This window comes from Physella acuta, unplaced genomic scaffold (genome assembly GCF_028476545.2).
Source record: "Physella acuta isolate Inbredline_101_S28 unplaced genomic scaffold, ASM2847654v3 ptg000058l, whole genome shotgun sequence".
In the NCBI taxonomy this organism is placed as follows: domain Eukaryota; kingdom Metazoa; phylum Mollusca; class Gastropoda; family Physidae; genus Physella; species Physella acuta.
In genome coordinates this window covers 8,424-146,603 of record NW_026731578.1, presented here as the reverse complement: position 1 = coordinate 146,603, position 138,180 = coordinate 8,424, and the positions used below count along the sequence as shown (strand labels likewise).

The 138,180-nt window shown below is 43.4% G+C and overlaps 1 protein-coding gene across 2 annotated transcripts; it reads right to left on the bottom strand.

Moving 5' to 3' along the window:
• Positions 1 to 28,542: 28,542 nt before the first annotated feature.
• On the bottom strand, positions 28,543 to 130,592 carry LOC131948272 (galanin receptor 2a). 2 transcript variants are annotated; one of them, XM_059309811.1, is made up of 8 exons: positions 130,512 to 130,592; positions 101,523 to 101,731; positions 42,800 to 42,920; positions 37,192 to 37,311; positions 35,221 to 35,368; positions 34,809 to 34,944; positions 29,960 to 30,183; positions 28,543 to 29,244 (listed from the first exon to the last, which is right to left on the bottom strand). In XM_059309811.1, the coding sequence occupies exons 3-8, from the start codon at positions 42,916 to 42,918 to the stop codon at positions 28,858 to 28,860; spliced, it is 1,134 nt and encodes a 377-aa protein (XP_059165794.1). In that variant the 5' UTR covers positions 42,919 to 42,920; positions 101,523 to 101,731; positions 130,512 to 130,592; the 3' UTR covers positions 28,543 to 28,857. The 2 variants fall into 2 exon arrangements, with proteins under 2 accessions (XP_059165794.1, XP_059165803.1); XM_059309820.1 differs by lacking the exons at positions 101,523 to 101,731; positions 130,512 to 130,592 and adding an exon at positions 49,781 to 49,860.
• Between the last annotated feature and the right edge of the window lie 7,588 nt (positions 130,593 to 138,180).

The window sequence follows — 138,180 nt, the reverse complement described above, 5'->3', positions numbered from 1 at the left end:
TTGATTTTTACACAAATTGTTAATTACACAATACCAGTGGTATACATGACAGCCACACATAGTTCATTCATCCCACAAGTTCAACCACACACCACCTCCCCCACCTTTTCAACCACACATCACCTTCCCCACACATTGTCAAGCACACATCACCCCTTACATCTTCATCCACACATCACACCCTCACATGTTCAACCACACATTACCTCCCCCACAATGTCACCCACACATCATCTCCCCCACATTGTCAACAACACATCACAACCCCCCCCCACATTGTACCCCACACACCACCTCCCCCCACACTGTAACCCACATATCATCTCCCACACATGTTTAACCACACACCACCTCACCCACATTGTCCCCCACACATCACCTTCCCACAATGTCCCATCATGTTTCACCCCCTGTCAACCCCCACCACACCATCACCAACTAGTTGGACCCATAGAACTTAGACCTCCGTGAATTATCTGTCCAAGTATGTGTGGTGTAGATTTTGCTTCTGATAGTTTTAAAATGGCGGCAAGTTAAAATAAAATGTGGCGTGATTTTGTTAAAAAAATGATTTATGATTTTATTGTTTAATTTGATAAAACCCAGAGATATACCCACCGTTTGTTGTATGTGACATTTAAAAAATTTCTGACGATTGTTTTTCTAAGAATGTTCTATGTGTTTCCCTACTTCGATCAAATTTAGCAGCCAGTCTTGATATATGTAAATTTTATTTTGTCAAACCTAATCGCTGACCACATTGTATTTGAGTCTCTGAGAGAGCAAAACGATTCAACATTCGAACCCCTCCCTCGACATGAATATTGATAAAGATAAGTTATAGCGCCGACATTTTGTGATCGACAGTAGCGTCCCTTGAGTTAAATAAGTGATGAAGTTTAGTATTAAACAGTTGACGCCTACAATGGTGTGTACACGATTCAGGGGCAGCTACTCTACAAGCCAGGGGCGGCTACTCTACAAGTCAGGGGCAGCTACTCTACAAGTCAGGGGCGGTTACTCTCAATAAGTCAGGGGCGGCTACTCTACAAGCCAGGGGCGGTTACTCTCAATAAGTCAAGGGGGACAATTCTACAAGTCAGGGGCAGCTACTCTACAAGTCAGGGGCGGCTACTCTACAAGCCAGGGGCGGCTACTCTACAAGTCAGGGGCGGCTACTCTACAAGCCAGGGGCGGTTACTCTCAATAAGTCAAGGGGGACAATTCTACAAGCCAGGGGCGGCTACCCTACAAGTCAGGGGCGTCTACTCTACAAGTCAGGGGCGGTTACTCTCAATAAGTCAGGGGCGACTATTCTACAAGTCAGGGGCGGCTACGTTATCTATGATGTAAAGACTCAAAAGTATAGAGAAAATGAATCTCTACATAGCTGTGCGTAAGAACGTGTGAAGCCTACCAGTTATGCTCATTACATTATGAATTATTTGTCCCGTTCCATTTTTTGAGACGATCACCCTGTTTAACGCAGTACCCGTCTACCTAGATCACCCAACTCCTTTCATCTTTTTCACAGTCTTAGGAAGTGTGAGGGGAACGATGGGGATGTAGTCAAACATATGCGTCGTAAGTATGTAGTCCAATACCCAAAGCTAGAGTTTGTCTGAAGTCTGTAGGCCAATACCCAAAGCTAGTTTGTCTGAAGTCTGTAGTCAAATACCCAAAGCTAGAGTTTGAAGTCTGTAGGCCAATACCCAAAGCTAGAGTTTGTCTGAAGTCTGTAGGCCAATACCCAAAGCTAGAGTTTGAAGTCTGTAGGCCAATACCCAAAGCTAGAGTTTGTCTGAAGTCTGTAGGCCAATACCCAAAGCTAGAGTTTGTCTGAAGTCTGTAGGCCAATACCCAAAGCTAGTTTGTCTGAAGTCTGTAGGCCAATACCCAAAGTTAGAGTTTGTCTGAAGTCTGTAGTCCAATACCCAAAGCTAGTTTGTCTGAAGTCTGTAGTCCAATACCCAAAGCTAGTTTGTCTGAAGTCTGTAGTCAAATACCCAAAGCTAGAGTTTGAAGTCTGTAGGCCAATACCCAAAGCTAGAGTTTGAAGTCTGTAGGCCAATACCCAAAGCTAGAGTTTGAAGTCTGTAGGCCAATACCCAAAGCTAGAGTTTGAAGTCTGTAGGCCAATACCCAAAGCTGGAGTTTGTCTGAAGTCTGTAGGCCAATACCCAAAGCTAGGGTTTGTCTGAAGTCTGTAGACCAATACCCAAAGCTAGTGTTTGTCTGAAGTCTGTAGGCCAATACCCAAAGCTAGGGTTTGTCTGAAGTCTGTAGGCCAATACCCAAAGCTAGAGTTTGAAGTCTGTAGGCCAATACCCAAAGCTAGAGTTTGAAGTCTGTAGGCCAATACCCAAAGCTAGGGTTTGTCTGAAGTCTTAGCTTGTTCAGACAATGAGCACAATAGACGTATGACGTGCTTGCAGGAATTGTTTACATTTTGTTGTTAGCCAGCTGTTACTTGAGCCTTGTAGATGCAAGATTCATTAGAATATCACGTTGTGCTAAATTTAGATTATGTTAATGAGCATCGATCCTGCTGTTTCTCTGGGGGTGAAATGTATCTAGCCAATCGAGATAAAGATACAGAATCACGTGGCTTTGTAAAAATGGAATGGTATTTCCTATATCTAATTGATATGGTGTATTAGATTGATCAGTCATGTGATGCTCAAGCGCATAGTGTCTAGCTGTCAATTTTAGATCAACCAGAAATAATTTAGTGATTGTTTTTGTACACCAGGGTATATTGTTTCAGAAACATTTGAATTAGGAATGGTTTTTTTTTAAAGTGGGCGGAGGTTAGAACGTCACAATACACTAGAGTGAAAGTTGGGGTATAGTGGGAGCTAATGTGTCGTTTGACTTTCTGGGTGGGGTGGAATGTCATTTTTTGTTCTGAGGCGGAATATCATGCTAGATCAGAAGTGGAATGCCATTTTAACTAATCTCTAAATTGCTGAAGAAGACCTTGGGTCGAAACGTCCACTGGGCTTGTAGCTGTCCTTAGATGAGTGCTGACGTCACGTTTAGCACCAGCCTCGCTGTAGCTCACAGATTCATTTCTGCTACTAGGTGCAGTAGTTTTAGCTCAGGAGGGGGTAGCGGAGTAGTTTTAGCTCTTGAGGAGAAGTGGAGTAGTTTTAGCTCTAGAGGGGGTAGCGGAGTAGTTTTAGCTCTTGAGGGAGAAGTGGGGTAGTTTTAGCTCAGGGGGAGAAGTGGAGTAGTTTTAGCTCTGGGGGGAGAAGTGAAGTAGTTTTAGCTCTGGGTGGAGAAGTGCAGTAGTTTTAGCTCTGATGGGAGAAGTGCAGTAGTTTCAGCTCTGATGGGAGAAGTGGAGTAGTTTTAGCTCTGGGGGGAGAAGTGGAGTAGTTTTAGCTCTGGGGGAGAAGTGGAGTAGTTTCAGCTCTGATGGGAGAAGTGGAGTAGTTTTAGCTCTGGAGGGAGAAGTGGAGTAGTTTCAGCTCTGATGGGAGAAGTGGAGTAGTTTTAGCTCTGGAGGGAAAGTGTGATCTCAGCTCTAGCTCTCACAACCAGACGAGTTAGGTGTTAGAAAGATAAACATTTAAAAATAATTAAACATACAATGGGGTGGGAGGGGATGAGGAAGGGGAGGTGGGCAAGCGGAGGTTGGCTAATCTATCACGTGTCTAGGCGTGACTCGGTAACTCACCCTTTTCAACTGTTTTCATGCGATTGTCTGCTGAAAGTAATATTACAATGTCAAGCTGACCTACGAGCTGAGTTTTATAAATAGATATCTGAGACTCCGTCCGTAAATCAAAACGTGGGTAAAGTTAAGTTTCCTGGGGTCAGACTGATTCCAAGAGAACATTTTCTATTGGTTAGTCAGATTCCTGGAACTGTACTGGTCTCTAGTGTGGCAGGTGATGTTTACTGGTCTCTAGTGTGGCAGGTGATGCCTGTTGGTCTCTGGGTAGTGTGGCAGGTGATGTCTGTTGGTCTCTACTGTGGCAGGTGATGTCTGTTATCTTGTGTGGCAGGTGATGTCTGTTGGTCTCTAGTGTGGCAGGTGATGTTTGTTGGTCTCTGGGTAGTGTGGCAGGTGATGTTTGTTGGTCTCTGGGTAGTGTGGCAGGGGATGTCTGTTGGTCTCTGGGTAGTGTGGCAGGTGATGTCTGTTGGTCTCTGGGTTGTGTGGCAGGTGATGTCTGTTGGTCTCTGGGTAGTGTGGCAGGTGATGTCTGCTGGTCTCTGGTTAGTGTGGCAGGTGATGTCTGCTGGTCTCTGGTTTGTGTGGCAGGTGATGTCTGTTGGTCTCTGGGTAGTGTGGCAGGTGATGTCTGTTGGTCTCTAGTGTGGCAGGTGATGTCTGTTGGTCTGTAGTGTGGCAGGTGATGTCTGTTGGTCTATAGTGTGGCAGGTGATGTCTGCTGGTCTCTGGGTAGTGTGGCAGGTGATGTCTGTTGGTCTCTGGGTAGTGTGGCAGGTGATGTCTTTTGGTCTCTAGTGTGGCAGGTGATGTCTGTTGGTCTCTTGTGTGGCAGGTGATGTCTGTTGGTCTTTAGTGTGGCAGGTCATGTCTGTTGGTCTCTGGGTAGTGTGGCAGGTGATGTCTGCTGGTCTCTGGGTAGTGTGGCAGGTGATGTCTGCTGGTCTCTTAGTAGTGTGGCAGGTGATGTCTGCTGGTCTCTGGGTAGTGCGACAGGTGATGTCTGTTGGTCTCTGGGTAGTGTGGCAGGTGATGTCTGCTGGTCTATAGTGTGGCAGGTGATGTCTGTTGGTCTCTGGGTAGTGTGGCAGGTGATGTCTGTTGGTCTGTAGTGTGGCAGGTGATGTCTGTTGGTCTCTAGTGTGGCAGGTGATGTCTGTTGGTCTCTAGTGTGACAGGTGATGTCTGTTGGTCTCTAGTGTGGCAGGTGATGTCTTTTAGTCTCTAGTGTGGCAGGTGATGTCTGTTGGTCTATAGTGTGGCAGGTGATGTCTGTTGGTCTCTAGTGTGGCAGGTGATGTCTGTTTGTCTCTAGTGTGGCTGGTGATGTCTGTTGGTCTCTAGTGTGGCAGGTGATGTCTGTTGGTCTGTAGTGTGGCAGGTGATGTCTGTTGGTCTCTAGTGTGGCAGGTGATGTCTGATGGTCTGTAGTGTGGCAGGTGATGTCTGTTGGTCTCTAGTGTAGCAGGTGATGTCTGTTGGTCTCTAGTGTGGCAGGTGATGTCTGATGGTCTGTAGTGTGGCAGGTGATGTCTGTTGGTCTCTAGTGTGGCAGATGATGTCTTTTCGTCTCTAGTGTGGCAGTTGATGTCTGTTGGTCTCTGGGTAGTGTGGTAGGTGAAATCTGTTGTTCTTTAGTGTGGCAGGTGATGTCTGTTGGTCTCTGGGTAGTGTGGCAAGTGCTGTCTGTTGGTCTCTAGTGTGGCAGGTGATGTCTGTTGGTCTCTAGTGTGGCAGGTGATGTCTGTTGGTCTCTGGGTAGTGTGGCAGGTGATGTCTGTTGGTCTCTGGGTAGTGTGGCAGGTGACGTCTGTTGGTCTCTTGTGTGGCAGGTGTTGTCTGCTGGTCTCTGGTTTGTGTGGCAGGTGATGTCTGTTGGTCTCTGGGTAGTGTGGCAGGTGATGTCTGTTGGTCTTTTGTGTGGCAGGTGATGTCTGTTGGTCTCTGAGTAGTGTGGTAGGTGATGTCTGTTGCTCTCTGGGTAGTGTGGCAGGTGATGTCTGTTGGTCTATAGTGTGGCAGGTGATGTCTGTTGGTCTCTAGTGTGGCATGTGATGTCTGTTGGTCTCTAGTGTGGCAGGTGATGTCTGTTGGTCTCTGGGTAGTGTGGCGGGTGATGTCTTTTTTTCTCTAGTGTGGCAGGTGATGTCTGTTGGTCTCTAGTGTGGCAGGTGATGTCTGTTGGTCTCTGGGCAGTGTGGCAGGTGATGTCTTTTCGTCTCTAGTGTGGCAGGTGATGTCTGTTGGTCACTGGGTAGTGTGGCAGGTGATGTCTGTTGGTCTCTAGTGTGGCAGGAGATGTCTGTTGGTCTCTGGGTAGTGTGGCAGGTGATGTCTGTTGGTCTCTAGTGTGGCAGGAGATGTCTGTTGGTCTCTGGGTAGTGTGGCAGGTGATGTCTGTTGGTCTCTAGTGTGGCAGGAGATGTCTGTTGGTCTCTGGGTAGTGTGGCAGGTGATGTCTGTTGGTCTCTAGTGTGGCAGGTGATGTCTGCTGGTCTCTGGGTAGTGTGGCAGGTGATGTCTGCTGGTCTCTGAGTAGTGTGGCAGGTGATGTCTGCTGGTCTCTGGGTAGTGTGACAGGTGATGTCTGTTGGTCTCTGGGTAGTGTGGCAGGTGATGTCTGTTGGTCTGTAGTGTGGCAGGTGATGTCTGTTGTTATCTTGTGTGGCAGGTGATGTCTGTTGGTCTCTAGTGTGGCAGGTGATGTCTGTTGGTCTCTAGTGTGACAGGTGATGTCTGTTGGTCTCTAGTGTGGCAGGTGATGTCTTTTCGTCTCTAGTGTGGCAGGTGATGTCTGTTGGTCTATAGTGTGGCAGGTGATGTCTGTTGGTCTCTAGTGTGGCAGGTGATGTCTGTTTGTCTCTAGTGTGGCAGGTGATGTTTGTTGGTCTCTGGGTAGTGTGGCAGGTGATGCCTGTTGGTCTCTGGGTAGTGTGGCAGGTGATGTCTGCTGGTCTCTGGGTAGTGTGACAGGTGATGTCTGTTGGTCTCTGGGTAGTGTGGCAGGTGATGTCTGCTGGTCTATAGTGTGGCAGGTGATGTCTGCTGGTCTCTGGGTAGTGTGGCAGGTGATGTCTGTTGGTCTGTAGTGTGGCAGGTCATGTCTGTTGGTCTCTAGTGTGGCAGGTGATGTCTGTTGGTCTCTGGGTAGTGTGGCAGGTGATGTCTGTTGGTCTCTAGTGTGGCAGGTGATGTCTGTTGGTCTCTAGTGTGACAGGTGATGTCTGTTGGTCTCTAGTGTGGCAGGTGATGTCTTTTCGTCTCTACTGTGGCAGGTGATGTCTGTTGGTCTATAGTGTGGCAGGTGATGTCTGTTGGTCTCTAGTGTGGCAGGTGATGTCTGTTTGTCTCTAGTGTGGCAGGTGATGTTTGTTGGTCTCTGGGTAGTGTGGCAGGTGATGCCTGTTGGTCTCTGGGTAGTGTGGCAGGTGATGTCTGCTGGTCTCTGGGTAGTGTGACAGGTGATGTCTGTTGGTCTGTAGTGTGGCAGGTCATGTCTGTTGGTCTCTAGTGTGGCAGGTGATGTCTGTTGTTATCTTGTGTGGCAGGTGATGTCTGTTGGTCTCTAGTGTGGCAGGTGATGTCTGTTGGTCTCTAGTGTGACAGGTGATGTCTGTTGGTCTCTAGTGTGGCAGGTGATGTCTTTTCGTCTCTAGTGTGGCAGGTGATGTCTGTTGGTCTATGGTGTGGCAGGTGATGTCTGTTGGTCTCTAGTGTGGCAGGTGATGTCTGTTTGTCTCTAGTGTGGCAGGTGATGTCTGTTGGTCTCTGGGTAGTGTGGCAGGTGATGCCTGTTGGTCTCTGGGTAGTGTGGCAGGTGATGTCTGTTGGTCTCTGGGTAGTGTGGCAGGTGATGTCTGTTGGTCTCTAGTGTGGCAGGTGATGTCTGTTGGTCTCTGGGTAGTGTGGCAGGTGATGTATGTTGGTCTCTGGGTAGTGTAGCAGGTGATGTCTGTTGGTCTCTGGGTAGTGTGGCAGGTGATGTCTGTTGGTCTCTTGTGTGGCAGGTGATGTCTTTTCGTCTCTAGTGTGGCAGATGATGTCTTTTCGTCTCTAGTGTGGCAGGTGATGTTTGTTGGTCTCTGGGTAGTGTGGCAGGTGATGTCTGCTGGTCTCTAGTGTGGTACATGATGTATGTTGTTGTCTACTGTGGCAGGTGATGTCTGTTGTTATCTTGTGTGGCAGGTGATGTCTGTTGGTCTCTGGGTAGTGTGGCAGGTGATGTCTGTTGGTCTCTAGTGTGGCAGGTGATGTCTGTTGGTCTCTAGTGTGGCAGGTGATGTCTGTTGGTCTCTGGGTAGTGTGGCAGGTGATGTCTGTTGGTCTCTTGTGTGGCAGGTGATGTCTCTTGGTCTCTAGTGTGGCAAGTGATGTCTTTTCGTCTCTAGTGTGGCAGGTGATGTCTGTTGGTCACTGGGTAGTGTGGCAGGTGATGTCTGTTGGTCTCTAGTGTGGCAGGTGATGTCTGTTGGTCTGTAGTGTGGCAGGTGATGTCTGTTGGTCTCTGGGTAGTGTGGCAGGTGATGTCTGTTGGTCTCTAGTGTGGCAGGAGATGTCTGTTGGTCTCTGGGTAGTGTGGCAGGTGATGTCTGTTGGTCTCTAGTGTGGCAGGTGATGTCTGTTGGTCTCTAGTGTGGCAGATGATGTCTTTTCGTCTCTAGTGTGGCAGGTGATGTCTGTTGGTCTCTGGGTAGTGTGGTAGGTGATATCTGTTGTTCTTTAGTGTGGCAGGTGATGTCTGTTGGTCTCTGGGTAGTGTGGCAGGTGATGTCTGTTGGTCTCTGGGTAGTGTGACAGGTGATGTCTGTTGGTCTCTAGTGTGGCAGGTGATGTCTGTTGGTCTCTAGTGTGACAGGTGATGTCTGTTGGTCTCTGGATAGTGTGGCAGGTGATGTCTGTTGGTCTCTGGGTAGTGTCGCAGGTGATGTCTGTTGGTCTCTGGGTAGTGTGACAGGTGATGTCTGTCGGTCTCTAGTGTGGCAGGTGATGTCTGTTGGTCTCTGGGTAGTGTGGCAGGTGATGTCTGTTGGTCTCTGGGTAGTGTGACAGGTGATGTCTGTTGGTCTTTAGTGTGGCAGGTGATGTCTGTTGGTCTCTAGTGTGACAGGTGATGTCTGTTGGTCTCTGGATAATGTGGCAGGTGATGTCTGTTGGTCTCTGGGTAGTGTGGCAGGTGATGTCTGTTTTTCTCTAGTGTGACAGGTGATGTTTGTTGTTCTCTGGTTAGTGTGGCAGGTGATGTCGTTTGGTCTCTGGGTAGTGTGGCAGGTGATGTCTGTTGGTCTCTAGTGTGGCAGGTGATGTCTGTTGGTCTCTGGGTAGTGTGGCAGGTGATGTCTCTTGGTCTCTGGGTAGTGTGACAGGTGATGTCTGTTGGTCTCTAGTGTGGCAGGTGATGTCTGTTGGTCTCTGGGTAGTGTGACAGGTGATGTCTGTTGGTCTCTAGTGTGGCAGGTGATGTCTGTTGGTCTCTAGTGTGACAGGTGATGTCTGTTGGTCTCTGGATAGTGTGGCAGGTGATGTCTGTTGGTCTCTGGGTAGTGTGGCAGGTGATGTCTGTTGTTCTCTGGGTAGTGTCACAGGTGATGTCTGTTGGTCTCTAGTGTGGCAGGTGATGTCTATTGGTCTCTGGGTAGTGTGACAGGTGATGTCTGTTGGTCTCTAGTGTGGCAGGTGATGTCTGTTGGTCTCTAGTGTGACAGGTGATGTCTGTTGGTCTCTGGATAGTGTGGCAGGTGATGTCTGTTGGTCTCTAGTGTGGCAGGTGATGTCTGTTGGTCTCTAGTGTGACAGGTGATGTCTGTTGGTCTCTGGTTAGTGTCGCAGGTGATGTCTGTTGGTCTCTTAGTAGTGTGGCAGGTGATGTCTGTTGTTCTCTAGTGTGACAGGTGATGTTTGTTGTTCTCTGGTTAGTGTGGCAGGTGATGTCTGTTGGTCTCTGGGTAGTGTGGCAGGTGATGTCTGTTGGTCTCTAGTGTGGCAGGTGATGTCTGTTGGTCTCTGGGTAGTGTGGCAGGTGATGTCTGTTGGTCTCTGGGTAGTGTGACAGGTGATGTCTGTTGGTCTCTAGTGTGGCAGGTGATGTCTGTTGGTCTCTAGTGTGACAGGTGATGTCTGTTGGTCTCTGGATAGTGTGGCAGGTGATGTCTGTTGGTCTCTGGGTAGTGTGTCAGGTGATGTCTGTTGGTCTCTGGGTAGTGTGACAGGTGATGTCTGTTGGTCTCTAGTGTGGCATGTGATGTCTGTTGGTCTCTGGGTAGTGTGGCAGGTGATGTCTGTTGTTCTCTGGGTAGTGTGACAGGTGATGTCTGTTGGTCTCTGGATAGTGTGGCAGGTGATGTCTGTTGGTCTCTGGGTAGTGTGGCAGGTGATGTCTGTTGTTCTCTGGGTAGTGTGACAGGTGATGTCTGTTGGTCTCTAGTGTGGCAGGTGATGTCTGTTGGTCTCTGGGTAGTGTGGCAGGTGATGTCTATTGGTCTCTGGGTAGTGTGACAGGTGATGTCTGTTGGTCTCTAGTGTGGCAGGTGATGTCTGTTGGTCTCTAGTGTGACAGGTGATGTCTGTTGGTCTCTGGATAGTGTGGCAGGTGATGTCTGTTGGTCTCTAGTGTGGCAGGTGATGTCTGTTGGTCTCTAGTGTGACAGGTGATGTCTGTTGGTCTCTGGATAGTGTCGCAGGTGATGTCTGTTGGTCTCTGGGTAGTGTGGCAGGTGATGTCTGTTGGTCTCTGGGTAGTGTGACAGGTGATGTCTGTTGGTCTCTAGTGTGGCAGGTGATGTCTGTTGGTCTCTAGTGTGGCAGGTGATGTCTGTTGGTCTCTGGATAGTGTGGCAGGTGATGTCTGTTGGTCTCTGGGTAGTGTGTCAGGTGATGTCTGTTGGTCTCTGGGTAGTGTGACAGGTGATGTCTGTTGGTCTCTAGTGTGGCATGTGATGTCTATTGGTCTCTGGGTAGTGTGGCAGGTGATGTCTGTTGTTCTCTGGGTAGTGTGACAGGTGATGTCTGTTGGTCTCTAGTGTGGCAGGTGATGTCTGTTGGTCTCTAGTGTGACAGGTGATGTCTGTTGGTCTCTGGATAGTGTGGCAGGTTATGTCTGTTGGTCTCTGGGTAGTGTGGCAGGTGACGTCTGTTGTTCTCTGGGTAGTGTGACAGGTGATGTCTGTTGGTCTCTAGTGTGGCAGGTGATGTCTGTTGGTCTCTAGTGTGACAGGTGATGTCTGTTGGTCTCTGGATAGTGTGGCAGGTGATGTCTGTTGGTCTCTGGGTAGTGTGGCAGGTGATTTCTGTTGGTCCCTAGCGTGGCAGGTGATATTCCAGCTGTCAGTGCCGACTATGTACTCGATACAAGAAAATCATTCAATTTTTGAAATATCTGTATATGGTATTATATACAAACAGTGTTGGCTTTTAAAAACGAGATATTCATACCCGGTTAAATAATCCATTTTAAGACCGTCCTCATTGCATATTTAATGTGTAACACTAGTCGTGGTCATTGTCTTTATGGCACTAGTTAAAACGGCTTGATTGTCACAGAGCAAATCCGGAGACAGACTAACAATTGTTGTCATTTCTGCAGCGTCGCGCGAATCAGGGCAGACAATTAAACAATCTTGACTGTAGTGTCCTGAGTTATTTTAAGCTTTTGGCTTAGTTGGGCTACAACATTAAACCATACAGCATTACGATACATAACATTAAAACATACAGCATTACGATACACAACATTAAAACATACAGCATTAAGACAACATTAAAACATACAGCATTAAGACACAACATTAAACCATACAGCATTAAGACACACAACATTAAAACATACAGCATTAAGACACAACATTAAAACATACAACATTAAGACACACAACATTAAAACATACAGCATTACGATACATAACATTAAAACATACAGCATTAAGACACAACATTAAAACATACAGCATTACGATACATAACATTAAAACATACAACATTAAGACACACAACATTAAAACATACAGCATTACGATACACAATATTAAAACATACAGCATTAAGACACAACATTAAAACATACAGCATTAAGACATAACATTAAAACATACAGCATTACGATACACAATATTAAAACATACAGCATTAAGACACAACATTAAAACATACAGCATTAAGACACAACATTAAAACATACAGCATTACGATACATAACATTAAAACATACAACATTAAGACACACAACATTAAAACATACAGCATTAAGACACAACATTAAAACATACAGCATTACGATACACAATATTAAAACATACAGCATTAAGACACAACATTAAAACATACAGCATTAAGACATAACATTAAAACATACAGCATTACGATACACAATATTAAAACATACAGCATTAAGACACAACATTAAAACATACAGCATTAAGACACAACATTAAAACATACAGCATTACGATACATAACATTAAAACATACAACATTAAGACACAACATTAAAACATACAGCATTAAGACACAACATTAAAACATACAGCATTACGATACACAATATTAAAACATACAGCATTAAGACACAACATTAAAACATACAGCATTAAGACAACATTAAAACATACAGCATTACGATACATAACATTAAAACATACAACATTAAGACACACAACATTAAAACATACAACATTAAGACACAACATTAAAACATACAGCATTACGATACACAATATTAAAACATACAGCATTAAGACACAACATTAAAACATACAGCATTAAGACATAACATTAAAACATACAGCATTACGATACACAATATTAAAACATACAGCATTAAGACACAACATTAAAACATACAGCATTAAGACACAACATTAAAACATACAGCATTACGATACATAACATTAAAACATACAACATTAAGACACACAACATTAAAACATACAGCATTACGATACATAACATTAAAACATACAACATTAAGACACACAACATTAAAACATACAGCATTACGATACACAATATTAAAACATACAGCATTAAGACACAACATTAAAACATACAGCATTAAGACATAACATTAAAACATACAGCATTACGATACACAATATTAAAACATACAGCATTAAGACACAACATTAAAACATACAGCATTAAGACACAACATTAAAACATACAGCATTACGATACATAACATTAAAACATACAACATTAAGACACACAACATTAAAACATACAGCATTAAGACACAACATTAAAACATACAGCATTAAGACACAACATTAAAATATACAGCATTAAGACAACATTAAAACATACAGCATTAAGACAACATTAAAACATACAGCATTAAGACACAACATTAAAACATACAGCATTAAGACACAAAATTAAAACATACAGCATTAAGACACAACATTAAAACATACAGCATTAAGACACAACATTAAAACATACAGCATTAAGACACAACATTAAAACATACAGCATTAAGAAGACACAACATTAAAACATACAGCATTAAGACACAACATTAAAACATACAGCATTAAGAAGACACAACATTAAAACATACAGCATTAAGACACAACATTAAAACATACAGCATTAAGAAGACACAACATTAAAACATACAACATTAAGACACAACATTAAAACAAACAGCATAAAAACTTAATATACAACCCTTATTTATACTATAACTAGCTGCATACCCGTGCTTCGCCACGATGAATCTTTTATAAAATGTACGAACATTAAAAAAAAACCCAAAGGAAAACAAACGCAAAAAAAAAAAACGCAAGCAAAAACACAAATCCAACGCAAACGCAATATGCAATATGCAATTACAAACGCAAAGACAAACACAAAAGAAAACACAAACACAACACAAACGCCAACTCAAACTAAAAACAGATTGCAAACATAACTCAAATACACAAAAAAAAACGCAAACACAAACACAGCGCAACACGCTAACTTAAATACAAAACACAAACGGAAACACAAATACAAACACAAAAGAAAACAAACGCAAACAAACGTAAAGGCAAACTCAAACAAACCGCAAACACAACACAACGCAACACACAAACGCAAACACAAATACAATAGAAAAGACAAACGTAAACAAACGCAAACTCAAACAAAAACGCAAACACAATCGCAAACGCTTTATCAAATGGCTTTAGGAAACAAACGACCGTGTATACAAATACTCTCACGCACCGCCAAACAACACGCTTTACTGGGCGTCCGCGCACTATGACGGCCTTTGCCACATTTGTTTTAACCGGAAAAAAAACAATAGTATGAAAAGGAGTAAAAGGAGTAGATACTTTGCCAACAATTTAAAAATATAAGTCAAAACTTCGTCAACAATCAAAAATTTAACTCACATAAATAGATCCTACTCCATAACTTACAATAAGACAATGCAATGCAAGTAAATGTACAACAAGTGGTGTTTACTATTATGGTTCTAAGAAAACACTTTGGCAATCCTAATATATAAAAGATCATGTGCGCACTTCTCTCTCTCTCTCTCTCTCTCTCTCTCTCTCTCTCTCTCTCTCTCTCTCTCTCTCTCTCTCTCTCTCTCTGTGTCCGCAAAATATTTTCACAGGCTATCAGATCAGTATCTTCAGCGATATATGGAGAACTTGATACGGACTTTTGTTGAAAATAATATGGTAAATGTTTTAAATGTATAAAAAAATATTTAAAGAAGAAAAATAAAAAATAAAGACGTATTCGAATGTAGAAAAACAGTTTTAATCCTGCAACCGGAAAAGTGTTTATAGTTGTGACAAGAACGCTTAAATTGATGACGTCACATGTATATGTTTGAACTACGGAAAGTACACAAAACCAATGGCGCCATCTTCCAATTTTAGAATTCGAAGAAATGAACTGTTTCATTAAAATTTGATTTAGATCTATAGATTTACTTATCGAGACGTAATTTATGAAATTTATACAATTTCCTCGGCCTAAACTAATGCAAATTACTTTAAAAAACAACATAAATAACATTGAAAAGCCGGGTTTTTAACGGAATCGTTTAAGTCTTTTAATCACTGTGTACATTTAATATGGTGTTGTGTTGACTAATTGTGTAAATAATTTGGTTTTATTTTTTCTAATAGGTAGTAAGTAGCCTATGTTATTTTAATGTATCGGACTTTTAGCTATTTAGTTATCTATTTGCCTTGTCACTAATATCCTTAAACCTGTAGTAAAGCACATTGCGTTTTGACCAATAACTTTTTTATGAAATATTCTTCTTTCTTCTTCTTCTTCTTCGTTCTTAATTATTAGTGTTGAAGGGGATCGAGATTTATCTGCCAGTGGGTTTGAACTCGAGACTTTGTTCGAAGTTATCAACCATGAGCTTTTTGCCGACTCGACCACGCCTCCAACACAATTAAGCGTTAACTGCTGCCTTGTAGTTTGTTCTTGGTTGGACAAAGGCTATGGAAGCAAATCCAAAAAGAAAAGCAGGCTGAAATCGGAGTCAATGGCCTCAATGGCGCATAACCAGTTGACACAATATTCTTCTAAAAATGTATAACATTAAAAAATATATAGACCTATAATTCACGTGTAACGGGTACCGACGGCTAGTGTAATTAGAATCACCGCCGAACAAACGCTTTCCCGGGCGTCGGCGCCCAGACAGAGCCTTTCCAGCATTCTCTAATTTCACCATCTATTTAAATAACACCGAAAAACAAAACGGAAAATCGTGATTTTGAGAGATCATAGAAATAAAATAAAAAATTATAAAACTCTGTGCCGACTAATTAAAAATTAATATAAATAATGTTAACATTTATCCATTTTAATTAAGAACCTTAACATATAATTTCCAATGCGGTAGTAATAAAAAAATTTACTTAAATTATTGAGCGTGAATTGAATTTCTATTTTAATTACCTTTCCTGGAATAAATATTAAACATTTTAAGTAATTATTTTTTTTTTTACTCTACTGTTAATAAAATGTATCCATTTTTTCTAGGAATCTAAGCAAAAACTTTATTTGACATTGATTAGTTTAATTTTTTTAGTAATTGGCGCGTATTTAATATTTATTTACATCGCGCGAAAGAGTAAAAACTGTGGCAACTATAAAATAAACTTTAGTAGTTATATAAACAAAACCGTAACGTATTACTTATAATAAGACAATGTGGTGTAATCAGAGGCATAGCTAGGGCGGGGGGGGGGGACGACACATGTCCACGGGCGCCGACCTTATGGGGCGCCAAAATGGGTTGGAAAAATAAATTGAAAGGTTGAGGGGGGGTGCAAATCGAAAGTTTGAGGGGGGGGGGGCTGCAAATCGAAATCTTGAGGGGGAGGGGGAGGGGTACAAATCGGAAGTTTGTGGGGGGTGCAAATCGAAAGCTTGAGGAGGGGTGCAAATCGAAACTTTGTTCCCGGGCGAATGGAACGGTCGCTACGCCTCTAGATGCAATTGAAAAGCGCTGTATAGATCAATGTTTACTTTTAAGGAAGGATTGACACACTAGGAGCAGCGTTTTAATATAGATATTAGCAAGTTAAGACAAAACGATGTTGTGTAGAAAAATACATGCTCCGGTATGAGTAGAATAAACGTTGTTTATTTGAAAAGACTTCTCTCGTGTACAGTTAGAAAATAGTCAACGGAGTCCTTATTTAATTCAATAAGTTATGATCATTTACATTCTTTGTTTCATTATAAAAAATTATAACTGTAAACTCTGGATTTTTAATAATTTTTTAATTGTTTTGTGCACACTATTTGAGTTTTTACTTTTTTTCCCTGTTGAGTAAAATGTACATCGGAGGTACAAGGGAGGACAATGTAATCTTTTTTAAAATAATGGAATAACTCGATTATTCCCCTTTTATCTGAAATTTAAAAAATATAGCAAAATAATTAGCTTTTAAAAAAATTTTGTGTGTTTGTCTTTCCAATCAAATCTTGCGATCGAAATTTCTGGCACTTCCCAGTTAGCTAGCGCGCTGAAATTTTCAGGGAAGCTTTCTTTTGGATGACCATTGAATATTCAATTGTTATTATTACTAAATTGATCAATGGAAACATTTTATTGAGCATTTTAGACCGCTATATAATCTATATATATAATTCTCCTCTGCTAGCCATTAGAAAAAAAACCAGCGACGCGTACCTCGCGCGCAGTGAAGCGAACGATCACATGTCGCCACAGGCTTAGGGGCAGAGAATTTAGCTTGAACCGAGTTTAAACTTACAGGAGGTAGGCCAGTTTGGGGGAGACGATATGGTCGAGTGGTTGGGCACACGATTGCTATCCCACTCGACACGGGTTCAAATCTATGTGTTCTAGTCAGTAACGTATTCAAACAACGAGTTTTTTACGAGTTGTCTTTTTACGAGTTGTCTTTTTACGAGTTGTCTTTTTACGAGTTGTCTTCGTTTACCCAAAAAAAGTGAAAAGATAAAATCGATAGCAAGATTTTAATGCAAACAAACAGACAAAGACTAAAAAGTAGAAAATAATAATCATTAAAAAAGTTTTAAAAAACCCACGTTTTCTGATTGAACTAAAAAGTAGAAAATAAATGCTATAGGCCCTACATCACAATAATGCAAGCGATCACTCTACTATAAGCGAGCAAAAACGTGGGGCGCCGTGATTTTCTTACAGTTTCTAATACTGTTGACTCTCTACAAGCTCCCTAATAAAAGTCAATAGTATTATCTAATCAATAGTAATATAACTTTTACTTCGGCGCCCCACGTTTTTGATCGCTTATAGTAGAGTGATCGCTTGCATTATTGTGATGTAGGGCCTATAGCATTTATTTTCTACTTTTTAGTTCAATCAGAAAACGTGGGTTTTTTAAAACTTTTTTAATGATTATTATTATACTTTGTTGTTACTGTACTAATATGATATAATTTGTAAAGTATTTTAAAAATTACTTTGTTAAAGAGCCTTTGTTTTATTTGGTCTTGATTTACCAAACAGGTAGACCTCTGTGTTCACAGCACACAAAAACTTAACGCACCCACCATGACAGTATATTTAAATCATTTTGTGGGTCTTTTTTGTAGGTCATTTGTGTAGGTCATTAACGTAGGTCATTTATAGTTGGTTATGTCAAATTAATGTAAAGAATATTTGACCTTATGTAATTGACAATAGCCAATCCTCAATGTCACAATTCTACATAGCTGCATATAACTCATCGTGTTGTAAAGTATCCACGCCAAAAACAGTCCAGTGTTATCATGGTGTGTGACAGTGTTTTCATGGTGTGTGACAGTGTTTTCATGGTGTGTGCCAGTGTTTTCATGGTGTGTGTCAGTGTTTTCATGGTGTGTGCTAGTGTTTTCATGGTGTGTGCCAGTGTTTTCATGGTGTGTGCCAGTGTTTTCATGGTGTGTGCCAGTGTTTTCATGGTGTGTGCCAGTGTTTTCATGATGTGTGCCAGTGTTTTCATGGTGTGTGACAGTGTTTTCATGGTGTGTGCCAGTGTTTTCATGGTGTGTGTCAGTGTTTTCATGGTGTGTGCTAGTGTTTTCATGGTGTGTGCTAGTGTTTTCATGGTGTGTGACAGTGTTTTCATGGTGTGTGACAGTGTTTTCATGGTGTGTGACAGTGTTTTCATGGTGTGTGTCAGTGTTTTCATGGTGTGTGCTAGTGTTTTCATGGTGTGTGTCAGTGTTTTCATGGTGTGTGCTAGTGTTTTCATGGTGTGTGACAGTGTTTTCATGGTGTGTACCCGTGTTTTCATGGTGTGTGTCAGTGTTTTCATGGTGTGTGCTAGTGTTTTCATGGTGTGTGCCAGTGTTTTCATGGTGTGTGCCAGTGTTTTCATGATGTGTGCTAGTGTTTTCATGATGTGTGCCAGTGTTTTCATGATGTGTGCTAGTGTTTTCATGATGTGTGCCAGTGTTTTCATGGTGTGTGCCAGTGTTTTCATGATGTGTGCCAGTGTTTTCATGGTGTGTGCCAGTGTTTTCATGGTGTGTGTCAGTGTTTTCATGGTGTGTGCCAGTGTTTTCATGATGTGTGCCAGTGTTTTCATGATGTGTGCCAGTGTTTTCATGATGTGTGCTAGTGTTTTCATGATGTGTGCCAGTGTTTTCATGATGTGTGCTAGTGTTTTCATGATGTGTGCCAGTGTTTTCATGATGTGTGCTAGTGTTTTCATGGTGTGTGCCAGTGTTTTCATGATGTGTGCCAGTGTTTTCATGATGTGTGCCAGTGTTTTCATGATGTGTGCCAGTGTTTTCATGATGTGTGCCAGTGTTTTCATGATGTGTGCTAGTGTTTTCATGATGTGTGCTAGTGTTTTCATGATGTGTGTCAGTGTTTTCATGGTGTGTGTCAGTGTTTTCATGGTGTGTGCCAGTGTTTTCATGATGTGTGCCAGTGTTTTCATGGTGTGTGTCAGTGTTTTCATGATGTGTGCCAGTGTTTTCATGGTGTGTGCCAGTGTTTTCATGATGTGTGCCAGTGTTTTCATGATGTGTGCCAGTGTTTTCATGATGTGTGCCAGTGTTTTCATGGTGTGTGCCAGTGTTTTCATGATGTGTGCTAGTGTTTTCATGATGTGTGCCAGTGTTTTCATGGTGTGTGCCAGTGTTTTCATGGTGTGTGACAGTGTTTTCATGATGTGTGCCAGTGTTTTCATTGTCGGTTTTTTCATGGTGTATGACAGATTTTTCACGGTGTATGACAGTCCCTTGCAGTTTATTTATTTATTTATTCTCGCCCCAGTGTTTAAAGATGATTACATTCACAACAAATACATCTAATGATATCAAGCATAACAAATACATTTAATGATATCAAGCATGACAAGTACATTTAATGGTGTTAAGCATAACAAGTACATGAAATCAATGGTGCTAGGGAAACCTAAACAATGTCTGAAAATGGAAAAAAGTGGATCCCAGAAAGATGCGCAACGAAAAATGAGCAATGGAAATAAGCGCAAACAGAAAAATGCGCAAAAAGAAAAGTGCGCACACAGAAACATGCGCAAACAAAAAAAATGCGCACACAGAAAAATGAGCAAAGAAAATGCGCGCACACAGAAGAAAACCCAAATAAAAATTTGCGCACATAGAAAAATAAACACAGATCACTCACCAATGATGATTATGGCAGTGTGCTTGTGTTTTTGTGTGCATGTTTGAGATTGCATATGCCTATGTTCATACATACACAGAAATATTTTATTACAACTTCTGTATATTTTTATTTAATAATAAAAGCTGCATCATTTTCTAAAATAAATAGAATCATAAATTCCTAAGATTTTCCGACTTTATATGCTTTTTGGCCAAAGGTGATAAGCCCACATGTTGTTTGTCCACAGACAAGGGTTGTCCACAGCCAAGGGTTGTCCACAGGCAGTTTGTTCACCGCGGGTTTTGATCACAGGTTATTTGACCATTGGTGATTTGCATAACTTAGCCTACACTTGTACCTACACTTACATATATACATACATTTACACCAACACCTACCAACGGACCGAATGACCCACTCACACACATTGCCTACCTGTCTGTCCATCTGTCCGTCCATACATCTAAATATCATGCAAATTCTATTGTCATTAGAACAACAGTTTTCCTGATAACTTAAAGAGAGATGTGCAATTGCACACACAAATATCAGTAACTCCATTTGAACATGTCGAAAAAAAAACAGGATGGACGGATGGTTAGCTCGTGTAATTACTTGCATGGAACGCAAATAATGCGCGACTTCAGTGTACTAAAGACCGCAGTTAACAAACTCTTCCTTAGAATTCTTATTTTCTTAGCGCCCCCCCCCCCCCCCACTCTCCTCGAATATTTTTGAAACGGTAGAGAAAGAGAAGAAGAGGAGAAGAGAAAAAGAGAGAGAGATGTGTGGACTGACGGACGCACGAAAAGACAGATAGACTGTCAGACAGGCGGTTGGGTCGGTCGGTCAGCTCGTCGGTCGGTATAGGCGTAGTCGTGTAGCCGTACAAACGACGTTTGCTCATATCATCTGTGATTACACAGCCCTAGGTTACACAATGCCTGCGGACAACCCTTCGCTGTTGTCAAAGCGTGGTCAAAGTACCTTCGGCCAGCAGCTTCTATATATGTTTGATCTGAAAATATTAGTAATTTTTGTTTCTATGCATTTTAGAACGAGCGGTGGCATTTTTTTTTTAAATTTTTGTAAATTAAAATATACAGAAATGAGAATGAAATAAATATGTCTATGTGTACATACATACACACATTTATACACATATAGTCACAGTCATAAGTGATGAAAGATCTGTGTGTCATTTTCTGTGTGCGTAATTTTCTCTTTACGCCTTTTTCTGTGAGCGCACTTTTCTGTTTGCCTATTTTCTGTGATCGTAAATTTCTATTTGCGCTTTTTCTGTTTGCGCATTTTTTCTCTTTACGCATTTTTCTGTGTGGGCCAATTTCTACTTGCGCTTTTTTCTGTTTGCGCTTTTTTTCTTGTACTTTTTTTCGTTGCGCATCCTTCTGGTCACCGAGAAGAGAGTAAGCGGAAGTTGTCTCCCCTTACCATGATTAAATGTTAAAATATTTGTACTTTGATTAATTTTATAAAATAGGTACGTATGGTTATTATTATAAGAGTAATGTTACAAGCAGTAGCGTACGCAGGGGTGGAGCAGGGGGAGCGGCCGCTCCCCCTCGGACCATTTTCAGCAAAATGGCGCCTTTTTTGGAAACTTTTTAAACTCAAAGTTTAAACATTGATATTTGTTAAAAATTATTTTTAGTCGGCACATCTCTGTAAATCACAAGATTCATTTTCATGCAGCAATTAAGCATAGTAGTAATAGACTAGTAGAGTCGACGTTCACAACACGTATTAGCAGCTGCATCAGTTTCTCAATCTAAAAATAACCATTACGATGCATTGCAATGTTTAAAAAACCTCTAAGGGTAGTAGCACTTGGCAAGATTAGTGTTAAGTTTAAGGCACCTGTATAATGTATTTGTTTAGAATAATTGAATTAGAAAATGCTACACATAAAACTTCACACAAAATTACTTTATATATACAGTTTAAATCGTGTAATTAATTTTTGAAATTACAATAGAGACATAAATACAACTGATGTGGCACCTCTATTTAAATTTACTTATGGGCGAACTGCGTAGCGGTGGGTAAGTTTTGACAAGGTCAACAACGTCATCACGATGAAGTAGTAGTATTATGACAGTATGGGCGATAGTGATTACGATTACAAATTTATATGAAACAATATCAACTTTATATTAATTATTATTTTAGTTTACTATATCTAGATCTATATTAAATATAAATAATGCTATATTTTGTATTAAAAAAACAACTCAATTTAAACTAACACTGATCGCACAGTTAATTATCCGCTCAGCTCAGTAGAGCAGGCGGGGGGGGGGGGGTGCTATGATGGTTATAATCCCCCCCCCCCCTCTGTAAAATAATTATTTTTATAATACCACTGCTACTTATTTAAATCTATTTTTGAATCAGTATACATGTGTAATTGAATATGTATGTTTAGAACAGTCGTCTAAAAATGACGCTAAGTTATCCCCCCCCCACACCTCACCACCACAATTGTGTAGAGTGACATTAATGTCACACCTAGGTATACGCTGGGTTGGATAATTGACCTAAAGTGACCGGACAGTGGTGAATGTAGTTGAACCCCCCCCCCCCCCCCACCCCCAACCCTCCCCGAACTGATCTATTAAGTACATTTGGGAAAACGCGTAATGATGTACCAAAGTAGGCTACCATGCCGCCAGAATCATAGCTTTTGAAACGTAAATCTCTGTGAATATTGTTTTTGCAATTACAAGTAAAATGGTGTGTGAGCAATACAGTGATCTAACCCATACCTTATCATTATGTTTAAAAAAATGATCTTTAAAGAACACAAAAAGTCGGTAGCTAACTTTACCATGGATGATCTGAAATGCAAGACCTATATATTGGTTATCTGTAGGCTATTTATCCGAATTTTATATGTCTATTGAAAAGCTGGGTTTTATACCAACTCTGATTTAAAAAACTTTCATTATTCTGTAATACTTAAGCATTTATAATGACAATATATATAATTCTGATTGTAGACAAAATATTTTTGTAAAACCTAATAGCGTTAAACTACTTTATTAGATTATTAAGTAATTATTGAGTTGTTTTGATATTTATAATTAAATGTGTAGACATATACTTATTTATATTAAAATAGTGATTATTTCCTCTTTTCGCTCGTCTTAATAAATGTCCCAGAAATTATTATGTGATTTTTTTACAAGGGTTACAAAACAGATAATGTTGCGTTCATTGTTTTTTGTTGTAGAGTGTGTATATTTTTTTTTCTGTTTAGAGTTATACATTTTTTTGTTTTGTCAGCCTACATTTTTTGTTTTCTCTGCCTACAATGTGTATGTTTTTTATTTTATTTCTTCAGATTGCTACTTTCAATTTATTTTACATCATAGCGAAGCAACAACATACAGCTAATATATATATATATATATATATATATATATATATATATATATATATATATATATATATATATATATATATATATATATATACGTATATAGAAGATATTACAAATTCGGCGCCTTTTTTTTTGCTATTTTCGCTCCCCCTACACTGAAAACCTGGATACGCCTCTGGTTACAAGTAACACCATGACTAATGTTATAAGATTGTTGCTAGGATTAACGTTAAGCGGTTGTCACAATGATTAAGTTTTAAGGTCATCGACACCTTGTGGGACTGCGTGGTCTAGCGCTAACCCGAACATCACAAGTCCGAATGTGAATAGAACGTCCCTGAGTCCACCCAGCTTTTATTGGTACCCAACACATAGACTGAGAGGCAGAGAAACTCTACTAAATGTTAAAACTACAGTTTTTGTTTTGTTTTTAGATACATATAGAATCATTGAAATTTTAATTTGTGAGTATTAACACACGTAAACTGTGTTTTTAGTTCAAAATTCAATCAAATATTCACAACAAACAATCTTAATAAATATTTACAAAAAACATTCAATCAAATATTCACAACAAACATTCAAAACTCACATTCAGGACAAACGTACACTATAAATATTCCTAACAAAGACATACTTTGATTCAAATTTTGTTTATTGTCATTTTGAGAAACTATTCAAACAGCTACTAAACAAAGACTACACACCATGTAAGTTGTCAGGCGGGTGGGTTGACGTGTGACGACACACGCCCAGTTGACACGAGCAATACGCTGTGGGCGGGGCTTGAACCTATGATTGACATGTACGATATGTTGTGGGCGGGGCTTAACTCTCTGGCTGACATGTACAATGCGTTTAGGGTGGGACTTAAACCCTTTAAATGACATGTACGATATGTTGTGGGCGGGGCTTAACAACCTGACTGACATGTATAATGCGTTTAGGGTGGGACTTAAACCCTTTAAATAACATGTACGATAAGTTGTGGGCGGGGCTTGAACTTCTCCAGTGTTTCTTCCAGACTATTTTCTCCGAAGGGTCGGGGCGGGGGGGGGGGGGTACTTGGCTTGGAATTTCTCGCGTGGGGGGGGGGGGCACTGTTAAAAGTATATATTTTCTATAAATTATTTTATATACATTCCATTTCGTTCCAGGGGCTCAGACCACCCCCTCCTCCGAAGAGATGCCTGGAAGAAACACTGACCATAACATAAAGCCTCCCTGTACAGTCACGATGACGTCACGACATGACACTATATACACCTTAGCCATGTGTTGTTAACTGACATACCGGCATGAACTATGAACTGCCAAATGCGTCACGGGAAGGGGGAGGGGCCGGAGTAGGCATAGCAGATAAACTGTTGACAGGATTTAAAAGTTTTGATAGATTTATATGAAATAGTAGCCGAAAAAAAATTGGTTATCACAATTTATTGGCTTTCCTTAGGTTTAGCCTACGTATATATAAATAAATGGAAAAAAAATATACGCCTAATATATATATATATATATATATATATATATATATATATATATATATATATATATATATATATATATATATATATATATATATATATCAACATTATATATAGTCTCAATCTGTCTGTTGTGATGTATCCCGACTGAGCTAAAAATAGAAAGGCCCAGCGGCGAACAATAGCTTTACGACATCTATGGCTGGGGTATGACGCACGATTGTAGGGGGAAAAAGTCACAGCAAAAGAACAAACATAAAAAAGGCACCGGGAAAAAGTCACATGAAAAAATAGACATGAAAAAAATCAGAGGGAAAAAAAGTCACAAATGTGTATTAACATGGAATTTGCTAATAGGCCAACTTTTATGCATTAAAAATATTCAGAAAATGCAAATTAATTTACGATTAATTAAAATTAAATGAAGATTTTGTAGATATATGTGCCTAGGTTGTGTACGTATTGTAATATTTATAACACATGTGAAAATATTTAGTATGAAGTATGTAGGTTTTAATTCTTGTAAACATATCATATTTAATATAATTTAATAGAACGTTCGAACCTTTTAGTTTTTATCGTGTTTTTTTTTAAATACTAACTTCAAAAAGCGTGAAATGGCGTAAGGACGTAGTTAATGTGACGGACTGCCCTCAACCGATGGCAGCCATAGTTCAACCACCTTTACTGCCCATATTTATCACGCTCGTTACATAGGATTAAAACATAAAGCCGACCCAGTACAAATGCTGTCATTGACGCAAAACGTAAACAAATATGGCCGGCTAAGGCCGACTAAGGAGAAGCCGACCAAGAAGAGGCTACGGCCAAACACATTTGCTAAACATAATAATGTGTCTACATTTCTTTTATGATTATTTTTTCTGCTGCGTAAATAACTAAATACTTAACAAAATTTGAGGTTGCTGTGTAAACTATTTTTACTTATTATTGTTATTAACCATAATGCTCTTAAGTTTATAAATATTCTACCACAATTACACCACCCACATTAATACAAACACCCACAATTTTACAATTCTCAACAATTAAATCAAAATATTTCTTAGAAAATTTTTGTGACTTTATTTCTGTGACTTTTTATCCGATAGAAATTTTGTATTGGTTTTTTTTTTCTGTGACTTTACTTCTGTGACTTTTTTTTTCCGATTACATTTTTCCTTAGTGACCTTTTTCTGTGCATTTTTTTTAACCTGTGACTTTTTTCTTGTGACTTTTTTCTGTGACTTTTCCGTTGACAATGACTCACACAGAGACATGTATCTGTCATATTAAATGTACACATTACTTTACAAAGGATCCCACCAATTGTTTATATTTACAATATAACTTCACACATGGATACAGTAACATAGATATTGCTGTTTTCAAACAATTCAAAAATCTCTTGTTATGTCTTGCGCTGTTTATAAAAATGGCTGTCCAATCATTTCGTCAACATAATACCGTAGTTACACATTTTAAAATGTACACATTCGGTGGAGGGCGAACAAATAAGACTTTGATGTATGAAATCTCCATGTTTACATTAGTTTGTCAGTAGTGAAACACCTTATGTGTAATTTTATGTTGACATAAAGGACATATATACAACACATAGTTCAAAGTACGACAACTAAAAGTTACGCTGCTTGATTCGCATGTTTATGTACAAAAACCATAAAAACCTGGATTATTTCCCTTGGAACACAAAGTATCATTGGATGGTTAGATGGTGATTTAACCAGGTTTTATTACAGACATTAGTAGCGAGATGTATAAGGCAGAACATGACGGGTGAGGTTTGGTTTTCAAACGGTTGCTGGGTCATACACAGGTGTTAGTCGTCTGATAGGGGTGTATCAATTAGGGAGGGGGTGTATATCAGAGGTGGGAGGGGGTGTATATCAGGGGTGGGAGGGGGTGTACATCAGAGATGGGAGGGGGTGTACATCAGAGGTGGGAGGGGGTGTACATCAGAGGTGGGAGGCGGATTTACACCAGGGGTGGGATGAGGTGTACATCAGAGGTGGGAGGGGGTGTATATCAGAGGTGGGAGGGGGTGTTCATCGGGGGTGGGAGGTCGTGTACGGCAGAGGTGGGAGGGGGATTTATACCAGGGGTGGGAGGGGAAGTGTAATATATGGGTGGGAAGTCATATACGGCAGAGGTAGGAGGTGTTATACGACAGGGGGGGAGGTGGTGTATACTAGGGGGTGGGAGGGGATGTAACATCAGGGGTGGGAGGTTTGAGAATTACTTCTTTAAGAACAAGAAAAATTGTTTGGATCTAATAAAGGCAAAAACTATTGACAGATCAGTTTGGACAAGATTCAGTACATTGGTGAAATCAATTAAAGTTCTAAGTAATCCCACATGTAATTAATGAAGATTTATGCAGGAACATTCCAAGATGACAAGAAAGATTTTACCGGCACAAACTTAAGTCTGCGTGATACAAGGCAGGCCAAATAGTTTTCTAAGGACGGTAACTCTGATTTACTCCAGTTATTTAGCATCCTGGGTCAAGATTGAGCAACAGCCAGACGCGGCGGGCACCGAGTTGGTCTTGGAGACCAGAATCTGGACTAAATCTTGACAGAACATTGACACAATATTGACACAATTTTAAAAAAATAATGACAAAGTCTTGACAAAGTATCAACATAAGTGTCACAAATCAGGTAGGATCAAACACCGCGCGTCAATAAAATCCTCCTGTCTTTAGTTTTCAACTCTACGAAACAAAGACATGGGTTGAAAGTCAGCACATATTGTCTGGAGTGCAGATTGTAAGATGTTCTGCTGTTACTAGGTTGGCAGTGGGCACTGGTGGTTCACATGTGGTTAGGTGGTTGGGTGGTTGGGTGACTAGGTGGTTAGGTGGTTGGGTGGTTGGGTGATTAGGTGGTTAGGTGGTTGGGTGGTAAGGTGGTTAGGTGGTTGGGTGATTAGGTGGTTAGGTGGTTGGGTGGTAAGGTGGTTGGGTGGTTAGGTGATTAGGTGGTTAGGTGGTTGGGTGGTTAGGTGGTTGGGTGGATGTAGCAGTGGTGTGGTTTGGTGTGTGGAGGTAGTATTGGGTTTGAAGTGTGGATGTGGTGGTGGTGTGGATGTGGTGTGAATATGGTAGTGGTGTGGTAAGGGGTGTTGATATAAAGTTGGGGTGTGGATGTTGTAGGGGTGTAAAGTTTACTGGATGATGCAGCACTATATTTTAAAATTTATATTCAAATATTTGTTTGTATGTGTGTGTGTTCGTGTGTCTGTCTGTGAACTTATCCTCTCCACTGTCTGTCATATTTTAACCTGATCACGTTAATCCTTTAACCAGTGACAATCCTTTAATCTTTCACAATCTCAATAATCATTTAATCCTGAACAATCGCAAACAATCCTTTAATCCGTGACACCATTTGAAATCTTTCCATCAGTTAATCCGATCTTTAATCAGTTTTTTTTTTGTCCGGGCTAGTCGAAACACCACGTGATCTGAGGGCCGTGCCTGTCACGTGATCAGAGGGCCGTGCTTGTCACGTGATCAGAGTGCCGTGCTTGTCACGTGATCAGAGGGCCGTGCTTGTCACGTGATCAGAGGACCGTGCTTGTCACGTGATCAGAGGGCCGTGATTGTCACGTGATCAGAGGGCCGTGCTTGTCACGTGATCTGACGCCTGCCTCCCCACAAAGGGCGATTACTCCACTCATCACAACATGTCATCACAACATGTCATCACAACATGTCATCACAACATGTCATCACAACATGTCATCACAACATGTCATCACAACATGTCATCACAACATGTCATCACAACGTTGTTTACAACTGCTATACAACCTGGGTCACACAACCTCCATGTTGTCCACACCACCACAACCACAACCACCACCACAACCATCGCCACCACCAAGTTGACGACAGTGACGTTACCAAATGTTTTTCTCGAAGATTCCGTTCGAATGACAAGTTTGCGAATAGTTTCCACACTCCATTAGGTAAATAGACATCTGCTATTTTTTAAGATAGTCAGATAGGTCATTTTGTTGGATATCTGAAAGTTTGATATCTGACAGTTTGTTGGATATCTGACAATGGCCAATCGAGTCACCACAACAATGTCCAGCTCACTCAGCTAAAGTACAGTACCCGGCATGAATTGGGCGGTTTAAAGTTGATGAAGTCGAGGCTGTCACGTCACTCACCGTTGAGGCGTGTCTCGATGGTGCTGCCGCTCCTCCTGGGGTAGCTGGGTCGGGAGTGGTAGGACGGGGAGCCGCCCCGACACCCACACAGCGACTCCCTGAAAGCCTTCCGGAATCCGTCGCCCATGATGGTGTAGACGAAGGGGTTGATGCAGCTGCTGGTATAGGAGAGGGTGTGGGCGAAGATCTTGAGGTCGTAGAGCGGCTGGCTCTGGGGGAAGTTGGGGATGAGGGCGTAGCACAGGTTGAAGAGGTGGATGGGCAGCCAAGTGATGGCGAACAGGATCACCACCACGGCCACCATCTTCGCCACTTTCTTTCGACGTCTGGCGATCGTCGTGCCGACTCCAATCACTGACTCCGTGGAGTCAGAGTCATGCTGGTCAAACAAAACAAAAACAAGTTAGACAACTCGCTCGGCTGTAGCAAGCAACAATCGTGTAATTAATTAAATAAAGATATTAAAACCACGTCTTTTAATTGTTGGGTTTAAATGCATAGTTTATAACCTTTATAAAAGATAGAACTATTTTATGTAAAATATTTTTTTTAAGAAATCTAGAAATAAACTATCCAAATTCTGATTTTTTTTTTTACATCTGCTTTTCAAACAAGTAAAATAAAGATGTTGCAACCGTAGACATAGAACTTACGGCCATCTAAGATGTTACACCAGGTGATCTAGAACTTACAGCCATCTAAGATGATACATAAAATGTTCTAGAACTTACCATCTAAGATGTTACACAAAGTGTTCTAGAACTTACCATCTAAGATGTTGTACCAGGTGATCTAGAACTTACAGCCATCTAAGATGATACATAAAATGTTCTAGAACTTACCATCTAAGATGTTACACAAAGTGTTCTAGAACTTACCATCTAAGATGTTGTACCAGGTGTTCTAGAACTTACCATCTAAGATGATACATAAAGTGTTCTAGAACTTACCATCTAAGATGATACATAAAGTGTTCTAGAACTTACCATCTAAGATGTTGTACCAGGTGTTCTAGAACTTACCATCTAAGATGTTACACCAGGTGTTCTAGAACTTACCATCTAAGATGATACACAAAATGTTCTAGAACTTACGTCCAGTTCCTTGCGGACCCCGATGCGGTGCTGCCAGAGAAAGCGGAGGATGAAGGTGTAGCTGACCAGGATGACGGAGAGCGGCACCACGTACGTGACCAGCACCACCATGACCGTCATGGCCTTCTCCCACCCCAGGGACCACGTCCTCATACACACCGTCTGCGAGTTCTTGAGTTCCAGGCCAAACACCATCAGGTACGGGGAACAGGCGGCACCAGACGCTGAAATGGGGAAACACCATCAGGACATAGTGCAGGACATAGCGAAACACCAACAGGACATAGTGAAACACCATCAGCACATAGAGAAACACCATCAGATAGGGGGAACAGGCGGCACCAGACGCTGAAATGGGGAAACACCATCAGGACATAGTGTAGGACATAGTGAAACACCATTAGGTAGGGGGAACACGCGGCACCAGACGCTGAAATGGGGAAACACCATCAGGACATAGTGAAACACCATCAGCACATAGTGAAACACCATTAGGTAGGGGGAACACGCGGCACCAGACGCTGAAATGGGGAAACACCATCAGGACATAGTGAAACACCATCAGCACATAGTGTAGGACATAGTGAAACACCATTAGGTAGGGGGAACAGGCGGCACCAGACGCTGAAATGGGGAAACACCATCAGGACATAGTGAAACACCATCAGAACATAGTGCAGGACATAGCGAAACACCATCAGAACATAGTGAAACACCATCAGGACATAGTGAAACACCATCAGGACATAGTGAAACACCATCAGGACACAGTGAAACACCATCAGGACATAGTGTAGGACATAGTGAAACACCATTAGGTAGGGGAAACAGGCGGCACCAGACGCTGAAATGGGGAAACACCATCAGAACATAGTGAAACACCATCAGAACATAGTGAAACACCATCAGGACATAGTGAAACACCATCAGGACATAGTGAAACACCATCAGGACACAGTGAAACACCATCAGGACATAGTGTAGGACATAGTGAAACACCATTAGGTAGGGGGAACAGGCGGCACCAGACGCTGAAATGGGGAAACACCATCAGAACATAGTGAAACACCATCAGCACATAGAGAAACACCATCAGGTAGGGGGAACACGCGGCACCAGACGCTGAAATAGTGAAACACCATCAGAACATAGTGAAACACCATCAGGACATAGTGTAGGACATAGTGAAACACCATTAGGTAGGGGGAACACGCGGCACCAGACGCTGAAATGGGGAAACACCATCAGAACATAGTGAAACACTATCAGCACATAGAGAAACACCATCAGGTAGGGGGAACACGCGGCACCAGACGCTGAAATAGTGAAACACCATCAGAACATAGTGAAACACCATCAGGACATAGTGAAACACCATCAGGACATAGTGAAACACCATCAGGACATAGTGAAACACCATCAGGGCATAGTGAAACACCATCAGGACATAGTGAAACACCATCAGGACATAGAGAAACACCATCAGGACTGCAACATTTTCTATACACACCTCATACACACAACACATTTTTGTCTTGTAGTGGTAAGATGGGCAGTATCAAAACTTTCCCCCACAACCCACACACACTCGCATTCTGTCTTAACGATGACGTGCTAGTACTCAGCTCGCTAAGGGTTTTCACATCTCTCCAATTCACCACGGAATGGTCTCACGGAGGTTCGCTAAGGGTTTTCACATCTCTCCAATTCACCACGGAATGGTGTTACCTAGGTTAGAATGTCGTAGGTTGGAGATGATTTAGATGAAAGATTCGTCGATATAAGACTCACTCTTGTCTGAAGAGATAATTCGATTAGCTACACTAACTTTATCTATGTGATAAGAGATTTATTCACATGGCGGAGTGATAGGATTCAAATGATTATTCTGTTAACCCGACCCCTGCCCCAGCCCGACCCCCCCTCCCCACCCCCAGACAATGAATCGAGTGGTTTGACAAGAGGACAGTCCATGTCTTCAAGAAATCAAATTAGATCAGAGAAGAGAAAATCAATCACGCCGAGAGATCGATTTTCTGTAATGGCGTTCGTGGACACGGCAAAACAAACTAGAAATTATGCGGGGGGGGGCAGTAAACAATCTGTATGTCAACATACTGACGTCAATTATATTAGCGTGCATGACGTCATAGGGAAAATGTGAAGGCATTATTTTAACGCGTACATCATGTTCTTGGCTAAACAAAGATGCGTTTAGCGGCCAAATATTCGTGTAGTTAGTGGCCAAATACAGGTGTGGCTAGTGGCTAAATATGATTGTAGGAAAAAAAGTCACAGGAAAAAAAGTCATGGGAAAAAAAGACACAAATATATATTTGCATGGAACGTGTTAATACTTTTATGTATTAAATATTCAGAAAGTGCAAATCAACTTAGATTAATTAAATATAATGAAATGTGCGTATGTTGAATATTGATATTAGTGATATTTATAACACACGTAGTGTGTAGTATTTACATTTCAATTCCTTTATACATATAATATTTAATATAATTTAATAAAATGGTTCAACGTTCTCTTTTTTTATAGTATTTGTTAAATACTAACTTTAAATTAGCGCGAAAAGGCATAAAGACGTAGTTAATGTGACTTGCAGCCCTCAACTCATTGCGGCAATAGGTCAACCACCTGTACTTCCCACATTTATCACACGCATTACTTAACAAAGGAAAGGATCAAAGCAGAAACCCGACACGGGCTGTCATTGACGCAAAACGTCAACAACACACAATATGGACGGACAAGGCCGACTGAGGAGAGGCCGACCAGGGAATGGAAAAAAAAAAAGAACATGCAAAACACAATGATGTGCCTAAATTTCGTTTATATTTAACATTTCTACAGCATATTTATCTAAATTCATTAATTAATTATAAAAGTTGTTGCTTCTGTGTAAATTAGGTTACATTATTTTTACTTATTAGTGTTATTAACCATAATGCCTGTATCGTTTATAAATATGCTGCAAAAACCCACACATCAATAAATACCCACAATTTTCACAATTCTCAACAATTAAAATCAAAACATTTATGAAAAGATTTTTGGGACATGTTTTCTGTGATTTTATTTCTGCGACTTTTTTTCCGAAAAAAAATTTCCTTAGTGACTTTTTTCCTGTGACTTTTTTTCCGTTCACCGCCAAATATAGTTGTGGTTAGTGGCCAAATATTGGGGTGTGGGGAAATTGCGAGACGCGAAAAGCGAAATGGCGAGGCGGGAAAATGCGAGAAGGGCGCGAAAACGGTAGGTCACGTGACTTTTTGTCTCGCATTTTACCACAAGCCGATACTTACGCTGGGTGGTGTTGAAATGCGAAGATTTCTGCGAAAAATTTACCGCACCCGATTTTCAGTGGTATTTGGTCCAGACTTCAAAGACGTTTCGTTTACATTGTTAAAACTTCCGATTTTTCCGTCGCTAGACATACTGATGATTTGTCAACTCCCCCCATCTTTTGTGTCGACTTAGAATACCACCTTGTTCGAAACCGACGGAAATACCGACGACGATAGATCAACTTCTTTCTTTTGTGTGGAACGCCGAGGCCGCCTGATTTACCGTCTTTGAAGATCGCCGTGCCCGGATCCGCTGCCGCCGCAAACATATTTTCTATTGTTGCATAGAAATTTTGTATTATAGCCGCCGCCTACGATTTTTTTCTAGCTTTTTTACCATATAAATCTAAGCACAAGGAAATGCCTACATCATTTGGATACAACTATTCTGGAGGTAAGAACTACTACTGTGTGTTTTCTCTTCCAATGTTCCTTTACACTAATTTATATTAGATTTTATATCACGGTTGTGCCAAAATTACAGAAATGATAAAAAATCCAAATTATAAAAAACGGAAAACAGATGTTGAGCGTGCGGATGATGATGATGAGAACATGGGTGCCAGTGTTGTTTGTGGGATGAACGAGGAGGTCAACTGTGATGAGAATGTGAAATGTTGTGAATGTGGATTGGAAGAAGTAGCAAAAGAAAAATGTATAAATGGGTCACGATGTGTGTTTGAGGACTGTTTCAGAAGATTTTGTTTGTAAATTTTGTTTGTAGTTAAAATTACTTAATAAAAAAATAAATTGCACTTTTTAGAATTGTTTATACTTTTACACTTTTTGCAAGTACAAAAATCCATAAATAGATGTTGCAAAATATCTCTCCTGCTGACAAGATTATACCAATTCACAATGACACAGCTCACGTTTGTATAAACATGAGCGGGCTAGATTTTTAAATTAATGCCGACTGAGACGGGATTTTCCTCTCGCTAACAAGAGCGGGCGATGACAGTAGCACAGCAACGATGTTAGGATTTTTAAATAGATAGATCTAGATATAGATCTATCTTCTTAGTATCTAGATAAAAAATAACAACATACAACACTCGTGTTAAAGGGTATGGTTAAATGCTTGTTTATTTTAAAACAAAAACAAAAATAATTTAAATAAATAAAGATGGACAAAAAAAACAAAAAAAAACTTTTTTCGCAAAAAGTGTCTCGCTATTTACCCTTAATTCCGCAGGTATGTCTCGCATTACCTTCTCGCATTTTCCCGCCTCGCCATTTCGCTTTTCGCGTCTCGCAATTTCCCCACACCCCAAATATTGGTGTGTTCGCTGGTTATACTAAAGTGTGTTCGGTGTCTGTATTAAACATGTAGCCACAAGGCCGATACAGAAGCAGCCGATACAGAGTCAGGAGTTAAATGTCAGGTAGTGGGCGTGGCATGGACTTTCAAGATCTTCAGTGATGGCAGTGCTAGACAAAACAACATGACGTCACCAACACACAGACGAGACCAGATGACGTCACTCACCTAACCAGATGGCTATACAAATGATGGCCGCTCCCCGGGGGGTTCGACTGTGGAGTGACCGAATGGGATGGACGATGGCAAAATATCGGTCGATGGTCATGGCGGTCAGCGTAAGGCAGGTGGACAGCAAGGACACCTGGAAGGTCAGAGGTCACCACAAGTTAGCTGGGCGTGTGGATAGGGAGGGACGAATATACATGCACGTTTATAGTATATATATATATATATATATATATATATATATATATATATATATATATATATATATATATATATATATATATATATATATATATATAATATATATATATATATATATATATATATATATATATATATATGCGTAGTTTATAAATAAAAATATAATATGTAAATATATTGCACATGAATATAATACTAGAGTCGAACTTACATAGGCGATATAGTTCTGAAACTTGCACATGATTTCGCCATAGACCCAGTTATAAGACACGTAATGAGCGATGGTTATAGGGACTGTTATTGACAGGAAGGCGAGGTCAGCTAGGGCCACGTTGATGATGTAACAGTTGGTGGTGGACCTGGGGACATACATATGTTAGGCTGTAAGGATGTAAGGATGTAAGGATGTAAGGATGTAAAGGTGGAAGGGTGTAAGGATGTAACCCTAACCCCAGGCTATACTTGCTAATGTTTGTGCTTATCTGTGATACTTGATATATGTATCAAACGTCTTTAAGTTTTGAAGTTCTCTCATACTTTTAGATTCCCTTTTTTTTTTTTACTTCTGTCGCCCCAATGTCGTGCTACCTGAGACTGGTATGATGTTGTAGTTGTTATGATGAAACTGACTAAATGTCGACATCATTTGAGGTCATAACGGAACTGACTAAATGTCGACATCATTTGAGGTCATAACGGAACTGACTAATTGTTCACACCATTTGAGGTAATAACGGAACTGACTAAATGTTGACATTACCAGAGGTCATGAGTATAATTATACCATTCTATTTTAAACCCCACGTTCTATACTAATGTCCATTGAAAGTTCACAAATACAGACGTTATGTTGTACTTTATAATTTGCTGAGTCTAAATAATTTGCTAAACGGCAAGATATGACCCCCCCCCCCTCCCCCTCCCTCTCATGGTGCCAACATGCCTCAGTGGAGTTTGTTGATTCTCTTCTACAAGATCTCCACCACAGAACTAAATGAATGGAAGACAAGACCTCCACCACAGAACTAAATAAATGGAAGAGTTTGATTCTAGCGACATCCCCACCACTCGCATCAGCAACAAAAACTGGCTCGCCATATCTTCTAAATCAGACAGTTTAAATAAATGGTATAGCCAGACGAAATCAATTCATTAGCATAATTCATTAATTTAAAAAAACCAGGGGAAAACAATACGTTTATATTTGTTAATTACCCTATTTTAAATGCATTCGTTATCAAACATTAGGGCATAATTAAATATTTTAAATTCGTTGACAGTCGAGCATTAGCATTAAGGTATAATTAAATATTTGAGATGCACGATGAATGAAGATTAAAATAAGGTTAACATTGTCTGTCAACACACATCTTTCACCTCTCTGTCACTGACAACCTTATTGTGTCGCTGACATTATGTCAATGACAACATTATTGTGTTAATGACACCTTCTTGTGTCACTGACATCATTATTCTATCACTTGACTAATGCCATCTGTCAGTAGTCCCATGTTTGCCTGATATGACTGATGACGTAAGAGCTGATTATTAGTTTGATCAACTCCGGCTAATTAATTCGTCTGTCGGCTTTAGTTTCAACTTTTGTAAGAGAAGAACAAATATCCGTTCTCTAGAACTGAGAATTTTCAAATGTCATTAGATAATCAATTTTAAACGTCATCAGATAATTAGAAGGAAATCAATTTGCGATGCGGACCTTAAGACGGCGTGTCTGTTCACCGTTTATTTTCAATCAAGGTGAGCAGGTTAAGCTGGATACAACTTGTATAAGTCACAGGTATCGAAATATGTAAAAATTATAAACTAGTTTTACACTTGAAGATATAGTGTGTGTGTGTGTGTATCATACATGCACTTGTGTGTATTAAACATGAGTTTGTCTCACTAACAGACACACTGAGAGACACACTGACCGACACACTGAGAGAAACACTGACCGACACACTGAGAGACACACTGACCGACACACTGAGAGACACACTGACCGACACACTGAGAGACACACAGACACACCGAAAAAGACACCAACAGACACACAGAGAGACACACTGACAGACACACTGAGAGAAACACTGAGAGAAACACAGAGAAACAAAGAGACACACAAACCGACACACAGAGACACACACACACACACAGAGATACACACAGAGACACCCACCTGGGCATTGAGCGGCCGCCATGAGAGCACATGGTGAAGACGACGATGATGTTGCCGACAGCGCCGATGAAGATGATCAGCCCCCACACCACGGGGATGATGATCTTGTAGGCGAAGGTGCTGTGGGATGGAAGGTTGGATGTATACAACATTTAGCACAGAAAATTGTATCCTGATGTGGGGTGGAAGGTTGGGTCAAATTATGATGTATACAACATTAGCACACATTGGAATAATGGAACTAATTAATTAAACATAAACATACAGGAGTATAGCCATAGACACTTATTGAATACAGCTATTGAATGGTATCGATGACTGTTGTATGACGTGTTATTCATCCTATGATTGGTCCAGCAGGTCGAAGGTCCAAAAAGCCAAAGGTCGGAGGTCAAGGCCACACGACACGGGGAGTGAGCTTGGCTGAGATTGTAATGACGTCATCGTATACCTGCCAGCGGTCTGAAAATGGCTCTCGAGCCAGAAGTACATCCCCCACACTGAAGTACATCCCCCACACTGAAGTACATCCCCCACACTGAAGTACATCCCCCACACTGAAGTACATCCCCCACACTGAAGTACATCCCCCACACTGAAGTACATCCCCCACACTGAAGTACATCCCCCACACTGAAGTACATCCCCCACACTGAAGTACATTCCCCACACTGAAGTACATCCCCCACACTGAAGTACATCCCCCACACTGAAGTACATCCCCCACACTGAAGTACATCCCCTACACTGAAGTACATCCCCCACACTGAAGTACTACAGCACCAAAATTGTAATGTCCCCATAGATCAGTTAAAGTCCCCCATAGATCAGTTAATGTCCCCCATAGATCACTAATGTCCCCCATAGATCACTAATGTCCCCCATAGATCAGTTAATGTCCCCCATAGATCACTAATGTCCCCCATAGATCAGTTAATGTCCCCCATAGATCAGTTAAAGTCCCCCATAGATCAGTTAATGTCCCCCATAGATCACTAATGTCCCCCATAGATCAGTTAAAGTCCCCCATAGATCACTAATGTCCCCCATAGATCAGTTAATGTCCCCCATAGATCACTAATGTCCCCCATAGATCAGTTAATGTCCCCCATAGATCACTAATGTCCCCCATAGATCAGTTAATGTCCCCCATAGATCACTAATGTCCCCCATAGATCATTAATGTCCCCCATAGATCAGTTAATGTCCCCCATAGATCAGTTAATGTCCCCCATAGATCACTAATGTCCCCCATAGATCACTAATGTCCCCCATAGATCAGTTAGTCCACCATACATCAGTTAATGTCCCCCATAGATCAGTTAATGTCCCCCATAGATCACTAATGTCCCCCATAGATCACTAATGTCCCCCATAGATCAGTTAATGTCCCCCATAGATCACTAATGTCCCCCATAGATCACTAATGTCCCCCATAGATCACTAATGTCCCCCATAGATCAGATAGTCCCCCATACATTAGTTAAAGTCCCCCATAGATCACTAATGTCCCCCATAGATCAGTTAATGTCCCCCATAGATCAGTTAAAGTCCCCCATAGATCAGTTAATGTCCCCCATAGATCACTAATGTCCCCCATAGATCAGTTAAAGTCCCCCATAGATCACTAATGTCCCCCATAGATCAGTTAATGTCCCCCATAGATCACTAATGTCCCCCATAGATCAGTTAATGTCCCCCATAGATCACTAATGTCCCCCATAGATCAGTTAATGTCCCCCATAAATCACTAATGTCCCCCATAGATCACTAATGTCCCCCATAGATCAGTTAATGTCCCCCATAGATCAGTTAATGTCCCCCATAGATCACTAATGTCCCCCATAGATCAGTTAGTCCACCATACATCAGTTAATGTCCCCCATAGATCAGTTAATGTCCCCCATAGATCACTAATGTCCCCCATAGATCACTAATGTCCCCCATAGATCAGTTAATGTCCCCCATAGATCACTAATGTCCCCCATAGATCACTAATGTCCCCCATAGATCACTAATGTCCCCCATAGATCAGATAGTCCCCCATACATTAGTTAAAGTCCCCCATAGATCACTAATGTCCCCCATAGATCAGTTAATGTCCCCCATAGATCAGTTAAAGTCCCCCATAGATCAGTTAATGTCCCCCATAGATCACTAATGTCCCCCATAGATCAGTTAAAGTCCCCCATAGATCACTAATGTCCCCCATAGATCAGTTAATGTCCCCCATAGATCACTAATGTCCCCCATAGATCAGTTAATGTCCCCCATAGATCACTAATGTCCCCCATAGATCAGTTAATGTCCCCCATAGATCACTAATGTCCCCCATAGATCACTAATGTCCCCCATAGATCAGTTAATGTCCCCCATAGATCAGTTAATGTCCCCCATAGATCACTAATGTCCCCCATAGATCACTAATTTCCCCCATAGATCAGTTAGTCCCCCATACATCAGTTAATGTCCCCCATAGATCAGTTAATGTCCCCCATAGATCACTAATGTCCCCCATAGATCACTAATGTCCCCCATAGATCAGTTAATGTCCCCCATAGATCACTAATGTCCCCCATAGATCACTAATGTCCCCCATAGATCATTAATGTCCCCCATACATCAGTTAAAGTCCCCCATAGATCACTAATGTCCCCCATAGATCAGTTAATGTCCCCCATAGATCACTAATGTCCCCCATAGATCACTAATGTCCCCCATAGATCAGTTAATGTCCCCCATAGATCAGTTAATGTCCCCCATAGATCAGTTAATGTCCCCCATAGATCAGTTAATGTCCCCCATAGATCAGTTAATGTCCCCCATAGATCAGTTAATGTCCCCCATAGATCACTAATGTCCCCCATAGATCAGTTAAAGTCCCCCATAGATCAGTTAATGTCCCCCATAGATCACTAATGTCCCCCATAGATCAGTTAATGTCCCCCATAGATCACTAATGCCCCCCATAGATCACTAATGTCCCCCATAGATCAGTTAATGTCCCCCATAGATCACTAATGTCCCCCATAGATCACTAATGTCCCCCATAGATCAGTTAATGTCCCCCATAGATCAGTTAATGTCCCCCATAGATCAGTTAAAGTCCCCCATAGATCAGTTAATGTCCCCCATAGATCACTAATGTCCCCCATAGATCAGTTAATGTCCCCCATAGATCACTAATGTCCCCCATAGATCACTAATGTCCCCCATAGATCACTAATGTCCCCCATAGATCACTAATGTCCCCCATAGATCACTAATGTCCCCCATAGATCAGTTAATGTCCCCCATAGATCAGTTAAAGTCCCCCATAGATCACTAATGTCCCCCATAGATCAGTTAATGTCCCCCATAGATCACTAATGTCCCCCATAGATCAGTTAATGTCCCCCATAGATCAGTTAATGTCCCCCATAGATCAGTTAATGTCCCCCATACATCAGTTAATGTCCCCCATAGATCACTAATGTCCCCCATAGATCAGTTAATGTCCCCCATAGATCACTAATGTCCCCCATAGATCAGTTAATGTCCCCCATAGATCAGTTAATGTCCCCCATAGATCACTAATGTCCCCCATAGATCAGTTAATGTCCCCCATAGATCACTAATGTCCCCCATAGATCACTAATGTCCCCCATAGATCACTAATGTCCCCCATAGATCAGTTAATTTCCCCCATAGATCAGTTAAAGTCCCCCATAGATCACTAATGTCCCCCATAGATCAGTTAATGTCCCCCATAGATCACTAATGTCCCCCATAGATCAGTTAATGTCCCCCATAGATCAGTTAATGTCCCCCATAGATCAGTTAATGTCCCCCATAGATCAGTTAATGTCCCCCATAGATCAGTTAATGTCCCCCATAGATCAGTTAATGTCCCCCATAGATCAGTTAAGGTCCCCCATAGATCAGTTAATGTCCCCCATAGATCAGTTAATGTCCCCATAGATCTGCCAACCTGACGGTTTGAACTGGCTAAAGGCGTCTCCTGAACCCTTACCTTCACTCTCTTAACATTAAACTTACGTGCTTGATAATTAAGACGCTAATTAGGTTTTCATGAATGATGCCAGCTACGTAGATTTACGGAGGTAAGTAAATGTTTTTTTTAAATTAATGGCGACACCCAACATCTGTTTCAATTGTAGCCGAGGTCATTTTTTTTTAGTTTTTTTTTTTTACGGAAACATTTTTACTACCTTCTGCAGATAAATATGTGAGGTCATCTTCAGTGTTTAAAACACAATATATTGCGGCTGTAGTGACGTCATCTTGAGTGTCTGACAGAATACATTGTGGCCCATAGTGACGTCATCTTCACTTGTTTAGCACGAACATCTACCACTTATCTGTGAAGTGTTGGGCTCCACTTTCACTTCACCCATCACCCCATCGACACTCCCCCCCCCCCCCCCACCGTCACCCCACCCCCTTCTGTAGATGAGGCTATAACCATCTCGCTGATCTGAAGAATATATCGCTCTATTTATTCAGCGACGTCTCGAAGAGAAATATTGCTTGTTGATGATTGGGGTAGACTAAGGGAAATAATTGGACAGACAGGGGAAGTTATCGGACGTTCCCGTTTCCTTGTCAACGGCGTCTCAAGCAGCCAGCATCATTTAGGGGAAAACTAAATTATTAATTGTATATTTGCCGCGGGGTGCTGGCATTGTAAGGTATCAACATTAGCTCTACGTCAACACTGACAGGCACCAGTATGGTAGAGTTAATTACCACGGTACGGCTGTGGGTGGAGGGGGGTGTAAGGTGGGGGGGGGTAGCTCTCATTTTAGGAATATTTGGATAATATACCCCCATAGCGTGACGTAATTCGGTTTGTTCATTTAGAACTAATTAACGAATTCAGTAGAGACAGGTCATTGTAGCTACAATATTGCTAGTCTGATATTCTCTGTATGGTTGTAATTTTTAGATTTTGTGATCCTTAGATTCTTTGTATGATTGCAATTCTTAGATTTTGTGATCCTTAGATTCTCTTTATGACTGCAATCCTTAGATTTTGTGTATGTAATCCTTGTGTCACAGCAGACAATCAATATTTTGTATAATTATTGTCCGTTATCTCCAATGTAAATTTAATTATAGAGCTGCAAATCTAGAAGACAAGACTGCATGATATGATGCACAGAAGGTTAACGACATTATAACACCCTGATGATTAAGTAATGAGATCTAATTAGGATAATTTATGCAAACAAATAACATCTATGTACGTAATGAAAGGCTTACATCAAGATGTCTGTGATGTATCATTAAAAAAATTGTGTAGGAACGTTCAGAGTTCAGGGGTCAAAACAACACAGGGTGGACAGACAGATTGTACAAAAAACATTGTACACTTAGATTGTACGGGGAATATTGTACATGTTACATTGTACACAATAGATTGTACACAATAGATTGTACGCAATCAATTGTACGTGAGTACATTGTGTTGTTCGTTGCATGCGTACGTGTGTACATAAGACTACGTAGATCGCGTACACATTGATGTACACACAGTGTACGGGCAGGTCAAGTGGAGAGGACAGTTGACATGACAGGACAAGAGGTCAAGGTCACACGTTCTTACTTGTAGGTCTCATGGGAGGAGTTGTAGCTGGCGCTGCTGTTGGGGGTCAAGGTCAGGTCCGCCGCGTGAGTGGTGCTCACGGTCAAAAGTTCCATGCTGATGTACTGGGGGTCATCCATACCTGGGGACAGAAGACAGACACGGGGTCAAGGTCACACTTGAGTGGGTCAAGGTCACACATCAGTTGGGTCAGGGCCACGCATGAGTGGGGTCAAGGTCAAGCTTAAAATTGAGTGATTATCAAACTTAACATTTAGTAATGGCCAGCCTTGACATTAGGTCAAGGTTAAACCTAACTATATCATCTGGAATGCTGGGAACAGAGATCATGTGTTCGACTCTATCACCCGGCATGTTTTGTGTTAGGTGCGGCGTGGTCGGACGGAAGAGCGAAAATCTCGAGTTCGAATCCGTGCTCGCGCCTGTTGAACGTCCCTGAGTCAGCTCAGCTCTGATGGGTACCTGACTCACTGAGTTCACTCAGCTCTGATGGGTACCTGACTCACGTTAGGGAAAGTAAAGGCGGTGGAGTATATTTTGACCACACTACCCCTTGGTATGAATAGACCTGAGAACCAGATGTCCTACACAGGACGTTGACCTCACCCCCTTATTCTCAGCGAATGTTTTGGTTTGTAAACTTGATGACGTAGTTTGTTTATGGCCGCAGGGCAGGTAACTCGAGCTCCACAAGGTCGCTGAAAACTGAGAGACCACGTGTCTACAGCAGACGACAGTTAGGTAGTCGATACAAGTTTGATGTTGTCAACATGAAATTTTAGTGCTAACAATAGACGTAATATGTCACATAAAGAAATAAAAAAATATGACAATTTTGACAATTGTCACTCTAGTTACTCTGAAATCACCGTTGGAAAATGTTTTGATCGCCGTGACAAAAAAAAAAGATATTAAAAAAACGTCATATTTGGAGTTTTTATTAAAAACAAAATTGTATGTTGGATTTGAAAGTTTGCGCGGTGGTGACGTCATTGTAGGGTGACCTCGTCAGGTAAATGGTGGCCTCAGTCTGAGATAGCAGAATGGCCAGAGTAGGTTGGCCAGAGTAGGATGGCCAGAGTAGGATGGCCAGAGTAGGATGGCCAGAGTAGGTTGGCCAGAGTAGGATGGCCAGAGTAGGATGGCCAGAGTAGGTTGGCCAGAGTAGGTTGGCCAGAGTAGGATGGCCAGAGTAGGTTGGCCAGAGTAGGATGGCCAGAGTAGGTTGGCCAGAGTAGGATGGCCAGAGTAGGTTGGCCAGAGTAGGATGGCCAAAGTAGGTTGGCCAGAGTAGGATGGCCAGAATAGGATGGCAAGATATAACCATGGGCCAGTTGTATTGACGTAGATTGCAGCAGCTGAATCGTCGTCATATCATGCATGTGACGTCAAATAGAAAGTTGTCGTCATTGTCTACAGATCAACTAGGAAGTTATAGATAACCTGGTCTTCACTAGATAATTTCTCTGCCAAAACCAACATTTCTAATCTCTATCGGATGGCGTGGCTGTCGATAGCATCATCTCACCACTTCCTGCTCGTCTGCTGAGGGAATCTTATTTGCGCGGGAACTTTTGGCGGGATAAGCTTACGTGGTGTGGGTCTGCGATAGTTTCGTATGCCAGTCTCAAGGGATCTGTAAGCTAATCAATTTCTGCCCAAACAACCAGCCATAAGTTTACAACCACAACTAACTTATGGCTAGAAATGATGTTTGTGTCATCTAAAAGTGGGTTCGGTTGCATAAATTTCTGGGTATGACTTTTAAAAAAAATTGAGGTTTGTTTCATAAAATTAGTTGGGTGAATTCCAGTTTTTGAGTTATAAGAAGTTGGAACATGGGCGTTTCTAAAGTGGTAAGCATGATGGTTTATGAGGTGGTATTAGTGGAATGTTTACGGGGTAGAGAGTGGGTGGTTTATGGGTGGGAAGTGGGTGGTTTATGGGTGGAAAGTGGGTGGTTTATGGGTGGGAAGTGGGCGGGTTATGAGCGTCAAACAAATGGACAACTCATCACAAACTTTGCATTCAGTGCAAGCTTGTTGGATTGTTTACTAATTAACTAAACTCAAGTCTATAGTCACATAACCACACATTTATTACAACCACATAACCAACCATCTACAACAACCACACAGCCACACAACGAAACAGCCACAATTCACAAACACACCAATCACAACCATCACACAATCACACCAAGCCAACAACACTCTGTTTACAAGAACCCCAAAATCTCCAGAAAATAAAAACCACCAACTCAATTGAAATCTTCGCACTATCCCCCCTCCCTCCCCTCCCCTCACCCCCATCCCCTACCCTAAATCTTCTATCTGTGATGGAGAACGGACATTAGGCGTGAGGATTTTGTTAACTAATTCTTGCGTCACTCACAGAAGCTGAGTACCTCACACACAGGAGCTGAGTACCTCACACACAGGAGCTGAGTACCTCACACATAGGAGCTGGGCTGAGTACCTCACACACAGGAGCTGAGTACCTCACACACAGGAGCTGAGTACCTCACACACAGGAGCTGAGTACCTCACACACAGGAGCTGAGTACCTCACACACAGGAGCTGAGTACCTCACACACAGGAGCTGAGTACCTCACACACAGGAGCTGAGTACCTCACACACAGGAGCTGAGTACCTCACACACAGGAGCTGAGTACCTCACACACAGTAGCTGAGTACCTCACACACAGTAGCTGAGTACCTCACACACAGGAGCTGAGTACCTCACACACAGGAGCTGAGTACCTCACACACAGGAGCTGGGCTGAGTACCTCACACACAGGAGCTGAGTACCTCACACACAGGAGCTGAGTACCTCACACACAGGAGCTGGGCTGAGTACCTCACACACAGGAGCTGAGTACCTCACACACAGGAGCTGGGCTGAGTACCTCACACACAGGAGCTGAGTACCTCACACACAGGAGCTGAGTACCTCACACACAGGAGCTGAGTACCTCACACACAAGAGCTGAGTACCTCACAAACAGTAGCTGAGTACCTCACACACAGGAGCTGAGTACCTCACACACAGGAGCTGAGTACCTCACAAACAGTAGCTGAGTACCTCACAAACAGTAGCTGAGTACCTCACAAACAGTAGCTGAGTACCTCACACACAGGAGCTGAGTACCTCACAAACAGGAGCTGAGTACCTCACACACAGGAGCTGAGTACCTCACACACAGGAGCTGAGTACCTCACACACAGGAGCTGAGTACCTCACACACAGGAGCTGAGTACCTCACACAGGAGCTGAGTACCTCACACACAGGAGCTGAGTACCTCACACACAGGAGCTGAGTACCTCACACACAGGAGCTGAGTACCTCACAAACAGGAGCTGAGTACCTCACAAACAGTAGCTGAGTACCTCACAAACAGGAGCTGAGTACCTCACACACAGGAGCTGAGTACCTCACACACAGGAGCTGAGTACCTCACAAACAGTAGCTGAGTACCTCACAAACAGGAGCTGAGTACCTCACAAACAGTAGCTGAGTACCTCACAAACAGGAGCTGAGTACCTCACACACAGGAGCTGAGTACCTCACAAACAGTAGCTGAGTACCTCACAAACAGGAGCTGAGTACCTCACACACAGGAGCTGAGTACCTCACAAACAGTAGCTGAGTACCTCACAAACAGGAGCTGAGTACCTCACAAACAGGAGCTGAGTACCTCACACACAGGAGCTGAGTACCTCACACACAGGAGCTGAGTACCTCACAAACAGTAGCTGAGTACCTCACAAACAGGAGCTGAGTACCTCACAAACAGTAGCTGAGTACCTCACAAACAGGAGCTGAGTACCTCACACACAGGAGCTGAGTACCTCACACACAGTAGCTGAGTACCTCACACACAGGAGCTGAGTACCTCACACACAGGAGCTGAGTACCTCACACACAGGAGCTGAGTACCTCACACACAAGAGCTGAGTACCTCACACACAGGAGCTGAGTACCTCACACACAAGAGCTGAGTACCTCACACACAGGAGCCGGGCTGAGTACCTCACACACAGGAGCCGGGCTGAGTACCTCACACACAGGAGCCGGGCTGAGTACCTCACACACAGGAGCCGGGCTGAGTACCTCACACATAGAGGGGTGGGTCGTGTGGTGGGGGTGGGGGGTGGGGTAAACGTTTCAATCGGAGCTTAATTGTTGCGGCAGAGCTAAGAAAATAGAATGTTCTAGACAGTTGTTTCACAAAGATAAAACAGGACTAGGACTAACTAAGGCCAACCAACATGCTTGAGCCGACAAGTTGCAGAACAAAATTCTACAGAGACATGTCCCAGTTAATGGACGTGAGATTTGTGTGTTTGTCAGGGATTAAAAGGCCATCTCAATGTAGTGTAATCTGTTGAAGGCAGGTCGGGTAAATATTAACAGTACATTCATCATTATACGAGGCTGCACTTGTGTGCTATTTATAGTCGGTCTCGTTAGGTAACGTGAATCCCGTGAGAGATTTATTTTTTCTGTTAGAACAAACACAGCCAATTACAAGAGTGTCATTGTGTTTCTAGAATCTTCGGTGACATTAGAAAGTTAGGTAACATGCTAAATACTTTATCCCATTGTGTTTTATCAGAGGCAGAAGTCTAGTATCGAACTCTTAAATTCACCAACCTTTGCCTACATTACCCAGATCCACAAACCTTTGCCTACATTACCAGATCCACCAACCTTTGCCTACATTACTGGACCCTTAAATTCACCAACCTTTGCCTACATTACCAGATCCACCAACCTTTGCCTACATTACCAGATCCACCAACCTTTGCCTACATTACTGGACCCTTAAATTCACCAACCTTTGCCTACATTACCAGATCCACCAACCTTTGCCTACATTACCAGATCCACCAACCTTTGCCTACATTACTGGACCCTTAATTCACCAACCTTTGCCTACATTACCAGACCCACCGACCTTTGCCTACATTACCAGATCCACCAACCTTTGCCTACATTACTGGACCCTTAAATTCACCAACCATCGCCTATATTACCAGATCCACCAACCTTTGCCTACATTACTGGACCCTTAAATTCACCAACCTTTGCCTACATTACCAGATCCACCAACCTTTGCCTACATTACCAGATCCACCAACCTTTGCCTACATTACTGGACCCTTAATTCACCAACCTTTGCCTACATTACCAGACCCACCGACCTTTGCCTACATTACCAGATCCACCAACCTTTGCCTACATTACTGGACCCTTAAATTCACCAACCATCGCCTATATTACCAGACCGATGAATCCAAAAACTTTAATCCTACCTTGATACCGGACAACAAGATGGCGTCAGAAGGTCCGGCTGTTACTTTTATCCGACCCAACTCACTAGTTGACGTTTCAAAGTTCCACATTGCACGTGCCGGTATTCCGGTCTTGGTAGCCGGTCTCATAAGTGTGAGACCGGAAAATAGCCGGTTAATGAAATCTTGTCTAGAGTTGGGTGGTGGCAGTTAGGGTGGTCAGACATGATAGATGGGGGTGGTCAGACATGATAGATGGGGGTGGTCAGACATGCTAGGGGAGGCGGGTGGGTTTAGAATTGCTGGGGGAGGGGGGGTCAGACATGCTGGGGGGGGGGGGGGGGGGGGGTCAGACATGCTAGGGGGAGGGGGTGGTTAGACAATCAGGATAGGGGAAGGGGTGGTCAGACATGCTAGGGGAGGGGGTGTTTGGCATGTTAGGGGAGGGGGGGGGGGGTCAGGCAAGCTAAGGGAGGGGGAGACAATTAGTCTCTAACCAGATGTTGCCATGGTAACGATGCTATATCTAGGTCACCAAGGACAGACTCGTTACAGAGAAGCAAGTAATCTATAATTAGCGTCAAATGTCTACGCTGTGGATCATGTTGACATTCAGCTGTTTTCTGGTCATTGATGCAAATAATTTTATCAATGACCAACTGACCAGCACTGTCTCCATCTTTAGACCGTTATTTTCAACTTTTCAAACTGTAGCCATTCCTTACACTCATCTGACTTTAACACACCCAGATAGGCATATATATATATATATATATATATATATATATATATATATATATATATGTATATTAATTAATTAATTTATTTATTTATTTATATATGTGTATATATGAATGACTTATATAATGCTGCCGTCCGTTACGTGTAAGATGTACAATACTTGATGTATTTGTGAAGTTTTGAGAGACAAAAGGGAGGACACTGAGATAAGAATGAGTTAAAGGTGAGGTTATAATGAGTTAAAGAAGGAAACACATTTGTGTGACCGACATTAACTCCAACATCGAGTTTATAACCTTTTGTGTGGGCGAGATTTGCCGGTTAATATCTATAGATATTTTCCGGCTGATATCTGTAGAGATTTGCCGAGTAAAACACTCAGATATTTGCCGGGTGATATCTGTATACTTGTCTCTGTATCATAGAGACACCGGCGCTGTCTAAAGCTTGGAGGAATATTCTAGACAGCATGCTAAGAGTACACTGACCTCTACACGCGGCTGTGTTTGTGGGAATTTAAAACAGTGGCAACTTACGTTTCGTTGGGTGGAAACAGTGGCTACTTACGTTTCGTTGGGTAGAAACAGTGGCAACTTACGTTTCGTTGGGTGGAAACAGTGGCTACTTACGTTTCGTTGGGTGGAAACAGTGGCAACTTACGTTTCGTTGGGTAGAAACAGTGGCAACTTACGTTTCGTTGGGTGGAAACAGTGGCTACTTACGTTTCGTTGGGTGGAAACAGTGGCTACTTACGTTTCGTTGGGTGGAAACAGTGGCTACTTACGTTTCTTTGGGTGGAAACAGTGGCTACTTACGCTTCGTTGGGTGTAAACAGTGGCTACTTACGTTTCGTTGGGTAGAAACAGTGGCTACTTACGTTTCGTTGGGTAGAAACAGTGGCTACTTACGTTTCGTTGGGTGGAAACAGTGGCTACTTACGTTTTGTTAGGTGGATGGTGTTCTACAGCTAGACACAAGCGGACACAGCCGACACGGTTGGATATATCCGTACACAATTGGACACAGCCGGACAGCCCTAACACATGTGGAAGGGCGTGTCAACACACGTCTACACATGTCAACAGAGGTCACCTATACATGACCCCACGTGACGTTTGATCACACAAGGTATCATCGATACAGTTCACCTGTGTGCGCCCCATAAAAGCCAGCTCAAAATGTTCAGGTGTGTTCGTATAGTGGTGTAGCGCTGTGATTTATGGCTCCTGGAGTCGTTAAATATCTGGGCTTTAAACTCTAGGCAGGTGGGACAATGGAGTCTTTTTCTGGCATCTTAAAGTAGACAGCACTATCATAGACGCTAGCCAGAGAACCGAACTCGGAACTTTAGCCTAGAGATTATGTGCTCTGCTATTCGGCCAGGCCGTTCCGGAGTTGACCTACGGCAAGCAAATGGCAGACCACTCAACCCCAAACTTAGATGTTACCCTAAAACAAAGATGTTACCCTAAAACAAAGATGTTACCCTTAACCAAAGATGTTACCCTTAACCAAAGATGTTACCCTTAACCAAAGATGTTACCTTAACCAAAGATGTTACCCTAAAACAAAGATGTTATCCTTAACCAAAGATGTTACCCTTAACCAAAGATGTTACCCTTAACCAAAGATGTTACCCTAAAACAAAGATGTTACCCTTAACCAAAGATGTTACCCTTAACCAAAGATATTACCCTTAACCAAAAGATGTTACCTTTAACCAAAGATGTTACCCTTAAACAAAGATGTTACCCTTAACCAAAGATGTTACCTTAAACAAAGATGTTACCCTTAGATAAATATGTTAACTTAAAACAAAGATATTACCCTTAACCAAAGATGTTACCTTAACCAAAGATGTTATCCTAAAACAAAGATGTTACCCTTAACCAAAGATGTTACCCTAAAATAAAGATACTACCCTAAAATAAAGGCATTACCCCAGACAAAGAAGAGATCATTAATCAGATCTCACTAAAACAATCACCTGTCCACCTCACGTTAATTATTTATTTCAGGACAAACGGATTGTCGTTGTGTTTTTTAAATTAGAGTCGGTTATTCCCGACATTGATATATCGCTTTGTGCTATTTTTACCCAGCCAATTATCATTGTGTTGACAGAGACGGGTATCACGTGATTGTCTTCAAATCATTTCAACATGCGCTCACATTGGTGGAGGTGCAAAATTATGGGAGTTCGCTCACAAAATAGTTTTTAAATTGTTAACATGACATTTAGAGTTAAAAGCTGGAAGACTGAATGAAATGTACACGAATCTACCAACAAATTTGCAACCAACTGAATGAAATGCGCTTTTTATACACGAATCTACCAACATATTTACTCACCCATAACTGCTTTCACAGGCACTCGTAACTCACCCCCCCCTTCACTAATACTCACCCCACCCCTATAATCACACACTCGCTTACCCACACACAAAACCACACAGAAAACCACACACACACACAGTCGTAATGGTGTCAAAGAAATGGTGAGTCCTATGATGAAAGTGAGAGCAAAGAAAATTTCAAACTTTCAAGTACCACTAAATGTGTCTTGGTCAACTTTCAGACAAGGGGAGCTAATTATCCACACTTTACCTTCAGAACAGGAAAGGGAAATAACCAGGAAGAAAAAAAATTCAGGGGAGATAATAATGGAGGTTGAGAGCTACTCCGAGTTTAAATCTGTTACTCAAGGTGGGGAAAAGTTGTATTCATTAACTGGCGTGCTGGAGTAGCCCAATTTTCTGTTTCGTTTCTTTCAGGTTTTGCTTTCATTGTCCTGATTTTGTAGTTTTGGTTTCAAAAGTCTGGTTTTCGCTGCACTAGATACACTACAACATAGAACTTTTCAAAAATTGTTAACACTTCCACCCCCGCCCTAGATAAAAAATGTTGTAGTCGTATTGTGTTGATGACCGTTCTACCCAGAGCCCATTCAACTTCAGACGATACTATCTGCTACCACAACCGCCCGCCGTGCCAAGCTGGAGTTACGTTTTATTATTTCCTTGTGTATCGTAGGTCAGATGGACAAACGACTCGTCGTCTGTCAAAGTCTGGAATAGACTGCCCAGGGGAGGGTGTGGTGGGGGGGGGAAGTCAATCTGAGAAAAATGTCCTTTTGTTGTGATCCCGACTGATGACAAAGCCGGCGTACATTAGAAGAAAATAGATAAACTTAGGCCGATCTTATAGGGCATCGACAAAATAGATAAACTTAGGCCGATCTTAGAGGACATCGACAAAATAGATAAACTTAGGCCGATCTTAGAGGACATCGACAAAATAGATAAACTTAGGCCGATCTTAGAGGACATCGACAAAATAGATAAACTTAGGCCGATCTTATAGGGCAGCGACAAAATAGATAAACTTAGGCCGATCTTAGAGGACATCGACAAAATAGATAAACTTAGGCCGATCTTATAGGGCAGCGACAAAATAGATAAACTTAGGCCGATCTTATAGGGCAGCGACAAAATAGATAAACTTAGGCCGATCTTATAGGACATCGATTGGTGGCAGGATTGGAATTGATGGGCGGGGTGGGGGGGGGGGACCCAATCATGGCCTGGTAGGAAGGTAACCGAATCATGGCCTGGTAGGAAGGTAACCGAATCATGGCCTGGTAGGAAGGTAACCGAATCATGGCCGGATGGGTGGGTAACCCAATCATGGCCGGATGGGTGGGTAACCCAATCATGGCCGGATGGGTGGGTAACCCAATCATGGCCGGATGGGTGGGTAACCGAATCATGGCCGGATGAGGCTTTACAGAAAAAGCCATTCGCAATGATACAATCAAGGACATTGACACAAACAAACAAACAAGTGACATAACAAACAAGTGACAAACAAACATGTGACATAATTTGAGAAACTTGGTCAAGAAGGTTACAGAAAACATTTTGTTCCTAAAATAAAACACCTGAAATCTCCAGTTCACCAAGATCAAAAAACAAATTGTTAAATCTTTGACGTCATAATGATGAACGACTAATGCCTAACCGAGATTTTAAAATGTTTAATTACCAGCAAATTATTTCGGTAGTTTTTGGTGGCAAATTTAGAGTTATCATAGTGCCACCAACTACTGAAAATTTGATCTGGCAAATGATCTGGATCAAAGAAACCTTTGCAATCTTTAATCTACTCGTTTATACGGGGTCAAGGGGGACGATTAATGGTGATAGAGTCCAAAGAAATAAGTGCTGGTAGAACTAAGGGAAATAAGTGCTGGCAGAGCTAAGGGAAATAATTGATGGCAGAGCTAAGGGAAATAATTGATGACAGAGCTAAGGGAAATAATTGATGACAGAGCTAAGGGAATTAATTGATGACAGAGCTAAGGGAAATAATTGATGGCAGAGCTAAGGGAAATAATTGATGGCAGAGCTAAGGGAAATAATTGATGGCAGAGCTAAGGAAAATAAGTGATGGCGGAGCTAAGGGAAATATTTGATGGCGGAGCTAAGGAAAATAATTGATGGCAGAGCTAAGGGAAATAATTGATGGCAGAGCTATGGGAAATAAGTGATGGCGGAGCTAAGGGAAATAATTGATGGCGGAGCTAAGGGGAAATAAGTGCTGGTAGGACTAAGGGAAATAAGTGCTGGTAGAACTAAGGGGAATAAGTGCTGGTAGAACTAAGGGAAATAAGTGCTGGTAGAGCTAAGGGAAATAAGTGCTGGTAGAACTAAGGGAAATATGTGCTGGTAGAACTAAGGGGAATAAGTGCTGGTAGAACTAAGGGAAATAATTGATGGCAGAACTAAGGGAAATAAGTGCTGGTAGAACTAAGGGGAATAAGTGCTGGTAGAACTAAGGGAAATAAGTGCTGGTAGAGCTAAGGGAAATAAGTGCTGGTAGAACTAAGGGAAATATGTGCTGGTAGAACTAAGGGGAATAAGTGCTGGTAGAACTAAGGGAAATAATTGATGGCAGAGCTAAGGGGAAATAAGTGCTGGTAGAGCTAAGGGAAATAAGTGCTGGTAGAACTAAGGTAAACAAGTGCTTGTAGAACTAAGGGAAATAAGTGCTGGTAGAACTAAGGGAAATAATTGAAGGCAGAGCTAAGGGAAATAACTGAAGGCAGAGCTAAGGGAAATAAATGCTTGAAGAACTAAGGGAAATAAGTGCTGGTAGAACTAAGGGAAATAAGTGCTGGTAGAACTAAATGAAATAAGTGCTGGTAGAACTAAGGGAAATAATTGATGACAGAGTTGAGGGAAATAATTGATGACAGAGTTAAGGGAAATAAATGATGGAGAAGTAAGGGAAATAATTGATGGCAGAGTTGAGGGAAATAATTGATGACAGAGTTAAGGGAAATAAATGATGGCAGAACTTAGGGAAATAATTGATGGCAGAGCTAAGGGGAATAATTTATGGCAGAGCTAAGGGAAATAAGTGCTGACAGAGCTAAGGGAAAAAAACTTCTACATTGAGTACCTTTAGAGAGAAACTTACTATCAACGTCATTTATAAAGTTATTAAATGTCTACAGCCCCTTGTTTAAAAAGTTCGTTAGCTAAGCAGTTCAGGAATCGAATATTTAATGTGTACAATATTCTTCTGGCTCGAGTCTAGCCCAGAAAACCGTACCAATGTTCAGTGTAGGGACCGTACATTCTAGAACATTTGGTCTTGTGACAAGTGACACACGTGTGTCATCACAACACGGCACACGTGTGCCATCACAACACGTGCTTGATCAACACATGTGTAGCTACTACACACAATTCAATCAGAACAATTAAATCAAGGCACGATTGCCACGTCTAATTACGGGATCTGATTACGACATCTAATTACACTCATCCTCACGGTTGTGACACTAGGCTATGTTTGTGGCCGGCATAAATATTGCCGGCTCAATGAAGCCGGCGTCCGGCTCAATGAAGCCGGCGTAATGAACCCCGAATGAAGAGCCGTCAAAATGGGAAAATAAGCTGCCGGCAGAATTGAATGAAACCACCCCTCCGCTGACCTTGACACTGACCCTTGACCCCAATCTTTCATGCTTCATTGGGTGCGCACCAATAAACAATGACGTATGGCCCCAACCACATCTCCTCCATCAATCTTTAGACGCACTCACACACAGTTTATTCTTCGTGAACACACACACACACAGTTTGTTCTTCGTGAACACACACACACACACACAGTTTGTTCTTCGTGAACACACACACACAGTTTCTTCTTCGTTAACACACACACACACACACAAAGTTTGTTCTTCTTGACACACACACACATACACGCAGAGATTGTTGTTGTGGGGAGAAAGACTTTGTCGTGATGTGTAGGAGTGAGCAGTAATTCACGTGAAGGGGGGGGGGGGGGAGCGATGCATGCAATTAGTGGCAGAATGCGCATGTCAGGTGTTAGGGTAAAGGGCACGCGTGCTAATTAAACTAATTAAACGTAAAGGACAAACTTAGATGTGCTAATTTAGGATTTTAGGGGGGTGATAAAACCAAATGACAGGTATACGAGCCATATGATTGAGCAATCAATTCGTAGATCGATCTCAGTCCAATAACTTCCGGGACCATCACGTGACCAGAATTTCTCTGAGGACATTAAGATCGCTTGTCAGTTCCAGAGTTTTGTTGGGGGTGGGGAAGGAGGGGAGGGGCTATGGCGGTAAGCGTTGGTGATTTAGCTCGGGATTTGGGTGGGGCGGGTCACTTGAAAAATTTGAGTTGAAATAAACACCACAACTTAAGCCCAATGTCGTGTTTTTGTTTTGATTTGATTCAAATATGAACGGCATTTGCATGGCAAACAAAATTTACATTTTAATGTCAATCAACCCATAAATGTTAATGTCAATTGACCCATACATTTAAATGTTCATTAAATCATACATTTAAAAGCCAATTAACCCATACATTATAAAGTCAATTGACCCAAAAATGTGAATGTCAATTAACCTATAAATGTAAATGTTCATTAAATCATACATTTAAATGTCAATTAACCCATACATGTTTAAAATGATTCAAGCGTAGCGCTATCCCGCACGTGATGATCTCATTAAGTTTCAAGTCAGAATCATCTTCCTCATAAGATGGCGGTTTCATCAGAGATTTTATACAGCGATATTTCTGGGTGGAATGGGGGGGGGGTGGGGGGAGGAGGTTGAAGGGGTACCTGCAGAGATGATGAAATGGTGTGTGTGGGGGGGGGAGGCTACAGGCAGAGATGGTGAGATGGTTTGGAGGGGGGGGGGGTTATAAGCAGAGATGGTGAGATGGTTTGCTGTAGTTCGGCTGTGTTGACTGTTTATGCCAACGTTGACTTTTTTCGTGATAACACTTTTTTAACATCGATAATAGAAAAGAAATTAACTTCAACCATATTTAGGATTTTGAAAAAAAAAAATTGTTACTAAAAATAAATATTCTGACCGATAGAAGCAGAAAAAATATACGTTAGTTTCTGCACTATTTCAGAGCATTGCCCAGTTTTTAGAACACTTATTCACATCCCACAACACCAAATTAAATTTATTTTGCGTCTCCAATCTTTTCTACATGTCGGGGTGTAGGGGGTGTTTGAAGCCCCCCCCCCCCTCCCCACCCACGGGCCAATTTTAGCCGTACCAGCCCATCAACCCACCCACACAATCCACTGGCCAATTTTAGCCGTACAATCCACTGGCCGGCTTTTTGTGGAAGTCTTAAGTGGTGTGAAAAAAAGACCTTGTTAAAGGTCCTGTCATTGAGAACCGGCTGCCGGCTGCGAGACAACCGGAACCGGCTGGATCTCACAGTTTCTACTCATTGGGCAAATGATTTATCTAACATGGAGCTGAGGTGTTAGATTTTTTACGGCATTTCTTCAGTGTCTCATTCTAAGTGTAAGGTTAATACATTTAATGCTTAGTGCAGTAACTAATTTCTTCACAGTCTCATTCTAAGTGTAAGGTTAAGACATTTAATGCTTAGTGCAGTAACTAATTCCTTCAATGTCTCATTCTAAGTGTAAGGTTAAGACATTTAATGCTTAGTGCAGTAACTAATTTCTTCAATGTCTCATTCTAAGTGTAAGGTTAAGACATTTAATGCATAGTGCAGTAACTAATTTCTTCAATGTCTCATTCTAAGTGTAAGGTTAAGACATGTAATGCTTAGTGCAGTAACTAATTCCAGGTATAGTGCAGTAACCCAGCAAAGTAAAGTGCAGTAACCCAGCAAAGTATAGTGCAGTAACGCTATCAGTATCTGGTGTAGTAATCCACAGAGCATTTAAAATTTTACGCGGGCATCCAACAAGTTTAGGAGAAAATTAATTGTGCTAGCTGCTAGCTACATTCAAACTCTCGACATAATTTATTTCAGACATTTGCCAATCATGACATGATAATATACAAATCAGAGGAATACCTGATATGGTCCCCACACACCACACAATACTGTACCTGTCTATAACAGGTGTGTGTGTGGGGTACAACAGTGTACCTGTCTAAAATCGGTTATAGACGGTTGCTAATACAACATACAACAACTTATTTACAACAAACAGCAAACTAGTTTACAACATACAACAAAAATGAGTTACATTGAAGGATCTTTTAGGATAATACTGCATAAGGCATATGTTGCATTTAAAAGATGTACGAATAAATATTTGTCATACAATTCAGCTTCCAGTATTTTAGCAACTACAGAAGATGGATTTGTGAGGGAGTATTGCAAGGCTCGCATAGTGCGCTTGAGCTAATGGTAAGCTGAAAGAAATCAATTTGTTTGTAGAAGTTTAGATATCGATCTATCGATTTTAATTAGACGAGCATTAATTGTATTAATGGCTGCATTTGTAGATAGATGTAAAGTTGAAGGTATGACAACAGGTTTTGACGTCAACAGCGTACACCACGTCATTACCTGACGTAAGCCCTTGACGTCACAATGTCATTATTTTCTTTTCCAGAATTTAGGAACTGGAAATTTCAGAAAATGTCTGGAAAACATACAAGTTCCGTATTTCGCGGAATGTTAATTTTTTTTTTCCGTCTGAATAATGTTTATACATCACAAGACCGTTTTTATACCAGATTTTTAATGCAGACATTCGTAATAACGATGCAATTTATAAAATAAATATTATTTGACGATTCAAATCAATTTTTTGTAAAGGCAGAAATCAATGAGGTTTCTATTGAAGCTTCAGCTAAATCATACGCAGGCATTTAAAACATTTGTTCAGTTTCGCTTTTAATTCTGTAGGATCTTGTGATCTTTTAGATTGTGATCATTTAGTTTGTGATCATTTAGACCTGTGATCATTTAGATTGTGATCATTTAGATTGTGATCATTTAAATTGTGATCATTTAGATTGTGATCATTTAGATTGTGATCATTTAGATTGTGATCATTTAGATTGTGATCATTTAGATTGTGATCATTTAGATTGTGATCATTTGATTGTGGTCATTTAGATTGTGATCATTTAGAATGTGATCATTTGATTGTGGTCATTTAGATTGTGATCATTTAGATTGTGGTCATTTAGACTGCTCATTTAGATTGTGGCCATTTAGATTGTAATCAATTAATTTGTGATCATTTACTTGGTGATCATTTTGATTGTGTTATCTAGCGTGCGATCATTTATAAAGTGATAATATTATTTGTAGCAATTTACGTTGTGGCAGTTTTGATGGTCATAGTTTAGCTAGTGATTATTTTGATAGTCATAGTTTAGCTAGTGATTATTTTGATGGTCATAGTTTAGCTAGTGATTATTTTGATGGTCATAGTTTAGCTAGTGATTATTTTGATGGTCATAGTTTAGCTAGTGATTATTTTGATGGTCATAGTTTAGCTAGTGATTATTTTGATGGTCATAGCTTAGCTAGTGATTATTTTGATGGTCATAGTTTAGCTAGTGATTATTTTGATGGTCATAGTTTAGCTAGTGATTATTTTGATGGTCATAGCTTAGCTAGTGATTATTTTGATGGTCATAGCTTAGCTAGTGATTATTTTGATGGTGATAGCTTAGCTAGAGAATATTTTGATTGTGATAGTTTAGCTAGTGATTATTTTGATGTTTATTGCTTAGCTATTGATTATTTTGATGGTCATAGTTTAGCTAGTGATTATTTTGATGGTCATAGTTTAGCTAGTGATTATTTTGATGGTCATAGCTTAGCTAGTGATTATTTTGATGGTCATAGCTTAGCTAGTGATTATTTTGATGGTCATAGCTTAGCTAGTGATTATTTTGATGGTGATAGCTTAGCTAGAGAATATTTTGATTGTGATAGTTTAGCTAGTGATTATTTTGATGTTTATTGCTTAGCTATTGATTATTTTGATGTTTATTGCTTAGCTAGTGATTATTTTGATGGTCATAGTTTAGCTAGTGATTATTTTGATGGTCATAGTTTAGCTAGTGATTATTTTGATGGTCATAGCTTAGCTAGTGATTATTTTGATGGTCATAGCTTAGCTAGTGATTATTTTGATGGTCATAGCTTAGCTAGTGATTATTTTGATGGTGATAGCTTAGCTAGAGAATATTTTGATTGTGATAGTTTAGCTAGTGATTATTTTGATGTTTATTGCTTAGCTATTGATTTATTTGATGTTTATTGCTTAGCTAGTGATTATTTTGATGGTCATAGTTTAGCTAGTGATTATTTTGACGATAGTTTCTTTTTTCCATGATTGAACATGCGATCATTTAGATTGTCATCATGGTTATATGTGATCCATTTAATGGTTATCGATACATGGCGACCATTGATATGGTGATCCATTCTGAAGAGGATACTATATGTGATGAAAGCTGAAAGTGAATCTAGCAAAATGTGATCCTAGAAGAAGGTGATCAAAGCTGGAGATAATCCATTCAGAAGGTGATCCATGCTTTAGGCGATCTTAGCTGAAGGTGATCAAAATTGAAGGTGATCCTTCCCCCTCCTAAAACTACCCTTGGCTTACCGTCCAATTGATGAGATCTACTTCAGACTTAAACAGCCAAATCCAAATCTTTGATCTAACTGTCGTGCATCATTCCTTCAGGTGTCCATCTTGCTTTGTGTGAGTACACAAGCACGTGGGTAAGTGTACAGGTGTGATGGTGTAACTGTACAGGTAGTTTACCTATCGACGCTCGAGTGAGCTGTGCACGTGCATGAGCGTCTTTCAGCCTGGCAGGTGTGAGCATGCAGGTAGATTTTACCGCTATTATGGTGAGCGGCTGTCAGTAGCATTAAAGTTGATTTCATTTTGTTTCAACTTCGTCTTTTTACAACTGCTCACTTTTGCCGCGATTGGGAGTAGCTTGTGTATTGTCATGTGTGTGTGTTTGATTGTGTGTGTGATGATGTGTGTGTGGGTGATTGTGTGTGTGTAGAACAGTTGAATTGTTCTTTTTAAAAAGCTCTATAAAACCTTAATACTTAGATCAAAAGCTTGTTCAACCCCCCTCCCTACCCCAGAATCAAACATAATCTCATTTATTCTAGAAATCCCCCCCCCCCCCCTCACTCCCTGCTAATATTTTTTTTTACAAAAATCCTGTGTATATTGATCGCCCCCCCCCCCCCCCCCACCTTTCAACAAACAGCCCACAAAGTCTCTCGACCACATCTCAATCAGATTTCCTAACGTGAAAGTTGAGCGTCAGAAATTAAGACGCTAACACCCTGACACCACACCCTGACGCCACACCCTGACGCTAACACCCAGACGCTAACACCATGACACCACACCATGACGCTAACACCCTGACACCACACCCTGACGCTAACACCCTGACACCACACCCTGACGCTAACACCCTGACGCTAACACCCTGACGCTAACACCCAGACGCTAACACCCTGACACCAAACCCTGACGCTAACACCATGACACCGCACCATGACGCTAACACCCTGACACCACACCCTGACGCTAACACCACACCCTGACGCTAACACCCTGACGCTAACACCCTGACGCTAACACCCTGACGCTAACACCGTGACGCTAACACCGTGACGCTAACACCCTGAAACCACACCCTGACGCTAACACCCTGACGCTAACACCATGACGCTAACACCATGACACCATACCCTGACGCTAACACCCTGACACAACTCCCTGACGCTATCACCCTGACGCTAACACCCTGACGCTAACACCATGACACCACACCATGACGCTAACACCCTAACGCTAACACCCTGACGCTAACACCCTGACACCACACCCTGACGCTAACACCCTGACGCTAACACCCTGACGCTAACACCATGACACCACACCCTGACGCTAACACCATGACACCACACCCTGACGCTAACACCGTGACACCACACCCTGACGCTAACACCATGACGCTAACACCATGACACCATACCCTGAAGCTAACACCCTGACGCTAACACCATGACACCACACCCTGACGCTAACACCATGACACCACACCCTGACGCTAACACCATGACGCTAACACCATGACACCATACCCTGAAGCTAACACCCTGACGCTAACACCATGACACCACACCCTGACGCTAACACCCTTGACACCACACCCTGACGCTAACACCGTGACACCACACCCTGACGCTAACACCATGACGCTAACACCATGACACCACACCCTGACGCTAACACCATGACACCACACCCTGACGCTAACACCATGACGCTAACACCATGACACCACACCCTGAAGCTAACACCATGACACCACACCCTGACGCTAACACCATGACACCACACACTGACGCTAACACCATGACACCACACCCTGACGCTAACACCATGACACCACATCCTGACGCTAACACCATGACACCACACACTGACGCTAACACCATGACACCACACCCTGACGCTAACACCATGACACCACACCCTGACGCTAACACCATGACACCACACCCTGACGCTAACACCATGACACCACACCCTGACGCTAACACCATGACGCTAACACCCTGACACCACACCCTGACGCTAACACCATGACACCACACCCTGACGCTAACACCATTACACCACACCATGACGCTAACACCAAACCCTGACGCTAACACCCTGACACCACACCCTGACGCTAACACCATGACACCACACCCTGACGCTAACACCATGACACCACACCCTGACGCTAACACCATGACACCACACTCTGACGCTAACACCGTGACACCACACCCTGACGCTAACACCATGACACCACACCGTGACGCTAACACCGTGACACCACACCCTGACGCTAACAACATGACGCTAACACCATGACACCATACCCTGAAGCTAACACCCTGACGCTAACACCCTGACACCACACCCTGACGCTAACACCCTGACACCACACCCTGACGCTAACACCATGACACCACACCCTAACGCTAACACCCTGACGCTAACACCCTGACACCACACCCTGACGCTAACACCCTGACGCTAACACCCTGACGCTAACACCATGACACCACACCCTGACGCTAACACCATGACACCACACCCTGACGCTAACACCGTGACACCACACCCTGACGCTAACACCATGACGCTAACACCATGACACCATACCCTGAAGCTAACACCCTGACGCTAACACCATGACACCACACCCTGACGCTAACACCATGACACCACACCCTGACGCTAACACCATGACGCTAACACCATGACACCATACCCTGAAGCTAACACCCTGACGCTAACACCATGACACCACACCCTGACGCTAACACCCTTGACACCACACCCTGACGCTAACACCGTGACACCACACCCTGACGCTAACACCATGACGCTAACACCTTGACACCACACCCTGACGCTAACACCATGACACCACACCCTGACGCTAACACCATGACGCTAACACCATGACACCACACACTGAAGCTAACACCATGACACCACACCCTGACGCTAACACCATGACACCACACACTGACGCTAACACCATGACACCACACCCTGACGCTAACACCATGACACCACACCCTGACGCTAACACCATGACACCACACCCTGACGCTAACACCATGACACCACACACTGACGCTAACACCATGACACCACACCCTGACGCTAACACCATGACACCACACCCTGACGCTAACACCATGACACCACACCCTGACGCTAACACCATGACACCACACCCTGACGCTAACACCATGACACCACACCCTGACGCTAACACCATGACACGACACTCTGACGCTAACACCATGACACCACACCCTGACGCTAACACCGTGACACCACACCCTGACGCTAACACCATGACACCACACCGTGACGCTAACACCGTGACAACACACCCTGACGCTAACAACATGACGCTAACACCATGACACCATACCCTGAAGCTAACACCCTGACGCTAACACCCTGACACCACACCCTGACGCTAACACCCTGACACCACACCCTGACGCTAACACCATGACACCACACCCTGACGCTAACACCATGACACCACACTCTGACGCTAACACCATGACACCACACCCTGACGCTAACACCATGACACCACACCCTGACGCTAACAACATGACGCTAACACCATGACACCATACCCTGAAGCTAACACCCTGACGCTAACACCGTGACACCACACCCTGACGCTAACACCATGACACCACACCATGACGCTAACACCACACCCTGACGCTAACACCCTGACACCATACCCTGACGCTAACACCATGACACCACACCATGACGCTAACACCGTGACACGACACTCTGACGCTAACACCATGACACCACACCATGACGCTAACACCCAGACGCTAACACCCTGACGCTAACACCCTGACGCTAACACCCTGACGCTAACACCCTGACGCTAACACCCTGACGCTAACACCCTGACACCACATCCTGACACCACACCCTGACGCTAACACCCTGATGCTAACACCCAGACGCTAACACCCTGACACCACACCCTGACGCTAACACCATGACACCACACCCTGACGCTAACACCATGACACCACAACCTGACGCTAACACCATGACACCACACCCTGACACCACACCCTGACACCACACCCTGACGCTAACACCCTGACACCACACCCTGACGCTAACACCCTGACGCTAACACCATGACACCACACCCTGACACCACACCCTGACACCACACCCTGACGCTAACACCCTTGACACCACACTCTGACGCTAACACCCTGACGCCACACCCTGACGCTAACACCCTGACGCTAACACACTGACGCTAACACACTGACGCTAACACCATGACACCACACCCTGACACGACACCCTGACACCACACCCTGACGCTAACACCCTTGACACCACACCCTGACGCTAACACCCTGACGCTAACACCCTGACACCACACCCTGACGCTAACACCCTGACACCACACCCTGACGCTAACACCCTGACACCACACCCTAACGCTAACACCCTGACGCTAACACCCTGACACCACACCCTGACGCTAACACCCTGACACCACACCCTGACGCTAACACCCTGACACCACACCCTGACGCTAACACCCTGACGCTAACACCCTGACACCACACCCTGACGCTAACACCCTGACACCACACCCTGACGCTAACACCATGACGCTAACACCATGACGCCACACCCTGACGCTAACACCCTGACACCACACCTTGACGCTAACACCATGACGCTAACACCCTGACGCTAACACCCTGACGCTAACACCCTGACGCTAACACCCTGACACCACACCCTGACGCTAACACCATGACGCTAACACCATGACACCACACCATGACACCACACCCTGACGCTAACACCATGACGCTAACACCATGACGCTAACACCCAGACGCTAACACCCTGACACCACACCCTGACACCACACCCTGACGCTAACACCCTGACGCTAACACCATGACACCACACCATGACGCTAACACCACACCCTGACGCTAACACCCTGACACCACACCCTGACGCTAACACCATGACACCACACCCTGACGCTAACACCATGACACCACACCCTGACGCTAACACCCTGACACCACACCCTGACGCTAACACCATGACACCACACCCTGACGCTAACACCATGACACCACACCCTGACGCTAACACCATGACACCACACCCTGACGCTAACACCCAGACGCTAACACCCTGACGCTAACACCCTGACGCTAACACCCTGACGCTAACACCCTGACGCTAACACCCTGACGCTAACACCCTGACACCACACCCTGACGCTAACACCCTGACGCTAACACCCTGACGCTAACACCCTGACGCTAACACCCTGACGCTAACACCCTGACACCACACCCTGACACCACACTGACGCTAACACCCTGACACCACACCCTGACGCTAACACCATGACACCACACCCTGACACCACACCCTGACACCACACCCTGACGCTAACACCCTTGACACCACACCCTGACGCTAACACCCTGACACCACACCCTGACGCTAACACCCTGACGCTAACACCATGACACCACACCCTGACACCACACCCTGACACCACACCCTGACGCTAACACCCTTGACACCACACCCTGACGCTAACACCCTGACGCCACACCCTGACGCTAACACCATGACGCTAACACCATGACGCTAACACCCTGACGCTAACACCATGACACCACACCCTGACACGACACCCTGACACCACACTCTGACGCTAACACCCTTGACACCACACCCTGACGCTAACACCCTGACGCTAACACCCTGACACCACACCCTGACGCTAACACCCTGACGCTAACACCCTGACGCTAACACACTGACGCTAACACCCTGACACCACACCCTGACGCTAACACCCTGACGCTAACACCCTGACGCTAACACCCTGACGCTAACACCCTGACGCTAACACCCTGACACCACACCCTGACACCACACTGACGCTAACACCCTGACACCACACCCTGACGCTAACACCATGACACCACACCCTGACACCACACCCTGACACCACACCCTGACGCTAACACCCTTGACACCACACCCTGACGCTAACACCCTGACACCACACCCTGACGCTAACACCCTGACGCTAACACCATGACACCACACCCTGACACCACACCCTGACACCACACCCTGACGCTAACACCCTTGACACCACACCCTGACGCTAACACCCTGACGCCACACCCTGACGCTAACACCCTGACGCTAACACCATGACACCACACCCTGACACGACACCCTGACACCACACCCTGACGCTAACACCCTTGACACCACACCCTGACGCTAACACCCTGACGCTAACACCCTGACATCACACCCTGACGCTAACACCCTGACACCACACCCTGACGCTAACACCCTGACGCTAACACCCTGACGCTAACACCCTGACGCTAACACCCTGACACCACACCCTGACGCTAACACCCTGACGCTAACACCCTGACGCTAACACCCTGACGCTAACACCCTGACACCACACCCTGACGCTAACACCATGACGCTAACACCATGACGCCACACCATGACACCACACACTGACGCTAACACCCTGACGCTAACACCCTGACACCACACCCTGACGCTAACACCCTGACGCTAACACCATGACACCACACCATGACGCTAACACCATGACACCACACCCTGACGCTAACACCATGACACCACACCCTGACGCTAACACCATGACACCACACCCTGACGCTAACACCATGACACCACACCCTGACGCTAACACCATGACACCACACCCTGACGCTAACACCATGACACCACACCCTGACGCTAACACCATGACACCACACCCTGACACCACACCCTGAAGCTAACACCCTGACGCTAACACCATGACACCACACCATGACACCACACCCTGACACCACACCCTGACGCTAACACCCTGACACCACACCCTGACACCACACCCTGACGCTAACACACTGACGCTAACACCCTGACGCTAACACCATGACACCACACCCTGACACCACACCCTGACGCTAACACCCTGACACCACACCCTGACGCTAACACCATGACACCACACCCTGACGCTAACACCCTGACACCACACCCTGACGCTAACACCATGACACCACACCCAGACGCTAACACCCTGACGCTAACACCCTGACGCTAACACCCTGACGCTAACACCCTGACGCTAACACCCTGACGCTAACACCCTGACGCTAACACCCTGACGCTAACACCCTGACGCTAACACCCTGACGCTAACACCCTGACGCTAACACCCTGACGCTAACACCCTGTCTGCATGTTGACAAGTTTATGGTGCTGCACTTTTCTTGAGAGTTCTGGCATTTGTTGATGTTTATGACAAGTGTTGTGATTGGCCCAGCTATCTCTGATATTTATTACAAGAGTTTTGATTGGTCGAGACCCGTGCACTATCCTCTGTCGTATTTGCATGTCCAACTAAACTAATCTCAGTTCTTGATGAATTGTTCCCTCCTTACCTCATTCTTTCCCTCCATACCTCATTCTCCCCCCCCCCCCCCACCTCATTCTTACCCTCCCTACTTCTTTCTTTAGCGAGAGAATTCTAGTCGAACCCCATCAATGTTTCTTATAGGGGGGGCACTTGATATTATCGAGTGGGGCGGACTAAATTTCCAGGGGGGGGGCGGACACTGATATATATATATATATATATATATATATATATATATATATATATATATATATATATATATATATATATATATATATATATATATATTTATTTATTTATTGCGAGCAGCTAGCTGTAAAAATATGGACAATTCATTTTGTCAACCTACATGAAGTACATATCTTTTTCATCCAATCACATAGAGACATACCAATCATTTACAGACATACCAATCATATACATACATACCAATCATTTACAGACATACCAATCATTTACAGACATACCAATCATATACAGACATACCAATCATATACAGACATACCAATCATTTACAGACATACCAATCACTTACACGCTCGTCTAATTCCTAAAACTCCTGAATTCCAACAACAGCTAAATTCTCAAAATAAAAATATTATACTTGAACTTTTCTAACTTGGAGCAATTAATTAAAAACTATTCCATTTTGTAATGCCAGAAATGTCAAATGTAATCAGTCATTAAGTAATTAAAATAGTGTAAAGAATTATCCTGCCAATCAACTAGAGCAGAGAAGCGCTAATGGACCTGTACCGGGTCTTATAAAACACTTTCTCTGCATCAGCCACTTACCAAATGAAACCCAAGTCTAGCTTTCTACAAGCTTTAATGCGCATGACAGGATGTAAACAACTGATTTAGTAGACGGACACAATGATGGCTGGAACTGGAACTATAAGCCGAGGTCTGTATGAGGCAGGTGTGTGGCTATCTACAGTGTTTCTTTCAGACTTTTTTTCTACAGGAAGGAGGTGGGAGGGCACTTGAAACTTTCGGGGGGAGGGGGGGGTGTGGTCAATAAAAAACTGCATTTGTGCACAGTATTTATAACAATTCGGTGATATATATATATATATATATATATATATATATATATATATATATATATATATATATATATATATATATATATATATAATATGTGTTTGTTTCTATGTGTTTGTACACTTATTTTTTTAAAAATCTATTTTTTTCTAGTAAAGCCACATATTTGCAAGGGTTTGTAAAAAGACAATTTTTGTCTGGGTGATGTGGGTGGGAGGGTGGAGGGTGGGTGGAGGGGGGGGGGGGTATCTGATGTCAAGTGAATTAGTCAATGATGGTCACATGATACCCTGAATGACGCAATAGGGCACGAGCAACGGCCACAAGGCACGTGACCACTTTTTGCACTAAGAAACGGGAACTCCCGATCCGTCTTTAGCTTCACGCGGTGCGTCCGTCAAGGATTGAAGTCTGGGGCCTGGTGTAGGGGGTAAGACCAGATGTTAAGTCAAAGACAAGAGTTTGTGATGTTTAATGTGATGTTTAATGTGATGTTTGCATGTTTAGTATGGCGTTTAGTGTGATGTTTAATGTGATTATCTTTATTGTCAAATGTTGATGTTTTATATTGTAAAAACGTTATCAGAAATTATGGCTTAAAAAAATGAAAGGTAAATGTAGCTAATTATTCCTTTTTTTTTTAAAAAAAAAGGGGTAGAATATGATTTTATAAAAATTTTAACAAGGTAGAGATCAATAGTTTAAAAATACTTCTATACTAATCCAGCGACCGTTGCAAATTGTGTGCCCGCCATAGTTAGTTCCCTTTAGTCGACTACGTGCAAATTGTGTCCCCCGCCTTTAGACAGCTACGTCAGACTTAGAGCTTATAACCCCCCCCCCCCTCCGTACTAAACCCCCCCCCCCACCCCAACCCCTCATTAGTTTATTAGTTTAAAGACATAGTATTGCATCATGAGCAGGTCCCTGTAACACACAGGCCAGTGATTGACAACCAGATAGAGACCAGCTTAGGGCGGGGATCTAGTTTTCTCAGACAGGGGCGTACCTCAGCTGGGCGTGTTGGTTTTTGTGGTGTGTTCACACAACTTTGTCTTCACCCCAGCCCATATCCACGCCCCTGGGTGTCTTATACTAAGTAATCAAATGTCCCCACCCCACGTCCCCACCCCACGTCCCACACCCCACGTCTACCACGCCCCTGTGTGTCTGATACTAAGTACCCAACTGTCCCCACCTCACGTCCCCACCCCATGTCTACCACGCCCCTGGGTGTCTGATACCCAGAGCTTACTGACCCAGGCGCTGCGTCTGGCCCAGGATTTTGTTCTACCCCACAGACAAGTCTTTCTACATGTTCTGGGGAGATGAGCAAATAGCACTGGCGTAGGGGGGGGTGTCAGTACGCCTCTACGTGTTCTGGGGAGATGAGCAAATAGCACTGGCGTAGGGGGGGGGGGGTGTCAGTACGCCTCTACGTGTTCTGGGGAGATGAGCAAATAGCACTGGCGTAGGGGGGTGGGGGTGTTATGAGGGGGGGGTGTCAGTACGCCTCTACGTATTCTGGGGAGATGAACAAATAGCACTGGCGTAGGCGGGGGGGGGGGGGGGAGGGGGTGTCAGTACGCCTCTACGTATTCTTGGGGGATGAACAAATAGCACAGGCGTAGGGGGGTGTTATGAGGGGGGGGGGTGTCAGTACGCCTCTACGCGTACCTTCAGAATGAAAATAGTCTAACATAAGTTGGAGTTAACTGAAATAACTGGCTATCGTGTTCGATTGTCGCTTTATTTCACGTTGTTAACTGTCATAAAAAAAAAAAAAAAACAATGGGGACGGTGTGGTCGGGTCGGTAAAGCTCATGGTTTCTAAACCGAAAAGTGCCGAGTTCGAACCCCCTGTCAGAAGAAGAAGAAAAGCTTGACGCTCTTCCACCTGTTATAAAACATTGGCCTACACTCAATATAAATGTATATATTTTTTTGATCCCCCCTCCCCGCCTCTGCCCTACGTCTGAAACCCAAGTCCCTCTCTAGGTGTAGCCTTCTCACCTATTCCCCCTCCCCTTCCCCAATGTATGTGAGCCATAGAAACAATGTCCCGCAGTTTTCCCGGGGAATAAGAGGTGACGTCAGTAATCACGTCACCCTTGGGACCCAGCTCAACGCTTGCACGTAACTCAAGCCGGCAAGCTCTGCAGCAGAATCCCGTTGGCCAGGGAAGTGTCTGTCGAGAGGGCCAAATGCGTCTGTCAGTAGGTTTTGGTTGGGCTGTTAATTTGATTTCTCATTCTGTAGAGTACGGGGGTGGAGAGGGTTGTGTGTGTGGGGTTGTGTGTGTGAGGTTGTGTGTGTGAGGTTGTGTGTGTGGGGTTGTGTGAGGTTGTGTGTGTGAGGTTGTGTGTGTGTGTGAGGTTGTGTGTGTGAGGTTGTGTGTGTGAGGTTGTGTGTGTGAGGTTGTGTGTGTGGGGTTGTGTGTGTGAGGTTGTGTGTGTGGGGTTGTGTGTGTGAGGTGTAACGTATAACGTGTACATGGGCAATGTAAGCCTACCAAAAGCCTACCAAAAGCCTACCAAAAGTCTTCTGCTAAACCTACGTCTGCTGTTTAAGCTGAAAGTAGTTAACCATTTAGCCAGAGACAACATGTAGCCAGTTGGCTAAAGGCAAAACTTAACCAGTTGGCTTTGGACAGAATTTAACCATCATCAAATACGACCTACTGTTCACCAGCTGTTTACAATACATGACCTTATGTTCACAGGAGAAGACCTACAATGTTCGTGACAGATGACTTATGTGCAACAAAATGACCTTGTTCTTGTATTGTAATTACCAGACTTGACCTGTTGACCACCAGACATGACCTAATATTGACCTAACAATTCTGATAAGAGAGCCAGCAGACAGCTAATCCAACAGATTTATCTGGATCACGTGATGTCAACAAATGAGCTGGATTATCGGTCACCTTGACCTGAGATCTGAATTTTTTTTTAAATTGCAAGTCCTGCAGGACACACAAAAGTTGCAGGACATTGGCAGGACATTGACAGTGTATCAGAAGGACATTCTGACCTGCGTGATGCCATGTTTGTAAATGTCTGCCCCCGCAGACTTCTGCCCCTTCGGCCGTTAATCCCATGCCCACGTGACCCGGCGCAAGGTGATCCGCTGATCATGACCGTTGACGGTTATTTTTAGATCCGGCATTACGTCTGCTGGTTTAAGATGACATGTGAGAAATGGTTCACCTGCTACAGACACGTGACCTTGTCTAGGTCACTGGCCAGATAAACCTACTAAGTCACTGGCCAGATAAACCTACCAAGTCACTGGCCAGATAAACCTACCAAGTCACTGGCCAGATAAACCTACCAAGTCACTGGCCAGATAAACCTACCAAGTCACTGGCCAGATAAACCTACTAAGTCACTGGCCAGATAAACCTACCAAGTCACTGGCCAAATAAACCTACCAAGTCACTGGCCAGATAAACCTACCAAGTCACTGGCCAGATAAACCTACCAAGTCACTGGCCAGATAAACCTACCAGAAACCTACCAAGTCACTGGCCAGATAAACCTACCAAGTCACTGGCCAGATAAACCTACCAAGTCACTGGCCAGATAAACCTACCAAGTCACTGGCCAGATAAACCTACCAAGTCACTGGCCAGATAAACCTACCAAGTCTTTAGGTTAACTTCCGCTTGTCCCTGGGTTTGAATGTCTTGGATGCCTTCTATTGCTGTCTGTTTTAATCTTGGCCATCTTTCGCTTGTCAGCACCGGTTGCCAGATCAAATGCGTCAAACTCTAGAATGTTTAGCCTCGCTTAAGTTGAGTGACTTCAATAGATTTAATTATGAATTAAGTGCTGGGTTAAGTAAAGGTGTTTGGAAGCGGTACGTGGCTACATTAGACGTCAAACAGTCACCCCCACCCCCATCACCTTTAGCTGGCATCCACTCACCCCCCCCCCCCCCCCACACACACACCCACCCCACACCACCGTCAGCTCCCACCCCACAACCCTCACCCCACACCACAAGACACCATCCGACTAGTAACAATTTCGTCTGATCCACTCCCCTCCTCACCCCCCCCCCCCCCCCACACACACACCTAGCAAACAAATTAAGAGCCATAAGCAAATTGCGGTTTTTCAATAGTTTAGCTGTAGACGAAAGCTTCAAGATGTTTTGTTCATCAAATTAATTACAATTTTACAAACTAGCATTCCGTCCCTGTTAATGGAAAATTTAATGAAATAATTAAAAAAATTAAACATCTTTCAGACAGCATTCAAGTAAATAACATAGTTATTGTTAAGTTAAGAGCACCAGTATTTCACATAATAAACAAATTATTTTTACGTAAAAGAACGACATTTTCTAAGGAGTAGTCTAATCTACTTGAGTTTGTTTTTTGCGCCAAAAGTTTGATTTGTTTTTTATCTTAAACAGTTTGTTTGCAAGTTTTATCTCCAAATCTTTGATTGTGTTTTTAACTCCCAGCTTAAGAATGTTTTAACTCCAAACGTGTGTAAATATAACGAAAAACATCCGTACTATGACCTTGTATTAAAATAAAATGTAAGTCTTTTTAACGTTTTCGGCTGTCGTAAACACAAGTCAGATAGCCTTAGGTTTTACCTGTAAGCCGATTCTGGCTTTATTCAAAAGGTAATTGAAATACAACACAAGAAAGCATGAAGTTTTGGTAAGTTTATGAGTACACTCAAAGTGTATGGCATACATACAAGAATAGTCTAGTCCTGTTGGTAGTGTGAAGCTAGGCAACTTGAGGCTAGACAACTTGAGTCTAGGCAACTTGAGTCTAGGCAACTTGAGGCTAGGCAACTTGAGGCTAGGCAACTTGAGGCTAGGAAACTTTAGGCTAGACAACTTTAGGCTAGGCAACTTTAAAGCGCGCCCAACATTAGAGATACAGCGGGCACGGCGCCCTGCTGTAGTGTAACGGGCGGCTACCACGAGCGCCCCAACACTGACACTCGGTCTCGTGCAGCTAAAAATACATCACGAGTATAACTCAATGTTATCCTAAGTTACCCTGGTTTTCGTTTTTCATAGTTGGCAGCAATGCACGGCAGATTTATTGATTTAAAATTATTAGATATCTAATCCGTATGTATTGATACACATCAACGCCTCTCAAACGCCCTCGAAAATACAATACATCAAGCTGTCTAGAAAGAACCATTTGATTGAAATACGGTTCCCCTTACCTGAACAAAAACCCTTGAAACGCCACCGCCGGCAATCAAGGCGGTATATTTTTACATCCAAGTGCCCATAACTCTGGCAGCAACAAATCCCGAGCACTCGAGGCAAATAAAAATAAAGCCGGCGTGTGGTGGGGCGAGTTAATCGCTGGTACAACAGTTGGCCGAGAGATGTACCGGGTACAACAGTTGGCCGAGAGATGTACCGGGTACAACAGTTGGCCGAGAGATGTACCGGGTACAACAGTTGGCCGATAGATGTACCGGGTACAACAGTTGGTCGGGAGATGAACCGGGTACAACAGTTGGCCGAGAGATGTACCTGGTACAACAGTTGGCCGAGAAATGTACCTGGTACAACAGTTGGCCGGGAGAGATGTACCTGGTACAGCAGTTGGCCGGGAAATGTACCTGGTACAACAGTTGGCCGAGAGATGTACCTGGTACAACAGTTGGCCGGGAGAGATGTACCTGGTACAGCAGTTGGCCGGGAAATGTACCTGGTACAACAGTTGGCCGAGAGATGTACCTGGTACAACAGTTGGCCGAGAGATGTACCTGGTACAACAGTTGGCCGAGAGATGTACCTGGTACAACAGTTGGCCGGGAGAGATGTACCTGGTACAACAGTTGGCCGAGAGTTGTACCGGGTACAACAGTTGGGCGGGGGATGTACCGGGTACAACAGTTGGCCGGGAGTTGTACCGGGTACAACAGTTGGCCGAGAGATGTACCGGGTACAACAGTTGGCCGAGAGATGTACCTGGTACAACAGTTGGCCGAGAGATGTACCTGGTACAACAGTTGGCGGGAGTTGTACCGGGTACAACAGTTGGCGGGAGTTGTACCGGGTACAACAGTTGGGTGGGAGTTGTACCTGGTACAACAGTTGGGTGGGAGTTGTACCGGGTACAACAGTTGGCCGAGAGATGTACCGGGTACAACAGTTGGCCGAGAGATGTACCTGGTACAACAGTTGGCCGGGAGTTGTACCGGGTACAACAGTTGGGTGGAAGTTGTACCTGGTACAACAGTTGGCTGGGAGTTGTACCGGCACCTGAAGACCAGGTAAAACAATCGTTGTTTGATCTCAGACAGACCTTTGGCCAGTTCTGCAACAGACACCATACTGCAAGACCCCCCCCCCCCACCCAGCCCTACAGCACATGACCCCCCCCCTCCCCGTCTAAATACCAGACACACAAAGATACCCAGACAGACCTTATACTACCTGTGGTGATCAACGCACCATCAGATCAAAGACCCCCCCCCCCCACACTTACCCAAGACCCCTCCGCTCCACACCATAACATCACAGAAGACCCACCACATGACCCCTTACTGCAACATCATAAAACAGCATCTACCCCCCCCCCCCCCCACCCACTCACCTTCCCTGCCATTACATCACAGACCCTGTACAAATGACCCCCGTATCATAACACCAGGTACCGACAGAAATCACTCCAACTGCATAATCCCAACATCCCGTCCCCCAACCCTCTTTAAACAGACACAACCCACCTGACCCACCTGACCCCTACAATCCGACCCATCAATCGACCGATACCCCTGACCCCGAACAGTTGAACCGTTGAAACAAATCACCAGTCAAAGGTCACCCCATGAATTACCGGCAAGTGCTCACCAAATCTACGGGCTGCCAAAACCCACCAGAATGTAATCAGTGCGTCTGCTACGGTGCTGCAACCCCCCCCCCCCCACACACACACACACCCACCCCTCCCCCTGATACGGCGCGCCCGCTACTTGTGCGGTCCGATTAATTACGTCATAATGCCATTATCTCATTAGTTCAGGTTTTATAATTAACGTCCAATAATTTTTACGATAAACACTGATCAGTTCCTGGGAAACTATTTTTAAAAAAAAAACGCTGATAAGGCCGATGGTTGTAACAGCCGAGACATTAACTTGGCCGACTTTGATGTTTTTTAATGCTCTAATGGTTAAAATGTTCCGGATTGTGAAACATGCCGCTCATTCACATCCGAAGGTAAGAGACCCCTGGCTCAAATTTTGTTTGAATAAGTTTTGTGGTTTTAGGGCATCATTACTTATCTTGTATATTGCCTATCACGTGTCGGCTGTTTGATGGATCGGCAACATCAAGACTACCAGGCCAGCTACCGTTATAATCCCTCGTCCTTATATTGGCACACGTGAATGATGTATTATTTCACGTGAAATTTTATAAGCGTTAAGCTTTGTCCATTCCGTCTCAAGCAGGTATTCATAAAATAATATTGTTCAAGTGATCGTATTTTAACGTAATCTCGCTAAAGCTATCGTATTAAAACTAAACAATGTTGCAGTTTTCATAAGATCGTGTTAGTTTGATGTAATCTTGTGAACTGGTCTTGTTTATTGTGTTCAAGTCTCTTGTTTTTTTCTGCATCTGATGCAGGGATTGTTGTCTGGCCGAGGGAACAGAAAAGTTAATCAAACTTTCCCAATCGATTCCCCATTGATCGATATCGGCATGAGATTTTTAATTACACCCCGTCTTACATTACTAGCATGATCAGCTGCTCCAGGATCGCAGGAAACCTCCCTATAAACAGTCCCTGTTAGATTTTTTCCTAAGTTTAGTGTAAATCCAACGTAGAAATACTCTCTACTTTCGTAGAAATGTGTCTCCGTAAATACAAACCCCCATGCTAGAAATATAACCCCTCGCTAGGTTTTTTCTAGACCCCTCAGTTAAACTATAGACCTTCTGAGATCCTAGCGTCTAGACAGACCCCTCCCCCCTCAGTTCAACTATAGACCTCCTGAGATCCTAGCGTCTAGACAGACCCCTCCCCCCTCAGTTCAACTATAGACCTCCTGAGATCCTAGCGTCTAGGCAGACCCCTCCCCCCTCAGTTCAACTATGGACCTCCTGGGATCCTAGCGTCTAGACAGACCCCTCCCCCCTCAGTTCAACTATAGACCTCCTGGGATCCTAGAAAATCTTGACAGACCCCTCAGTTAAACTACAAAGCTCTTGAGATCAGTAGAAGTCTAGACAGACCCCTGTAACGACACAACGAAAGATTTTACGTGGAGCCAACTGTTTACAGTGTCTTCCAAGTCAAGTTACAAGGAGTTGCTATTGACGCCGCGTCATTCAAGTTTTGTAACGCATTGTTACAGAAACAGTTTTGTAACGCATTGTGACAGAAACAGTTTTCTCCTTGCGAAAACTTATCGACATCGGCAAACGTGTCCAAAAAAGGGGGTGCCTCTTAGGAAACAGATCACATACGATTTCAATGATTGTACCGTACATGTCAAATCTAAACAACACCAAAAATATGTGTCCTAAATGTACTAAATAGTTGTGGTGTGTCGTTAATGTTGGATAAGTTAGGTATTGTGTGTCCTGACTTAATTTTGTGGTTTATGTTAGATAATATGGTGTGTCGTCACTTTATTTTGTGGTATATGTTAGATATGGTGTGTCGTAACTTAATTTTGTGGTATATGTTAGATATGGTGTGTCCTAACTTAATTTTGTGGTATATGTTAGATATGGTGTCGTAACTTAATTTTGTGGTATATGTTAGATATGGTGTGCCGTCCCTTAATTTTGTGGTATATGTTAGATATGGTGTGTCCTAACTTAATTTTGTGGTATATGTTAGATATGGTGTGTCGTCACTTAATTTTGTGGTATATGTTAGATATGGTGTGTCGTAACTTAATTTTGTGGTATATGTTAGATATGGTGTGTCGTCACTTAATTTTGTGGTATATGTTAGATATGGTGTGTCCTAACTTAATTTTGTGGTATATGTTAGATATGGTGTGTCGTCACTTAATTTTGTGGTATATGTTAGATATGGTGTGTCGTCACTTAATTTTGTGGTATATGTTAGATATGGTGTGCCGTCCCTTAATTTTGTGGTATATGTTAGATATGGTGTGTCCTAACTTAATTTTGTGGTATATGTTAGATATGGTGTGTCGTCACTTAATTTTGTGGTATATGTTAGATATGGTGTGTCGTAACTTAATTTTGTGGTATATGTTAGATATGGTGTGTCGTCACTTAATTTTGTGGTATGTTAGATATGGTGTGCCGTCACTTAATTTTTTGGTATATGTTAGATATGGTGTGTCGTCACTTAATTTTGTGGTATGTGTTAGATATGGTGTGTCGTCACTTAATTTTGTGGTATGTTAGATATGGTGTGTCGTCACTTAATTTTGTGGTATGTTAGATATGGTGTGTCGTCACTTAATTTTGTGGTATGTTAGATATGGTGTGTCCTGAAAATTTTGTGGTATATGTTAGAAATGGTGTGTCCTGAAAATTTTGTGGTATGTTAGATATGGTCTGTCCTTAGTGAAGTGTGCAGGGTCCTCATTGGCCAAAGCTTGCTGGACCAACGCTGACCTCTTTAGATGCATCACGTGATACCCGTCCTGTACGTGCCGGTCCTTCTAGCTGCCGGAACAAACCGGCTGAAGTTCTATACAACAATATTGAACCGGTTAAACCGGCCGGTCAGTGAGGAGCAGTCCTGTTAAGCCGGACATGGTGAGGTCTGGCGACCAGTACTAATCAGGCAATCTTTCTCATCACGTGCTTTCACTCTCCGCCGTAGGAGGGTAGGGTGGGGCAGGGGGGGGGGGGCAAGGTGGGGCAGGGTGGGCAGGGTGGGTAGGGTGGGTAGGGTGGGGCAGGGGTAGGGTGGGTAGGGTGGGGCAGGGGTAGGGTGGGTAGGGTGGGGCAGGGGTAGGGTGGGGTGGGCAGGGTGGGGCAGGGGGGGCAGGGTGTGTGGGGTGGAGCATGGAGAAATATCGGGGTGGGGGTAGAGATACAGGGGAGTGGGTAGAAGCAGAAAGTTTGAGATATGCCCCACCCAGGAGATGCCTGGAAGCAACTCTGAGATCTGCATGTCTAACCACAAAACCATGATCGGAGCTGACCTTTGCTGACCTGAGAATTTGCATTCTTTCAGAATTTCTGCGAGACGTCGTGACACGCCTAAGCAAGATTTAATGCCCAGCTCTTTAGCAAGTCTAAACAGGTCTCCAATATGGCGGCCACAAAATATGGCGGCCACACTTCAAGAGACCACCTAATGTGGCGGCCTCGTAATATGGCGGCCACACTTCAACTGGCCACCTAATATGGCGGCCTCGCAATATGGCGGCCACGCTTCAACTGGCCACCTAATATGGCGGCCACACAATATGGCGGCCATACAATATGGCGGCCACACAATATGGCGGCCACACAATATGGCGGCCTCACAACCCTTCCCAACCCAACAATCCTGCCCCAACCCAACAATCCTGCCCCCAACCCAACAATCCTGCCCCAACCCAACAATCCTGCCCCAACCCAACAATCCTGCACCAACCCAAAAACCCCACCCACTAAACAATCCTGCACCTAACCGAAGAAATTCGACCCACCCCCTTAAGAAGCCAGCCCCTCCCCCCCCCTACCTGCATCATTGACATGCAGCCACCTGCCTTCAGGGAGCCCAAGACATTCACACCCACCCAGTGATGGAGGAGATGTAAACAAGCATTGGGGGGGGGGGGGTCTAGTCAAGTCATACAAACATTGGGGGGGGGGTTCTAGTCAAGTCATACAAACATGGGGGGGTGTCTAGTCAAGTCATACAAACATTGGGGGGGGTGTCTAGTCAAGTCATACAAACATTGGGGGGGGGGGTCTAGTCAAGTCATACAAACATTGGGGGGGGGGGGTCTAGTCAAGTCATACAAACATTGGGGGGGGGGGTCTAGTCAAGTCATACAAACATTGGGGGGGGGGTCTAGTCAAGTCATACAAACATTGGGGGGGTCTAGTCAAGTCATACAAACATTGGGGGGGGGGGGGTCTAGTCAAGTCATACAAACATTGGGGGGGGGTCTAGTCAAGTCATACAAACATTGGGGGGGGGGTCTAGTCAAGTCATACAAACATTGGGGGGGGTCTAGTCAAGCCATACAAACTTTGGGGGGGGGGGGGGTCTAGTCAAGTCATACAAACATTGGGGGGGTCTAGTCAAGTCATACAAACATTAGGGGGGGTCTAGTCAAGTCATACAAACATTGGGGGGGGGGGTCTAGTCAAGTCATACAAACATTGGGGGGGGTCTAGTCAAGTCATACAAACTTTGGGGGGGGGGTCTAGTCAAGTCATACAAACATTGGGGGGGTCTAGTCAAGTCATACAAACATTAGGGGGGGTCTAGTCAAGTCATACAAACATTGGGGGGGGGGTCTAGTCAAGTCATACAAACATTGGGGGGGTCTAGTCAAGTCATACAAACATTGGGGGGGGTCTAGTCAAGTCATACAAACATTGAGAAAACACGAACACATTGGGGGGGGGGGGTCTAGTCAATTCATACAAACATTGGGGGGGGGTCTAGTCAAGTCATACAAACATTGGGGGGGTCTAGTCAAGTCATACAAACATTGGGGGGGGGTCTAGTCAAGTCATACAAACATTGGGGGGGTCTAGTCAAGTCATGCAAACATTGGGGGGGTCTAGTCAAGTCATACAAACATTGGGGGGGTCTAGTCAAGTCATACAAACATTGGGGGGGGGTGTCTAGTCAAGTCATACAAACATTGGGGTGGGGGGGGGGGTCTAGTCAAGTCATACAAACATTGGGGGGGGTCTAGTCAAGTCATACAAACATTGGGGGGGGGGTCTAGTCAAGTCATACAAACATTGAGAAAACACGAACACATTGGGGGGGGGGGGTCTAGTCAATTCATACAAACATTGGGGGGGGGGTCTAGTCAAGTCATACAAACATTGGGGGGGGTCTAGTCAAGTCATACAAACATTGGGGGGGGGTCTAGTCAAGTCATAAAAACATTGGGGGGGGGGTCTAGTCAAGTCATACAAACATTGGGGGGGGGGGGCCTAGTCAAGTCATACAAACATTGGGAGGGGTCTAGTCAAGTCATACAAACATTGGGGGGGTCTAGTCAAGTCATACAAACATTGGGGGGGGTCTAGTCAAGTCATACAAACATTGGGGGGGTCTAGTCAAGTCATACAAACATTGGGGGAGGGGTCTAGTCAAGTCATACAAACATTGGGGGGGTGTCTAGTCAAGTCATACAAACATTGGGGTGGGGGGGGGGTCTAGTCAAGTCATACAAACATGGGGGGGGGGGGTCTAGTCAAGTCATACAAACATTGGGGGGGGGGTCTAGTCAAGTCATACAAACATTGAGAAAACACGAACACATTGGGGGGGGGGGTCTAGTCAAGTCATACAAACATTGGGGGAGGGGTCTAGTCAAGTCATACAAACATTGGGGGGGGGTCTAGTCAAGTCATACAAACATTGGGGGGGGGTCTAGTCAAGTCATACAAACATTGGGGGGGGTCTAGTCAAGTCATACAAACATTGGGGGGGTCTAGTCAAGTCATACAAACATTGGGGGGGGTCTAGTCAAGTCATACAAACATTGGGGGGGGGGTCTAGTCAAGTCATACAAACATTGGGGGGGGGGGTCTAGTCAAGTCATACAACATTGGGGGGGTCTAGTCAAGTCATACAAACATTGGGGGGGGGGTCTAGTCAAGTCATATAAACTTTGGGGGGGGGGGGGTCTAGTCAAGTCATACAAACATTGGGGGGGGTCTAGTCAAGTCATACAAACATTGGGGGGGGTCTAGTCAAGTCATACAAACATTGGGGGGGGGGTCTAGTCAAGTCATACAAACATTGGGGGGGGTCTAGTCAAGTCATACAAACATTGGGGGGGGGGGGTCTAGTCAAGTCATACAAACATTGAGAAAACACGAACACATTGGGGGGGGGGGGGGTCTAGTCAAGTCATACAAACATTGGGGGGTCTAGTCAAGTCATACAAACATTGGGGGGGGGGGGGTCTAGTCAAGTCATACAAACATTGGGGGGGGGTCTAGTCAAGTCATAAAAACATTGGGGGGGGGGGGTCTAGTCAAGTCATACAAACATTGGGGGGGGGGGTCTAGTCAAGTCATACAAACATTGGGGGGGGGGGTCTAGTCAAGTCATACAAACATTGGGGGGGGTCTAGTTAAGTCATACAAACATAGGGGGGGTCTAGTCAAGTCATACAAACATTGGGGGAGGGGTCTAGTCAAGTCATACAAACATTGGGGGGGTGTCTAGTCAAGTCATACAAACATTGGGGTGGGGGGGGTCTAGTCAAGTCATACAAACATTGGGGGGGGGGGGGTCTAGTCAAGTCATACAAACATTGGGGGGGTCTAGTCAAGTCATACAAACATTGAGAAAACACGAACACATTGGGGGGGGGGGTCTAGTCAAGTCATACAAACATTGGGGGGTCTAGTCAAGTCATACAAACATTGGGGGGGGGGTCTAGTCAAGTCATACAAACATTGGGGGGGGGGGGGTCTAGTCAAGTCATACAAACATTGGGGGGGGTCTAGTCAAGTCATACAAACATTGGGGGGGTCTAGTCAAGTCATACAAACATTGGGGGGGGTCTAGTCAAGTCATACAAACATTGGGGGGGTCTAGTCAAGTCATACAAACATTGGGGGGTCTAGTCAAGTCATACAAACATTGGGGGGGGTCTAGTCAAGTCATACAAACATTGGGGGAGGGGTCTAGTCAAGTCATACAAACATTGGGGGGGTGTCTAGTCAAGTCATACAAACATTGGGGTGTGGGGGTCTAGTCAAGTCATACAAACATTGGGGGGGGGTCTAGTCAAGTCATACAAACATTGGGGGGGTCTAGTCAAGTCATACAAACATTGGGGGGGTCTAGTCAAGTCATACAAACATTGGGGGGTCTAGTCAAGTCATACAAACATTGGGGGGTCTAGTCAAGTCATACAAACATTGGGGGGGGGGGGTCTAGTCAAGTCATACAAACATTGGGGGGGGGGGGGGTCTAGTCAAGTCATACAAACATTGAGAAAACACGACCACATGGGGGGGGGGGGGTCTAGTCAAGTCATACAAACATTGGGGGGGGGTGTCTAGTCAAGTCATACAAACATTGAGAAAACACGACTACTTTGGGGGGGGGGGGGTCTAGTTAAGTCATTCAATCTGCTCTCAAACTACATGTCCCACACACAAACGTCTGTCTAGTAAATAACATAAATAGGAAAACGTATACAAACACCTGGTATTCAAAGTCTAGTAAATAAAATAATAGAACAACGTCTACAACCGCTGAGTAAATAAAAGCAACAGAACAACGTATTCAAACGCCTAGTTGATAAAATAATAGAACAACGTCTACAAATGTCTAGTAAATAAAAGCAATAGAACAATATTAAAAGCTGGCGCAAATTCTCATTTAGTTTTCAGCCATGAATAATGGATTTTCCCGCTGTCCGCGTTTACGCGCCGTGCGCACCGCGTCACATGAGAGCGGTCGCGTTGTGAACGGTGGCGATTAATGATAATCTCGAGTCTCGTCCAATGATTTCATCAGAACTCCTGGAGCGAAGGCAAGTCAATTTGCTCTCAAAGCGCGCGAACGCAGCTGAGGTGAGTCTTCTGGCCAGGAAATCGACGTGTCCAAATCACTTAGGACCCAAAAGTCAATTGACTAGGAATTCATTTAACGCGCTTCATCAACTGCGTATGAACTAAACTGTGAATTATTCCCCCAACAAAACGGTGTTACATAGAAATACATTAGGCAAAGGGAGGTTAAGCGACTGCTTTTTTGTTAAGGGGAAAATTTCTTGCGTATCTAAACTCATGGTTGTTGGTCGTATTAGGGTATCAGAGCTACATTTTACATACAAAGCTGAATTGTACGTACATTTTCCCTACATTATTAATTATATAATATGTGTTTAGTTATTTTTTGGTGTTTTTCTTTTTAGATTTAACATGTACGGTACAATCAATGAAACTGTATGTGATCTGTTTCCTTTGAGGCACCCCATTAGACATGCATAAAATAAAGGTTAATGAACTAGTCATTAGCATGTAATCAAGTAATTGTGTTATACTGGCATAGAGGCTGTACCAGATCAACTAGGTTCATTAATAAAGAGAAAACAGGAAAACAAAATCAACATTTCTCTAATATAGGCAGTAGGTATTGATCTGATAAAAAAATCAAATTAAAATGTCATGCACCTGTTATGGTTCAAGGAATGTCAGTTGGTCAACTCAATGGCAGATGTGAAATAGTAGACGAAAATGGCAGCACATATGATTGAACACACGTCTGATTACAACTGGTATATTGTCGTGTAAGATCTTGTTTTACTTCTCTGTTGGACGGCTGGCTGTGTCATGCCGGATGGCTTGCTGTGTCATGCCGGATGGCTTGCTGTGTCATGTTGGATGGCTTGCTGTGTCATGTTGGATGGCTTGCTGTGTCATGTTGGATGGCTTGCTGTGTCATGTTGGATGGCTTGCTGTGTCATGTTGGATGGCTTGCTGTGTCATGTTGGATGGCTTGCTGTGTCATGTTGGATGGCTTGCTGTGTCATGCCGGATGGCTTGCTGTTGCGACACCTTGTGGAACTATGTCTTCCACTCATTACACTCCTTATGTAGGCCGTCAATAGAAAAAAAACAACATCCTGCCCCACCCCCGTATTCCCCGCTGTGGACAACCCCCCCCCCCCCCCCCCCCAACGCCCTGAAGAAAACACCTGTTGTCATACGTCCAAAGTTCAAACCACATGTGGTCAAAGCACTACATAACTTTCTACTGTCGTGTGGTGAACTACCACATATTTGATGCGTGTGGCAGCACTACCTAGCTCTCTGGGCCAAATATTTCAACCATTCATAGATGTCAGCCCTACCTAGCTCTCTAGGCCAAGTATTTCAACCAGCTACAGATGGCTGCCCTACCTAGCTCTCTAGGCCAAGTATTTCAACCAGCTACAGATGGCTGCCCTACCTAGCTCTCTAGGCCAAGTATTTCAACCAGCTACAGAAGGCAGCACTACCTAGCTCTCTAGGCCAAGTATTTCAACCAGCTACAGATGGCTGCCCTACCTAGCTCTCTAGGCCAAGTATTTCAACCAGCTACAGATGGCCGCCCTACCTAGCTCTCTAGGCCAAGTATTTCAACCATTCATAGATGGCTGCCCTACCTAGCTCTCTAGGCCAAGTATTTCAACCATTCATAGATGGCTGCCCTACCTAGCTCTCTAGGCCAAGTATTTCAACCATTCATAGATGGCTGCCCTACCTAGCTCTCTAGGCCAAGTATTTCAACCATTCATAGATGGCTGCCCTACCTAGCTCTCTAGGCCAAGTATTTCAACCATTCATAGATGGCTGCCCTACCTAGCTCTCTAGGCCAAGTATTTCAACCATTCATAGATGGCTGCCCTACCTAGCTCTCTAGGCCAAGTATTTCAACCAGCTACAGATGGCTGCCCTACCTAGCTCTCTAGGCCAAGTATTTCAACCAGCTACAGATGGCCGCCCTACCTAGCTCTCTAGGCCAAATATTTCAACCATTCATAGATGGCTGCCCTACCTAGCTCTCTAGGCCAAGTATTTCAACCAGCTACAGATGGCGGCCCTACCTAGCTCTCTAGGCCAAGTATTTCAACCAGCTACAGATGGCGGCCCTACCTAGCTCTCTAGGCCAAGTATTTCAACCATTCATAGATGGCAGCCCTACCTAGCTCTCCAGGCCAAGTATTTCAACCAGCTACAGATGGCGGCCCTACCTAGCTCTCTAGGCCAAGTATTTCAACCATTCATAGATGGCAGCCCTACCTAGCTCTCCAGGCCAAGTATTTCAACCATTCATAGATGGCTGCCCTACCTAGCTCTCTAGGCCAAGTATTTCAACCATTCATAGATGGCTGCCCTACCTAGCTCTCTAGGCCAAGTATTTCAACCAGCTACAGATGGCTGCCCTACCTAGCTCTCTAGGCCAAGTATTTCAACCAGCTACAGATGGCTGTCCTACCTAGCTCTCTAGGCCAAGTATTTCAACCAGCTACAGATAAAGATGGCCGCCCTACCTAGCTCTCTAGGCCAAGTATTTCAACCAGCTACAGATAGAGATGGCCGCCCTACCTAGCTCTCAATGCGAAATATTTCAACCAGCTACAGATAAAGATGGCCGCCCTACCTAGCTCTCTAGGCCAAGTATTTCAACCATTCATAGATGGCTGCCCTACCTAGCTCTCTAGGCCAAGTATTTCAACCATTCATAGATGGCTGCCCTACCTAGCTCTCTAGGCCAAGTATTTCAACCAGCTACAGATGGCTGCCCTACCTAGCTCTCTAGGCCAAGTATTTCAACCATTCATAGATGGCTGCCCTACCTAGCTCTCTAGGCCAAGTATTTCAACCAGCTACAGATAAAGATGGCCGCCCTACCTAGCTCTCTAGGCCAAGTATTTCAACCAGCTACAGATAAAGATGGCCGCCCTACCTAGCTCTCCAGGCCAAATATTTCAACCAGCTACAGATAAAGATGGCCGCCCTACCTAGCTCTCAATGCGAAATATTTCAACCAGCTACAGATAAAGATGGCCGCCCTACCTAGCTCTCTAGGCCAAGTATTTCAACCAGCTACAGATGGCCGCCCTACCTAGCTCTCCAGGCCAAATATTTCAACCAGCTACAGATAAAGATGGCCGCCCTACCTAGCTCTCTAGGCCAAATATTTCAACCAGCTACAGATAAAGATGGCCGCCCTACCTAGCTCTCTAGGCCGAGTATTTCAACCAGCTACAGATGGCTGCCCTACCTAGCTCGACCAGACTGTCCAAAATCTCAGTGTTCTAGTTACTCCCACTCACCTGAAGGAAACATGGAGGCCCCTCCCCCCCCCCCCCCCTTGCACGCAATCTGACCAGATTTAACTCACACTAAAATAAAGACGTTCGGTTGGCTGAGAATCGATCCCGTCTTAACAAGAGCGACTCTACTTGAAAGCACAGAATCGATTCCGCTAAACTGAAAGCTTGGCATCGATCCAGTCAAGTGAGTGGACTGATCAGATAAAAACATTTCGCCACTGTCTATCTGACGTCACTCGAGCCACTGATTGACTGGACGCTCGGACTTAGCGCGGACACACAACCCTGATGTCCTCGACTTAGTGGGAGGTAACTCGTCCTGTCTCAAGGTCGCTTGTCCCGTCTCAAGGTCACACGTCCCGCTTCAAGGTCACTGGTCCCATCCCAATGTCACTGGTCCCATCTCAAGGTCACTCGTCTCGTCTCAAGGTCACTCGTCCCGTCTCTATTTTAGCTCTGTTTCGTTTGTTCACATGTTTAATTGTGAAACAAAACCTCGGAATTCAATTTTTAAACTAGTACCTGTAAAATCAAATTAAAAACCCTACAACTGAAACAGTGAGTTGATCTGTAATCAAGTTTTCTCCCAATCTAATTGTACCCTACTGTGTGAACCTGCACACAACTGAGAGGGGAAAATGGCTGGTAGCGTTAGATAAACCTGACAGTGTGAACCTGCACACAACTGACAGGGGAAAATGGCTGGTAGCGTTAGATAAACCTGACAGTGTGAACCTGCACACAACTGAGAGGGGAAAATGGCTGGTAGCGTTAGATAAACCTGACAGTGTGAACCTGCACACAACTGACAGGGGAAAATGGCTGGTAGCGTTAGATAAACCTGACAGTGTGAACCTGCACACAACTGACAGGGGAAAATGGCTGGTAGCGTTAGATAAACCTGACAGTGTGAACCTGCACACAACTGAGAGGGAAAATGGCTGGTAGCGTTAGATAAACCTGACAGTGTGAACCTGCACACAACTGACAGGGGAAAATGGCTGGTAGCGTTAGATAAACCTGACAGTGTGAACCTGCACACAACTGACAGGGGAAAATGGCTGGTAGCGTTAGATAAACATGACATGCGGGGAGACAACCCAGGAAATTCGGAGCCAGAAAGCCATCAGCGGCAGACAACTCTAGAATCGTCAAACTGACCCAAACTCCCAGGGTAACCCAGTGGAGGAACTGCTCACTTTAAAAACCAGGGGCCGATGTAAACATCCGGTTCACAAAGAGGTCGCCATTTTATTGTCATTTTCTCTGGTACTACTTGATTGTGGTCGGATTTGAAATGTTTCTTTCTGGATTTTATTGGTTGGATCAAAGTTGTTTTAGTAAATGTTTCGTTTTTATGGGTTTTAGGTGTGGTGTGGATGTTTGTTAGGTTTGGTGTGGATGTTTGTTAGGTTTGGTGTGGATGTTTGTTAGGTTTGGTGTGGATGTTTGTTAGGTTTGGTGTGGATGTTTGTTAGGTTTGGTGTGGATGTTTGTTAGGTTTGGTGTGGATGTTTGTTAGGTTTGGTGTGTATGTTTATTTTGGTGTGGATGTATGTTAGGTTTGGTGTGGATGTTTGTTAGGTTTGGTGTGGATGTTTGTTAGGTTTGGTGTGGATGTTTGTTAGGTTTGGTGTGGATGTTTGTTAGGTTTGGTGTGGATGTTTGTTAGGTTTGGTGTGGATGTTTGTTAGGTTTGGTGTGGATGTTTGTTAGGTTTGGTGTGGATGTTTGTTAGGTTTGGTGTGTATGTTTATTTTGGTGTGGATGTATGTTAGGTTTGGTGTGGATGTTTGTTAGGTTTGGTGTGGATGTTTGTTAGGTTTGGTGTGGATGTTTGTTAGGTTTGGTGTGGATGTTTGTTAGGTTTGGTGTGGATGTTTGTTAGGTTTGGTGTGGATGTTTGTTAGGTTTGGTGTGGATGTTTGTTAGGTTTGGTGTGGATGTTTGTTAGGTTTGGTGTGTATGTTTATTTTGGTGTGGATGTATGTTAGGTTTGGTGTGGATGTTTGTTAGGTTTGGTGTGGATGTTTGTTAGGTTTGGTGTGGATGTTTGTTAGGTTTGGTGTGGATGTTTGTTAGGTTTGGTGTGGATGTTTGTTAGGTTTGGTGTGGATGTTTGTTAGGTTTGGTGTGGATGTTTGACTGTGTGTTCACTATCTGTACAGCTATGGAGGGGGGGGGGGGCACAATCCACTCTGGTCTCAGGAAATAAACTGATGACGTAAGCTGTAGTCAGGCGCAGGCTGGGGCCTACAAGACGAGACAAGAATAAAAGACTCAGGTCAGCCGCGACAAAGTCTCGCCATTTCCCGCCAACTAGGAGAATGGACGAGAATTGTCAGCTCATTAGAATCTGCCTGGCTAGAACCTTAGCGCAGGCAGCCAGGCATAAATCTTGGAGCGGGGGATCAATTTCAGGGAGTCGGGCGGAATAAGGGGCGCTGCTAAAATAAAATTAGACGAAAACTTTAAGTCTGTATTCAGGGAATCTATCTTCTTCTTCCAATGTATTTGGTAAGTTGTGTATATTGACTCACGTCGTCTATATTTAGCACATTTTTACCACGTCACAATTCGTCACGTGCCGTCACAAAAGACAGAATTTCTCCCCACCCACCCCGTTAGTTCCCTAAAATACAAATATGTGTTACGTAGACTGCCCTCCCCCCCACCCCCCTCCCCACCCCCACCACCACCAGGAAATACTAAGTGACAAATGCCACGATACTCCTCCATGTTGGTAAGTGACGTCATTGGTGTATCCCACCCCCCCCCCCCCTGTCCAACCCCACTCCCACACACACCCCCTCGCGAGATTTCTGTTCATTCGATCTGTTAGTTCTACCATCACTGTACACAGTGTCAAGCTCAACAGTTTGATGACACTAACAATACAGTTAGTGATTTTTTTAAATCGATCTACCACTGATTGAAATATTCAATTAAGCAAACAAAACTAATTAGATTTCTTTTGTCAGGTTGTAATTTAATTCACTAATTTTTTAATGAATGCTAAGGGGTCGGTAAAGCTCATGGTTGGTAAACGAAAAGTCTCGAGTTCGAACCCTCGAGCAGATGAGGCGCGTTAGCTGGGGACAGCCACTCTTCTAGGAGAGACAACTCCAAAATCAAACAACTGCTGACTTGTAGTTTGTTCTTGGTTGGACAAAGGCTTTGGAAGCAAATCCAAAAAGAAAAGCAGGCTGAAATCGGAGTCAATGGCGCATAACCCTTCCAGCACTAAAATTAAGAACGAAGAAGAAGATAATAAATGCTTAGTGGGCTTATTTAGTTTATGCATAGACCGTTTTCATCTTTTTTTTTAATAAACATATCAGACTCATTAAGAGAAATGTGACTCTCAAATGATCCCAGCCAACCCTCCAACCCTCGACTCCAACCTGCTCCTACTTCCCTCCCCTCTAATCATTTGATCTCCTCAAACACTCATATCTCTTTCTCCTCCAATCCCCCCCTCCAATTAATCCTGCAACATAACCACACCCCCCCCAATTAATCCTGCAACATATCCACTCCCCCCCCCCCCAATTAATCCGCCAACATATCCACTCCCACCCCCCAGACGTCCCTGTCCACGTGACCCCCGCCTCCAGCCAGCCTGGAGATAATTAGCAGCAAGAACCTTCTAGACTGGCCAGCCAGCAGTGAGTACCTCTCAGTGGTCATCTACTGGACAACAGGGGTCTCATGGCCCTAGTGGGGGGCGGGGAGGTCAGGGGTCCAAAGGCTGCGGTTAAACATTCATTGTTTAACATCTACGAATATCATCGGTTAAACATTCATTGTTTAACATCTACGAATATCATCGGTTAGACAAATAGTTGAACATCATCGGTTAAACATTCAATGTTTAACATCTACGAATATCATCGGTTAAACATTCAATGTTTAACATCTACGAACATCATCGGTTAAACATTCAATGTTTAACATCTACGAATATCATCGGTTAAACATTCAATGTTTAACATCTACGAACATCATCGGTTAAACATTCAATGTTTAACATCTACGAATATCATCGGTTAAACATTCAATGTTTAACATCTACGAATATCATCGGTTAAACATTCAATGTTTAACATCTACGAACATCATCGGTTAAACATTCAATGTTTAACATCTACGAACATCATCGATTAAACATTCAATGTTTAACATCTATGAATATCATCGGTTAAACAAATAGTTGAACATCATCGTTTAAACATTCAATGTTCAACATCTACGAATATCATCGATTAAAGATTCAATGTTTAACATCTACGAATATCATCGGTTAAACATTCAATGTTTAACATCTACGAACATCATCGGTTAAACATTCAATGTTTAACATCTACGAATATCATCGGTTAAATATTCAATGTTTAACATCTACGAACATCATCGGTTAAACATTCAATGTTTAACATCTACGAACATCATCGGTTAAACATTCAATGTTTAACATCTACGAACATTATCGGTTAAACATTCAATGTTTAACATCTACGAACATCATCGATTAAACATTCAATGTTTAACATCTACGAATATCATCGGTTAAACAAATAGTTGAACATCATCGTTTAAACATTCAATGTTCAACATCTACGAATATCATCGATTAAAGATTCAATGTTTAACATCTACGAATATCATCGGTTAAACATTCAATGTTTAACATCTACGAACATCATCGGTTAAACATTCAATGTTTAACATCTACGAATATCATCGGTTAAATATTCAATGTTTAACATCTACGAACATCATCGGTTAAACATTCAATGTTTAACATCTACGAACATCATCGGTTAAACATTCAATGTTTAACATCTACGAACATCATCGGTTAAACATTCAATGTTTAACATCTACTAACATCATGGGTTAAACATTCAATGTTTAACATCTACGAACATCATGGGTTAAACATTCAATGTTTAACATCTACGAACATCATCGATTAAACATTCAATGTTTAACATCTACGAATATCATCGGTTAAACAAATAGTTGAACATCATCGTTTAAACATTCAATGTTCAACATCTACGAACATCATCGATTAAAGATTCAATGTTTAACATCTACGAACATCATCGGTTAAATAGATAGTTAAACATCATCGGTTGAACATTCTAACAACATTGCTACCCGAGATTTGAAATCAAATCAAATGTTGCAGAAAATGATTTTTTAACTTCTCTATTTAAATACAAATTTCATTGAGATCGATTGTGTTTGGACATCTACAAGAGGGTGTTTAAACACACATTTGGCTGAGATGGATGTATGAAAACACCAGAGAATTAATTAATTAATCACAAAACTAATGGTTTAACTGAACCAATTTACCTAATAGATATAAATGATACAACGCTTTTCTGCAGGTAATTAGTGCAAGTGTGAAATCCATTCTGATTAATGTCGTTTATTTTAAACCTAATTAGTCGTTAGCATGACCTTGTGATTGTTGTTAGCATGACCATAAAGCCCACCACCATAAAGCCCACCGACCATAAAGCCCACCGACTCTAAAGCCCACAGACCATAATGCCCACCACCATAAAGCCCACCGACCAAAAGGCCATAAAGCCCACCGACCATAAAGCCCACCGACCATAAAGCCCACCGACTCTAAAGCCCACAGACCATAATGCCCACCACCATAAAGCCCACCGACCAAAAGGCCATAAAGCCCACCGACCATAACGCCCACTGACCATAAAGCCAACAGATAATAAAACCCAACGACTATAAAGCCCACCGACCATAAACCCCACTGACCATAAAGCCCACTGACCATAAAGCCCACTGACCATAAAGCCCACCGACCATCAAGCCCATAGCCCAATGTTTGCATAGCCCCATGTAATATCCTGCTAGAATTATGCCAACGCAGTCAGCTAAGCCGCGGGCTAAACCTGCCAAAAAACGCCTATAATGGTGCAAGAATCAGCATGGATTCATATCCCAGTCATCTCGGGATTCTCATAACTTTGATAAAAAAAATTCATTATAAATTGTAATGAGCGATTAGCTGGAGATTTTAGGTAACGGCCATTTCTTGACCTAAATGAATTACAGAAGAGCGATAACAAAAGATGATCTCATTTACATTTCTCTCCCCTCTTTCAAACGAGCAGGCTTTGTTTAGATGAGTGATCACCCCTCACCCATCCCCCGTCTAAAAAAATATAATTTCTTAACAATGTTAACAAAGATTCTTATACGAAAGGAAATTGAATTTGTATCAATCTCTAACAAAGTTTGAAAGCGTTTATGTTGGATGAAAAGAAAGGTTTGTTCCGGATAGAGTTGTTGAGTTTTTAATAAACTTGTGGCCAAATTTGGTTTGTGGCTGACTTCTATGGTTGGATTTTGACTAAATTGTGGCCAAAACAATCTGGTTCGTGGTTGACTAACTTGGAGACTAATGTGGCCGAATTCTGACAAACTATTGGCCAAATCTGGTCACATCTAGACGAGCTAGATCTGCAGAGTATGTTCTCGAAATGTAAATAAAAACAATTGTTAAAAGCAAAAAGAGCAAACCACGAATACATGTGACTAGCTAGTGAAACCAAAAAGACAAACCACGAATACATTAGACTAGCTAGTGACAAGGATTGTGTTCACCTAAAGACAATATAGCGCATGAAAACCTATCGGAGTTGATTTTCCATGAAACCCTATCTATATTGGAGCCTATATAAAATATAATTTTTTGCCGTCGTATAAAATAATTTTCGAATCTCTAATAAAAAAATTGTTTTACTTTCTATTTACAGATCGTTAAATCGATACGAATTTTTTGAGCCGACATCACGAGTAGATAACGTCAGTCTGAACGTGCTCACGTCCGTCTGTGATGGTTGTTGTCTTAGCTCAAGCTCACGGTAATAGAGGTCAATACAGGCGGCAATAGAGGTCAATACACGCGGCAATAGAGGTCAATACACACGCAATAGAGGTCAATACATACGGCAATAGAGGTCAATACACGCGGCAATAGAGGTCAATACACACGGCAATAGAGGTCAATACACACGGCAATAGAGGTCAATACATACGGCAATAGAGGTCAATACACGCGGCAATAGAGGTCAATACACACGGCAATAGAGGTCAATACACGCGACAATAGAGGTCAATACACGCGGCAATAGAGGTCAATACACACGGCAATAGAGGTCAATACACGCGGCAATAGAGGTCAATACACGCGGCAATAGAGGTCAATACATGCGGCAATAGAGGTCAATACACACGGCAATAGAGGTCAATACACGCGGCAATAGAGGTCAATACACGCGGCAATAGACTTCAATATAAAACACACGGCAATAGACTTCAATATAAAACACACGGCAATAGACTTCAATATAAAACACGCGGCAATAGACTTCAATATAAAACACACGGCAATAGACTTCAATTTAAAACACAGGGCAATAGACTTCAATATAAAACACACAGCAATAGACCTCAATATAAAACACACGGCAATAGACTTCAAAGAATACCAATACAAACCCTATAAGCTAAGTTTGGTCTAAGATGTTTCTCTGGCCATTGTCTCCTACAGTTTTAAAATCCCTCTTTGTCTGTGGGGGTGGGGGGGGGGATATAAACCCAGGGAGGGATTATCAGAAAAAACATGAAATAATTCGGCGGGCATAAATTCTGATTTCATTTTCTTTTATTGCAAGCAAAGGGTGGAGGGGGCGGGGAGGGTGGGGAGGGTGGGGAGGCCAAGGCTGGAACTGCTGGCCATCTGTTTTTATCAACCTTTATTGTCAGGTGGGGGTGGATGTGGGGGGTGTAGGGGGTGGATGTGAGGGGTGTAGGGGGTGGATGTGAGGGGTGGGGTGGGGTGGGGGGACGCTCTGTTCTGCCCTAACACATTTTTCAGGAGGCACAAAGCCATGATTATGAATTAGGCAATATTGCCTCAATGATTGGGGATTAGGCATTATTGCCTAAAGGATTGTGGATTAGGCACTGTTGCCTCAATGATTGTGGATTAGGCAATGTTGCCTCAATAATTGTGGATTAGGCAATGTTGCCTCAATGATTGTGGATTAGGCAATGTTGGAGATTGTGATTGTGGATTAGGCGATGTTGCCTCAATGATTGTGGATTAGGCGATGTTGCCTCAATGATTGTGGATTTAGGGATCATGTCACATTGATTGTGTACATAGGCAAAGAGTTACAAAAAAAACAACTAAAGCCAGTTAACGATGTGTTTGGCACTAGACTTCAATAATGACTCCATGAAATGTTGCGGACATATGTATCTATTTTCTCTAGTTTTGAAACAGTGCCAACATATATTATTCTATAGCTTACACATTACACCAACATATATGATTCTAAGAATAGTGTAAGTGTAGTGGTGAAGTATTGTAGTGATGAGGTATTGTAGTGGCGAGGAATTGTAGTGGCGAGGTATTGTGTTAGTGTCGTGTAGTGGCGAGGTATTGTAATGGCGAGGTATTGTAGTGGCGAGGTATTGTAGTGGCGAGGTATTGTAGTGGCGAGGTATTGTAGTGGCGAGGTATTGTGCTAGTGTTGTGTAGTGGCGAGGTATTGTAGTGGCGAGGTATTGTGTTAGTGTTGTGTAGTGGCGAGGTATTGTGTTAGTGTTGTGTAGTGGCGAGGTATTGTGTTAGTGTTGTGCTCTGGTGAGGTATTGTGTTAGTGTTGTGTAGTGGTGAGGTATTGTGTTAGTGTTGTGTAGTGGTGAGGTATTGTGTTAGTGTTGTGTAGTGGCGAGGTATTGTGTTAGTGTTGTGTAGTGGTGAGGTATTGTGTTAGTGTTGTGTAGTGGTGAGGTATTGTGTTAGTGTTGTGTAGTGGTGAGGTATTGTGTTAGTGTTGTGTAGTGGCGAGGTATTGTGTTAGTGTTGTGTAGTGGTGAGGTATTGTGTTAGTGTTGTGTAGTGGCGAGGTATTGTAGTGGTGAGGTATTGTGTTAGTGTTGTGTTAGTGTTGTGTAGTGGTGAGGTATTGTAGTGGCGAGGTATTATGTTAGTGTTGTGTAGTGGCGAGGTATTGTAGTGGCGAGGTATTGTAGTGGCGAGGTATTATGTTAGTGTTGTGTAGTGGTGAGGTATTGTAGTGGCGAGGTATTGTAGTGGCGAGGTATTGTAGTGGCGAGGTATTGTAGTGGCGAGGTATTGTAGTGGCGAGGTATTGTAGTGGCGAGGTATTATGTTAGTGTTGTGTAGTGGTGAGGTATTGTAGTGGCGAGGTATTGTAGTGGCGAGGTATTGTAGTGGCGAGGTATTGTAGTGGCGAGGTATTATGTTAGTGTTGTGTAGTGGTGAGGTATTGTAGTGGCGAGGTATTGTAGTGGCGAGGTATTGTAGTGGCGAGGTATTGTGTTAGTGTTGTGTAGTGGCGAGGTATTTCTCCTGACATCCATGATGGATAAACCGCTCTCGGCGTGTGTGGATGCCGGACAGCGCCGAGAAATACAGCCGGTCTGCCGGTCTGCCGTACGGCCGGTCTGCCGGTCTGCCGGTTTGCCGGACTGCCGGACGCCGGATAGCGGAGAACCACAGCGCCGCAGCAAGACAAATTTATGGCGCCGTCCCAGCCACAGATTAGAAAACCGGAAATGAGATCGTGCCTCTCCACTTGGCCATAAAACTGCCGCGCAAAACTAGAGCGCTTGTGTTCCTGCGCCGTAGCCTCGTTCTGGAGATTTAGTTGTATCAAAGATGGCGGCATGGCCTAGTTCTGGAGATTTAGTTGTATCAAAGATGGCGACATAGTCTATTTCTAGCGATTTAGTTGTATCAAAGATGCGGTATAGTTTTATAGATTTAATTGTATCAAAGATGGCGCCATAGCCTAGTTCTGTAGATTTAGTTGTATTTAAGATGGCGGCTTGTCATAGTTCTGTAAAATTAGTGGTAGAAAAGATGGCGGTAATAGTCTTATAGTTTTAGTTGAGTCAAAAATGGTGCTTTTCAGTATGTGGTAGGATAGTAATTTTCTTTCCCGATTCACCCGTATTCAGACGCTACATGCGTCAGTAATCAGACGCTTCATGCGTCAGTCATTAACCAATGCCGTGTCTGGGTCTGCGAGTCCAATGCCTCCCCAGGGGCCACCAACCTGTTTACCCGACAACATTAGATCCCCCCCCCCCTACGTCTAATGTCTCTGTGTCTATCGGCTTTACACAAAACAAAGCTATAGGCTATCGTTTACAGATACGATTTTGAACATCATCTCACATCCTGATGTTGAACATCATCTCACATCCTGATGTTGAACATCATCTAACATCCTGATGTTGAACATCATCTCACATCCTGATGTTGAACATCATCTCACATCCTGATGTTGAACATCATCTGATATCCTGATGTTGAACATCATCTCACATCCTAATGTTGAACATCCTCTCACATCCTGATGCTGAACATCACTTCAGATCATGTTGGTCAATATATCAGATCTAATTTGACACAAACTATGTTTCGACATCAGGTCTTCATCAGATTTAACGACCAACACAGTGTGTAATCCAACATTTGAAGACGTGTGTGCTATGTCCACAAGTTATGCCAGAAATGTCGACATCTCTTACAATTCTTCATCAGATGTAAATCTTTTTCCTAGAGCAGTCACTTTCTGAGTTCAACATTCATATCACATGCACCAGGTTTGGTGTACAGAAGTAGTAGGGCTACCTTGTGGTGTACAGAAGTAGTAGAGCTACCTTGTAGTGTACAGAAGTAGTAGAGCTACCTTGTGGTGTACAGAAGTAGTAGGGCTACCATCTGGTGTACAGAAGTAGTAGGGCTAGCTTGTAGTGTACAGAAGTAGTAGGGCTACCTTGTAGTGTACAGAAGTAGCAGGGCTACCTTGTGGTATACAGATGTTGTAGGGCTACCTTGTGGTGTACAGAAGTAGTAGGGCTACCTTGTGGTGTACAGATGTTGTAGGGCTACCTTGTGGTGTACAGAAATAGTAGGGCTACCTTTTAGTGCTATACAGAAGTAGTAGGGCTACCTTGTGGTGTACAGATGTAGTAGGGCTACCTTGTGGTGTACAGATGTAGTAGGGCTACCTTGTGGTGTACAGAAGTAGTAGGGCTACCTTGTGTTGTAGTAGGACTACACAAGTCATGCCAGTGGTGTGTAAGCAGACACCATTGGTGTGTGGTGGACCCCAGTGGCGGGGGGGGGGGGTGAAGGTGAGGGGGGGGTGTCACCTAGAGCCCAGCACACGGGGACCAGTTTTGACTGACGTCATGAGATGGGGGGTTCACGTGGGTGGCGGGGGGGGGGGGGGGGGCGTATTGTTGTTATCAGCGCATGCTCGTACAAACTGTCCCCGTCAAAAACAAACAACCTATTTATCCCAATGGCACGATCTGTCAGGATCAATTGGAGTCAAGCGTCACTCAATTGGAGTCGAGCGTCACAGCGGCAGGAATACCTGTGGGCGACTGATATCCATGGCAGACAGACTCTGCATGCTGACGTGTATCCGCAGTTACCTCCCCCCCCCCCCCCCCCCCCACCACCACCACCCTGCGCCCCACCCACACAAACAATCAAATTACAACTTTAATTAATTAAACACAATCTAAAGCTAAACTCCGGCGATGCCTAGCTATTGGTTCTCCATCATTCAGTGCCAATCTGTCCAGCGTGTTCCGGTCCCCGGTCCGGCTATTTTAGTTTCTGATCTAACATGTCCGACAGCCAACAGACCACTTCCTGTTTGGACGGCAAAAATCAGGTACGGCACATGCAGACAAAAGTCTTTCTATGCAGACCAGACAACCGCATGAACGGACAAATGTCGTCCGTTACATGTGGAGAAATAAGATTCATTACATGCGGACAAATCCCGTCCATTAAAAGCGGACAAATCATCCTGTTGTGTGTGGACTAATGAAGTCCGGCCAATCACGGCCCTGTACGCCACCACAGAAAAGAACCGGCTGCCGGTTTTCTTCTCACGGTCAACGAAGAATGTGTACCTCACGTTGGAGTTCTGTTTACATAAAGATGGGGAGGTGGGAGGGAGGGGAGGGGGTACTAAAGCAGAATAAGTTTGATGAAAGGCGTCTGGACACTGATTAAAACTCGTGGGGCAAGGGATCTTTTGTACGTGTTGATATACCTGCACAGATTGACCTACCTGTGTAGATTGACCTACCTGTATGTATTGACCTACCTGTATGTATTGACCTACCTGTATGTATTGACCTACCTGTATGTATTGACCTACCTGCATAGATGGACCGACCTGTATGTCGGGTGATGGAGGGTGAATCTGCTTTAAGGTGGTAGATTCATAACAACAACGGTGTGCTGTGAGCTTCAGTCAACTACGGTGTGCTGTTTTAGAGAGTATCTGAGAACTATCTTGAAAGGTATCTTTGTGTGTTTTTTGGTGTGTTTCTTGAAGTGTATTTTAAAATATATTTCGGTGAGTCTTTAGGGTGCAACGGAATGTATCTTATAGTGTAGGTATTATCTAGACTTCTAGAGGTTATCTAGGGATTATCTAAGGGTTATCTAAGGGTTATCTAGGGATTATCTAGGGATTATCTAGGGATTATCTAGGGATTATCTAGGGATTATCTAGGGATTATCTAGGTATTATAAAGGGATTACCTAGAGATTATCTAGGGATTATCTAGGGATTATCTAATGGTTATCTAGGGGTTATGTAGGGATTAACTAGGGATTATCTCGCGATTATCTAGGGATTATCTAGGGATTACCTAGGGATTATCTAGGGACTATCTAGGGATTATCTAGGGATTACCTAGGGATTATTTATGGATTATCTATGGGTTATCTAGGGGTTATGAAGTTATTATCTAGGGATTATCTATGCATTACCTATGTGTTAATTTGGGGTTATATTGGAGTGTATCTTGGGGTGCCACCCTTCAAGTGTACCCTGGGGTGTCTAGTTTGACCAAACTCTCTTGACCCACTGGCACCGTGACCTCACGATGACGTCACGAAACCCCCAAGATGGACGACGACTGTACTGGATACCACTGAACCCTGTGAACCCTGGAGTCATATGTTCGGGGCGGTATAGTTGATGTGGGAAGGATTAACGGCTGAAGGTTTTCCAATCAATCCACACCCAGATAACGGCCAGATTTATTGCCTAGTAGGCAGCTTGTACCTAAATCTTAATGGGGGGGGGGGGGTCGGGGCAGGGGGGTCATCAAGGTCCGCACTAATAACAGAAACGTTGAGCACTAAAATGTAGTTATAATAACGGTCTAATAAAAGCCATCCCACGACATTACGTGACTTGTGATGTTAAAAATAAACCACCAGTCTGCACACAAACGTTGACCGAATCTGTGAATTTCTGTTTTAAGTTGTCTAAAAAAACAGGTGGGGGAAATTGCTTTGTTTAGGAGTGACGTCAGTATCCAAGCCGGAAGTACTTTATAGCAGTGGTTTTTTCTGGCATCTCTCAGGCAGTGCATCACGCCCCCACCCCCCCCCCCTCCCCCTACCCACCCCTTTCCATACACACACTAAGACAATTTGATTTTCAACAAGAAAATATTCACTTAAACAATTGTTTGCCTCCCACTCACATGAAATTACATGACCCCCCCCCCCCCGCGCAACCCCAACCCCGACCCCACGGAGAATGTCTCAAATAAACCCTGGGACGAATGTAACAAGTAGACTTTGACAAATCGCAGTGTCTAGCCTTAACTTCAACATTTCCACCAGTCGCCATTGTTATTGTACAATGTGTAGATAGAAGTAATATTTGCACCAAATAAACCATTTATCAAAGCCACGGACTGTTAGCTTAAGGTGTGGTTAGATGGTACCGTTGTACAGGTGAGAAAACTAGATGCCATTGGAGCGTTCGATTGTCTGCCGAGTCTTGGGATGGTCGCTAATGCCATTCCTGGCTCCAGTATCAGTTGCTGGTCTGTTTCTTTAGCTTATCTAGTACCACGTGACAAACACCATTACAATATGGCCGCCAGACTAAAGCTCTGGAGTCATGGTTAATCTAGACTAATGGGGTGTTGCTCAACACAGCATAACACCGTCCAATCTGTGACGTCAGGGGCGGCGACTCGAGCTAATGGGGAAATAACTCGGCTACACTGATTGTTGCAGTCACTGGTGGGATTTACACGCCAGTCAACGATAGCCACACGACGCAACCACACGCCAGCCACACGACCTAACCACACGCCAACCACAACCACACGCCAACCACACGACCTAACCACACGCCAACCACAACCCCACGCCAGCCACATGGCCCAACCACACGCCAACCACACGACCCAACCACATGCTAACCACACGACCCAGCCACACGACCCAACCACACGACCCAACCACACGGCCCAACCACACACCAACCACAGCCACACTTCAGCCACACGACCTAACCACATGCCAATCACACGACCCAACCACACGGCCCAACCACACGCCAACCACACGACCCAACCACACGCCAACCACAGCTATTTTAGGTCTAGGCGTCAATGTCGGCACCAACCTCTACATCTGTCTTAAGCAATTTTGTTAGGCCAAGTTTTAGTGTCGCAAAAAGTTATGTCTTTGTTTACAAGAAAACCCTTTATTCTGTGTGCTATACCAGCCTCTGGGATTCTTGGAGTCATGGAGTTTCTTATAGAGTATTTGTATAAACCTAGACTGACTCGACAAAACTGCAACAACATACACTGTCTTCGGCCCACAAACATTTCTAGTCTGACTCTAAGTGCATCTAAACCTGCACACAAAGTGACAAACTAGCGAATATCGCCACTTGTAATGGTTCGTAAACACCGAACTAGCGAGTGTGTTTACCTACTGGCTAGAGGATATACACAAAGCTAGACGGAAAGAATTTCTTGTCAGCTTCAGGGACGCAGGAATCATAAACAGATAAACAGATCAGTAGAAAGTGAAGGAGACAAGAGAAGTAGATAAGAGAAGGCAAGTATTGAAGAGAAGTAGATCTACTTTTGATTGTGTATCGTACTTGACGAACAAAGAGCAGATGGAAGACTTTACATCGGCGTGATCAAAGGGTAAAAGGTGGTAGGCTGTGGGCTTCTTAGGTCAGACTAGAGGGCACCAAGTTTTACTTACAAGACCTCAGTAACTAGGATGGATGTAATGGCGCTTACATGAGCTAGATATACTGCACACACTTACCGTGTATTTAGACTAGCGAGTAGCTAGAGGATTCAGCTGGTAGTGTAGTTGGTAGCCTGTAGCCTCTGTAGCCGGCTGGTAGGTTGTAGATGGTGTAGAGTAGCAGACAGCGGGTACGGCTAATCTAACAAGCACACCTTACAGCTTATGGTCGATGTGTAAAAACTGGGCTCGTTATTTTGCTGAGTTCTGCTCATTGTTTCACAAACCTGGGAAAAAATAATTTGCAATTAAAACAATTTTCAGGAGTTGATTTTAAATGTGAGTGCAGCATCCTAATATATAAAAGCCAGCTCTCTCTCTCTCACACACACACACTCTCTCTCTCTCTCTCACTCTCTCTCTCTCTCTCTCTCTGTGTCCAAAGGCAAGTTGATCAGTATGTTCAGGATATATGGAGAACTTAAAGATACGGACTTTTGTTGAAAATAATGTTGGGTGTTTTTAATGTATAAACTAAATTTTTTAAAGAAGAAAAATAAAAATAAAGGCATATTCGAATGTAGAAACACAATTTTGTTGATTGTTGTGGCTAACAGCTTACAAAATCTGGACTTTGTTAAACATGGTTAAACCTGGAAATTGTTCAACTTATTGAACAAAATAGTTTAACATTGATAAACTGAATTGTTCAACCCTGTCTTCTGTGTACGTTGCTAAACTTTCTTTGGACAATTTGACTGAGGTTGTACGGGCTAAACTCTGTCTACACCTGCTCGTGTAAGGTATTTCGTCGGCAAGAATTGGGCATAATCTGCCCTTGTAGCCGAAGATATTCCTTCGGCAAGAACCGGGCATAAGCTGCCCTTGTTGCCGAAGGTAATTCGTCGGCAAGAACCGGACATAATCTGCCCTTTTTGCATAAGGTATTTCGTTGGCAAGAACCTGGCATAATCTGCCCTTGTAGCCGAAGATATTCTATTGACAAAAACCTGGCATAATCTGCCCTGGTAAAAAACCTGGCAATGAGAAGAGAGAAAAACGGAAGCAGTTAATCCAGCCTGGTTATCTCCCCGACCCACCCCCTTCAGCCTTAGATCCAGCCCAGGATTATCCCACGTCAGTCATTTTTATTCATCCTGGACAAAACGGTATTGATAGCAGAAAATTCTTCAGAAACAACTTTTTGATGCCCCAAATTTCGTTACCAGCCGCTTTTTTTATGGCTTGGATATTCTCGCGAGAAACATTTTCATATTTTTTTAAGTAAATCGTTTTAATAACTAATGCTTCTTTTAGAAACACCTTTTTTTAAATAGCCTAAATTTTCTTCTGCGTAAAGTTTGAAAGCTAAATTTTATTAAATATCCTTAGGTTTAGATTGTCATCGTTCCTGTGTAAACAAATTTGAAACCGAAATTTTGAACGCTACAGTTAATCACAGTCGTGGTTTTACATACTAAGCATTGAGAAATTTACAGACAAACGCTAATATAAACTACAAACATCAACACACAAACGCTAATATAAAGTACAAACATCAACATACAAACGCTCATACAAACATCAAACATACAAACGCTCATACAAACATCAAACATACAAACGCTCATTCAGACCACGGATGTTTGATGTTTGTTTCGTACAAATGTAATCAGTGTATAAGCTTGTTGAAAAATATTTGCTCAATCTAAAAATAGAATTTTCATTCCAGCCAATCCACAAACGTACAACTAGCTGGCGATAGTTCATAAATTTTTCACCAATCCATCGGACCAAATAGAAAACTTGCCCAGATTAGCATTTAACCAAACACCCAAATAACGCCAATTGATTTTCGGAGGGCATAAAACTTTCCTTTGACATGGGAGATAAGCGGACAGGAGTTACAGCACCTTGAACTACTCCGCTAGATGGATGGCGCAGCTTGGCTGCAATCGCTAGTGGCCGAGATACTGCGCCATCTATAAATTCTGGTGTCCGTCACGGTAACAGACACGGTAACAGACACGGCAACAGACACGGCAACAGACACGCCAACAGACACGGCAACAGACACGGCAACAGACACGGCAACAGACACGGCAACAGACACACACACGGCAACAGACACGTCAATATACACACACACGGCAACAGACACGTCAATATACACACACACGGCAACATACACGGCAACATACACACACACGGCAACAGACACGGCAACAGACACGGCAACAGACACGGCAACAGACACGGCAACAGACACGGCAACATACACACACACGGCAACAGACACGGCAACAGACACGGCAACATACACACACACGGCAACAGACACGTCAATATACACACACACGGCAACAGACACGTCAATATACACACACACGGCAACATACACGGCAACATACACACACACGGCAACAGACACGGCAACAGACACGGCAACATACACACACACGGCAACAGACACGTCAATATACACACACACGGCAACAGACACGTCAATATACACACACACGGCAACATACACGGCAACATACACACACACGGCAACAGACACGGCAACAGACACGGCAACAGACACGGCAACATAAACGGCAACATACACACACACACGGCAACAGACACGGGAACAGACGCGTCAACAGACACGGCAACATACACGGAATCATCTATAAATTGCATTGTGGTGTTGGACTTGAATAATACTTTTTACTAAAACATTCCTGTAATGACTTGTAACATAGAGGTCCTCATCACTATCATTTAATGTCAACTATCTATAAACCTCCATGCAATTTTAAGCTGATCACTAGTCTAGGAGTGTTTCACCTGTGTTTTGAAGACGTTTGTAGCTGTTCATCTTCAATATACGTCAGCCTTAAAGGAAAGGTGCTCAACTAAACAGTCTCCCCGATAGGTAGTGGCTAAACCATTATATAGTAGCACAATCTACGCAGTAGCACCAGCTACCGACTAGAAAGATGCATCAACTATCAGCTAGACAGTAGCACCATCTAGACAGTAGCACCATCTAGACAGTAGCACTAACTAAACAGTAGCATAGACTAGACAGTAGCACCAAATAGACAGGTAGCACTAACTAAACAGTAGCATAGACTAGACAGTAGCACCAAATAGACAGGTAGCACTAACTAAACAGTAGCATAGACTAGACAGTAGCACCAAATAGACAGGTAGCACTAACTAAACAGTAGCATAGACTAGACAGTAGCACCAAATAGACAGGTAGCACTAACTAAACAGTAGCATAGACTAGACAGTAGCACCAAATAGACAGGTAGCACTAACTAAACAGTAGCATAGACTAGACAGTAGCACCAAATAGACAGGTAGCACTAACTAAACAGTAGCATAGACTAGACAGTAGCACCAAATAGACAGGTAGCACTAACTAAACAGTAGCATAGACTAGACAGTAGCACCAAATAGACAGGTAGCACTAACTAAACAGTAGCATAGACTAGACAGTAGCACCAAATAGACAGGTAGCACTAACTAAACAGTAGCATAGACTAGACAGTAGCACCAAATAGACAGGTAGCACTAACTAAACAGTAGCATAGACTAGACAGTAGCACCAAATAGACAGGTAGCACTAACTAAACAGTAGCATAGACTAGACAGTAGCACCAAATAGACAGGTAGCACTAACTAAACAGTAGCATAGACTAGACAGTAGCACCAAATAGACAGGTAGCACTAACTAAACAGTAGCATAGACTAGACAGTAGCACCAAATAGACAGGTAGCACTAACTAAACAGTAGCATAGACTAGACAGTAGCACCAAATAGACAGGTAGCACTAACTAAACAGTAGCATAGACTAGACAGTAGCACCAAATAGACAGGTAGCACTAACTAAACAGTAGCATAGACTAGACAGTAGCACCAAATAGACAGGTAGCACTAACTAAACAGTAGCATAGACTAGACAGTAGCACCAAATAGACAGGTAGCACTAACTAAACAGTAGCATAGACTAGACAGTAGCACCAAATAGACAGGTAGCACTAACTAAACAGTAGCATAGACTAGACAGTAGCACCAAATAGACAGGTAGCACTAACTAAACAGTAGCATAGACTAGACAGTAGCACCAAATAGACAGGTAGCACTAACTAAACCGTAGCATAGACTAGACAGTAGCACCAAATAGACAGGTAGCACTAACTAAACAGTAGCATAGACTAGACAGTAGCACCAAATAGACAGGTAGCACTAACTAAACCGTAGCATAGACTAGACAGTAGCACCAAATAGACAGGTAGCACTAACTAAACAGTAGCATAGACTAGACAGTAGCACCAAATAGACAGGTAGCACTAACTAAACAGTAGCATAGACTAGACAGTAGCACCAAATAGACAGGTAGCACTAACTAAACAGTAGCATAGACTAGACAGTAGCACCAAATAGACAGGTAGCACTAACTAAACAGTAGCATAGACTAGACAGTAGCACCAAATAGACAGGTAGCACTAACTAAACAGTAGCATAGACTAGACAGTAGCACCAAATAGACAGGTAGCACTAACTAAACAGTAGCATAGACTAGACAGTAGCACCAAATAGACAGGTAGCACTAACTAAACAGTAGCATAGACTAGACAGTAGCACCAAATAGACAGGTAGCACTAACTAAACAGTAGCATAGACTAGACAGTAGCACCAAATAGACAGGTAGCACTAACTAAACAGTAGCATAGACTAGACAGTAGCACCAAATAGACAGGTAGCACTAACTAAACAGTAGCATAGACTAGACAGTAGCACCAAATAGACAGGTAGCACTAACTAAACAGTAGCATAGACTAGACAGTAGCACCAAATAGACAGGTAGCACTAACTAAACAGTAGCATAGACTAGACAGTAGCACCAAATAGACAGGTAGCACTAACTAAACAGTAGCATAGACTAGACAGTAGCACCAAATAGACAGGTAGCACTAACTAAACAGTAGCATAGACTAGACAGTAGCACCAAATAGACAGGTAGCACTAACTAAACAGTAGCATAGACTAGACAGTAGCACCAAATAGACAGGTAGCACTAACTAAACAGTAGCATAGACTAGACAGTAGCACCAAATAGACAGGTAGCACTAACTAAACAGTAGCATAGACTAGACAGTAGCACCAAATAGACAGGTAGCACTAACTAAACAGTAGCATAGACTAGACAGTAGCACCAAATAGACAGGTAGCACTAACTAAACAGTAGCATAGACTAGACAGTAGCACCAAATAGACAGGTAGCACTAACTAAACCGTAGCATAGACTAGACAGTAGCACCAAATAGACAGGTAGCACTAACTAAACAGTAGCATAGACTAGACAGTAGCACCAAATAGACAGGTAGCACTAACTAAACCGTAGCATAGACTAGACAGTAGCACCAAATAGACAGGTAGCACTAACTAAACAGTAGCATAGACTAGACAGTAGCACCAAATAGACAGGTAGCACTAACTAAACAGTAGCATAGACTAGACAGTAGCACCAAATAGACAGGTAGCACTAACTAAACAGTAGCATAGACTAGACAGTAGCACCAAATAGACAGGTAGCACTAACTAAACAGTAGCATAGACTAGACAGTAGCACCAAATAGACAGGTAGCACTAACTAAACAGTAGCATAGACTAGACAGTAGCACCAAATAGACAGGTAGCACTAACTAAACAGTAGCATAGACTAGACAGTAGCACCAAATAGACAGGTAGCACTAACTAAACAGTAGCATAGACTAGACAGTAGCACCAAATAGACAGGTAGCACTAACTAAACAGTAGCATAGACTAGACAGTAGCACCAAATAGACAGGTAGCACTAACTAAACAGTAGCATAGACTAGACAGTAGCACCAAATAGACAGGTAGCACTAACTAAACAGTAGCATAGACTAGACAGTAGCACCAAATAGACAGGTAGCACTAACTAAACAGTAGCATAGACTAGACAGTAGCACCAAATAGACAGGTAGCACTAACTAAACAGTAGCATAGACTAGACAGTAGCACCAAATAGACAGGTAGCACTAACTAAACAGTAGCATAGACTAGACAGTAGCACCAAATAGACAGGTAGCACTAACTAAACAGTAGCATAGACTAGACAGTAGCACCAAATAGACAGGTAGCACTAACTAAACAGTAGCATAGACTAGACAGTAGCACCAAATAGACAGGTAGCACTAACTAAACAGTAGCATAGACTAGACAGTAGCACCAAATAGACAGGTAGCACTAACTAAACAGTAGCATAGACTAGACAGTAGCACCAAATAGACAGGTAGCACTAACTAAACAGTAGCATAGACTAGACAGTAGCACCAAATAGACAGGTAGCACTAACTAAACAGTAGCATAGACTAGACAGTAGCACCAAATAGACAGGTAGCACTAACTAAACAGTAGCATAGACTAGACAGTAGCACCAAATAGACAGGTAGCACTAACTAAACAGTAGCATAGACTAGACAGTAGCAGTAGTATATTAGGTCACTTTTGGACCGATTTTTTGGCGGAGGTGGGGATGGTGAGGAACAATGACATATAGGAAAATACTCGGGAGCAGGATGCGCGGGTGGCGCAATGACATATAGTAAAATACTCCCAGCCTGGCGCATCGGGATGGTGAGGTGGATGCGCGGGTGGCGCAATGACATATAGTAAAATACTACGCCAACTAGGGTTGGCGGAGGTGGAGGTGTGACGTAATCTCCGGTGACCTTGTGACGTAATCAGTGACCTTGTGACGTAATCAGTGACATTATGACATAATCATTGACCTTGTGACGTAATCATTGACCTAGTTACGTAATTTTAATGCGTTTTTTAATGAGTTTTAATGAGTTTTTTAAATTTTTAATTAATTTTTTATTGACTAGTTACGTAATTTTAATGCGTTTTTTAATTAGTTTGAATTTAATTTTTAAATTTTAATTAATTTTTATTATCGAGTTACGTAATTTAATTACTTTGATTGTATTTTTATTTTGTTTAATTTGTTTGTTTACTTGTTGTTTAATTTAATTACTTTGTTTATATTGTGTAATTTTTATTAACGAGTTACGTAATTGGATTTTAATTTTTAAATTTTTAAAATTTTTTAATTTTTTAAAATTATTATTTATTTTGTTTTGTAATTATTATTAATTAGTTACGTAATTTGATTTTAATTACTTTGTTTAATTTATTTATTTGATATATTTATTTTCTTTGTTGTTTAATTTGTTGGTTTGTTTGAATGTATGTATGTTTTAAATAAAAGACTAACACTATCATGTACTAGAACAGTCTTTGTATACCAGCCTTTAACCAGACATGTAACATCTGTTACTTAGCGATCCGGGATCCTTTGTTCTTGTCAAACACTGGACAACGGGCGCGTTAATATTGATTCCACCCACGGGCCATCAAATGATGGCCACGCTGCGCGGTTTTTAATGGGTATTATATCGATCGCAGCCGCTGGCCCATTACAGCTAATTAAATTGGTTATGCTTCACCGATTTTATGCGTTGTTCGCCGACCCGATCACAGCAGGGGTTCCGCGTTTAATTGAAAGAGCTAAGTGGTTAACCACAAAGCCAGCGTTAAGTGTGGGAACACCTGTTACCATGACACGCGCCGCGTAGTGATTGATTTTTCCCCCGGTTGGGTCCCGTGCTTTTCACTAACAGGTATACCAACAGTGTCATAGGTTTTTCATCGAGTAAAGAAATAGTATTGATCGACCCGTGTCTTGTCTATGTACCCATTAACCAACGGTGCAACAACTGTTGCGCGACCACAGCATAGGATCTAGTAATTACGCTGAGTAAGGACTTTGGTTGTAACTATTCGCTTATAGCGAGGGTCAGCGATGGTAAGGTGGTGGTAAGGTGGTGGTAAGGTGGTGGTAAGGTGGTGGTAAGGTGGTGGTAAGGTGGTGGTAAGGTGGTGGTAAGGTGGTGGTAAATTTGTTTAAGATTATAAACTGCAAGTTTTAAAAATCAACAACGTTATAGTACGTCGTGTCAAATGACACACCGTTTAAAATGTCTACATTTAAATTTCACCAAAATAGAACATTCATTAAGATAACGATTAACAACACCTGTTACTCGCTAATGGCACCCGACACGTATCGATCCACCAGCGATCCTTTGTTCTTGTCAACCACCGTACAAGGGCCAAGTTAATATTGATCGCACCCACTGACCATCAGTATGATGGTCCACCTATGTGTAATTTTTATTAACGAGTTACGTAATTTGATTTTAATTTTTTAAATTTTTAAATTTTTAATTTAATTTTATAATTAGTTTAATTATTATTAACGAGTTACGTAATTTGATTTTAATTTTTTTAAATTTTTAAATTTTTAAAATTATTATTTTTAAATTTTATTTTTAATTGTTTACTTGTTGTTTAATTTAATTACTTTGTATAATTTATTTGTTTGAAATTCATTTTAATTAGTTTGCTTTTAATTTCTTTGTTGTACACCGTTTGAAATAAAAGACTAACACTAGCGTGTACTAGAAAGTGTCATTGTGTATAACATCCATTTAACCACAGCTGTTACTTATTAGCGACAGCTTGTACTTATCGATCCCCCCCCCCGTGATCCTCCCCGGCGCTCCCCGTGGTTGCTTAATAGCGGGCTCACTGAAGCGATCACAACAGGTAATTAATCGAAGCCATTAAGTCCCTCTCCGCGTTAAGTGTGGCGACAGCTGGTGCTGTAATTAGTCACGGCTCTCGGCTTTTTTCATTAGACTACAGCTGTACATGAACTATGTTCACATATCGTACGCCCGGTCATTCTTTGATCAAATTAAACAATTTTGTTTCCACATGTCCTGCGAACCGTCCCTTGCTATGTATGAAAGATTAATGGTTGTAACTATTCGCTTATAGCGAGGGTCAGCGAAAACAAAAATATATTTAAGGGTCGGAATTTTCTTTCAACCACCGTTAAGTCAGGTTTTGAGACGAAACGAAGTCTCGGTAGGTTCGTGTTTTTTAATGGGCGACACGGCGACTTGGTGCGTTGGTACGTAGGTATGCGGGGTAGACATGTTTTTTTACAAGTCTGGAAAAGTAATTACGTTTTTTTATGACCGTTCCGATTTTCTTTTGATCTGACCACCATTTGACCACACTGAGCCAGATAAATTTAACAATTGTCGCAGCGGGGTTTATTTTAAGTGCACCCCGTGTACGCTTGTTTACATTTTAAAAGACGTGTCGCGTGTCTTCCCCTTACGACTTCCCTAATAGAGAAACGAGAGGAAAGACAACTGTTCTAAAATTAGAACAACCTTGTCTACAGCCACGAGTATCGTCCCTTGTGAAAAAATTCGCGTCAGAATCCTTAACTAAACATTCGATTTCTTTAACAAGTTAAAAAAATAATTTAGGAAGACAAGGGTTAACAAAATATATATCTTAGTCTTGCAGCAGATTACCTTCCCATGTTCGCTTTAGTATTACAGTTTTCATCAAACTTCTTTTTGACTTGAACTTCTTTAATTTTTAAGAAAGTTTACTTATACATAATACATTACGTCTAATGACAATTTTTATTTTTATTTTTACCACTCAATGTATTTTCTTTTTCTATATCTTACATTGTCATCTTAATTTTTGATCACCTTAGGTGGTGGTAAGGTGGTAAGGTGGTGGTAAGGTGGTGGTAAGGTGGTGGTAAGGTGGTAAGGTGGTGGTAAGGTGGTGGTAAGGTGGTGGTAAATTTGCTTAAGATTATAAACTTCAAGTTTTAAAAATCAACAACGTTGACTTGAACTTCTTTAATTTTTAAGAAAGTTTACTTATACATATTACATTACGTCTAATGACATTTTTATTTTATTTTTACCACTCAATGTATTTTGTTTTTCTATATCTTACATTGTCATCTTAATTTTTGATCACCTTAGTAAAAATTTGCTTAAGATTATAAAATTCAAGTTTAAAAAAAACAACAACGTTATAGTACGTCGTGTCAAATGACACACCGTTTAAAATGTCTACATTTAAAGTTCACCAAAATAATGACGTAAAAACTAAATATGATATGACGTTAGCATACATATCATTCAATCTAATCACTCTAAAGTACAAATCAATAATTTTTATTGATTAAGGGGCTGGGTGAGTTATTTTTATCACTATTCGCCCTTCCCCTTCCCTTTGTCCACAACCCCTTCCCCCTTCTCCCATCCAACCTTGCGTCATCACACTAACCTCAATACCAACCGCTAGATAAACTGACCGTACTACTACCCACACTATACCTATTCCATTTAAGAGACAAAGGCTGTATGACAATCTTACATTTATCTACACTCAACTAATATCACAACCCCCTAGAAACCACTCCAACAGACTGGGATACATAACTTGTAGACACCACTCCTCGTTGAATATCTCTTGCACCCTACCTACATCGACAACTTTGTTGCCGCCCTCGCCCCCGTCCCTAAACACCTGCTTGATAATCAGACCGTACCTCTACCCACACTATTACTTGGACAGACAAAGGCCAAAGTAACAGACAAACATTTATCCCCCTTCGTTTACTGTCACAGGTGACAACGTTCCCATCCAACTCCGAAACATCCTTCCGAGTTCAAAACCAACCTTCACCGACACTAGTTTGAACTCGGCTACCAACAATTCCAAAACATGGATGTTCCGAGTTCAAAACCAACCTTCACCGACACTAGTATGAACTCGGCTACCAACAATTCCCAAACATGCATGTACCAACGTTCCAACCTGCCTCAGTGCTAACAAAATTCCCCGACCCTAGTATGAACTCGACTGCCATCAATTCCTAAACAGCCATGTACCAACTTTGTAACCTGCCTCGGTGAAAACTTCACCGACCTTAGTTTAACTCTCCCTAACATTTCCAATGATACATGTACGAACTTTGTAACCTGCCTCGGTGAAAACACCCCCGTCCCTAGTATGAACTCGGTTACCAACAATTTCAAAACATGCATGTTCCGAGTTCAAAACCAACCTTCACCGACACTAGTATGAACTCGGCTACCAACAATTCCTAAACATGCATGTACCAACTTTGCAACCTGCCTCGGTGTTAACAAAAACTCCCCTGACCCTAGTATGGACTCTACACCTACCGATTCCAAAACATGCATGTTCCGAGTTCAAAACCAACCTTCACCGACACTAGTATGAACTCGGCTACCAACAATTCCTAAACATGCATGTACCAACTTTGCAACCTGCCTCGGTGAAAACTTCACCGACCCTAGTATGAACTCTAGACCTACCGATTCCAAAACATACATGTTCCGAGTTCAAAACCAACCTTCACCGACCCTAGTATGACCTCTCTACCTATCAATTCTAAAACATGGATGTACCAACTTCGAAACATCCCTCTGTGTTAACAAAACTCCCCCGACCCTACTATAGACTCGACCCCTAACAATTCCTAAACATGCATGTCCCAACTTTGCAACCTGCCTCGGTGAAAACTTCACCGACCCTAGTATGACCTCTCTACCTATCAATTCTAAAACATGGATGTACCAACTTCGAAACATCCCTCTGTGTTAACAAAACTCCCCCGACCCTACTATAGACTCAACCCCTAACAATTCCAAAACATGCATGGTCTAGCTTCGAACCGGCCTCGGTGAAAACGTCACCGACTCGTGTATAAAATCTGTCCCAACCAACTCCAAACCTTCCCTGGGCACCCGAATAAAAATAACTCACCCAGCCCCTTAATCAATAAAAATTATTGATTTGTACTTTAGAGTGATTAGATTGAATGATATGTATGCTAACGTCATATCATATTTAGTTTTTACGTCATTATTTTGGTGAACTTTAAATGTAGACATTTTAAACGGTGTGTCATTTGACACGACGTACTATAACGTTGTTGATTTTTAAAACTTGCAGTTTATAATCTTAAACAAATTTACCACCACCTTACCACCACCTTACCACCACCTTACCACCACCTTACCACCACCTTACCACCACCTTACCACCACCTTACCACCACCTTACCATCGCTGACCCTCGCTATAAGCGAATAGTTACAACCAAAGTCCTTACTCAGCGTAATTACTAGATCCTATGCTGTGGTCGCGCAACAGTTGTTGCACCGTTGGTTAATGGGTACATAGACAAGACACGGGTCGATCAATACTATTTCTTTACTCGATGAAAAACCTATGACACTGTTGGTATACCTGTTAGTGAAAAGCACGGGACCCAACCGGGGGAAAAATCAATCACTACGCGGCGCGTGTCATGGTAACAGGTGTTCCCACACTTAACGCTGGCTTTGTGGTTAACCACTTAGCTCTTTCAATTAAACGCGGAACCCCTGCTGTGATCGGGTCGGCGAACAACGCATAAAATCGGTGAAGCATAACCAATTTAATTAGCTGTAATGGGCCAGCGGCTGCGATCGATATAATACCCATTAAAAACCGCGCAGCGTGGCCATCATTTGATGGCCCGTGGGTGGAATCAATATTAACGCGCCCGTTGTCCAGTGTTTGACAAGAACAAAGGATCCCGGATCGCTAAGTAACAGATGTTACATGTCTGGTTAAAGGCTGGTATACAAAGACTGTTCTAGTACATGATAGTGTTAGTCTTTTATTTAAAACATACATACATTCAAACAAACCAACAAATTAAACAACAAAGAAAATAAATATATCAAATAAATAAATTAAACAAAGTAATTAAAATCAAATTACGTAACTAATTAATAATAATTACAAAACAAAATAAATAATAATTTTAAAAAATTAAAAAATTTTAAAAATTTAAAAATTAAAATCCAATTACGTAACTCGTTAATAAAAATTACACAATATAAACAAAGTAATTAAATTAAACAACAAGTAAACAAACAAATTAAACAAAATAAAAATACAATCAAAGTAATTAAATTACGTAACTCGATAATAAAAATTAATTAAAATTTAAAAATTAAATTCAAACTAATTAAAAAACGCATTAAAATTACGTAACTAGTCAATAAAAAATTAATTAAAAATTTAAAAAACTCATTAAAACTCATTAAAAAACGCATTAAAATTACGTAACTAGGTCAATGATTACGTCACAAGGTCAATGATTATGTCATAATGTCACTGATTACGTCACAAGGTCACTGATTACGTCACAAGGTCACCGGAGATTACGTCACACCTCCACCTCCGCCAACCCTAGTTGGCGTAGTATTTTACTATATGTCATTGCGCCACCCGCGCATCCACCTCACCATCCCGATGCGCCAGGCTGGGAGTATTTTACTATATGTCATTGCGCCACCCGCGCATCCTGCTCCCGAGTATTTTCCTATATGTCATTGTTCCTCACCATCCCCACCTCCGCCAAAAAATCGGTCCAAAAGTGACCTAATATACTACTCAGTAGCACCAAATAGACAGGTAGCACTAACTAAACAGTAGCATAGACTAGACAGTAGCACCAAATAGACAGGTAGCACTAACTAAACAGTAGCATAGACTAGACAGTAGCACCAAATAGACAGGTAGCACTAACTAAACAGTAGCATAGACTAGACAGTAGCACCAAATAGACAGGTAGCACTAACTAAACAGTAGCATAGACTAGACAGTAGCACCAAATAGACAGGTAGCACTAACTAAACAGTAGCATAGACTAGACAGTAGCACCAAATAGACAGGTAGCACTAACTAAACAGTAGCATAGACTAGACAGTAGCACCAAATAGACAGGTAGCACTAACTAAACAGTAGCATAGACTAGACAGTAGCACCAAATAGACAGGTAGCACTAACTAAACAGTAGCATAGACTAGACAGTAGCACCAAATAGACAGGTAGCACTAACTAAACAGTAGCATAGACTAGACAGTAGCACCAAATAGACAGGTAGCACTAACTAAACAGTAGCATAGACTAGACAGTAGCACCAAATAGACAGGTAGCATCAGCTCTCCAATAGCACCAAGCCCGGCTGGTATATAGATCAGCCGACGGAAAAAAGCAGGTCTGCAGCACGTCAACAGGCTCATGAGCCCGGCAGTGCTCCTGTCATAGTGCTATTGTCGATGTCGTGTTGGAGAACTTCAGCCCCCTTTGATGCCTTCATTAGCTGGGTCCACGGCGCGACTCGCTCTATCGTCTGCTGAGATTCAACTCACATCCTCTCACACTACTCACGCGCAAACACCTACGTCACACTACGTCACAAGATCATCCCCCGCACTAAATCTCCATGATCGTGACGTAGTCATCAGTTCTATAAATAGAAACGGCGCCCTGGACTAAGCTGATCAATCGTTTGATTGGATCGATATTTGGCTGATCAGACAGTTTGATCAGCCAGTTTGATCAGGGTACAAAGTGAGAGATTATTGCTACAAACAGTGGGATGGGTGGGGGCGGGAGACGATTCAATATGGCCGTGCGTGAAAGCACCTCTTCAGCACTCGATGACGTCACATCCGCTTGTCAGCTTACAGGAGTTTAAAGACAACTTTTATCCGATTAAAATTTTGTCATTTGTTGATGAATGTATTAAAGTAAATATTATTTGATGCTAAATTTAAGCCAACCCAAATTGTAAAGATGAAAAGGATTTAGTCACTGTAGGCGCGCTAAGGTTTATTTTTGGTAATATCTGCTCAAAGTGGCATAATGAAATAGACATTCAATAAAAGAGGACACTTTATAGACAGCTTTTACCAGAAATCAAGACTTGACACGAAAACGGGACAAAATTGGGAGAACGTGTTACAAAAACAGCAGCCGTGACGTCACATGTTGACGGAAGATGACCCGCCAAAAGCGGAATTGTCTGCCCTTTATTGGTTCACTCCCCTGTACATCAGCGGCAAAACGTGAGACCAACTCAAAAAGACTGAATCGCCTAATACGTCTTCGTCAACACGCCTCATCGATCTAGAAAAACAAAGCATTCCCCCCCCCCCCCCCCCCAATACAACCTATGATCAAATGTTTTTTTTCTCTGGTATGCTTTGTTTTATTTTCTAATAAATTTGTCTATAGTAACACAGCTGTCATGCAACCCTGCCCCCCCACACACACACACTTAGGTGTGGGGACCTATTTAAAACAAGACACAGATGTTGATCACTGTATCACTTATTTATGCTGACGACATTTCAATAATTTCTTGTAGCAGACGGCAGTCCTGTTGAGCAATTAAAAAATGTAGGCTATCGCTCAAACAATGGCAAAGTTTGGGGACACTTGGCTAGAAATGTTACTGACTTCATCAGCTGTACTTGACTTATGATATCCATATGCCATATGTACATGACATGTGACATTCATATGCAGAGTTTCTTGCAGGCATCTCTTCTATATCCCCCCCCCCGTAACGAAATGGAATTTATATAGAAACATACTTTTACCAGTGCCCCCCCCCGGAAAATGTTGTTGTTCCACCCCCCCCCCCCCCCCCACGCGAAAAAAAATCTGGAAGAAACACTGCTCATATGCAAGCTGTCTAGTAGTCCAGTATTGTCTACTCTACTCACGGCATTCATTGGCCTGGTCACTGTTTGACAACTCCCTACCCCCCCTCCCTACACACACACACACACACAAGCTTACGGTGTGGTAGCTTCACCGTTAAATGTGATCAAGCACTTGATGAATTAATCGTCTAGACTTGCGGTCGGGGAAAATAAAAAAGTGACTAATAATTTACCATCACTGAACACAATGGAAGTATAACACATAGATACTCTTGTAATTTTGGCCTGTTTGTGTTCAAGTGATGAGCCAACTGGTAACTGGTTGGGTGGGAGATTAAATCGTCACGTGATGTCTGCTTCACGCTGTGTGTGAATGTCGGACACTACCTCCACACACCGTCACTAACACTAACACTGACACTACCTCTACACACTGAGACTAGCTCTACACACCGACACTAACACCGACACTGACACTAACACTAACACTGACACTACCTCTACACACCGACACTAACACTGACACTGACACTAACACTAACACTAACACTAACACTAACACTAACACTAACACTAACACCACCTCTACACATCGACACTAACACTAACACTGACACTACCTCTACACACTGAGACTAGCTCTACACATCGACACTAACATTACTATATCAGTCCTACCCACCTCAATGACACACAAAACTAGACCTACGCAAAATAAGACCTACACAAAATTAGACCCACACAGAATTAGACCTACACAAAATAAGACCTACATAAAATTAAACCTACACACAACTAGACCTACACAAAACTACTCCCCCCCCCCCCACACACACACACTAGACACCCCCCCCCCCCCCCCCCGTTAAGAAAGCGTTAAGTTCAGGATTAAAATCCGCCGTCCTCACTCCTTGTTCAACCCAAATCTCAAACATCTCAAACTTTAATTATCCTCCAACCACCAACCCCAAGCCTTCGACCACGTCCGGCTTCTGATTGCCGTATCTACCGGCATCAAACGGAATCTGTTTACCGGAGTTGGATGTACTTCTTCATGCCGGCTGCGTGAAGGCCGGACCTCGAGTTTAATAAAAGTATGAAGTCAATTTAGATTTGAAGTCGCGCTGGGAAAACGTGAATCCCTGAGAACAGAGTGAAATTATACATCGGCCTTGAACTTCTTTAGTAGCTCCATGTCGTTGACAATGGCAGGGCTAAAGTACATCTTTGTGTACTGGTGGGTGGGTGGGTGGGTGGTGGGTGGGTGGGTGGGGCGATAGTTTGTGGATAATAGCAGGGCTAAAGTACATCTTTGTGTACTGGTGGGTGGGTGGGTGGGTGGTGGGTGGGTGGTGGGTGGGTGGGTGGGGCGATAGTTTGTGGATAATAGCAGGGCTAAAGTACATCTTTGTGTGAGATTTTATACTACAAGAAAATAAAAGTTTGAAAACATTTAAATAAATACCCATCACCTGATAAACAAATATGCTACTTTTAAAGTCACCCCACCCACCCACCCCTACATAGACACACACACCATCACTAGGAACAGTTACTGAAAAGTGCTTTCAGAAAACATGACATTAACGTACTAATGGAGTCGAAATTGAGGAATTCAATCAAACGTTTGTGTTTACATCCTTTACTGGTGTGAGCGGGAGTGGAGAAGATCAAACGACTAGATCAACGAATAGGTGACAAGACAGCCATTCAGTTAAGTATGACAACAAGACATTCAGTTAAGTATGACAACAAGACATTCAGTTAAGTATGACAACAGGACATTCAGCTAAGTATGACAACAGGACATTCATCTAAATATGACAACAGGACATTCATCTAAGTATGACAACAGGACATTCATCTAAGTATGACAACAGGACATTCATCTAAGTATGACAACAGGACATTCATCTAAGTATGACAACAGGACATTCATCTAAGTATGACAACAGGACATTCATCTAAGTATGACAACAGGACATTCATCTAAGTATGACAACAGGACATTCATCTAAGTATGACAACAGGACATTCATCTAAGTATGACAACAGGACATTCATCTAAGTATGACAACAGGACATTCAGCTAAGTATGACAACAGGACATTCATCTAAGTATGACAACAGGACATTCATCTAAGTATGACAACAGGACATTCATCTAAGTATGACAACAGGACATTCAGCTAAGTATGACAACAGGACATTCATCTAAGTATGACAACAGGACATTCATCTAAGTATGACAACAGGACATTCATCTAAGTATGACAACAGGACATTCATCTAAGTATGACAACAGGACATTCATCTAAGTATGACAACAGGACATTCATCTAAGTGTGACAACAGGACATTCAGCTAAGTATGACAACAGGACATTCATCTAAGTATGACAACAGGACATTCATCTAAGTATGACAACATCTTTATTTGGAACTACAAACCTAGCAACCACCAACTCAACACCATAACACCACCTCAACACCCTAAAACCACCTCAAACCCTAACACCACCTCAACCCCTAACACCACCTCAACACTCTAACACCTCCTCAACATTCCGACCCACAACCACAACACCACATCAACACATCAACCAATATAATACCATCTACTTACCCATATATACACTGACCCCCCTTCCTTTTAACACCGACCACTGAAAAGCCCCCCCCCCCACCATCCTAACACCAACCCCCATGTCGCCCCCCCCCCCACCATCCTAACACCAACCCCCATGTCGACCCCCCCCCCACCATCCTAACACCAACCCCCATGTCGCCCCCCCCCCACCATCCTATTATAACCCCACTACCGCCATCATCACAGAACCCCAGCTTTCTTCACATGAAAGTCCCTGGGGCCCGAGCACCTTAATGACAAGATGACTCCACAAAACGGACGCTATGATGTCCTGCCTCTTAGCTCTGTTGAAATTACAAGTCTGATTCCTACACTTTCACTTCCCCAGAACCTACCAATGTTTCATCACTGTCGGGTAGTTTAAAAGACTAGGACTTTAATTCGGTGATATCATTAGGTATCGAAGCGATGGACTTTAATTCAGTGATATCATTAGGTATCGAAGCGATGGACTTTAATTCAGTGATATCATTAGGTATCGAAGCGATGGACTTTAATTCAGTGATATCATTAGGTATCGAAGCGATGGACTTTAATTCAGTGATATCATTAGGTATCGAATATCTAATTGACAGGACTTGTGATCTACACTGTGATTGATACGGCTCCTGGATTAATGGTGCGACATCAGTTAGTGTAGCTGGGACCTTCTAGCTAGTGATGGGTGGGGTGGGACCTTCTAGCTAGTGATGGGTGGGGTAGGACCTTCTAGCTAGTGATGGGTGGGCTGGGACCTTCTAGCTAGGGATGGGTGGGGTAGGACCTTCTAGCTAGTGATGGGTGGGATGGGACCTTCTACTAGTGATGGGTGGGGTAGGACCTTCTAGCTAGGGATGGGTGGGGTAGGACCTTCTAGCTAGTGACAAACAGGTAACAATTAATCCTCTGGTCACCTTAATTACATACAAGACATCTAAATTATAGACTTATCTAAATTATAGAATAATCTAAATTATAGAATGATCTAAATTATGGAATAATTTAATTTATAGAATGATCTAAACTATAGAATCATCTAAATTAAAGAATGGTCTAAATAATAGATTTATCTAAACTATAAAATGATCTAAACTATAGAATAGTCTAAATTATAGAATAATCTAAAATATAGAATTATCTAAATTATAAAATGATCTAAACTATAGAATAATCTAAATTATAAAATGATCTAAACTATAGAATGATCTAACCTATTGAATGATCTAAATTATAGAATGATCTAAATCAGAGAATAATCTTAACTACAGAATTATCTAAATTATAAAATGATCTAAACTATAGTATGATCTAAATTATAGAATTATCTAAATCATAGCATATGCTAATGTACATGAAATGAATGGAATTTCTATTCTATTCAATGTCAGACTCGATAGATATCTAATTAACTGTATATCTAGCCTCTTGTCTATCTTATTGATTGGATTCTTATCTACGAAAAATTCATTGAAAATCTTATTCATTAAACATTTATTTGATTGCATTTCTAATTTATTGGAAACATGGCGGCTTTTGATCCACCATGACGTCATCAAAGACACGAGATGTGATTGGTTGTTTAGTAGGTCAAAACTGACCTGAGGTGACATGACAGGTCAGTGGCCTACTTATGCTTACATTTTTTTTTCCTAATGCTATAAAGTACCAGATGTTATTTCTTCCTAATACTCTGAAGTACAAGATGGCATCTCTTTCTGATGCTCTAAAGTACCAGATGGTATTTCTTCCTAAATATCTAAAGTATGAGGTAGTATTTCTTTCTGATTTTTCTAAAACACCATACGATATCGCCCTAGATCAAGTCTGCGGTTGTGGTGACGTCACTGAGGTTGATCAAAACAAACCAGGGACCGGAATCCAAACAAGAGAAGATAATTCCATATTAGGGTCTGGCTTCATCATTTCGTATCATTTATCTCGCCTCCCCCTCCCAACCCCACCCACCCCATATCCAACTTTTCCCACACCAACAGCGAATACGCCCCCCCCCCCCCCCAGAAGTTCAACATCTACAAAAAGTGTTGTTCTATGGAACATTTGTACAACAAGATGTTATACGGGTACACGTTTGATGGTCTGCTAGTTCAGAGGTCAGTGTTTGTAATTACTTTTTGGTGAGGGTAAGGGTGGGTGTGGGGGGAGGGTGAAATATCTGGAGTGTGTGGCAGTCGGCTTAAGGGTGGGTGTGGGGGAGGGGTGTGGGGGAGGTGTGTGGTGGAGGGTGTGGTGTGTACGCCAGTCTGCCATAGATTGTGCCAGGAGAGAAGAATGTCCCTACTGGCACCCACATAATGGAATTACAGGCACAGTGTGATGATGAGTGGCCGCTATATGGCCGTCTAAACATTTTGTTTGGTGACTAGCCACTCCATGGCCGTCTATGTTTGGTGGCTAGCCACTAGATGGCCGTCTAAACATTTTGTTTGGTGGCTGGCCACTAGATGGCCGTCTATGTTTGGTGGCTAGCCGCTAGATGGCCGTCTAAACATTTTGTTTGGTGGCTGGCCGCTACATGGCCGTCTATGTTTGGTGGCTGGCCGCTACATGGCCGTCTATGTTTGGTGGCTGGCCGCTACATGGCCGTCTATGTTTGGTGGCTAGCCGCTAGATGGCCGTCTAAACATTATGTTTGGTGGCTGGCCACTAGATGGCCGTCTATGTTTGGTGGCTAGCCGCTAGATGGCCGTCTAAACATTTTGTTTGGTGGCTGGCCGCTCCATGGCCGTCTATGTTTGGTGGCTGGCCACTACATGGCCGTCTATGTTTGGTGGCTAGCCACTACATGGCCGTCTATGTTTGGTGGCTGGCCGCTAGATGGCCGTCTAAACATTTTGTTTGGTGGCTGGCCGCTACATGGCCGTCTATGTTTGGTGGCTGGCCACTACATGGCCGTCTATGTTTGGTGGCTGGCCACTACATGACCATCTAAACATTGTATGTGTGTGGGTGAAGAATATGGGAGTGTGGTTTAGATATATAAGAGGGTCGGCTTTAAAGGGATACCATGTAGACAACTTTTCCTTCACCAAGTTTGTTAAGTCACGAATTATCTTAAAGAAATGGCTAGGAAATTGAGATTCTTCAACACATCATTCGTAGTTTAGAATTACCGTCAGATGATTGACGGATTCTGATTTTCTCTCAACAGATTTATTCTTGAGATGAAATGTCTGGGAACTATTTGTATTGTTAGGTCATCCACTGGACAGTTTGTTGGATACATCGACCTCAAGATACAAGGTTATATGTTGGATACATGGACTATTGGATACAATATTATTATGTTGGATACATGGACTATTGGATACAATATAATTATGTTGGATACAAGATAATTATGTTGGATACAATATAATTATGTTGGATACATGGACTATTGGATACAATATAATTATGTTGGATACAAGATAATTGTTGTATGGCAGACCATAGACTTACAAAATAACTGTGGTCATAGAATCGCAAATGTTCGCCTGGAAATGACGCCCACTCCCATATACCACACGTCCAACTACACCATCAGTTTTTTACATCCAACTACACCAACAGTTTTTTTTACGTCCAACTACACCATCAGTTTTAAAACAACAACCTACAGCCGGATGTGCAACCACTACTTACACGTTGTGGAAAAAAAAACTTTTTTCAAGAAAGCTAGTAACATATGTAATCTTGCCAGGGAAAGTTCTAGAACCTAATGTGCTAAAATAGTTCCTGGTTCTGAAGTTGGAAAGTTCTAGAACATAATGTGTTAAAATAGTTCCTGGTTCTGAAGTTTCAAGAAGATTCGGCTGCCTGTAATCTGACAGTGATGAATTGTTAAGGGGCAGTTGGTTGATGGTCCAATTCTGGAGGTTTTTTGTCTTTCTTTATGTTCTGCAAATTATTCGTATCCGTCTGTTCGTATCTGTCGGTTGATTCGTATCTGTCAGATAACTGTTGATGTGTGCAGGATGTTGTAATGTACCGGCGCATGTTATCTGTTAGTACCTGACATGGACGATGTTGGCAGTATGACGTAACCAGCCACGTCACCAAAATGTGTGTCGTCGGCTGATCGGCTGATGTTGTTCAGTGTCGTCTTTTTGTTGTGCTAGTAGTGTGGGTCATAATGTGGGTCATAATGTAGCCCTAAATAGTCTGGGACCTTGACCCTGTGACCCTACATAATGTGACCCTGTAACCCTACATAATGTGACCATGTGACCCTAGATAACGGGGGGTCAAAACTGTGACCCTGTGACCCAACATATTGTGACCCTAACACATAAACCCATCCGTCGCGCGCCCCATACCGTCATCTGGAATCATGTAGCCAATCAGGCAACTGTACTTAACCATCTCGTCCTTGGCCAGGTTTCTGCCCAATAATTACAGGACAGGATGATTGACGTGAAAGTCACGTGACAAACTGCAACTATTAATAGAACACCGCCGCAGCGCCGAGGGCTATAAATTTATTTGATTCATATTTAAGCTGGGTTGTCAGACTAGATTGTTGTATCTGACGTCATGACCAACATGATGTTGTCAGCTGCAGGTAGATTAAGACAGTCAGTGGCGCAAGGTCAAGCTTCAGGTACACCTGTTGTTTACATTTTAAAATCCCACATCTGAACGGTTTTTATGGGACTCGATAGTGACTCTAGGGTCAAGGGCTGATCAAGGGTTCAGGGGGGGGGGGGGGGTGTTACATCCCAGTCATGTGACCAATGGTTGATAACAAACTGTTGCCAGGTTTTATTTCTTGGCCAGGTTGTTCGATCGTAGACTTAAAACTTGATCTGTTGACAGACGGTCTGTTTCAAGCCCCCCCCCCCCCCACCCCAAATCTATCAAGGGTAACATGTTTCCCATGGACGAGACGAAGCTCCTGATTTATGACGTCAAACCCCAACCATAACCGAGGTTTGACCTAATCCATAATAGAGGTTTGCCCAAATCCATAATAGAGGTTTGACCAAATCCATAATAGAGGTTAGACCTAATCCATAATAGAGGTTTGACCAAATCCATAATAGAGGTTTGACCAAATCCATAATAGAGGTTTGACCAAATCCATAATAGATGTTTGACCAAATCCAAAATAGAGATTTGACCCTACCCAGAATGGAGCTTTAACTGTATCATTCTAACTATTCCAAAAAAACTTGGACTACAAAGCCGACGAACAGACAAACAGACAAACAAACAGGGTGTGTCTATGGACTAATGTGGGCGCGTCTGTGAATAAATTAAGCAAATGTGGTCGATAGATTTGATTTGATAACATGGCAGTAGAAACAGAGTTTTGTCCTTTAGAATTGTTTGTTTTATCCGACGGTAAAATATCAAACTATTCCGTTTAGCGGGCCATGTGAGGGTCGGGCTGTGAGGGTCAGGCTGTGAGGGTCGGGCTGTGAGGGTCGGGCTGTGAGGGTCGGGCTGTGAGGGTCAGGCTGTGAGGGTCGGGCTGTGAGGGTCGGGCTGTGAGGGTCGGGCTGTGAGGGTCAGGCTGTGAGGGTCGGGCTGTGTGGGTCAGGCTGTGAGGGTCGGGCTGTGAGGGTCGGGCTGTGAGGGTCGGCCTGTGTGGGTCGGGCTTTCGGTGATTAGGCCACGTGACCGGAAGTTGGATTAGCCGTCTGATCCAGACGACAGCGACAGACGGGGACATTTTGTCGTGGGCAGCAGACGGGGACATTTTGTCGTGGGCAGCAGACGGGGACATTTTGTCGTGGGCAGCAGACGGGGACATTTTGTCGTGGGCAGCAGACGGGGACATTTTGTCGCAGCAGACGGGGACATTTTGTCGCAGCAGACGGGGACATTTTGTCGTGGGCAGCAGACGGGGACATTTTGTCGTGAGCAGCAGACGGGGACATTTTGTCGCAGCAGACGGGGACATTTTGTCGCAGCAGACGGGGACATTTTGTCGTGAGCAGCAGACGGGGACATTTTGTCGTGGGCAGCAGACGGGGACATTTTGTCGTGAGCAGCAGACGGGGACATTTTGTCGCAGCAGACGGGGACATTTTGTCGCAGCAGACGGGGACATTTTGTCGTGGGCAGCAGACGGGGACATTTTGTCGTGAGCAGCAGACGGGGACATTTTGTCGCAGCAGACGGGGACATTTTGTCGTGAGCAGACGGGGACATTTTGTCGTGGGCAGCAGACGGGGACATTTTTGTCTTTCACATCACACGGGGATATTTTGTCAACAAACTGAGAACTATTTTAAAATTTGAGCGTATATCGAAGATTCTTTGTGCTCAGCGTTATAATTTCTGATAAGGGAGATAACAGACAATAATTTCAAGTTTTAATGGGTCGTATTTTGTTTGGTTTCAATATTTACTCGAAATCAAGCTTTTTCAAATGCGATACCTCTAAGCATTTCTTTCAAAACAGAACAAACAGACCGGAAGCTCTAGAGAACAAAGCTGTAGGTACATTTCCACACCAACATCTCTAAACCCATCTCGTTATTTTAAAACATTTACATCACCACGACTATTGTGTTTTCTATATTTTCACAAATGTCAGCATCAAAATTGTACAAATATCCCAATTTCAACTTTTAAAACTGTTTTTACATTGTCCCTCCTGTAATTCGGATAGAAATCAACTTCTCTTCTCACAGACCGATTACCGTCCCTACAAATTACATTTTCATTCATTTGCTTAATGATGCTTACAAGTACTGAGGAGAAGTAATGATGCTTACAAGTACTGCCGGCTAAATCCGTTTTTACCCACAGCTACAGTGATCAATTGGGACAACCATTCCGTACTTGAAGTGTATTTTTATCGTGAACTACACTTGTTGTAGTGTACTTTAAAGCTTAAAAAAATATTTTATAGTTTATTTTAATACTGAATAAAAATAGTTTGTATTGTATTTTAATGTGCAATAAAACATTTTTTGGGACATACTTTAATGGTGAGTTTAATTTTTTTGTGTATTTTGAGATATACTTTAATGGTGAGTAGAATATTAGTGTGTATTTTGGGATATACTTTAATGGTCAGTAGAATATTATTGTGTATTTTGGAATATACTTTAACGGTGAGTAGAATATTATTGTGTATTTTGGGATATACTTTAATGGTGAGTATCATATTATTGTGTATTTTGGGATATACTTTAATGGTGAGTATAAAATTATTGTGTATTTTGGGATATACTTTAATGGTGAGTAGAATATTAGTGTGTATTTTGGGATTTACTTTAATGGTGAGTAGAATATTATTGTGTATTTTGGGATATACTTTAATGGTGAGTAGAATATTAGTGTGTATTTTGGGATATACTTTAATGGTGAGTTTCATATTATTGTGTATTTTGGGATATACTTTAATGGTGAGTATAAAATTATTGTGTATTTTGGGATATACTTTAATGGTGAGTAGAATATTAGTGTGTATTTTGGGATATACTTTAATGGTGAGTTTCATATTATTGTGTATTTTGGGATATACTTTAATGGTGAGTATAAAATTATTGTGTATTTTGGGATATACTTTAATGGCGAGTAGAATATTATTGAGTATTTTGGTGGTGAGAGCACCCCACTACGTCCCTGACACCTGGGCCGTCGCTGAAGTGTGTTCTACCTCAACTTTACTGAGAATGATAAACGTACGGTTCCCAGAAAGATGGGCAACGGGAAAAGCTCAACGGAAAAAAGCGCAAACAGAAAAATGCGCAACGGAAAAAAAGTGCACAAAGAAAAAACGCAAACAGAAAAAAGCGCAAAAAGAAAAATTCGCACACAGAAAAATGAAACCCCATTGTCATTCAAATATTACGTCAAACTTCCTTCTGATAACACGGCAACGCGCTGGACAGGCACGCTAGTGATGAATAAAATATTTTATGGTTTACAATAATGGTGAGTAAAATATTTTATGGTTTACACTAATGGTGAGTAAAATATTTTATGGTTTACAATAATGGTGAGTAAAATATTGTATGGTTTAATATAATGGTGAGTAAAATTTCAAGATCCCTCCTTCCAACCTCCCCCCCCCCCCCCTCGAGCCACGGAGAAAAAAGTCTAAAAGAAACACTGCAGTAAAGTGTGTAGAAGATTTGGGACCAATCAGCTTACAGTAAAGTGAATTAAATATTAGCAATAAACAATATGAAAGTTAGCATAGGACTGAATTGGGGTTTGTGTTCAGTGACATCAGGTGGTGTGGTATTTAGTGGAGTGTGTTAGTTTATTGTTGTGTGATGTGTGTTAGGTGGATATTGTTTGGAGTGTGTGTTGGATGTTGTGCTGAGTGTGTATAGTGGATGTTGTGTGGGTTGTTATGTGGATGTTGTATGGAGAGTTAGGTGGATGTTGTGTGGATGTTGTGTAGAGTGTGTATGGTGGATGTTGTTTGGAGTGGTGTAGGTGGATGCGTGCAAAAGTCTGGTTTCTCAGAAGCGGATATCGGCGGCAAACACATGATGAGACACGTCTGTGATCAGCAGTTGGACGGCTGAGCAAAACATCACGTCTGTTTTAAATTGGACGGCCAACCACTAAATATAAAATTCGCAACGTCACACTAGCTGGCCATGTCTGTGGTCAACTGGATGTTGTCGTCTGTGGTCAGTTAGATGTTGTCCGTGGTCAACTGGATGTTGTATGTGGTCAACTAGATGTAGTCTGTGGTCAACTAAATGTTGTCTGTGGTCAACTTTATGTTGACTGTGGTCAACTAAATGTTGTCCGTGGTCAACTAAATGTTGTCTGTGGTCAACTTTATGTTGTCTGTGGTCAACTAGATGTAGTCTGTGGTCAACTAGATGTTGTCTGTGGTCAACTAGATGTAGTCTGTGGTCAACTAAATGTTGTCTGTGGTCAACTAAATGTTGTCTGTGGTCAACTTTATGTTGTCTGTCTGTGGTCAACTTTATGTTGTCTGTGGCCAACTAGATGTTGTCTGTGGTCAACTAGATGTTGTCTGTCTGTGGTCAACTAGATGTTGTCTGTCTGTGGTCAACTAGATATTGTCTGGGGTCAACTAGATGTTGTCTGTCTATGGTCAACTAAATGTTGTCTGTGGTCAACTTTATGTTGTCTGTGGTCAACTTTATGATAGCTGTCTGTGGTCAACTAGATGTTGTCTGGGGTCAACTAGATATTGTCTGTGGTCAACTAGATGTTGTCTGTCTGTGGTCAACTAGATATTGTCTGGGGTCAACTAGATATTGTCTGTGGTCAACTAGATGTTGTCTGTGGTCAACTTTATGTTAGCTGTCTGTGGTCAACTAGATATTGTCTGGGGTCAACTAGATATTGTCTGTGGTCAACTAGATGTTGTCTGTCTGTGGTCAACTAGATGTTGTCTGTGGTCAACTTTATGTTAGCTGTCTGTGGTCAACTAGATATTGTCTGGGGTCAACTAGATATTGTCTGTGGTCAACTAGATGTTGTCTGTCTGGGGTCAACTAGATATTGTCTGGGGTCAACTAGATGTTGTCTGTGGTCAACTTTGTGTTAGCTGTCTGTGGTCAACTAGATATTGTCTGGGGTCAACTAGATATTGTCTGTGGTCAACTAGATGTTGTCTGTCTGTGGTCAACTAGATATTGTCTGGGGTCAACTAGATATTGTCTGTGGTCAACTAGATGTTGTCTGTCTGTGGTCAACTAGATATTGTCTGGGATCAACTAAATGTTGTCTGTGGTCAACTTTATGTTGTCTGTGGTTAACTAGATGTTGTCTGTGGTCAACTAGATGTTGTCTGTGGTCAACTAGATGTTGTCTGTAGTCAACTTTATGTTGTCTGTGGTCAACTTTATGTTGTCTGTGGTCAACTTTATGTTGTCTCTGGTCAACTAGATGTTGTCCGTGGTCAACTGGATGTTGTATGTGGTCAACTAGATGTTGTCTGTGGTCGACTAGATGTTGTCTGTCTGTGGCCAATTAGATGTTGTCTGTGGTCAACTAGATGTTGTCTGTGGTCAACTAGATGTTGTCTGTCTGTGGTCAACTAGATCTTGTCTGTCTGTGGTCAACTAGATGTTGTCTGTCTGTGGTCAACTAGATGTTGTCTGTCTGTTGTCAACTAGATGTTGTCTGTGGTCAACTAGATGTTGTCTGTCTGTGGTCAACTAGATGTTGTCTGTCTGTGGTCAACTAGATGTTGTATTTGGTCAACTAGATGTTGTCTGTGGTCAACTAGATGTTGTCTGTCTGTGGTCAACTAGATGTTGTCTGTGGTCAACTAGATGTTGTCTGTCTGTGGTCAACTAGATGTTGTCTGTGGTCAACTAGATGTTGTCTGTGGTCAACTAGATGTTGTCTGTCTGTGGTCAACTAGATGTTGTCTGTGGTCAACTAGATGTTGTCTGTCTTTGTTCAACTAGATGTTGTCTGTGGTCAACTAGATGTTGTCTGTGGTCAACTAGATGTCTGTCTGTGGTCAACTAGATGTTGTCTGTGGTCAACTAGATGTTGTCTGTCTTTGTTCAACTAGATGTTGTCTGTGGTTAACTAGATGTTGTCTGTGGTCAACTTTATGTTGTCTGTGGTCAACTAGATGTTGTCTGTGGTCAACTAGAAGTTGTCTGTGGTCAACTAGATGTTGTCTGTGGTCAACTTTACGTTGTCTGTGGTCAACTAGATGTTGTCTGTCTATGGTCAACTAAATGTTGTCTGTCTGTGGTCAACTAGATGTTGTCTGTGGTCAACTTTATGTTGTCTGTGGTCAACTTTATGTTGTCTGTGGTCAACTAGATGTTGTCTGTGGTCAACTAGAGGTTGTCTTTGGTCAACTAGATGTTGTCTGTGGTCTACTAGATGTTGTCTGTGGTCAACTAGAGGTTGTCTTTGGTCAACCCAACAGTATACAACGTTAGCACCGACTAACACAAATCTGTACAATAAAACTGGAATGTAAAAAACAATGTTACAGACTTACCCTCATGTCCTTTATTATGTCGTCACCCCGCGCTGGACTAATTGGCCAGTTGAAGGATACAGGCCTTAATTAACTTTATGTGTCAATTGATCTCTAAAGTTTTTGAGTTTGTATTTTTTAAATTTGACCCCTATTACTTTCGATCAAATGGATTAAATCTGTTAATAACACTTTGTATCACTTAGAGATACTGAAAACAATAACAAGAATATAAATAAACGTGAGAATAAGGCTTATTGTTTTGTATGCTTTAAATCCAGCACGTATCCTTATTCTGCACAAATCTCAGAATAATCATATCCCTGTCTCGTTTTGGTGTATTAGAAGTGTTTAAACACATGAACGGACTTTGTGTATGATTGAATTGTGTTTAAATGTGTTTGTCTTATCTCCACACCACGGTAACCAAAGTTTTCAGGATTTCAAAGTATCAGACGAGAGACGACAGAATAGGGGGGTGGTCACGTGAGTCTCGCCAGACGAGAGACGACAGAATAGGGGGCGGGGTGGTCACGTGAGTCTCGCCAGACGAGAGCCCGCGAGAAGGCGCGAGACTGGCGGCGCGCGCACGGCCGACGGCTCACTTTAATCTTAGGCGTCCACAGCTTGTGGGCTACACGCGTCCACAGCTTGTGGGCTACACGCGTCCACAGCTTGTGGGCTACACGCGTCATTGTAGCACCTCACATTGTGGGCTACACGCGTCGTTGTAGCACCTCACACGGTGGGCTACACGCGTCGTTGTAGCACCTCACACGGTGGGCTACACGCGTCATTGTAGCACCTCACATTGTGGGCTACACGCGTCATTCGAGCACCTCACATTGTGGGCTACACGCGTCATTCGAGCACCTCACATTGTGGGCTACACGCGTCATGGTAGCACCTCACACGTCTTGTAGGCTACACGCATCATTGTAGCACCTCACATTGTGGGCTACACGCATCATTGTAGCACCTCACATTGTGGGCTACACGCATCATTGTAGCACCTCACATTGTGGGCTACACGCGTCATTCGAGCACCTCACATTGTGGGCTACACGCGTCATTGTAGCACCTCACATTGTGGGCTACACGCGTCATTGTAGCACCTCACATTGTGGGCTACACGCGTCATTCGAGCACCTCACACAGCTTGTGGGCTACACGCGTCATTGTAGCACCTCACATTGTGGGCTACACGCGTCATTGTAGCACCTCACATTGTGGGCTACACGCGTCATGGTAGCACCTCACATTGTGGGCTACACGCGTCATGGTAGCACCTCACACGTCTTGTGGGCTACACGCATCATTGTAGCACCTCACATTGTGGGCTACACGCGTCATGGTAGCACCTCACACGTCTTGTGGGCTACACGCATCATTGTAGCACCTCACATTGTGGGCTACACGCGTCATGGTAGCACCTCACACGTCTTGTGGGCTACACGCATCATTGTAGCACCTCACATTGTGGGCTACACGCGTCATGGTAGCACCTCACACGTCTTGTGGGCTACACGCATCATTGTAGCACCTCACATTGTGGGCTACACGCGTCATTGTACCACCTCACATTGTGGGCTACACGCGTCATGGTAGCACCTCACACGTCTTGTAGGCTACACGCATCATTGTAGCACCTCACATTGTGGGCTACACGCATCATTGTAGCACCTCACATTGTGGGCTACACGCGTCATTCGAGCACCTCACACAGCTTGTGGGCTACACGCGTCATTGTAGCACCTCACATTGTGGGCTACACGCGTCATTGTAGCACCTCACATTGTGGGCTACACGCGTCATGGTAGCACCTCACATTGTGGGCTACGCGCGTCATGGTAGCACCTCACACGTCTTGTGGGCTACACGCATCATTGTAGCACCTCACATTGTGGGCTACACGCGTCATGGTAGCACCTCACACGTCTTGTGGGCTACACGCATCATTGTAGCACCTCACATTGTGGGCTACACGCGTCATGGTAGCACCTCACACGTCTTGTGGGCTACACGCATCATTGTAGCACCTCACATTGTGGGCTACACGCGTCATGGTAGCACCTCACACGTCTTGTGGGCTACACGCATCATTGTAGCACCTCACATTGTGGGCTACACGCGTCATTGTACCACCTCACATTGTGGGCTACACGCGTCATGGTAGCACCTCACACGTCTTGTAGGCTACACGCATCATTGTAGCACCTCACATTGTGGGCTACACGCATCATTGTAGCACCTCACATTGTGGGCTACACGCATCATTGTAGCACCTCACATTGTGGGCTACACGCGTCATTCGAGCACCTCACATTGTGGGCTACACGCGTCATTGTAGCACCTCACATTGTGGGCTACACGCGTCATTGTAGCACCTCACATTGTGGGCTACACGCGTCATTCGAGCACCTCACACAGCTTGTGGGCTACACGCGTCATTGTAGCACCTCACATTGTGGGCTACACGCGTCATTGTAGCACCTCACATTGTGGGCTACACGCGTCATGGTAGCACCTCACATTGTGGGCTACAAGCGTCATGGTAGCACCTCACACGTCTTGTGGGCTACACGCATCATTGTAGCACCTCACATTGTGGGCTACACGCGTCATGGTAGCACCTCACACGTCTTGTGGGCTACACGCATCATTGTAGCACCTCACATTGTGGGCTACACGCGTCATGGTAGCACCTCACACGTCTTGTGGGCTACACGCATCATTGTAGCACCTCACATTGTGGGCTACACGCGTCATGGTAGCACCTCACACGTCTTGTGGGCTACACGCATCATTGTAGCACCTCACATTGTGGGCTACACGCATCATTGTAGCACCTCACATTGTGGGCTACACGCATCATTGTAGCACCTCACATTGTGGGCTACACGCATCATTGTAGCACATCACATTGTGGGCTACACGCGTCATTGTAGCACCTCACATTGTGGGCTACACGCATCATTGTAGCACCTCACATTGTGGGCTACACGCATCATTGTAGCACCTCACATTGTGGGCTACACGCATCATTGTAGCACCTCACATTGTGGGCTACACGCATCATTGTAGCACCTCACATTGTGGGCTACACGCGTCATTTTAGCACCTCACAAAACTTGTGGGCTACACGCATCATTGTAGCACCTCACATTGTGGGCTACACGCATCATTGTAGCACCTCACATTGTGGGCTACACGCGTCATTCGAGCACCTCACACAGCTTGTGGGCTACACGCGTCATGGTAGCACCTCACATTGTGGGCTACACGCGTCATGGTAGCACCTCACATTGTGGGCTACACGCGTCATGGTAGCACCTCACACGTCTTGTGGGCTACACGCGTCATGGTAGCACCTCACATTGTGGGCTACACGCGTCATGGTAGCACCTTACATTGTGGGCTACACGCATCATTGTAGCACCTCACACGTCTTGTGGGCTACACGCGTCATGGTAGCACCTCACATTGTGGGCTACACGCGTCATGGTAGCACCTTACATTGTGGGCTACACGTGTCATTCGAGCACCTCACACAGCTTGTGGGCTACACGCGTCATGGTAGCACCTAAAAATTGTGGGCTACACGCGTCATTCGAGTACCTCACACAGATTGTGGGCTACACGCATCATTTTAGCACCTCACATTGTGGGCTACACGCATTATTGTAGCACCTCACATTGTGGGCTACACGCGTCATTGTAGCACCTCACATTGTGGGCTACACGCGTCATTCGAGCACCTCACATTGTGGGCTACACGCGTCATTGTAGCACCTCACATTGTGGGCTACACGCGTCATTGTAGCACCTCACATTGTGGGCTACACGCGTCATTGTAGCACCTCACATTGTGGGCTACACGCGTCATTGTAGCACCTCACACAGCTTGTGGGCTACACGTGTCATTGTAGCACCTCACATTGTGGGCTACACGCATCATTGTAGCACCTCACATTGTGGGCTACACGCGTCATTGTAGCACCTCACATTGTGGGCTACACGCGTCATTCGAGCACCTCACATTGTGGGCTACACGCGTCATTGTAGCACCTCACATTGTGGGCTACACGCGTCATTGTAGCACCTCACATTGTGGGCTACACGCGTCATTGTAGCACCTCACATTGTGGGCTACACGCGTCATTGTAGCACCTCACACAGCTTGTGGGCTACACGTGTCATTGTAGCACCTCACATTGTGGGCTACACGCATCATTGTAGCACCTCACATTGTGGGCTACACGCGTCATTGTAGCACCTCACATTGTGGGCTACACGCGTCATTCGAGCACCTCACATTGTGGGCTACACGCGTCATTGTAGCACCTCACATTGTGGGCTACACGCGTCATTGTAGCACCTCACATTGTGGGCTACACGCGTCATTGTAGCACCTCACATTGTGGGCTACACGCATCATTGTAGCATCTCACATTGTGGGCTACACGCGTCATTGTAGCACCTCACATTGTGGACTACACGCATCATTGTAGCATCTCACATTGTGGGCTACACGCGTCATTGTAGCACCTCACATTGTGGGCTACACGCGTCATTGTAGCACCTCACATTGTGGGCTACACGCGTCATTGTAGCACCTCACATTGTGGGCTACACGCGTCATTGTAGCACCTCACATTGTGGGCTACACGCGTCATTGTAGCACCTCACATTGTGGGCTACACGCATCATTGTAGCACCTCACATTGTGGGCTACACGCGTCATTGTAGCACCTCACATTGTGGGCTACACGCGTCATTGTAGCACCTCACATTGTGGGCTACACGCGTCATTGTAGCACCTCACATTGTGGGCTACACGCGTCATTGTAGCACCTCACACAGCTTGTGGGCTACACGCGTCATTGTAGCACCTCACATTGTGGGCTACACGCGTCATTGTAGCACCTCACACAGCTTGTGGGCTACACGTGTCATTGTAGCACCTCACATTGTGGGCTACACGCATCATTGTAGCACCTCACATTGTGGGCTACACGCGTCATTGTAGCACCTCACATTGTGGGCTACACGCGTCATTCGAGCACCTCACATTGTGGGCTACACGCGTCATTGTAGCACCTCACATTGTGGGCTACACGCGTCATTGTAGCACCTCACATTGTGGGCTACACGCGTCATTGTAGCACCTCACATTGTGGGCTACACGCGTCATTGTAGCACCTCACACAGCTTGTGGGCTACACGTGTCATTGTAGCACCTCACATTGTGGGCTACACGCATCATTGTAGCACCTCACATTGTGGGCTACACGCGTCATTGTAGCACCTCACATTGTGGGCTACACGCGTCATTCGAGCACCTCACATTGTGGGCTACACGCGTCATTGTAGCACCTCACATTGTGGGCTACACGCGTCATTGTAGCACCTCACATTGTGGGCTACACGCGTCATTGTAGCACCTCACATTGTGGGCTACACGCATCATTGTAGCATCTCACATTGTGGGCTACACGCGTCATTGTAGCACCTCACATTGTGGACTACACGCATCATTGTAGCATCTCACATTGTGGGCTACACGCGTCATTGTAGCACCTTACATTGTGGGCTACACGCGTCATTGTAGCACCTCACATTGTGGGCTACACGCGTCATTGTAGCACCTCACATTGTGGGCTACACGCGTCATTGTAGCACCTCACATTGTGGGCTACACGCGTCATTGTAGCACCTCACATTGTGGGCTACACGCATCATTGTAGCACCTCACATTGTGGGCTACACGCGTCATTGTAGCACCTCACATTGTGGGCTACACGCGTCATTGTAGCACCTCACATTGTGGGCTACACGCGTCATTGTAGCACCTCACATTGTGGGCTACACGCGTCATTGTAGCACCTCACACAGCTTGTGGGCTACACGCGTCATTGTAGCACCTCACATTGTGGGCTACACGCGTCATTGTAGCACCTCACACAGCTTGTGGGCTACACGCGTCATTGTAGCACCTCACATTGTGGGCTACACGCATCGTTGTAGCACCTCACATTGTGGGCTACATGCGTCATTGTGAGCTACAAAATACCCCACACAGTTTATAGGCTTTAAGCGTCATGATGGTCGCCCCTTGCCCAAACAATCAGCTAAGACACATAGAGTAGTCACCCTTGGCCCGATCAATCAGTTAAGACACATAGAGTAGTCGCCCCTGGCTCAGACACATAGAGTAGTCGCCCCTTGCCCGATCAATCAGTTAAGACACATAGAGTAGTCGCCCCTGGCCCAAACAATCAGCTAAGACACAGAGTAGTCACCCTTTGCCCGATCAATCAGTTAAGACACATAGAGTAGTCGCCCCTGGCTAAGACACAGAGTAGTCGCCCCTGGCCCAAACAATCAGTTAAGACACAGAGTAGTCACCCTTTGCCCGATCAATCAGTTAAGACACATAGAGTAGTCGCCCCTGGCTAAGACACAGAGTAGTCGCCCCTGGCCCAAACAATCGGCTAAGACACATAGAGTAGTCGCCCCTGGCCCAAACAATTAGCTAAGACACATAGAGTAGTCGCCCCTGGCCGAAACAATCGGCTAAGACACATAGAGTAGTCGCCCCTGGCCCGAACAATCAGCTAAGACACATAGAGTAGTCGCCCCTGGCCCAAACAATCGGCTAAGACACATAGAGTAGTCGCCCCTGGCCCAAACAATCAGCTAAGACACATAGAGTAGTCGCCCCTGGCCCAAACAATTAGCTAAGACACATAGAGTAGTCGCCCCTGGCCCGAACAATCAGCTGAGACACATAGAGTAGTCGCCCCTGGCCCGAACAATCAGCTAAGACACATAGAGTAGTCGCCCCTGGCCCAAACAATCGGCTAAGACACATAGAGTAGTCGCCCCTGGCCCAAACAATCAGCTAAGACACATAGAGTAGTCGCCCCTGGCCAGAACAATCAGCTAAGACACATAGAGTAGTCGCCCCTGGCTAAGACACATAGAGTAGTCGCCCCTGGCCAGAACAATCAGCTAAGACACATAGAGTAGTCGCCCCTGGCCAGAACAATCAGCTAAGACACATAGAGTAGTCGCCCCTGGCCCGAACAATCAGCTAAGACACATAGAGTAGTCGCCCCTGGCCAGAACAATCAGCTAAGACACATAGAGTAGTCGCCCCTGGCTAAGACACATAGAGTAGTCGCCCCTAGCTAAGACACATCTGTTTTCTGACATAAATCCGGGACTGGACAGGTTCCAGACTGGCCAATACCAGACGACCCAGCACTCAACGAACCCGATGGTCAAGACTTCAATCACTGGTGGCATATCTATCGTACATCACGTGACGTCATCAGTGGACGCCATCTGATTACGTCATCAGCTGGTGAATATCATGTGACGTCATCAGATGGTGGATATCACGTGACGTCATCAGATGGTGGATATCACGTGACGTCATCAGTGGAGCCCATCTGATGACGTCATCAGCTGCCAGACTTTAACCTTTCATCACGGACCAATCAGAGACATCCTAAACATTCTGTCGTCTGCCTCTCATCCTAAACATTCTGTTGTCTGCCTCTCATCCTAAACATTCTGTCGTCTGCCTCTCAACGGCTGACTTGGGCCCGTAGGTCATACCCAGGTAAATAACATCACATGCCCTAGCTGAGGTCAATCACACTACAGGATCTACATACATAGT

What these genes read in the sequence shown, in the direction of transcription:
- LOC131948272 (XM_059309811.1), bottom strand. Translation starts at nt 42,918, where the DNA reads ATGGATGACCCCCAGTACATCAGCATGGAACTTTTGACCGTGAGCACC. An exon ending in TCCTCCCATGAGACCTACAA is followed by an intron (nt 37,312 to 42,799) that starts GTAAGAACGTGT and finishes TCCATCCCACAG; the next exon opens with CACCTTCGCCTACAAGATCA. An exon ending in TTCAGAACTATATCGCCTAT is followed by an intron (nt 34,945 to 35,220) that starts GTAAGTTCGACT and finishes CTGACCTTCCAG; the next exon opens with GTGTCCTTGCTGTCCACCTG.